The sequence below is a fragment of the Lepidochelys kempii genome, chromosome 5, assembly GCF_965140285.1.
Source record: "Lepidochelys kempii isolate rLepKem1 chromosome 5, rLepKem1.hap1, whole genome shotgun sequence".
NCBI classification, from domain to species: domain Eukaryota; kingdom Metazoa; phylum Chordata; order Testudines; family Cheloniidae; genus Lepidochelys; species Lepidochelys kempii.
In genome coordinates, this window is record NC_136384.1 from 16,845,507 (window position 1) to 16,988,185 (window position 142,679).

The following is a 142,679-nucleotide window of genomic DNA, read 5'->3' on the forward strand; positions in this document are numbered from 1 at the left end:
ACTTATGTCTAAAGCTGGCTTGGTTTGGATGAACCCAGAGAGGCTTCACACTTCTACCTCTCAAATGCCCCTTGTTTTAGTCCTGAAGTTCCCTACCTTCCATGCACTGTGGTGTCCTCTCACTTGTATCATCAAAAATTATTTCCATCAGAACCAAAGAACCCTGAAACTGAAAAAGCGTTGTGTTTACGGACGGTGGGAATTCTACCTCGCTTGAAGTTCCCTGCATGAATAATGAAACTGTGTCCCTCTCTGCACCCCACATTTGGGCTTGTGCAGCGTGAGGGCAATGCACATGAGCCATAGCACAGCATGAAATATGGGTAACGCCCTCCCCCACCCCATCCACTCGATGCCTGGCCCCTCCACACCACCACCCCAGTCTCACATCTCCTGCACCCCTTCAGGCCCCAGATTCTCCCCCCACCCCACTCCATTCCACCTGCCACCACCTCAGTCCCCCAGCCACTCCATAATCACCCTCCCATCCCCACTCCTTTTCCCTCCCTCTCCCATCTCTCTGCAACTAGCCCCACCGGCCTTCCCCCACCCTTGGCTGGGTTCTTCATAGACCCGGGGATAAAACATCTCCCTCCCCCGCCCCCTCGTGTCCCTGCTCATCTCGCACGCTGATTGGCTGTCCCTATTAGCATCTCCAGCAGCTGCTCCCTCCCTGTCTCAGCCCCGCCCCCTGCCGGCGGCGTCGAGAGCTGGGTAGCTGAGCGTCATCCGTCCGCCGCCTCTCAGTAGTTGAGTTGAATTGTCAGTCAGAGGGAACGCCCCGCCCTCTGGAGTGTCCCTCCCAGGCTCTGCCCTGCCTGTTTCATTCCGTGCACGGTGCCGAGGGGGAAGTATCTCTGGCGGAGGAGGGCTGCTGGCTGGTGCAGAGACTAACGCAGGTTCAAGTCCTGGGGCAGCATCACACAGAGGGCAGCAGCAGGAGGAAGAGGTAGCAGCTCCTGCCCTGGTAATTATTTTCCATTTCAATATTAAGAGCATTACAACTCTTTTAAGGCCCCATTTTGGGGCATTTTGTATAAGACTTTGTTTCCTGGTCATTTCCTTCCTGAAACTCTTCCTCCTTAGGAGCCTTGTTCTGGGGCATCTGTCTGCTCCCTGATGTGTGTGGGGCATGGGTGAGAGCCACAGTGTTTGGTTCAGGCTGTGGTCAAGATTAAGCCTGGGTTGTTGTTTATTATTGCAGTCACAGGCTTCACAAATACCAGCATCATAGGCAGCACTTCTGAGGGAGCAGTTCTGTTATAATAAATCCTGCTTGTCTGCTTGCTCTGTCCTGTTGTAACAGGAGCATCGCTGCTACACCTATAGGCCACATTGATGTAGGATGATGAGGGTTCTGTGTGTCTTGCTACTGCTAAACCATCCCTGCCTAAGGATGGCTTGCTCACAAGATGCCTCTGGAGAGCAAATTGGTTCTGCAATTAGATTGCACTGAAAATTATTTCCCCTTTAGGGAGAGTACCGTTCATCCTGCTCACAACGGCTTTGTTCTCGCTCCACTTCCTGCAAACTACTCCATTCAAATGCCGCCTCTTGAAATTAAACCGCTTGCAGTCTTTTCTGTATCTCTTGCTGGTGTCGAATATTCCCTCTGCTCAGCCAGGAAGGGAGTGTGTCCCCCAGACGGGTGGGTTCCTTGTGAACAACTTAATCTTTTTATGAAAGGAAGCAAGATGTATGTTGTTGACACAGTAAAATGGGTTGGTTATTCATGCGTTCTTTTTTCCAAAATAGCAAAAGTGAAAATGAAAACGACAAACTAATGAGTTGCAAGACTTTGCTGTTTTAAACAGAAACCTCTTGAGTCAGGCCACTGTGAAAACACACAGGGCTTAGATACTGTTGAAATATCTGAAGCCCTGTCCCTGAGCTGACAGTTTGCGTGCTGACATTGAACCTGGAGTGAATTTTTATGGCAGAGCCATAAAGCCTTGAAAGTAAAAGTTCATAAATGGTGGAAATGCTGATGCAGGCTTTGAGTAGGAAATGTTAGGCTGGTTGATATTTTTAGGACTAGCTTCTGCAAGCCTTGGTTTGATCTGTTGTTGTCTATCTGGTAAAAGAAATGTCAGTGATGATTTGAAATGCCATTGTTACATTCCTGTTAAATTTCATCTTATTATTACACTGTACGTTTAGATGCTTGTGTTCTGCTTGAGTAAAACTGAGAAAGTCAAGTAATAGCATTAACCCGTAGTCAGTTAAAGGAAACTCTACTGCGTTTGTGATATGGATGAAGTTATGGTAGAAGAACTATTCTTTGTCCCAGAAAAATGTTACCATTGTGACAAATGAATATCTGCTTTGTTGGTGTGTGTGTGTGTGTGTGTGTGTGTATGTATGTATATATGTGCAGTGGTGAGCTGGAGCTGGTTCACACTGGTTCGCTAGAACCGGTTGTTAAATTTAGAAGCCCTTTTAGAACCGGTTGTCCCACAAGGGACAACCGGTTCTAAAAGGGCTTCCAAATTTAACGATCAGCCAAAAGTGGCACCTTAGGCACTGGCTCCGTGGGTGCTCTGTGGCTGGAGCACCCACGGGGAAAATTTGGTGGGTGCGGAGCACCCACCGGCAGCTCCCCAGCTCACCTCAGCTCTGCTTCTGCCTCTGAGTTATATGCCGCCCCACTCTGCGTCTCCTCCCCCACTTCCCATGAATCAGCTGTTTGCGCAGGAAGCCTTGGAGGGCTGAGAAGCAAGTGGTGGCTTCGCACTCAGGCCCAGAGAGGCGGCGCGGAGGTGAGCTGGGGCGGGAGGGGTGCAAGGAGGGCTGCCTGCGCACCAGCAGGTAACCTGGGGGGCGCAGGGGAACCGTTCCCCGCCCCAGCTCACCTCCGCCTCCCTGGGCCTGAGTGTGAAGCCACCGCCTGCTTCTCAGCTCCCCCAACCCCGCCCCCAGCTTCCCGCGCAAACAGCTGATTTGCAGGAAGCAGGGGCGGAGAAGCAGAGCATGATGGCCCGTTCAGGGGTGGAGGCGGAGGTGAGGTGAGCTGGGGCCAGCCATGGGGCGGGGAGCTGCCGGTGGGTGCTCTGCACCGACCAATTTTTCCCCATGGGTGCTCCAGCCCTGGAGCACCCACAGAGTCGGCGCCTAAGGCTCCACTTTTGATGTGATCAGTGGGGGGAGCGGCCGCTGTCCCTGCTCCCCCCCTAGCTACGCTCCCCCTCCCCTAGGAGCCAGAGGGACCTGCCAGATGCTTCCTGGGAGCTGCCCCAGGTAAGCAGTGCTGGGACTCCCCACCTTGCCCCCCGGCAGGTCCCTCTGGCTCTTAGGGGCGGGGTGGGCACTCACTACGGTGGCCCACGAGACCCTCCTGCCTGGTTCTGGGGGCAGTCAGGGGACAGGGGAGGAGGTGGATGGGGCAGGAGTCCCGGGGGTGTGGGGGTGGGCCACGACCCCCTCGTGGGGTGAGGAGGGAACGGGTTGTTAAGATTTTGGCAGCTCATCACTGCATATGTGTGATCATGAGCTTGGTATGGGCCTTCTGTGCTCATCGTGACTCCTTGGAAATAACATACGTTGGTGTCATATGAATCCGGTAGGTGATACCTGACAAGAAACTAGAAGCTTGTCTCATGTAAACCGAGAATGTGATGAGACTACAAATTGTAAGCTGTTTGGGACAGGGATTGTCCTTTTTTTTTTTTTTTTTTTTTTTGTTCTGTGTTTGTACAATACCAAACACAATGGGGCCTTAGCATGCTGTGCTTTGGTGGATGCTCATTAAATGTTCTCTTGGATTGCAACAGAAGTTTCCATTTCAACAGTAACAGTGGAAGGAACCACTTTGAACTGTTGCATGAGCTAGTGTCTAATTTTAGGTATGTGTTTTTAGAGTCTTTTTGTTGTGCAGGGGGGAACACTTTTTAAAAAGAAGTATTTGGCTGTTCAGTATGTTTGGAATGACTGAGCCTTATTTATAACAGTGAATCGTTTCCATGTTGCTCCTATTTAGGCTACATCTAATTTTAGCATGCAACCCAAATGGTTAGGCTCTGTTCTGGGCTTTTCTGCAGGAAAGTATTTTCTCTTCCAATCGCAGGGTAGCCGTGGAACTGCTACTGGAAAAGAAGGGAGCAATGACCATGGATCCTCTGGTTTTGTTCCATTCCTCCCTCACTGTGTCCCCGGTCAGTTGCAGTGCTGGGAGTCCCAGGGAATCATAGAATATCAGGGTTGGAAGGGACCTCAGGAGGTCATCTAGTCCAACCCCCTGCTCAAAAGCAGGACCAATCCCCAATTAAATCATCCCAGCCAGGGCTTTGTCAAACCTGACCTTAAAAACTTCTAAGGAAGGAGATTCCACCACCTCCCTAGGCAACGCATTCCAGTGTTTCACCACCCTCCTAGTGAAAAAGTTTTTCCTAATATCCAACCTAAACCTCCCCCACTGCAACTTGAGTTACTCCATTACTCCTTGTCCTGTCCTCTTCTACCACTGAGAATAGTCTAGAACCATCCTCTCTGGAACCACCTCTCAGGTAGTTGAAAGCAGCTATCAAATCCCCCCTCATTCTTCTCTTCTGCAGACTAAACAATCCCAGTTCCCTCAGCCTCTCCTCATAAGTCATGTGTTCCAGACCCCTAATCATTTTTGTTGCCCTTCGCTGGACTCTTTCCAATTTATCCACATCCTTCTTGTAGTGTGGGGCCCAAAACTGGACACACTACTCCAGATATGGCCTCACCAATGTCGAACAGAGGGGGACGATCACATCCCTCGATCTGCTCGCTGTGCCCCTACTTATACATCCCAAAATGCCATTGGCCTTCTTGGCAACAAGGGCACACTGCTGACTCATATCCAGCTTCTCGTCCACTGTCACCCCTAGGTCCTTTTCCGCAGAACTGCTGCCTAGCCATTCGGTCCCTAGTCTGTAGCTGTGCATTGGGTTCTTTCATCCTAAGTGCAGGACCCTGCACTTATCCTTATTGAACCTCATCAGATTTCTTTTGGCCCAATCCTCCAATTTGTCTAGGTCCCTCTGTATCCTATCCCTGCCCTCCAGCGTATCTACCACTCCTCCCAGTTTAGTATCATCCGCAAATTTGCTGAGAGTGCAATCCACACTATCCTCCAGATCATTTATGAAGATATAGAACAAAACCGGCCCCGGGACCGACCCCTGGGGCACTCCACTTGACGCTGGCTGCCAACTAGACATGGAGCCATTGATCACTACCCGTTGAGCCCGACAATCTAGCCAACTTTCTACCCACCTTATAGTGCATTCATCCAGCCCGTACTTCTTTAACTTGCTGACAAGAATACTGTGGGAGACCGTGTCAAAAGCTTTGCTAAAGTCAAGAAACAATACATCCACTGCTTTCCCTTCATCCACAGAACCAGTAATCTCATCATAGAAGGCGAATTGATTAGTCAGGCATGACCTTCCGTTGGTGAATCCATGCTGACTGTTCTTGATCACTTTCCTCTCCTCTAAGTGCTTCAGGATTGATTCTTTGAGGACCTGCTCCATGATTTTTCCGGGGACTGAAGTGAGGCTGACTGGCCTGTAGTTCCCAGGATACCTCAGAATATTGTTCTGAAACTTGCTCTCTCTCCTCACCCCGCTTTTCACAGTGAAACCATGTTGGTTCTGCTGGGTTAAGGCCCTTCATGCTTGAAGGAAGCCTCATGGGCAGTTCACCATCCACAGTCCTTATGAGAATTCTTCAGACTAGGGCACCAATTCTTCACACACTTATGCAAGTGCTTAACTTTCCTACCATGAGTCTTCCCATTGAAATCAGTGGAGCTACTCGTGGTAATAGAGTTAAGCACATGCCTTTGCAGGATTGAGCCCTAAATCAGAACAGCACCTTCCACAAAATAGCGCTGGGCAAGGCTGCTTTAGAACCTAATAAGATCATTGTATTAAGAACTCCAGAACAGTAACTGCTGGATCAGTTACTCTATTAAAGACCAAAAAGAAAAGGAGTACTTGTGGCACCTTAGAGACTAACCAGTTTCTTTGAGCATAAGCTTTCGTGAGGTCACTTCATCGGATGAAACCTGTCTATTAAAGACTTCTCTCACATTGTGTGGTGAGATAAGAGCTTTTATGAGTCCCTCGATATCGCTAGACATAGGCTTTCTCTAACTAGCACTTTTGTCAGTCAGGAGTGTGAAAAAACCATCCCCTTGACCAACACAAGTTTCAATGACAAAAGCGCCAGTCTGGACAGCACTGTGTTGGTGGGAGACGCTCTCCCGCTGACATAGCTACCGCCATAGGTGCCAACTTCATGGGTGCTCCAGGGATGGAGCATCCATAGAAATAAATAGTGGGTGCTTAGCACCCACCAGCCACAGCTGTTTGGCGGTGCCCCCACTGAGCTAACCTGGGAGGGGTTTGAGGGAGAGCAGTGAGTGGCGGGCAGGGGCCTCGAGGGGGCAGGAAGAGGTGGAATGAGGGCAGGGCCTTGGGGGAAGAGGTGAAGTGGGGGTGAGGCCTCATGGCAGAGCAAGGGTGGAGCACCCTCAGGGAAAACTAGAAGTCGATGCATATGACTACGGCCAGTCGTTGCGGGTGGTTTAGTTATGCCGGCAGGAGAGCTCTCTCCGGTCGGCATAGAGCAGCTATATGGGAGACCTTACTGTGGCACAGCTGTGCCGATGTCAGGTCTGTAGTGTAGTCATAGCCTTATAATCTAGTACTTCTTTCTATTTGGACTGTGAGAACTCCAGCTTATATCGAATGCTGCAAGAAGTCTACACGCGTCCTGCAGGTTTGTTTGTTTTAATTGAACTGGTGGGCATTTCCTGCACTGAATGTCTCAAACTGTGAAGGTCAGAGGCATGTTCCCCGCATAAATACTTTAGATTTAATGTTTCTCCTCCCTTGTTGGAGGCTACAGACCCACTGTTGGGTTGATTTGGCCACGCAATGATGAGGGAAAAAGAGGTCTAAAATTCACCTGTGTCTCAGGTGGCCTGTTTACTATTGCTGTTTGAGACAGTCAGCATCTGCAAATGCATTGTATAATACTTCCTAATTCCATAGTACCTTCCTTCATCTGAGAATCTCAAGGCACTTTACAGATGTCAGTTAAAATGGTGTTGTAATTCCTGTGACAGATACTTAAATATCTCCATTCTGTAGTTGAGGAAACTGAGGCACACAACATTGAAATGACTAGTCCAGTGTCCGAATGAATCAGTGGCAGAATATGGAATAGGATCCAGAACACCTGACTCCCAAATATGAACTCTGGGCTCTCTTATACATACACGTATGTAATTTAAGGCCACCCTTAAGGCAAATGGAAATTGCCCCATATCTCGCGCTCAGCAAAGCACTTTCCTCCAAGTGAAGTAACCCTGGTGGAATCTGCTAGGTGGAGGGAAGTTTTGTTTGTTTGTTTTTAAAAGACCTAAAGGGAAGTGCATTTAGACCTGGGAGTCACCCAATTTCAGAATTGTAGTCTGCTGTGTGTGTGTGAGTGTGAGAGAGAGAGAGTCATACTTGGGAAGATCAGCCATGTTTAGTTAACAAAATACCCCAAACCTCCATGCCTGTGCCATGATTAGGGCCCTTTGTTTTCAGTTCTTTCTTTATTTAATTTTTCCTGGGAATTTATCAGTGTTTATTACCACAACAACAAAAATGGGTGAAAATCAGTGCAAAAAAAATTAATAGTTTTTCTGGGTAAATATCGGGGTTTATTTTGGTGGCTGGAAAGACAGGGGAAAGGTATTCCGTAGATTAATGCTTTGAATTCCACCTGTGCCACCTCTGAGTTTAAGAAAACAATACACCTCTAATCCCCAAATAAAACTTTTAATTTGAATAAACAGCTTAGTGTTGTAGACTTGGAACTATTAGCCTACAAATATTAACATTTAATAATTGGGCCACACCATTTGCAGTGCATACACTCAACTTCATCCTTTTCTTGTTTTTTTTTTTTAAACTTTTGAATATTTCCTTGTCCTCTGAAACGTATTCTGATACAGATTTTCATTTTCTTCCCGTTTTAGTATGTAAAGTCTTTAAACTGTTATCTGCTATCAGCTTGAAATGTGTATGTGATGGGCATGAGGTTCATCAGTACGTTCAGATGCACACGCCCTTCAGAGCTTGCGTGTGTGCCTGTTGGTTTATTGTGTGCATCTTCTAGACTAATACATAGCCTTACTTCAACAGGCAGCTTTGCATATATACACACAGGCTAATGTATTATCGTAATATATATATCTCATGCAATGTATTGTATTTTCCTAATAAAACAAGTTATTTTTTATAAATTTGAAAGCTACAAACGTAGGGTGAAAATCAGAAAAAAAATGAATAATACTTGTAAAACCCAGGAATTTTTCAGTAAAAATTGGTTTAAACTGAAAAAAGGACTTAGCCATGATTCAGGACTGTACAGATTCACAAAACAATTGCTACCGCTGTATGTGACAACGCTGGCTGGGCCAAAGGTGGTACTACTATGTAATAAACATTTTGTTTTCCTAGAAACTCAGGAAGCTTAGCGAGGCCTGTGCAATCCTTTAAATTAAGAGTTTCACCCGATATTTAAAATAAACGTTTATTACTGATTCTAGTTATGATAAGTGCATTCTGTATATTAAAGGAAAATTGTACTAATTTCCTATCCAAGCACTCTGACATTTTGTATAGGAGGAAATACTTGAAATATTATTTTAATGATCAGTTGTCGTTGAAACTGAGGGATGGCTGCAAAGCCTTTGAACATGAATTGCAACTCTGCTGAAACATATTACTAAGTATTAAAGCTGTAATTCGTGACCCAGATAAGCTTCAATGTTAATTGAAGCAGACTGCTTTAATTGGCTCTGTGAACTACATGATTCAATTGGGAATGTAATTGTACCTATAAAAGTATAATGAATATTTTCCCCTAAAAGCAGCCTTTGAAATTTAACAAATCCGTAATTGTACTAACAAAAACATTTGCTCTTAGATAAGTGCACTTGTATAATACTAATAATTAGTTTGAACTGGCCAGATGCCTCCTGATAAGATACTCCACGGAGGAAAACGGTCATCCAATATGCTGAAAAATGTAGACGCAGTTAAACAGTGACACAGAATGTAAGCAATATTGTGCTAAAAATTACTGGTTATATTGAATCAAATCTGGTTGTATAACACAGTTCTGTTTAGGGCTGTTGCTTACTGTACTATTGGTTACTGAAGGTAAAAGGGGGGGGGAACGTCTAGTTTTGATTATGCTGGCAGATTTTAGATGGCGTTTTATTCCTCTTTCAGTTCCTGTGTTCTCTCTTCTTATCCCTGTTCAGAACTGCACCTCTGCTTACATCTCTGCTTTCACTTCCTTTTATATATTTTTTTTTTCCCCACAGTTGACTTCCCTCCTTTTTCTGGTTGTCTTATGTAGCAAAACATCACCACCTCAACTCAGATCCCTCTTTAAAAACACTCTTCTACAAACCCTTCCAGCACCCACTTACAAACTGTCTAAAAGGTATTAGCACTGCCTTGTGATTGTTCTTCATCTAAACAGCTGTTGTACTGCAAATACAAAATGTAATTTTATAGAGGCTCAATCCTGCAGTTTCTCAGTTGGAGGGTCTGCCCCATGGGCCTGTTTGTCTTACTAAACTTTTATAAAGCAGTGAATAACTCTGGCTCTCATTTATATTTAAAAAAAATTAAGGTTAAGTTTTGCCTTTAAGTATGTCTGTAACTCCCATCGAAGTCAAAGGGTTTTGTGGAGCAAGATTTAGGCCTTTATTTTAAAATGTAAAGGTCCGTGTGAGCTGGAAATGTGGGAATGAATTGAAGAGAATGGAACAAGGGAGGTCAGTTCAGGGGAATGATAAGAGATAGGATGAAATAGAAATGACTAAGTAATAGATCTGGGGAAGGAGAGTCCAGGACAAAAAAAAATGACTAATCCATTTTATTGGGTTATACAGTACCTGGAATTAAACCTCCTGCATTCAAAAGAGGAAAGGGAGTACTGTTTTGTTCATAAGTGCTCATTTGTTGTAGTGAGGTGATTGAATTCAGTTACAGGAAAGAGGTTGGGTTTGGCTTAATTATAGTTCCTTGTTTAAGATATTTAGTACTGACAAATTGAAACCAGCCTCAGAGAATGCTGATGTATATTAAATGTTACTTTTGCATTATCATCTCAAATAATTTTGGCTTCATATGTATAGAGCATTAATTTGAAATTGCATAATAATGGCAAACAAGTGGCTAGAATTTAAACTGTACTCAGAATTGAATTTGCCATGCCCAAATGATGACAGTTTGTAGCATGAATTTAATTTTGTTTTATCAGACCCTGTTCTTTACAAAGTTATTTTTGTCAGCACTGCTGATTAATTCTGACAGGCCAGCTGTGTTCAATCCACCACCACCTAGTGAGGAATTACTCTGTTAAAAGCAGCATTTGTTTTTAATACTAACAAGACTTCCATTACCCTGTCTACAAACACTAAACTAATGTACTTTACAACAAACCCACTGCACGTATGTGCTTCAAATCACACTTTCTTAAAGTGAAAGGCACATACATACAAACAAAGGAGCAGTGATTGAGAATCAGAGTGCAGTTGCTGTGTAAATAGGGGTAGCGTTCTGCTCCAGTAGAACCTCAGCGTTATTGGGAATGGAGGTTGTTTGTCACTCTGAAATGTTCGTAACTCTGAACAAAACGTTATGGTTCTTCCAGAAGTTTACAGCTGAGCATTGACTTAATACAGCTTTGAAACTTTACGTGCAGAAGAAAAATGCTGCTTTTAACCATCTTAATTTAAATGAAACAAGCACAGAAACAGTTTCCTTCCCTTGTCAAGTCTTTTTTTAACTTTCCCTTTATTTTTGTAGTAGTTTACATTTAACACAGTACTGTACTGTATTTGCCTTTCCCCCCCCCCCCTTGGTCTCTGCTGCTACCTGATTGTGTACTTCCGGTTCCAAATAAGGTGTGTGTGGTTGACCAGTCAGTTGGTACTCCTGGTGTTTGTAACTCTACTCTGTGGGCAATGAAGAAATGCAAATATGTGGGGGGCAGAGGGGGAGATAATTTTCCTAAGCACTTCGTTAGATACTTTTGAACGGTTTTCAAGGAAATTGTTATTAGATTATACTATATGGTATTTCCCTTCCATCATATAGTGTTTAACAGCTGATTAGATAATTTAAAAGACATAACTTGAATATTTGTAGCAGAAGTTATGTTTGATTAAGATATTGTCATTCCCTAATGTAATTTGTGGTCCACCTATAAATCATTTTATAAAACCAAACCAGGTAGCATTTCACTATTCAAAAATGGCTTACACTTTTTGGTAGTTTTGAATTTGTTACTAGGTAAGGGCTCCCTGTGCAGCTTATTATTCAGTTAGTTTTGATCTTGTGAGCATATTATTGCTCGCTTGAACAAATGTGTGTGCCTTATGAAAGCAAATGTATGTGCATGTGAAAGCTAATCCAGCTCTGTATTTAACTGGGAAAGCCTGGCTTTGATGTAACACAGGCGCAAAGCATTAAAATATAACAAAAATCTGCTACCTCTGGCCCCGTACTGTGAAGTTCTGAGGCTTATCAACACTACATCCTTCAACTGTAAGCTCTTCAGACTGTGTCTTTGTGTGTATTTGTACAGTTCCTGACACAGTGGGCCACAACCCTATTTTGGGCCTCTGGGGTTACAATTATTATTAAACGTTTATATTATGGTGGTACTTAAAGGCCTGTCAGGCCAGGACCTGTACAAACATGTAAGTGGTACTGTACAAATGTGTAAGTGGTTGTCCCTGCCCCAAAGATCTTGCAATCTAACCATAATCCAACTAATAACAATTGAACCGAATGGGATCTGAGGACATTCAGTACTTCATAGGATTGGGCTCTAGGTTTGTAAGGTAACACTAACAGGATCTTACAAGGAGGCTCTGAAAAATTACACCCTGCAGAAATGCATACCCACCAGTTGTCCCAGCAGAGCTCCATTTTTTAAGGGCTGAAATAAGAGTCTAGAGGTGGAAGAGACCTGTTAGTTTATCTTGTTTATTGCCTCTTTTACATTTGCTAGTTTTTCCTCTAGTCTAGTTTTAAATGTGCTAAGTAACAGGGTTTCCATTACTTCCGTTAGGAGACTATTGCACAGGCCAATATATTTTCTCTGTCAGGAAGTTTTTCCTGACATTCAGCCTCCATTGTTCTTTTCTGTACTATCCTATATAATTCTCTCCTCCTTGGTGTTTACACTGGTGGCAAGTTTATTGGTCGCCATTAAAAGGTCAATATTGGCCAGTAGCAGTTTTCTATTCTAAGTACAGGGTGCAAATATCGGGTAATTCGTGGCACATGCTGACTGACTACAGTCCCCTGTACAATAATAAAAGTACCAGTTTTCCAACGTTCTGTCGACTCAGGGTATGTCTACATTGCTCACTAAGCCCGGGCTCTGACTCAAGTCTAAGCCCAAGCATCGCTTCTGTCCACACGCAAATCAGTCTGACTTGGGTCAGCAAGCACTCAGGGTCCGGGTCTTAGGATCCTGTTAGGGGGCGGGTCAGTCCCACTGAGTCTCAGGTCCAAGCCATTTTGCCATGTGCATGCAGCTCAAGCCACAGACCCAAGTCAGAAGGTCTATGTAGTGCACTATGGACGCGTCAGCATAGTTGTGAGGACCCCCTTCCCCTCTTCTACAGAAATATTCTCCACTTTCTTTTTCCTGGCTGCCACAAAATATTATTGGTTATAAGCCTAGGACTCCCCAGGCTAGCACTATCTGATGTGTATTGGTTTCTCCCTCTCATGTTAGCAGGCATAGAAATGTGAACATGTGGTTAAGTATTTTTATATTTGATTTATTTCATTTCCTTTTTCTCAGGTGAACTATAAGAAATGCTCTCCCGATTAAGAGTAGTTGCCACTCCCTGTGCATTGGCATGTCGCACCGTGCACACAAAAGAAAAAGGCAAACCGCTGATGTTAAACCCAAGAACAAACAAGGTTAGTAGCGTGCATTTATCAAACATCTGATCTCCAGCTAGTAACAGTCCTGTGGATCTTGTTCTGGGATTGAAATTATACTGATGTGAGGTCAGGGATTTATTCTGTTCAATTCTGGATCAGTGCCACAAAAGATATACAAGACTGAGGATTCAGTGATGATTTAAAGTTTAATATCTTAGAGCTATGATATCAGGGCTAGCAACAAAGACTTTCTGCCATTATCACTCCTACAAATCCCTGATTTCCAATGGCATAACTAGGGCCCCACCAAATTCACAGCCGTGAAAATTTAGTCCGTGGACCATGAAATTTGGCCTTTTGTGTGCTTTTACCCTATACTATATAGATTTCACAGGGAAGACCAGCATTTCTCAAACTGGGGGGCCTGACCCAAAAGGGAGTTGCAGGAAGTCACAAGGTTATTTTAGGGGGGTTGCAGTATTGTCCCCCTTCTGTGCTGCCTTCAGATCTGGGCTTTCACCCTAAGAAAACAGCCTCTTAACTGCAGAAGGAGATATTCAAGGGCAGCTGCAATCCATGGGGACAATGAAACTCTCAAGAGTTAAGATAGGGGTAATGGGAGCTGAAGACAGGCTTTTTTGGCAGCTGGTCCAAGGCTGTGAACTCCCTTCTGTAAGAGATGAGGAAGATCACAACCCTGATTGGCTTGGAGGAAAATATAACACCTGTCTCTTTGTTGTATCCTATCCATAATAGGAGACAAAAATCCATTTCTCTGCTGCTCCTGGGATAGTGGAGAAAAGAATAGTGAGCTATAAAGAGTGACTTCTAACTACCCTGAAAGGAGGGGGAGAAGACAAAACATATGTCTGTGTTCAGACCACTTACATGGATTTATATAATTTGATAGGGTGCTCAGATACCACAGGGGTGAGTGCTGTACAAACACCTCAACAGATAGAGATCTCTAGTGCTTTGAAACTTAGTGCCTGCTAAAATCATGTAGAAAGTGGAGTGTGAGGAGAATTATGTGATTTGTCAAGGTACAAAGTCTTGTGACTTCTCTGAGCTAAAAGCTCTTGGCAGACCAGTGGAAATTATTTCAAAGCCCTCAAGCTTTTCCAAGCACCGGTTGTGCACCAGTGGTCAGAAAGGAAAACAATATATGCTTGCTTTTGGCAGTAGCTTCTACATTTTATTTTTCAAGGATGTAGTTTTATGATAAATGGAGCAAAATGCAATATTTGAAGAGAAGAAATTTGTTGTCGCACTTAATTCACAGTATCCATTTTGATTCAGACAGATGACAATGAAATAAAGAGCCTTCCAGTCTATGATGAGTCTGTTATACTCTGGCACCTGTTTGAGAGGTTCTATGAAACGACTAGGTGATACCATTTGTCTGTTGGGCAACAAGTAGCAATACTAAATGGGGTCCCTTGTTCAGCAGCTCAGCAGAAAAATTAATTAATGTCTGACTGGGGATGGAAAGTGATTTACCCTTGCAATTGTAGACGGTCTTGCTGTATTGGAGATGAGACCAATGGCTGGGGTGGTGTGAGGAAAAATTGCACTGTTGCACCTGATGTATGGATAAATAACAGACTTTGGTATCCATTGTTGTGGACCTGCTGAGATTGTCGTCTCATTGTAGGATCTTTTGTTGGCAGGTCTAGTTGTGTTGCAGTCTCATTCACTTATGTTACTTAATATTTTGTCTCTCTTACCACTTGGGACCCATAATAATGGGGACTAAATGCCATATTAAAAGCTGTAAGATGCCAGCTGATGAAATTTTCAGACCCAGATCCCAACCCCACACCTTTTGTGACCATTAAACTTCCCACCCCATAACTCCTCGACCTGCTTCACTGCTTGGCAAATACAAGAATTTAAGTGCTCTGACCTTTTTCCCGTGAACTGGTTCCCATGGGTGCCGAATGCATAAATTAATTGAATTTGTTTGTTTCAAAAGTCCAGCTTTCAAGTTCTGTTGTTAGGGCAGCCCAGGAAAGGTGAAAAGCTATATTGGTAATGTCCTTGTCACTTCAACCAGATGATTTCAGAACAATCTGTAACTGCATGAACCTGTCTTTACATTCTTCTATGACTTTGCAAAGCTGCTCTATGACAAGGACTCCAATTACAATGACTTAACTTTAAAGGCCTTTTGTTATGTCAGCGTTAGCTGCTGTGTAAAAATAAGTAAGCTTGTTTGCTGCTTGGAATATAGTTAACCAAATACAGTGTACTGTAGTCAACTATAAAGGTTGTTACAGTATTCACTATTTGTATTGCGGTAGTGCCTAGCAGCATCAGTCATGGACCAGGGCCTCATTATGCCAAAAAGATGCTCTCTGCCCCAAAGAGCTTACAATCTAAGTATAAGTGAAGAAACAACAGATAGATATAGACCAAGAATCAGGGAGGACAAAGAAAATAATTGTTTAGCAGGTGGATTGAGTATTCCTGAGATTAAAAACATACTCTACGTCTAAAGATGGCTTCACTTGTGTTGAGGTTTATTATCTGTTCTTGAAGGCCCTAAATGTGAAGAGGAGTTAAACTATAAAATCTGCAGCTTGTTTTCCTTTTCTGATTGAGAAGGTGTTAGACATGTCAAAAATGTATGTAGGCTTTAGACTTACAGCTCATTTACCTTAGTTCAGTCATCCACCTCAAAGCTGCTGAATTTTTTGTAGCCATGATGCCTTTGCGTGTTTCAAGGGAAAATAAAACCAAACAAGGTTGTTCAATTAGAAGACCAACAGTTTAACAAAATATCTCCAACTGAGTCGTTTAGTGACCGTGCACAGTCTAGATCAGGGGTTCGCACAACAAATTTTTTGGTGTCTCACCACTCTGGCTGGGTGGCCTTATTGACACTCTTTTCCCTAAAATATTTGATTAACTTTAAGAAAAACAAATACGACATATACACATTCACATCATTGTAATTTATGTAGGGTTTTTTTGTAGACTCGATAATAAAAATATTACTGTAAAAAGTAATATTTGTATGTTTGTTAATATCAATCACTTTTCACAGGACACTTAGTAGCTATCTGGAAGGCTGTGAAAAGTGATATTTGCATGTTTGTTAATGTCACTTTTCTCAGCAAGTCCCAGGACAAATTAAGCCCCGGATGGGGGACAAGGGGTCGGAGGCAGAGGCAGTGGGGGCCATGATAGAATGGATGTAAGCTGGGAGAGGCACTGGGGGCCCGGGGTTGGATCCTGAACTGATGCCCCATGGCCAGAGCTGGCGGTCAGCGCTCAAAACCTGCAGCTGGAGCCGGGTGTTGTCATCTGAAGTCCCATGGCTGGAGCCCTGCTCTGCGCAGCCAGGCTCCCTAAGCCCCACTGCTGGAGCCTGACTCCCAGCCACCCCAGGGCTGAAGCCCAAGCCTCATCCGCCCCTAAGCCCAGGTAGAGAATTCACCGGGCTCCTGCAGCATTGTGCCCCACCTGTCTCCAGTGGCCGTGCAGGGCTGTGTATCCAGGAGGGATGGGGATGGGGCAGTGCTTTGCCGCCTCCTCTCCCCCCCGCCCCCAGTCACCTCTCAGGAAGCTGTCATGGACACAGAGAAACCCCCTGGTGACCGCATTTGAGAAATGTTGGTCTAGATCAGGGGTGGGCAAACTTTTTGGCCCGAGGGCCACATCTGGGTATGGAAATTGAATGCTCATGAAATTGGGGGTTGGGGTGCAGGAGAGGGTGAGGGCTCTAGCTGGGGTTGTGGGCTCTGGTGTGAAGCCAGAAATGAGTAGTTCAGGGTGGAGGAGGGGGGTCTGGGCTGGGGCAGAGGGTTGGGGAGGGTGGGGACTCTGGCTGGGGGTACAGGCTCTGGGGTGGGGCTGGGGATGAGGGGTTGGGGGGTACAGGAGGGTGCTCTGTGCTGGGACTGAGGAGTTCAGAGGTAGATGGGGGATTGGGGTTGGGTGCGGGAGAGGTTCAGGGGTGCAGGCTCTGGGTGGCACTTACCTCAAGCAGCTCCCAGAAGCAGTGACATGTCCCTCCCTGGCTCCTGCGTGGAGGCATGGCCAGGGGGCTCCGCATGCTGCCCCATCCACAGGCGCTGCCCCTGCAGCTTCCATTGGCCATGGTTCCCAGCCAATGGGAGCTGTGGGGGCGACACTTGGGGTGGGGGCAACATGCGGAGCCCCCTGGCTGCCTCTACATTTAGGAGCTGGAGCGGGGACATGCCTCTGCTTCCAGGAGCCATGTGGAGCCACAGTACATGTGGAGTGGGGCAAGCCCCGGACCCCACTCCCCAGCAGGAGCTCAAGGGCTGGATTAAAACGTCTGAAGGGTGGATGTGGCCCCCAGGCTGTAGTTTGCCCACACTGGTCTAGATGAAATGGTAGGTGAACAATTACAATCCATCATGCTAGTGACTTCAGCATTGCCAAATCAGCGTGTGCTTGGAAATAAGTTCTAAAGGATCCAGACGGCTCAGGGGATCAGTGATGGTATGCTGAGACTTCAGCATGGAAGTGACTGGTTCATATTAATGAGTGAGAGTTACCGCCTGCTGTCTGATGGCTGTTTGGTGGCCTTTGTGAAGTAGATCTGTGATCTCCACCTAGTTCCAAACAAACAGAGGTTTAAATAGAACAGTTGTCATCCTTGCTGCAGCTCTCACCAGAGAGGTTAGGCATTGGGCACAGAGACCAAATTAACTAGTAGCCTCACGTCAGGGTGTGAGAGATGTTGATGGGAAATTCTGGGAAGCTTATGCTAATGTTGTCTGTGTTTGATATCTTCTGTGACATCGTGTTGTCCATCCAGCACCTTCCACAAGCACTACATTAAGTGAAAAATATGGGGAAAGGAAGGAAACCACAGGGGGAAAACATATTTCCTGTGCTGTATTTAAGCGACCAGTCAACTATGATTGTAAAGGTTATGTGAGACATAAAATAGACATTTCATTCATGTGGGTGACCCTTGTTCATTTGCACTGATGACTGGAGACTTGTTGTAGAACAGCGAACTTTGTGAATTAGCAAGTAAACAACCGAGCACAATTAAAACAAATAATACCTAGCTCTTCTGTAGCTCTTTGCATCAATAAAAAAGTGACCACTGGGGACCTAGTGCTCCATCATGCGGAGCACCTTTTCAGAGCTGCTTAGGCCCCTTGGCTCTTATTGAAGTCATTGTGAATGGAGGGTGATCATCACCTCCGAGGATATAAGCAGCGTGCTGCCCGATCAGCAGGGAGGAGAGGGTGAGAATAGAAAAAGAAGGGGAAGGGTAGTCAAAAAGCATACTGTATGAGAGAAACCCAAGTGAAGGCAGGTCCCTGGAGGATCTTGATAGTGCTGTCCTAGATTAGGTATGGTCACATTCTCATTTTTGCGGGCAGGGGAAGAGGAGGAGGAGGAGTGAATAGAGTGGACATAGGTGCAGCAGGAGAAATAGCCAAAATATTGCATCGTTGGCTTCAGGGATTGACCAGTAATTAAGATGCAGCTCAGTGTGAAGACTTGAGTTGTCCAGATATACAGTGTGGGAAACTGTAGTGCCATTTAAAAAAAAATTCCAACATGTTAACACTGCAGCCACTCAAGCAACACTGAAGATATCTGTAGGCTGGGCAGGGGAAAAAAAAGCAAGTACGTCACATAAACAAGGGGGGGTAGCTATTAATAAAATATATCAAACAAGCCTTGAGCTTTTTATTAAGGAACCAGAAGACTTGTGGTCACAAGGGGGAATTAAGAGAATGTCATGCCTAAGTATTTATGGTCTCAGTGGTAATTAAGTAAATTGTTTTAAGGGATCTAACCAAGAACTTTGACAGAGATAATGTACTTTTCACTGGTAGGATAGTTCCGTGTGGTTAAGGATAAAATGTTAGCATGGACTACCATGGCACACAGCTAAAGGTACTCATGTATCCACAATATGCCAACATTTTTATGGCTGACTTAGAACAACGCTTCCTCAGCTCTCATTCCCTACTCTGCTTGCGCTACATTGATGACATCTTCATCATCTGGACCCATGGAAAAGAAGCCCTTGAGGAATTCCACCATGATTTCAACAATTTCCATCCCACCATCAACCTCAGCCTGGACCAGTCCACACAAGAGATCCACTTCCTGGACACTACAGTGCTAACAAGCGATGGTCACATAAACACCACCCTATACCGGAAACCTACTGACCGCTATACTTACCTACATGCCTCCAGCTTTCATCCAGACCACATCACACGATCCATTGTCTACAGCCAAGCTCTGAGATACAACTGCATTTGCTCCAATTCCTCAGACAGAGACAAACACCTACAAGATCTCTATCAAGCGTTCTTACAACTACAATACCTACTCCAGGACAGGCCCAACAAAGAAAGTAACAGAACGCCACTAGCCATCACCTCAGCCCCCAACTAAAACCTCTCCAGCACATCATCAAGGATCTACAACCTATCCTGAAAGATGATCCCTCACTCTCACAGATTTTGGGAGACAGGCCAGTCCTTGCTTACAGACAGCCCCCCAACCTGAAGCAAATACTCACCAGCAACTACACAACAAAAACATTAACCCAGGAACCTATCCTTGCAACAAAGCCTGTTGCCAACTCTGTCCACAAATCTATTCAAGGGACACCATCATAGGACCTAATCACATCAGCCACGCCATCAGGGGCTCGTTCACCTGCACATCTTCCAATGTAATATATGCCATCATATGCCAGCAGTGCCCTCTGCCATGTACATTGGGCAAACCGGACAGTCTCTACGCAAAAGAATAAATGGACACAAATCAGATGTAAAGGATTATAACTTTCAAAAACCAGTCGGAGAACCCTTCAACCTCCCTGGTCATTCAATTTCAGACCTAAAAGTCGCAGTTCTCTAACAAAAAAACTTCAAAAACAGACTCCAACGAGAAACTGCAGAACTGGAATTAATTTGCAAACTGAACACCATTAAATTAGGCTTCAATAAAGACTGGGAGTGAATGGGTCATTACACAAAGTAAAACTATTTCCCCATGCTAATTTTTTCCCCTACTGTTACTCACACCTTCTTGTCAGCTGTTTGAAATGGGCCATCCTGATGATCAGTACAAAAGTTTTTTTTTCTCCTGCTGATAATAGCTCACCTTAATTGATTAGTCTTGTTACAGTTGGTATGGCAACCCCCATTTTTTCATGTCCTTCGTGTGTATATATCTTCCTACTGTATTTTCCACTTCATGCATCTGTTGAAGTGGGTTTTAGCCCGCAAAAGCTTATGCCCAAATAAATGTTAGTCTCTAAGGTGCCACAAGTACTCCTCATTTTGGGGGGGGGGGTTACAGTGTATTTTTAAAAATTGGATATACATTAAAGGTGTTATTGATCCATGTTTTATATACCTTCTGAAGTGATAGACTGTGCTTTGTTCCTTCACATCAAGAATCTTCATGATGCTTTTACTTTTGTAGTGCCTAAAATATGGTGAAAATATTGTTACTGTTTCCAGTTGTTAATTTCAGATTCCGCACCTGTTTCATTGATGATAAATGTGGAGTTTGAGAGATGGTCATGTAATCGGGCATGAATTGCTGCACAGTAATGAATTAATGGGACAGTTCAGAAAAACAGGAGTTATCTGACATATATGCTGGCAAACTTCCTTTTCACGTAACTTTCCAGGATATGTTTACCTCTATGGAATGCACTAAAAGTATTACATAGGGAGTAAAAATGGGGGGAAAAAATGAATTTAGTTTAAAAAAAAATAACAACAATGATGACTAATGAAAGTGAACAATTCACAAATAAACTACAGGTTGAAATTTGAAAGTATTTGATTATAACGAGTACATTTGCAGAAATCAGGATCTGTTTGCAGATGACTCACAAACAGAAAAAGGGATAAATTCATTATATAATTTACTATCAATAACTCTACCAGCCTGAAGGTTAAAGTCCTACCAAACAATGACAACCAGCCATCTATACTGCTGGTTAGATACTTGAAATTCACCAGTAAAGGTTTTCATAACAAAATATCAGGAAGATCTTGTAAAGAAGTAAAATATTTTAGGACTCCTGGACATTTGTATGCATCTGAGATTAGTACAACTAAGGATATTTGGAATCTTTTTTTATTTTTATTTTTTTACCCTTCATAAACTTAATTTGTTGCAACTGATGGAGGAGGCTAACGCTTTTTTTGTTTTGTTGATTACAGTTGAAGAGATTAAGAGATCAGTTTTATCCTTAACTAAAAGGAAGGCTTCAGGTTGAGATGCTGTCTGTCCCAGCAGAGGTCTGAGGGCACTGCAAATAACATTTTTGGGTGGCTAGATTATCAGAAGTGTGTAGGGAAATGTTTCAAACAGGGATATTCAAAAGGAACATTTCAAGAATCAAATATCACTTGAGTCTTAAAAACCAGCATATCTTCAAAGGAATCTCCATCTGGATATAATCCAGTTCTAAAAGCAGAAATGTGCTTGGAGGAAGATATATGTGCTGATGATTAAAGCACAGGAAGTCAGGAGATCTGGGTTCTGTCTGTGCCACTGATTTAAATGATTTGCCCAAGAACTCATCCACTTCTCTATGCCTCAGTTTCCCCAACTGTAAAGAAGGGATACGAATTCCTTTTTCCCAGTGTCGTGAGGCTTAATTCATTAATATTTGTGAGGTGCTTAGGAACTGTAGTGATGGGCATTATAGAAATGGATAGTCATAAATATAGGTACATGTAAATTTTAAACAAAATAACTACTTTAGCTAACAAAAAAGTAAATAATAACATAAACTAACTTTTTTCCCCTTTTGTTTTCAGGGCATGGCCTTTACATTACAGGAAAGACAAATGCTTGGGCTCCAAGGACTTTTACCTCCTAAAATAGAGACACAAGACATTCAAGCCTTACGCTTCCATAAGAATTTGGCAAAAATGAGTGACCCCTTGGAAAAGTAATAATTAATCCGTATTTTTCTTACCTATGTGTAGTGCAAGCTTAAAGGACTCTGAGAAAATCTGATTTATTATAATATCAAGGCAGATCTCTTGCATCCAGTGGGTTTAATAATTGGCAATTTTTTTTATTAATGCAAACTGTATTTATCATCCAGACTTGTGCAGCTAACTTGGTTTCGTGGTAATTTAAAGGAAGACATTTGTGTTACTCCACAGTTGTGATGTGATGTGAAAAAGAATATACATAAATAAAAGGTCCAGTCTTGCAGTACTTGCTGAGGCAAAACTTCTGTTAATTTATATAGGAGTTTTGTCTGAGCTAGGACTGCAGGATCAGGCTGTAGCATTATAGCGACTTGGTGGAAACATGACTGTTATGTTTCTGGCAGTCTTTCTGTTGTGCTTTAGAAGTTTAGAAGATGGATGAGTTGAGTTTCAGGATCTCCAAATCTAGATATATAATTTTTCAGATTTTTGTAGAGATTCCCAGATGTGGAAAGAAAAAAAATCAACTTAGGACTTAAAAATCAGACAGGAACAATACAAAAGTAGTTAATATATATATTAACTTATGACTAGAGGGAAACAAAAGATGTTTTAACATTTATGGGGAACTCAATGATTAATCGTTTGGTGGGTTTTTTTTCTTATTTTGAACTCTCTAGCCTAGAAAACACTTTTTTTTTTTAAAGGATGCACCTGTTGGCTGCAATAGCTTGACGTTTTTATCATATTATTGTTGACGTATGTTAGGGTGCAATGTCCTAAGAGCCAGTGAGTGGAAAGCTAGAATGATTTGGGGTTTATCATTGATTTACATTAGGACCACATCAAGATTCCTACTGCAGTCCACTGATCATAGAAGAAAGTAACTTGAATCAGTATCACATAGCCTGTTGGAATGGAGCAATGAAATAGTTTCCATTAGGAATGCTTTTGGGACTGCTCTACTGTAAACCAATGGCCCAAAATGAACCCTTCATGAATCTCTTTTGAATCTGCATTGTAATAGAGAAAACAAAGATTCAAGAGTTTATTTTTTAATATTTAAAATCTGTAGTGTTTGCAGAATCAGACCCCTAATTAACGTCATGAATTTTATGTTTTTGTATTCCAACTTCTGTTTTGACATCAGAAGGCTATAGAAAGATATCTGGAGAATGCTACTTTATTTCTATTCTTAACTATGAACATTACAATTTATATCCTAAAACCAAAATGCATTTTCAGTGATTATATTAGAAAAAAATGAAATGTTTCTTTTGCACAATGTCCATCCACTCATTTGTTTATCGTAGGACCCAGATGAGATTCTGGTTAGTGTTCAAAAATTCTCAGTGTGGGAACTTTTCATTTAGAAAAGAACAAGGTTAGGAAATCTTAACATTAAAAACCTCACAAAAAGAAATCAGCCTTTAAACTGCAAATCAGTTGTGACAGGGGAGGGAGGGAGGGAGGTGGGAGGGAATGAACTCCTATCATTGTGTACATCCATAAGTTGGTGTGCTCCCATACGCAGTACAGTACATCCAGTATTTTTATTCAGCCTTTGTTGTTGTTTAATTCTATATTCTCCAGCTTACATCAGTTTCTCAAGGCCAGGGTTGAGTCGGGGAAGGAAATGCATGAGCTACAAAAAATAAAATCTAAAGCAAATTGGTTTATGCCTCGGCATTTCACACTATATGTTTCTAGATAGATGCAAACCATTTTAACCTAATTCTTCTTTTGCCTTGTTATCCCGTTTGATTACAGGTATATCTACATAATGGGAATCCAAGAGAGAAATGAAAAATTATTCTACAGGATATTACAAGATGATATTGAAAGGTTAATGCCAATAGTATATACACCGACAGTAGGTCTAGCCTGTTCCCAATATGGACATATCTTTAGGAGACCAAAGTAAGGACAGTAATTAATTTTATTTTTGAAATGAGTGCAAGTAATTTTCTTAAGTATGATTCTTATTTCTACTGTAATTCAGAATTTATATGGAACACTTTCACTTGCAGATTTTGGCACATTGAAAGTAAAAGGCTCAATCCTTGGCTGTGGCCAAGGAGTGCACAGGTAGCATAAAGCTCACCTTTCCATTCCTCTGAGCCTGGGCCAGATGTTTGCTAGGCTGAGCCAGTCCCCCAATATAATTTAGAGCAGCCTAAAAGCAGCTCTGAGTTATGCCAGTGGTTGATGTGGCAACCAGAGATCAGTGGGACATAAAGAAGCTCTGGCCATGCTCCTTTCTTCCAGACACTCCTGCACTGACAGCAGGGAAGCGGGTGGCATAAGAACTGTTGCACGAGTTCTATACTGATCTGCCATCCCTATCGGGGGTAGGTGGTCCTGCCATGGCTGCTGACACTAGCTTTAGGGTCCCTTTGCCTGGTTGTGCGACTCAAGCTAACTCATGGCAGTACGGAATCCAGGTAGTCTTGTGAACAACTGTATGGCTCTACATTTATCTTTTTAATCTAATATGTTATCTGGGTTGCGTAGACTTAGTTATAACTATCATTCATTGGCTCTTTTATATTCTTTTGTGTAAACAATTGCAAAATTTAGAATTAATTTGCACCAAAAATGTTGTCTTTAAAACTTTGTTTTGCAAAGCAGAGTTGCAGTTTTAATGATCAAGTATAAAAGTATTTCCATTCTGATTTTGTTTCAGAGGATTATTTATTTCTATCTCAGACAGAGGTCATATTAGGTCAATTGTGGACAACTGGCCAGAAACTGATGTTAAGGTATTACCACTACAACACTCCATTTTCTAATTGCCTTTTCTTTTTGAATCCCTACTCCACTTTTTAAAAAGTGGATAGTTTTATTGAGAGACCTGCTGATGCTAAATAATGCATGCATGGCAATTGTATGAGAATGACAACTGTATATAGTTTGTAACAGTTCTGCACATAAAGATGTGTGGGACTGTACTCTAAATCCAAGTTTATAGTTCAAGACCTACAGCATGAAAGCTGCAGATCAACAATGTTTCTTTCCTATGCCAGTTGTGATCATCACAATGTAGAATAAAATTTACAAAACACTTTTTTCTTAAGAGTTCTATTTGGAGAGGATTTTGAGATTTGTTTCTTAACATGCCTCTCTTTCTCTGAATTACCTACTGTTGTTGTTTTAGGATTAAGACATAGAACTGGGAGACCTGGGTTCTATTCCCAGCTCTGCCACAAACTTCCTGTATGACTTTGAACAAAACACTTGGAGTCTGTGACTCTGTTTCCCTATCTTTAACATTGAAATAAAAACACCAAATTTGAAGAAACGTTCAGTGGTTTAAATTTTATTAAAGTTACTGGAAAGTATTTTGAGGTCCTCCAGTGGAAGTGCAAGGTCTATTTACAATGGTGGTACTTAAAAACTTGTCAGCTGCTTTAGATAACTAAGTAATTATTTGCAGCAAGATAGCTGATTCCTGTGGTCACTTTAGGCCAGTACAGTACAGGGAACACTGCAGATACTCACGTAACCTTGTCTATTTCCTCTTAGGTAAAATTAGCTAGTCCTTAAGTGTTGCCACTAGAGACGACAAATTCTTTGCAAGCTATTCTTAATTTGTTTTAATGCTTAATTTTACCAAGAAAAATTTATGCAATATTGCTTTATCCTTTATGTCCATGATTACCAAAGTTTACCTTTAATCTTTGTGTAATTTTAAGGCTGTTGTAGTAACTGATGGAGAGAGAATATTAGGTCTTGGAGATCTGGGTGTCTATGGAATGGGAATTCCTGTAGGAAAACTATGTTTGTATACAGCATGTGCTGGAATACGGCCAGATAAATGCCTGCCTGTATGTATCGACGTTGGAACTGACAATCTAGTAAGTCAAACTGTATTCTGACAGCCATAAAGAAATCACTTTTTGATGGTGGTTTGTAGTGAAAATTAGAACTACAAAAAGGTGTATGAATTTGAGTGAGTACTCTGTGTTAAGATGGAATTATCTTGTGTAATATTGAGTAGTTTAGAATGAATTTAAAGCTGAATATTAAGATCTGAGAATCCCCAGCTACGTATATAAAGTTAAGTGGTGCATTTGGACTGTTACTTGAAAGCTGGTCTGAACTGCAAAGCAATGGGAAAAGGTGACATGATTTTTTAAGCTGCTGGAAGCGTGAACCAGATTTGTTAAAGCATCATTACTCTGAATGTTGATTTGTCCCATTATAAGGACAGTGATGTAATGCTTTCAGGTAACAGTCGATATTTGCCTAACCTCATAACTTGTTCCTTTATGTCTGTGGCTATGTAACATAGTGTTCCCAGTGTAGTATTGTTGTCTATTTTATTTATATTGCAGAAATGCCCCAGCAGGGACAGGACTTCCTTGTGGCTAACCATTGTGCAAACATATAGGAAGACACAGTCCCTGCCCTGAAGAGTTTCCAGTTAGATCCCGTTAGACCTTTTTTGTTTCTGGAGGATGGATTCACTATAGGCAAAATCAAACAATGCTCCAATGCCTTAGCAAATCATTTCTATTTAACTACTAACAAAATTATGAAAAGAGAGGACTTAATATCTCTCCCAATTAAGCATCTGGAGGGAGACTGTCAAAGGCACAAATAGGAGCTAATTAAAGTTAATTTTATCTTGCTGTCACTGGGCCAACTGCTGCTTTCACTTTTATCACCGTACATATAGCATAACCCCACATAAGTTGATGGGGCTACTCTGCATTTGCATTGGGGTAAATGACAGCAGAATTTGGTTCACTATTTTAAAATACGTGTAAAATGGCTGTGGGGCTCAGTGCATCATGTGTATAATACATACAGGCTCAGCTATGGCTGAGGAGCTCAAAGTGCAACTCTGGGGCATGACCTTTTTTTGCTCCCCACTCCAATCCTGGGCTGGCTAGTCTGCTGGTGTAGTTTAGAGTTTACAGACTGGTCTGAGTTTGTGCCTTTGAAAATGTACCCCCTTTTTCTTTTCAGCTTATTTTACTTCCCGATTATCTTTTTAAAAGAAAATTTCTACTCTGTTCCTGTGTGTTTCATTTTACCCAGTTTCCCAAGATTCCTTATTCTAGCCCCCCACCAGTTTCTTTTCATAAACACTTTAGACCCATGCATGGCCAGTTAAGTTGCAAGCTCAATTAGACGTGACACATTCTCATCAAAGGCAGCTAGAATTCAGGTTTGTGAAAGTGATGAAACTGGGGGAGAAAGCAGAGGGAGAAATAGAAAGGGAGCAAAAGATGGTGGGTGACTGCTACAAAATCCAGAGAATTGCCACCAAAACCCAGGATTTCTGCAGTATTTGCTCCAATGGCTGCAGAATCAGAGAATTCCTGGCTCCCTGACTATGGCTAGCTAGGAATTCAACTGTGAAAATATTCACAGAAGGAAAGATAGATGAAATCCTTCTCAGTATCTTATCTCTGGGTAGTGGCTGAAATATGTCACTTAGAACTTTGGAGGGTGTATATTGAATGAATGATTTCATTCTGCTGCTATCTTTGGTTTACTTTATAGACCCTATTAAAAGATCCTTTTTACATGGGCCTGTACCAAAAAAGAGACCGCTCACAGCTTTATGATGACCTGATTGATGAGTTTATGGAAGCCATTACAGACAGGTATGGTATTGAATTAGTTACTCATAAATTTGTCAAGGAGTGGGCCATGGGAAACATCCCACAACTTCATTTTCAAATGTCATATAAGGAGAGAATATAGTCGAGTGACTAGAGTACAGGACTATGAATCGGGAGACCTGAATTCTAGTCCTGGCTCTGCCAGTGACTTTGTGTTTGATTTATGGGCACATCTCCTGTCCTCTGTGTTAAACATATATAAGACAGAGATGGTATTTAACCGTTTTCCAGGAAGAGCCTGAGGACTGCATCTGGCCCTAAACAACTCTGTGTGTATATTTAGGAATTTTTGATTTATTAGTGTGTCAGTTGATAAAATATCATGCTCTGTTCTTTAGGTACGGCCATAACACACTTATTCAGTTTGAAGACTTTGGGAATCATAATGCTTTCCGTTTTTTGAGGAAATACAGAGAGAAATATTGCACCTTCAATGACGACATTCAGGGTAAAATGTTCACTTCTGACTCTTGCTACATATGTGAAAACCTTTCCCCCCCAACCCCCCAAATATGTTCTGTCATGTCAATCTATTCAGCTCTCCTGAGAGACTTTTATTTCCTTTGTAGGGACAGCCGCAGTGGCCTTAGCGGGAATGCTGGCAGCACAGAAGGTTGTTGGGAAAGCAATCACAGAGCATAAAGTTTTGTTCCTTGGAGCAGGAGAGGTGAGTTCTGCCATGGTCTCTAGTGCAATACAAGTTAAACCCCACAGAACTGTAAAAAAGGGTGTGGGTGTTCTTTGTGTTTTCTTACAGAACTTTGTATGAGGGAGGTCTGCTGAACTGTATTAAAGGAAATGCCCCTTTGCAGAAGATTATTATTTAGATTGAAGTTTGGGTTTAACATTTACAAAAGGATAATTTTCAAGGGCCAGATTCTCACTTTACCCATACAGACATCATAAAGCAGATGGACCCATGTATACAATGGCAGGGTTTAGCCCCCAAAATTAATTATTCTGCGCACGCGCGCGCGCGCGAGAGAATGTAATTGTTAGTTCTTACCATATTGGAAGGAAATGTACCATGGGTTTCATAGTACCGTAAGTTAAACTGATGGGTGTTTCCTTTATTTTCAAATACTTGTTCTTTATCTGTCAGGCTGCTCTTGGAATTGCAAACCTCATTGTTCTGGCTATGATGGAAAGCGGTATTTCTTCAGAGGAAGCGTATAAGAAAATTTGGATGTTTGATAAATATGGCCTGTTGGTTCAGGTGAGGGTCTGCCAGGCCTTTGGAATAACACAGTACACATTGCCGTTCTCTTTCCTGTCTTTCTCACAATCGTAATCAACTTAAATCTTTAGGGCCGAGAACAAAAGGTAGATGCCAATCAAGAACCATTTATGCACCAGCCTCCAGACCAGGTGCCAAAGACATTTGTAGATGCGGTGAATGTACTTCAGCCATCAGCTATTATTGGTCAGTAAACTTATTTCAGACTCCTTAGATAATATATGTTGTTAATTTTATCTTGCTGTCACTGGGCCAACTGCTGCTTTCACTTTTATCACCGTACATATAGCATAACCCCACATAAGTTGATGGGGCTACTCTGCATTTGCACTGGGGTAAATGACAGCAGAATTTGGTTCACTATTTTAAAATACGTGTAAAATGGCTGTGGGGCTCAGTGCATCATGTGTATAATACATACAGGCTCAGCTATGGCTGAGGAGCTCAAAGTGCAGCTCTGGGGCATGACCTTTTTTTGCTCCCCACTCCAATCCTGGGCTGGCTAGTCTGCTGGTGTAGCTTAGAACAGTTTACAGACTGGTCTGAGTTACACTGACTGCCAGTGGTCCAAAAGAATGATACTGCAGCTGCGGATCAGTGAGAAATAGAGTAGACCCAGCTACCCCCATTTCTCTTGTCACATTCCTACCCCAGCAGCTGGGAGAGAGATGGTGTAGGAGCTGCTTTGCATACTTTGTGTCACCACGATACCCCCTATGCTGAAATGCTTTTTCCCATGGCTGGTTACACTGACTTAAGCTAGTATCTGCCAGCGATTTGGTGTAAAGCAGATGTTCTGCACTCCAGTCCCTATTCCCCAGTATTCATTGTGTCAGTGGATGCGTGTGAGTATGTATGTACATGTTAATTATAACAGCTCCTAGTAGCCACCGCTATAGTTAAGGCTGCAAAATGGCTTCTGTTATAGTTCCATCTTTTTTCCTTGCACATAACTTTCTGAAAAAATATGGTTTTGGACTGAGTCTTTGTGTCTGAGTGTGTGCAGGTATGTGTGTTGGAGTGTGCATATTCATTGTTATGTATTTGTGCATATGTATGTCAAGTGTGTTAAACTGTTTGAGTTATAAAATGATTGTGGGGAGAAGGAGTACCTCATTTTTAAGGCCTCTTCCCCCCTCATAAATAACTAAATATCTGAACTTTGAAAATTCAAGCATTCTGATTTGTAATGTATTCGCTGGTTTTGAATAGTGTAGGGTTTAAGTTTCCAATGCATTTCAAATTAGAGATGGAAAAAACCTTTTGGGTCATCTTGTGCATCTCCTGACAGTGCAAGATTGTTTCCCACAGCTCATTTTCTGGATATAGCTTGCTTTAATGAATGATAAATATTTATTCAAAGCCTTTTATTGGTTTTTCTGAGTGTGACTGACCTTAATAGTGATGATCTTGATTAACATCAGAAATAAATATATACAGTATAAAGTTTTTGCAATCATTGTCCCATTTTAAATGTGTAACTGTAATTTTTGTATCTTTCAATTTATTTCAGGAGTTGCAGGGGCTGGCCGGCTTTTTTCACATGATGTGATCAAAGCAATGGGTTCCATCAATGAAAGACCTATAATATTTGCACTAAGTAACCCTACAGTGAAAGCTGAATGCACTGCTGAGGAAGCTTATACATTAACAGAGGTACTTAATGATGAAAAATGTCAATGCATATATATTGTTTTTCTGTCTGTAATCTAAGAGTGCAAAACCCCAAGCATTTAAACTTGGAATTTCTCCTTATAAAGAATACAACTGCTCATTACCTTCCAGTTTCAAATGCATATTTGTCTTGGTATACATTAAAAAGCAGCTCTGATTGTAAATTATTAGATTTGACAGGTGAAACAATATTGAAGTGTAATCATTGGTTACTGAGAATAACTTGTGTTTCTAACCTTGACTGACATTGTTTTTGAGACTATTTTTAGCTTTTGTTTTTAAAGAAACAGTTATTTTATGTAATAGTCATGACAGAAACCAGCTACAACCTGGAAATAGTTAATTAAAGCAGTATTTATTTAATATTGAATCAGGTCCTCAGAACAGGGAATGTCTTGGCTTGTGTTGTACAGCCCAAGGCTCATACTCGGCACTGAATTTCCTAATATTTGAATTGGTCAAATGTTTAAAATTAAGCATAGTGACCTGATTCTGATCTCTCTCTCTCTGGATTTTGTAATTCCACTGATGTCAGTGCTGCTACAGCTAACTTAGCCCAGTGTGAGTGAGTTCAGGCCCAGTATTTGCATTTAATAAAGGAAAACCCAATAAAACCTTTATCCTTCTGCACAGTTTTTTTTAAGCATTGTGCACATAAGACTGTTTTTTTGTTTGAGGAGCTGGGCAAAGGGGGAAGAGATAGGGGAGAAAAAAAGCAGAGGCAGAGTTGGCCTTAGTAGTTTTGAGCTGGCCTGCAAAACAATTTTTTGCCATGCCTCCCATTTAAACCTTTTTGACTCCTGTCCTGTATGATCTTACCACTATCCATAGGGCTAGCATGGGGACTTTAGAAGCGGAGTGGGTTAGTGAAATGGTTCTTTGGAATACATCCCAACCTTAAGTGACTCATTTATGTAAAAATGTGTGTGCATCCTGTTGCAGAAATGTGTATTTGTGGTTTGTTCCTTTCAGCATTATTGGTCATCACATTGATCCATAGCACTGTACATTTTAAGGCTAAAGGGTTTGAAACTTACCTCTCCCCCTTGCCTCCCCAATGAAAGCTGAGATTCTAGTATAGCTTGCTAGTTCTCCCCCAGATCAGTGGGTCTCTATCGGAGGCTTTGCAAGGGCAAAGCCCCGCTCTCGTAAAAGACAAAAGCCTCTGGACCAAATCTGGATTTTGACTACTGTATTCTGGATTTCTACGACACAAGGGAACTCATGCAAGGTGTTTAGTCCCTCAGGGCAATTTAATTCTTTGTGTACTGGTTATTCCCCAGATGTTTATTAGGCAATATTTTGGTGAATAAAATATAATACTCTAAATTCACAGTTCAGATTGAAGGTAAACAGAAACAGATGATAGGGCCAGATCTTCAGCTGCAATAAATCAGTGTAGCTCTATTGATATCTATAGGAGGTACTTACCTACACATGATATGAATGAGGTTCTGTTTCTCACTTTAGAGAAGGTCTACACAACAACAGCTGTCTCCACGGAATTGCCCATGTGTTTATGTAGAGTGATGACGTGCACTCTCTGGAACACTTTATCACTGTCAGTTTCCAACACAAGATAGTGCTGGGTAGATCCAGGTGCAGTAGATCAGTTTAAAGTGTTTTCTAAACACCACTAAAAGCAAGTCAGGCTGGTACTCAAAACAATTAGTCCTTGGTAGGTGGGGAGGGAATCTTTATTTTTCTCCAGTATAGGGGCTGCCTTAATTTCTATTCATGATTTCCCATAATCTACCATTCACATGCAGTTTTAAATTGTTGTGTTTGTAATGTTATGGCTGTGAAATATTACAGGTTAATGGAAAAAGGATTTTAATTGTTACAGCCCTCCAAATTTTATTTTTTCTAATACTTTTGGCAGTTTATATTTTCCCGCCCAATATTATGTCCATTTTCAGAATAATTATTTATCTAAAGTGTAGTTAGTACAACCTCAGTTATCCAGAATTCACCATTATCTTAAGCAGGGTCATGTTCTCTGACACTTAATAATTACATAGAGAATTCCCTTTATTAGCCAAAACCTTGATTATCCAAAATTACTCAACGTTCCCCTTGTCATTTGACTATTAGAGTTTGTCTTGTAATTACCAATCCTCCATTCCCAGCCCTTTAGGTTTCTTGACTTCAGAAAAGGCCTAACCATTATAAATGGAAAACTTGAAAATAACACTAAATAAGAGCATGAAGAAACCATCAATAAACTCTTATTACTTATTCTTGCATTTCATACGAGTATGGTGATGCTTTGGTGCCCTCTGCTGCTTTGCAAGAAGTATTTTCTGTGTTTAGTTTAGTTTACATCATCTTTTGACCCTGACTTCACCTACTCAAAAAGATGCTGTTGTCATCATGAATAGGTCAGAATATGAACAAGAGGCTGCTCGGCAGCTCTCCAACACCACATTCTACAAGAAGTTACCCTCTGATCCCACTGAGGGTTACCAAAAGAAACTACATCGTCTGCTCAAGAAACTCCCTGAAAAAGCACAAGAACAAATCTGCACAGACACACCCCTAGAATCCCGAGCAGGGGTATTCTATCTGCTACCCAAGAACCATAAACCTGGAAATCCTGGACGCCCCCATCATCTCAGGCATTGGCACCCTGATAGCAGGATTGTCTGGCTATGTAGACTCCCTTCTCAGGCCCTATGCTACCAGCACTCCCAGCTATCTTCAAGACACCACTGACTTCCCGAGGAAACTACAATCCATCGGTGATCTTCCTGAAAACACCATCCTGGCCACTATGGATGTAGAAGCCCTCTACACCAACATTCCACACAAAGATGGACTACAAGCCGATAATGTCATGGCAAACCTGGTGGCTGAACTTTGTGACTTTGTCCTCACCCATAACTATTTTACATTTGGGGACAATGTATACCTTCAAATCAGCGGCACTGCTAGGGGTACCCACATGGCCCCACAAAATGCCAACATTTTTATGGCTGACTTAGAACAACGCTTCCTCAGCTCTCGTCCCCTACTCGCGCTACATTGCTGACATCTTCATCATCTGGACCCTTGGCAAAGAAGCCCTTGAGGAATTCCACCATGATTTCAACAATTTCCATCCCACCATCAACCTCAGCCTGAACCAGTCCACACAAGAGATCCACTTCCTGGACACTACAGTGCTAATAAACAATGGTCACATAAACACCACCCTATACCGGAAACCTACTGACCGCTATACTTACCTACATGCCTCCAGCTTTCATCCAGACCACACCACACGATCCAGTGTCTACAGCTCTACGATACAACCGCATTTGCTCCAACCCCTCAGAAAGAGACAAACACCTACAAGATTTCTATCAAGCATTCTTACTGCTACAATACCTACTACAGGACAGGCCCAACAAAGAAAATAACAGAACACCACTAGCCGTCACCTTCAGCCCCCAACTAAAGCTTCTCCAGCGCATCATCAAGGATCTACAACCTGTCCTGAAGGACGACCCATCACTCTCTCAGATCTTGGGAGACAGGCCAGTCCTTGCTTACAGACAGCCCCCCAACCTGAAGCAAATACTCACCAGCAACCACACAACAAAAAACACTAACCCAGGAACCTATCCTTGCAACAAACCCCGTTGCCAACTCCATCCACATATCTATTCAGGGGACACCATCATAGGGCCTTATCACATCAGCCACACGTTCAGAGGCTCGTTCACCTGCACATCTACCAATGTGATATATGCCATCATGTGCCAACAATGCCCCTCTGCCATGTACATTGGCCAAACCGGACAGTCTCTACGTAAAAGAATAAATGGACACAAATCAGATGTCAAGAATTATAACTTTCAAAAACCGGTTGGAGAACACTTCAATCTCTCTGGTCACTCGATTACAGACCTAAAAGTCGCAATTTGTCAACAAAAAATCTTCAAAAACAGACTCCAACGAGAGACTGCTGAATTGGAATTAATTTGCAAACTGGACACCATTAAATTAGGCTTGAATAAAGACTGGGAGTGGCTGGGGCATTACACAAAGTAAAACTATTTACCCATGTTTGTTTCCCCCCCCCCGTATTGTTTCTCACACGTTCTTGTCAACTGCTGGAAATGGCCCACCTTGATTATCACTACAAAAGGGGTGTGTGTGTGTGTGTGTTTGTTTTTTTTCCCTCTCATGCTGGTAATAGCTCACCTTACCTGATCACTCTCGTTACAGTGTGTATGGTAACACCCCATTGTTTCATGTTCTCTGTGTATATAAAATCTCCCCCCTTTATTTTCCACTGCATGCATCCGATGAAGTGAGCTGTAGCTCACAAAAGCTTATGCTCTAAAAAATTTGTTAGTCTCTAAGGTGCCACAAGTCCTCCTTTTCTTTTTGCGGATACAGACTAACATGGCTGCTACTCTGAAGCCTGTCAAAAAATCCATTACTGTGCATATGTCCGCAGGCTCAAACACAGTACCAGAACTTTTGCATACATGGTGATGTGTTCTCATGTGTGAGATTGATATGGAGCTATAAACTTTTTAATTTTATTATTTTCACAATTTGCTATCAGACATTCAGTTTTCCGGTTTGAACTGGAAGAGGGAGAGATTGCTCGACCATAGGGCAAGCAGATTTCACACTCAAACCTCTCGGCGACTTTTAATATTTTTTAATCATTAAAACTATCTTCATAGCAAGAGAGGATCAATTGCAAAACACATTCCTTCTAGAGGCCCTGATGCAGCAGAGCACTTAAGCACATATTGAGACCACAGCCTATCATGCTGACCAATATTGTCTCAATCTTTCCTTGTGCTCCCATCTGTCTGTCTATCAGCCTGTTGTCTTATATTTTACATTGTAAGTTGCTTGTGGTAACAACCATCTTTTTGTCTTATGTTTGCATAGCACCTAGCACAGCGGGGCCCTGGCCAAGTCATTGATGAAAATATTGAATAGCATCTGTCCTGGGTCAGTACTGTTCAATATTTTCATTAATTACTTGGCTAATGGAGTGGAGACTGCGCTTATAAAATTTGCGGGTGACTCCAAGCTGGGAGTGACTTTGAAGGACAGGATTAAAATTCAAAGTGATCATGGCAAATTGGTCTGAAATTCTGGCATGTATTAACAGGAGTGTTCTATGTAAGACCTTGGAGGTAATTGTCCCACTCTGCTCTGCACTGGTGAGGCCTCAGCTAGAGCGCTGTGTCCAATTCTTGGCACCATACCCTAAGAAAGATGTGGACAAATTGGAGAAAGTCCAAAGGAGAGCAACAAAAATGATAAAAAGTTTAGAAAACTTGACCTGTGAGGAAAGGTTAATAAAAACTGGACATGTTTAGTCTTGAGAAAATAAAAATGAGAGGGGACTTGATCAGTGTTAAAATACGTTAAGGGCTGTTATAAAGAGGATTTGTGCAATTGTTCTCCACCTCCACTGACGGTAGGCCAAGAGGTAACAGGCTTAATCTGTATCAAGGGAGATTTAGGTTAGATGTTAGGAAAACCTTTCTAACTATTAAGATAGTTAAGCACTGGAATAGCTTCCAAGGGAGATTATGGAATCCTCATCATCCAGTGTTTCTCAAACTGGGATCTGAACCCAAAAGGGAGTCGCAAGCATATTCTGGGAGGTTGCGGTATTGCCACCCTTACTTCTGCACTCTTGCTGATGGCGGCGCTGCCTTGAGAGCTAGATGGCATGGGGGGCGGGGGGTCATCACAGCCTGAAATATTTTCAAAGGGGGTCCCAACAAAAAAACTTTGAGGATCCCTGACAAACACGTATCAGGCATTGTCAGGATGGACTAGATGAGCTCTCAGTGTCCCTTCCAGCCCTACATTTCTATGACTAGTGCACCTAGGTACTGTCACAATACAAATAATAATTAATCATCATAATTTACTTTAATCGTGTGATTAGTCCCAATGGAAGGTTTTACTTTCCTAGAGAACTGTGTGCTATTAGGAGGAATTAATATCTTTTAAACAAGTAGAAATCTTCCATTCCTCAGAAACCTATATAGTCTGATGTGTATGCTTTCTACTTTTAGTTTCCTGATGTTTGTAACTCAGAAGGAAATCTTGCTAATATTTTTGTCTCTTCCCAGCTGTTGTTTGGTGGGAGTTTTGGTTTTCATGGGGATGGACTGTAGAGCTTTGATTCAGCAAGGCACTGGCATGGCCTTGACTTAAAGCATGTGAAAAAATGAGGCCCATGCTTAAGTACAGGAGCGGAGGAAGCTCCCTAAAAGTGGGGGGGCCCACCAGCACCTGAACCGTGCTCCCTCCCCCCGTCCTCTCTTCTACCTGAGCCCCTGCCCCGGTACTGCCTCTTCCCTGCAAGACCCTGCCTCCCACTCACTCACTCTCTGCCCCTTCCCCCTCCCCCCCTCCCCCATAGCTCACCCCTATGGCTGGTAAAAAGTGGGAAGGCATTGCCTTCCCACTTTTGAAGGTGATGGGGCCATGGTCCCCTGTCACCCCCTGTTCTGGCATCTCTGCTTAAGTACCTTGACTGAATTGGGGCCTAGATGACTGTGAGTGTGGTGTGGTAAGCCTCTCGTTCGTGGCGATTTTATTTTCATGTAATGCAGACTCTGTGAATGACTGACTCCCTCTTGTTTAACAGGGGCGGTGTTTGTTTGCCAGTGGCAGTCCATTCGAGCATGTGGTTTTGAAAGATGGACGATCCTTCAAACCAGGCCAGGGAAACAATGCCTATATTTTTCCAGGTAATATAGAGAATTCTGTTCTTCCACTTTAAGATTAGATTATTTCAGAGTTGTTACTAATATTGCAGCATTGCCTAGAGACCTCGGTCAGGACTGGGGCTCCGTTGTACAGGCACACAGTAAGAGGTCTTCCCAGCCCTGAAGAGCTTAGTCTAGTTTAAGACAAGACTTAAGTGAGTACAATAAATAAATGGAGGCCATTAAGGATACGTGATATGACAAGGATGAGTGATCAGAATACGTGGTGACATAGGCTGTCTGTATGCACAATTAGCAGGTTTCAGTTTGATTACTTTTTAGAAATACAAATAACCAAGGCCTATTTATTGTTTCTTGGCCGGGAGGGGGGGACTTTCGTCAAGATGCTGTTCTTCTAATTACTTTTGCACAGATAATAGTGCAAAGAGGCATCATGGGATTCCCCCCCCAAAGTTGCACATTCTGGTATGTTACTAGGACACCAGTAACTAGTCTGAAGAACTTGTGTTTTAACATTGAACTAAAGTGAATGTATGAACCAAGAGTTTTGCTCATTAATGCAAAAAGTCCAGTGCAGCACTTGAGTGTTCCACCGTCTGTCTATGCTTATGTAGCAAAATGATTTTATCATAATATTATCAATAATTGTATTATAGGTGTGGCTCTGGCTGTAGTCCTCAGCAGTGTTCGGCATATTACTGATAAGGTCTTCCTTGAGGCTGCAAAGGTATGTGTTCAAACATAGATGATGGCTTTTGAAAGGCGAAGTCAGTCCCGTTGACATGATGGGCTGAGTTGGACTGATCAAAAATTTTCCACTGAAATGGTTTTTCAGTAGAAAACTGGGTTTTGATTATCAATATTTTTTGTGGGAAATGTCTGCTCATGACAAAAATTTTATTTTTTGAAATATTTCAATTTGTAAATGTAGCTGCAGTGCCTCATGGGAATTGTAGTTTGCTTACCTTGTGTTCCCATTCTCCTCTATGGGCTGTGCTCTCTGGCTGGACTATGTCTCTTGTGCTGCACTGTAGCCAGGGATTCTGATGATGCACCACGTCCCTTCTCCAAAAGGGGAGGTGGTGCATCATGGGAGATCAGTGAGGGAGCTTGGACTGTGGAGGAGAATGGACACATGAGGCACTGCAGCAGCATTTCCAAATCAAAATATTTAACATGTTTGGCCAAAGTATTTTGGTTCTCAAATTTCCACCAAAACAATAGATTTTCCACAGAGGTAGGGGAGAACCCCATTTATTGACCAGCTCTAGGGTTGATGTTTTTTTTATCTCCCTACGTTGCCATGTGCTGTCCAACTTTATGGACTTGATTTGCCAGCAGGAGTCTCTGCACTTTAGGCGGGGGAAATGATCCATAAGATGGTTGGATGATGTTACTGGGAGAATTTGTAGCCAGGGTTTTTTAGGGTTGCCCAAGGGGAGAGCAGCTACAAGACAGAACAAAGGTAGAAAGGAAAAAAGCCTTAAACCCTGAAATACAGTGTGTGTGGTTTTTATTGTGTGTTTTTTCTTTTTTATTGCAAACAAAGCGGCTCCGTCCAATCTTTGTTGTAATTTCTGTTTCGTTCTTCCATCACCTTCTGCAGCTTCTTTTGTCTGTCTGTTTGCTTTTCCATCTCCCCCTCTCCTTTTTATATTTACTTATTTATGTTGTTTTATTTGGAAGTGAGTGGAATGATGGGATCCATCATTCTGTGCATCCATGTTCAATGGGCCAACCCTGCAGTGCAGGTGGCTCCCTTGTAATTTACCTATTTACTGTCATTAACATTGAGATGTTGACACTTCAGCAAAGAAACATCTGACTTCAGCTGAGATGCTAAAAAAAATCTAATAATAAGTGAGAGGCTTGTTGCTTTGGACACAGATTGCAGCCTGCATCTTTATAGTAATTTTTGAGGCTTTGGCTGGCTTATACCATGCATTTTTATATGTATTTCAGGTAAGCTGTACCAGTAAGAACTTACAAACACATTCCTCTGTTTGCAGCTTAGTGATGCATTGCCTCCTGAGAAGGGTCAATAAATTGCTAATATTTGTTTTTAATACAGGCATTGACAGACCAGTTAACTAATGAGGAACTTGCCCAAGGAAGGCTTTATCCACCACTGTCCAACATCAAAGAAGTTTCTATTTGCATTGCTGTTAAAGTAGGTGGATAGCATTGGCCTATGCAAAAAGATACACTGTACATTATATAAACTTCCCAAGCTCTATAGCATGATATTTGGGACAAAAAAAGAACAGACTAATGTTCAGGCTATTGATAAAAGTGCAAAGTACTACTACACTTAAGAAGGAAAAATCAACTGCATAAATATAAAATGGGAAATAAGTGACTAGGCACTGAAAGGGATCTGGGGATTAAAGAGGATCACAAATTGAATATGTGCCAATGTGATGCTATTACAAAAAAATGTCGTCTTTCTGGAATATAGTAACAGGAGTGTGGTATGTGAGACATAAGAGATAGTTGTCCCACTCTGCTCTGCACTGGTGAGGCCTCAGCTGGAGTTTTATGCCAGTTTTAGGCATTGCACTTTTAAAAAGATGTTAACACATTAGAGTCCAGAAGAGAGCAACAGAATAAGAGGTTTAGAAAACCTGACCTATGAGGAAAGGTCGAAAAGTGAGAGGGCCGAGGGTGGGCCTGGTAAGTCTTCAAATATGTAATAATTGTTGTAAAGAGGACAGCGATCAGTGGTTCTCCACATCCATTGAGGATAGGACAAAAAGTAGTCGGCTTAGTTTGCAGCAAGTTGAGAGTCAGTTTAGGTTGCATATTAGCAAAAACTTCTAATTATAAGGACAGTTAAGCAATGGAACAGGTTATCTAGGGAGATTGTGGAATCCCACATCAATGGAGGTTTTTAAGAACAGGTTAGACAAACATTTGTCAGGGATGGCTTAAGTATACTTAATCCTGCCCAGTGCAGTGTGATGAGAAAAGACCTCTTGAGGTCCCTGCTAGACCTACATTTTTATGATTCTGCTATAATAAGGGAGATCTGTGAAATATTAGTTTATTTATATGCTGGTAATGATCACTAGTCAAAACTTTGTTCCTTTGATTTCTTTGACATCATTCCGGTTCTAGGTCCCTTAAAAGATTCTGGTCCTTATTTCTAAAGTCCTAAAAGAACTAGAATGTTTCTTCCTCTATCATAACCTATGATAGTTCTGCCTGTAAGGGATTCTCTAGCTTTTGAAGCCCAGATTTGAACTCATGGGAACAGACTAGTCTTGGTCAAGGGCCACCAGCTTTGGAACTCATTGGCACCAGAAGTCAAAATGAGGCTAAGCCATACACCCTTTAGGTCATATTGCACTATTTTTTTTCAGCATGCCTTTGCCTAACTTATGAGTTGCAGAGTGGTCCCATAAGTAACTGGCTTTAATTTGAGACAAAGAGGATAGTTTGTCGTTCTCCTAGATGGTGTTGATGCTTTAAGTAGCTTGTGGCTTCATGGGTGCCCAAGAAGTATGCATAATGATACTTTACCTGAATGTTAGATTTTGCCTTATGGCTGCATTCAAAGTGTGTGTTCTACCTCAGCTGAAAGGATGCAAAGAAAAATATTTGATTATTGTGTATCAAACATTCTTTAGAGCAGTTAATCTCACTGCATAAGATGTCAAAGATATCGTAGCAATGTTTTTAGTATATAAGATCTTCTGGAATTGGTAATATGAGAGAGAGAGAGAGAGAGTATAAAAGTGCCACTTCTTGTATCAAAAAACCAAATTTATTCTCCACTTTGAAAAGAACAGAGGTACGAAGGGCCAAATCCTTCCCTCATCTGCACTTCCCTAGGGAGCAGGGATAGTGGCATGCGTGTCTTGTGCACCTCGAATTTTCCCCACCAGGCCAGGAGCTCAGGGGACGGATCCAAGCTGGGTGAGCATTCTGCTGCCTTCCAGAAGTAGAGTGCACCCAGACCAGCACATTGCACATCCTGCAGGTCTGTAGCATATACACCAACGACCTGGGGAGTTGGCCATTACTTCTTGGCTGCCAATCATGCCTTCTTAGGGACTTCAAGCACCAGCCAATACGTAAACCAGGCCCCCTTTTTACACTCTCTTGTGAGCACTAGAATGAGACCCTGCCCTTTTCCTTGCATAGGGGATACTTGTAATAATGGGAGATAAACAAAAAATCAGAAATGTGATTTTTATTTGACACTATCTACTACCCTCGACCAAGCCTTTTTTAATACATCTAATTTCACTAGCTTAGCTGAAGTTCTGTTCTGTTCTGTTTTGTTTTCGTAGTATACCATCCAAATAAGTATTAACAGGCACAAACTGTACACTGATTTAACTTTTCAGGTTATGGAATTTATGTACGCAAACAACATGGCTTTCCATTACCCTGAACCTGCAGACAAGAACCAATATATACGATCAAAGGTTTGGAGCTACGAATATGAATCCTTCATGCCAGACGTGTATGACTGGCCTCTGGCTACGGCAAAACCATCTGAAATGCACTGACATACAAAAGATTGCACTCCTCGGGTGCTGTCTTCTACTCTGCAGGGAATTCTTTTCAGACCAATTTACGATAATGACTTTTGCAACTTGTAACTTATTTTTCCTCATTTTGTTGTCTCCCCTCCACCCCCTCATTTTCCTGCGTGACAGATTTTCCTATAAGAATCTGATTAAACTATATTGGTGATGACTCACATCACATGAATGATATAGCTGTCCAAAATTAATTTAAATGACAGTAATGCTGTAACTCAAGTTTAGAGCGCTCCTCACACCAGAGAATTTTTAAATGGTATTTTAGCCACAGACAAATGATAATGAACTGTATCTCTCCTTCTCATCATTGCTGATTGCCAAGATATTTGCTTTTGCTTTTTAATAAGAAGTCTTCTGTCTAGTTTCTTCATTGTCATCACAAACAATGAATTGTGGCATCACAGAAAGAATCTGTCAAGAAAAAAGGCCAAATGTATCCAAATGGCAGATTCTGTTCCATCTGCAGAACAAAGCTACATGTGTCCAGGTTTCCATGCTTCATTCAGCCACTCTGTTCAGTGGTCATGCTTTGTAAATTCTTGGCTGTGGGGAGGCCAATGTTGTGTGCACATTTGAAATTTGAGATTTTGGTTTGATTTGTTTTCTTTTTAAGGTTCTGTTACTTTAAGAAAACCTCTCAGCATTGTGTTCTTCCTAGAACTTACATCCTTTGTTTTCACGTGAGGAGTTTGTAGAGCCAGGTGACCCATCACTGACCAGAAGTGACTCCAAAACAGATCTGCTTGGTGCTTTGAACAAAGATTATTTTCCCTCCTTTCTTTTGTCTGTTACTGATAAAGCTGGAACAGTGGGTGCTGCAGGCAGCTGTTGATATGTGCCCTTCCAGTGGTTTGACTGCATGTTTCCTGCAGTCTTCGCTTGATAGACTCCCAGTAGCTCAGTGTGAATAGAAGACTCAAAGTCTGACTTTCAAAAGTTTTCAGTCGATCCCTTGTTCCTCTTCAAGCCACAGAATGTGAATTTAATTTAATTTCTATCAAGTTACTCCATATGAAATCAGAAGTTGTGGCTAGACCATTGCTAGGTTAGTTCTTTTTTTCTCATTGATTCATTCAGGCTTAGCCTTCTGTTGCATTGAAGGCCCTGAATTTGACGTGGGTATTGTTGTTTGGATTCCTTCTCGTTTCTCCCCATCTACTGTCTGAGTGAAATCCAGTTCTCTACGTTAGTAGACACAGAATGTTGCTATTGTGGTTGTCTGTGACGTTGTTAAAACCATCCCCAACAGAGAAGGGATAACGTAAGACTAGACAAAGGGAACTGTGTGCTTTACTGGAGTTTTGCTGTGTCAAGGAACAAGGGCAGAAATAAATACCTCTTCTGGCTGAACTGACAGGCTAGAAGCCAAGATCCAGATACAGGAATAAATTTACAGGCATTATATCCATGGCAAACAAATGCACAGCAGGAAGCACAGTTACCATATCCCCTTGAAGAGGGTGCAGAGCTCCCCCCCCATCCTTTTATTGCTTATTCTGTTATGGTTTTAAAATAAACATGGATTGATTGATTTTAATCTTTTTAAGAGCAAAAGGTGAGAGGAAGAAAAGTAGAGTTTGCAGTGGATTTTAACTAGGTGAGGCGAGAAGGCTGAGATATTTAGAAAAAGCAGTGATGGGAAAATTACTTGACAATATACTGAGGTTTTGGTAAAACACGGAGCGTGGAGGTGGCTCTAAATTCTACGGTTGTTGTGTTTTTTGTGAATTATGAGGTTCGCAATTTCTATATCTATAAAAAAGACCAACACACACATGGTGTTTTTTACAAAGAATGCCTTTTCATCTTTTTTTGCGTTGCTTGCTTTCTAGTGTATTTATAAGTTAATTTAAACTTGAATCTTATTCTGGGATCATTATTTATTTAGTACAGAAAATAACTGCCAGATCTTCTGAAAACTCAAATCTCACCAAAGCATGAATTGAGAATGAGTTATTTGTGTGTAAGTGGAACTCTGCATCATTGTATTAAAGTAAACGTACAACAAACATTTCCCCACTCCTTCCAGTGAAAATATGAATTTAACAAAGAAAAAAATAAGCACTCCATATGTTGCCCTCATGGCATGGCATGTGTTGAAGAGGAGTCTTCTGTATCCTGGGTCAGCAATGACTGCAGAGACTGTGTGCTCAGCCATTGGGGAAAGGTTGTACCTTGTGACTAAATAGAAACATACATAGCTCCATTTAGGGCCTTATTTCTCAGAAGAGCTGAGCAGCCACAATTTAAAGTCAATGGGAACTGTAGGTACTCTGCACTTCTGAAAATTAGGCCCTTCAAGAGTGGCATTGACTGACCGCAGTAGGCTGTTGCCCCAGGCTGTAAGGGTAGCAGCTGATACTGTCAGCCAAAACACAGAAAAAAATTGGCAGGGACTTCTAATAAAAGTGTGGACCAGGTTTTCTGATTTTGCAAAACATACTCCATTATTTTCTTGCTGTCCTTCATCTATAGGAGCCAAGAGCATTACATTGCTCAAAAGTGGCTTGTAGTGGCATTGACCAGCTGTGAATGTTTTTGAAACTTTGTCTGAGATACAAGAAGCCACTGAAAAGGAGAGGAGGGAGCATAGCTCTCCTGTCTGAGTCTGTCCCTGTCTATACTAGATCTATAACTGAAACAGAAGACACATTTAGAATACAGTTGTTCCCTGATCTGGATACAGAATGTTTCAAAGTTCTAATGTAGGTCGGATCTGACTATGTCTCTGCAACTGGGTAAGGATCATGGAAGTCCAGGGATTTAACTTTGTTACTAGTACACAGATCTCATCTAACTTGCAACTTTTAACTTGTGACCAGGTTTTGTTGTTCAGTTATCGCTGGATCATAACTGGGACCTAAGATTATACATATGATTTACCACCACTGTGTTTTCTGTTTGTGACTGAGATACCAGCTCAGGTAATCCTACTTTGGATGCACTTCATTCTTCCTTTTTATTATTTTTAAATACATGCTGAAAGGGATGAGAGAGATTCTATGTATTATCATATTTAATAAGTTCATTCAAACTGCCTGAGAGCATGAATTAAACTGTTGAAAATTCACTGATCTGTCATCCAGAAAGGAAACCCCATAGTGTTCAGCTTCATATTTTAACTAATTCTGATTTTGCTTTGCAACCATTTTCAAGGGTAGTTATACACAATTATCAATAAAGGAAATGATCTTAATCCAAAGAAAAAAAAATTTATCACTGATGTTACATTCTATAGCACTGAATTGTGCAGAATAGGCACATACTTCTCTCTAAAAATCATTGCTTAGGGCCTGATCCTGTCCTCAATCTGCATACGCTCCCAGTGACTTGTGCACACAGAAGAAATGCTTTAACTCTCCTCCACTCCCTGTCCTATACAGTGTTAAGCACTTCTGACACGGTGCTGAGGATCCTAAGCACCCATTAAAGGCAATGGAGCTGAGGGTGCTGAGCTCTGTCCAGGATTGGTCCCAGTTGTGTTCCCATTCACATCAATGGGACCAGTATCGGTCCTTTAGAGAACAAAGGAGGGAAACATCTGTGTTACAAGTGAAAGGAATGTGCACTTAACAAAAAGAAAAAGACTAAGAGAACATGGCCTAACTTCACAAAATATACATGTTTGCAGTGGTGTTTGTAGCTGAGTTGGTCCCAGGATATTAGTGAGACAAGGTAGATGAGGTAATATCTTTTTTGGAACAGCTTCTGCTGGTGAAAGAGGCATGCTTTCGAGGTTACACAGAGCACTTCAGACCTGAAGAAGAGCTCTGTGTAGCTTGAAATCCTATCTCTCTCACCAACAGAAGTTGGTCCAATAAAAGATATTACCTCACCCACTTTGTCTCCTGAAAATATACATGCTCAATAAAAAGCATTTGAAAGCTTTGTATATTTTATACTACTTTTGGCTAACAACTGTGCGTGAAAGTCCAATGTTGTATCTGGTTAATACAAAAGTGTAACTTGCCACATACATTTGTTTTAGACATATTAGGATGTTGCATGATGTTCCATGCATTTTACAAGCTTTAATGGGAAAATGTTGTAAGTGAAGTATCATTTCACCCGCATCAGTATTTAATTTGTTTGCCCCGAGCAGATGAATTTGTTCTTTGTACTTTTTCTAGCAGGTTTTTATAACTAACTCTTTTCGTGTGAAAATGTAATGAAGGGACAAAGGACAAGGGCTCCTTTTTACTAAACAGTAGTCTTGTTCTTTAAGGAATATTACTGTGAGAGAATTGGATTATTGCCAAGTTAACAGTGGCATCATTGCTGTCATACAGATCCAACCATGTATCTCAGCTCAGACTGGATTTTAAGTAGGCACAAAAAGGCAACTATCTCCTTTCATTTAGGTCCTGGTCCTGCTACCGTTTACTTTTAGTGCAGGATCAAGCTCTTAATATCATTTCATTTTGTCATCTAGCAGTCTTTTAGGTATGAAATGTGAGAATAAAAAAATTCAGACTCTAATAGTCTCATGATTGTAAATGATACACCAAAGTTTACAAATCGTATTGCTCTCTGTTTTTTATGTAATGCCCACAACTGCCACAAATGCTGTATAAGAACTTTCACAACATCAGTCCTGCACATTACATCTATTTATCATATGATGAATGCTGGAGAAAGGGAAATCATCGAACCAGCAAATAATTATTGATTGAACATACAAAAACAGATCTGGGCATTAATGCCAAACCAGTAGCATCTCCAGCTGAATGCTGTTGTATCATGCCTCTGGTAGAAGAGTCATCTGTCTATATCTGTGTATTTGTCCATCTTGATCTATCTAGGTACTTCTAACATTCTTGTCTCCATAATATCTCAGGATGGCACATATGGGACCACCCCAGCATGCAATAGGCCTCTTCTTGCCGCTGTTACCTTCTGAAGCACAGTGTTTGGTGCTGATTTAAAACCTATGTTCATGGCAGCTGTTTGACTTGCTAGCTGTCCAAACCCTATGCACCTATGTAAGCATTGGAGGGAATTTAGCATACTGTGTACAGATGTCTTTACATGCAGTTCTCTTCTGAAAAATGACTAAGCATAGCCTCATGAGGTTCCATATTTCTCTCTCTGACACCAAAACAAATGTGCTCAGTATACCGGTAGAAAGTTGTTTTTTTCTAACTACCAGCCCATGCGCACACAGCCAGAGAGCTTAGAGTCATCTCTTCTTGTGCATGATCTTCAAGTCTAATAAAGCGTCTGCTGGGGGAATTGTGTCTTCACGTTCAACTGTGAACTCGCATTGCCTTCAACAGGCTTGTACAGGTGTAGCTGACTGGAACTTTTGTACCAGTTGTGTTGCTGATTCATAAAATGGAACAGAATCCAGCTCATTTTCTCTTAGCTCCATTGGCTGTGGTGGACCAGCAGGTGCAAAGACCATTAAAAAAAAAAAAAAAAGTTACTATTCAGAGTCAGATCTGCTGAACATACACATGGACTGGATTTAATGAGTAAGAAAATGTCATTTTTACATTCAACAAAAGTTTCAGACTTTAATGGGAGCCACATGTTTCTAGCAGCTTTAAAATCAGGCCTGAGGTGTCCAAAGTTGTGCACCCAAACAGAGACACAAAATAGTGAACATTTCTGAAACCTTCAGACTAGAAATACACTTTAAGGAGCAATTTTTATGAGTCTGGATGATTGTAGAGTGCACTTTGGGAATGAGAAAGGTCCCTTCCATTTTAGTTTTGAGGGAAGGGGGAGAAGTCTCCCATTACTTTGGAAACTATCTTCTTATAAACTAATCAGTAAAATTAGCTGAGGCAGTTTCAGAACATTTTTAGCATTAAAAGATCTAGGCAAATTCAGCAGGTCTTATTTATCCTTACTGGAGCAAAACTCCCATTGACTTCAGTAAGGAGTTTTACCTGCATAACCTTCCTGTTTTTTAGAGCCTGATTCTGCACAACTGAAGTCAGGAGGAGTTTTATCATTGGCTTCAATGGGAGCAGGGATCAAGGCCTCTCATGGAGCACAAATCATTGTGTTATATAGGCATTCAATCGTTTTTTCAGAATTTTGCTCATCTGTCCTTAAAGAAGTTCCTTTATAATAAAAATGGAAATCAGAATTACTCTCCACACTAGGGTTACCGTACATTCGGGTTTTCCCGTACATGTGTTATACCAATAAAATAAAAACCAGCAGGATCTTATTAAAGGGAAAAAGGCAAAATACCACATTTATTGTGAATACAGAAAGAATCATAGTAAGCAGTTAGTTATAGCTATAACATTCCATTCAATCTCATATTTATTCACACATTCATTCATACAAACACACACACATACACCCCCACACACACAGGTTCTGCAAGGTTGTGATCATAGTTACCAGCCTTAGAGTTGCTCATGCCAAGCCACTGGCCAGGTGGCCTGGACATGAGGAGGGAGCAGGGCCTTGTCAGATGCTCATCTGATGCTCCTGGAAGTTGGTTTGCAGAATCAGACCCCCAAAGTTCTCACTTTTTAGAGTCTATTTTTATAGAAATTTCTTCCTATGCCAGTCTATGGGAATTGCTTCATCATGCTGTTGCTGAATCAATCAGCAGATAGCACATTCCTGATGGCTCCAAGATGTTATCTTGTTCTTTGGTTCTCCCATCCTTGAGGCTGTTGGGTGGATTCCAGTCTGCCCTCTGGGGGGGTCCTCTGGTTATTTCCACTTGACACCTTCTTCAGCCGATGGACACTGGATTCTCAGGCTGGCACCTCCCTGATCATTCAGTTATTATCCACACCAAGCATCCATCCACATACATCCTCTATCTCTATTTTAATCACAATTGTTAATACAACAAAAGGGTGGGGAGTCTCTGGGTGCTGTTTCTGTTGTTAGAGTATTGCTTTGAGTCTCTCTCTGTGTGAGTAGTTGTTGTTACAAGGAATTGGTTTGAGAACAGACTCTGTCTTAGAATGTACTAACACAATTAGCAGCTTGCAAGTTTCACACATAGAGGGAGAGAAACAGTACCAAAAACCAAGAGACCTCTTAATTAGTAATACCCTGGAATTTAAACTCTGGGGAATCAAACTCATTTGTGATTTTAATACAGAACTTCTTTAATATGATCCAACACATGACCTCTTTTTTGGTCCACCAATCTCCATCCGGGCAGACTTTTGAAATACGAACAAATGTCTGTGATTTTTCCTTGCTCATTCTTTTTTCAACATCAGTTCTGGTAGAACTGCAATTCCTGGCGTGCCCTAAGAGTGACATGCATGTTTACTGGTTTGCCACCCTCTGTGCTGCTGCTGGTGGCGGCGCTGCCTTCAGAGCTGGGCAGCCAGAGAGTGGTGATGCTGTTCGAGTGCCTAGCTCTGGAGGCAGTGCAGCAGCATAGAAGTAAGGCTGGCGTGGTATGGACTGTTGAGTTGCTGAAAAGGATCCTGCTTGTACAGTACAACTTCAGGCACACATCTTGCAAAGACTTCCATGGCTGCTTACTGAGCAATCAGCCAGTGCTGAGAAAGATATGCTCTACAGAGGAATATGCATGGGCACAACAGGAAGAAGGCAGTAGAAAAGGAGTGCATGTAAAAAGGTACATTTAAATTTGATTTACATTTATTTTTGAGGCTATTTATAAATGTTAGATATTGTTTATAAATGTTAAATATTCAAAGTAAAAAGAAACTGTACTCTCCTTCCCCTGGTAGTGTCCTCTATTTGGGAACTTAACATATGGTAACCCTACTCCAGACTACACACAGTAGATCTGCCTGCTTTTCTGGAATAAAATAAATAGCAAAATTAACTGTTGTCTATTTCAAACATGAGGTAAAGAAATCACTCTATATTGGGAGTTCTTGTGTGAACAATTCTAGTCTAGACAAAGAGAATCTTTAGGATGTCAAATTCAATCTAGGATTTGATTGATTTCAGGAGGGTCAGGGTCAGCTGAAACAAAAAAATTGTGTTGAAATGTGAATTGTTTTTTTTTTCCTTTTATAATATTGTAATTGTACTGAGATGAGTGTTCTGGTCTTCTATTTTCTTAGTAAAATGCATTTTCCTTTGCCCAAATTATGCTTGATTCTGTTCTATTCTTAAAATAAAGTATCTGCTCAATATACAGAACTTTCCAAAAATGATACTAAATTGCTTGAGAGAAACTTGCATTTTTACTCTGTTGTAATGGATTTCAGTGCTAGTGTAAGTGACCAACAACTAATGTCCTACAGCAGGTCCTGTGCAGGTATCACCCATACACCTATGTCAATGCCCCATAATCCTGACCTACAATATTTTTTATTCCAGGCCTCGGTGACTCATAAGTAGGGACTCCCAGCTGTGACAACCGTGTATGGTAACATATGTAAATAGTGGGACTAGCAGGATATCTCCAAATTCATCTTCACATTGACCTAAAATGGGATTAGAATCCACAGATCTCCAAGGGGGCATTTACAAGCCCTTTGTAATATGGTTTGCATATATAGCTGATATAAATAAGCATTTCTTTTTTTACCAGTATGTTATGCTAAAGATTGTTCTCTGGTCCACACTGTGGCTTTATTGCTTAGTTTGCATTCTCTCCACACTCAGAACTCCCAGTGTGGTCAATGGAAATGTGGAAAATGCAAAGGATTTGCAGCATGGGTCAGAGAACTTTTTAAATTTTAAAATATTGTCTATTTGGGTTATCATTGAAAGGCTGAACAGCAGAAGTGTATTTTATGGTGAATTGGAATAAAAACCAGGAGTGTACAAAGACACAATGAGGGTAAGAAACAGCACAGATAAAGGCATAAATATCCAAGGGGAAGGAGAAGCTAGATTAATACTTTGTACCTTCTATAATGGCTTCCAACAAAGTGTTTTCAAGGGATTTATAAGGATTAGATCCTGATTGTCAGAAGTGCTGAACACTCACAGTTAACTTAAGTTGGAGTTGTAGGTGCCCTGTACCTCTGAAAACCCTGTGAAGTAGAGAAGTATTAACCTTATTGTACAATCAGGGAAACAGAAGCAGAGAGAGTTAAAGTGGCTTGTCCCAGGCCACTTGATATGTATGTTGTGCAGCTGAGAATAGAATAAGGAGTCCGGTGGCACCTTAAAGACTAACAGATTTATTGGGGATTTTACCCATGAAAGCTTATGCTCAAATAAATCTGTTACTCTTTAAGGTGCCATGGGACTCCTCCTTGTTTTTGTGGACAGCTACCCCTTGATACTTGAGAATAGAATGTTGATTTTATTGTGTGCTTTAACTACATAACAATTCTTCCCTCAGAAACAGACGGGATCAGTTACAGCATGGAAGCATTTGCTCCACTCAGGTTCCTCTGGATCACACTTTGTGCTCGCTTCCATCTTTGCCCCTTAGTTGACCAATGCTTATCCTGGGACCAATTAAGGGCACCCAGTAATGAGTCGTGCAACTCAATTCAATATGTAGAAATTTTTAGAACATTTAATGTACATAATCATACATGTCAACCACTGTAGTCACATCAGCACAGGTAAACATTATGTAATTACTGATGGTTTATCCATCCAAATACTACTTTGGTCCAAACCTGCTCAGCTTTGAAAAATTAGATAGCAGCAAGCTTGCTTAAATTAATAACATTGTTCTTCAGATATCCAGCTGCTACCCACCTTGCTTTGATACCACTCATGTATTCATCATGGGATACAATTGTACATAAACAGTATCAAAAATGTTTTGAAGCAGTGTTCACCCTGACCTTAGCATCAGGGGTCTTTACTGGTTTTATAAAATAGCTGTATTTAAAATCCTAATGATTTGGAAGTCAGTAGCTGTGAGAAGTCTCATTCAAAAACTCTCCATTGAACAGTTTATATATAAAGCAAGAAAGGTACTTGGGAAATGTTAAAGTAGACCCTTGCGGCATGCTGTTATAATCTGTGAGCCTAGTGCATAGCATAAGTAGCATTCTTAGTTTTATTTTTGGCTGGAGTTCTCAGTTAAAATTGAACAAAATAGAAATGATGTACAGAAATTGCCATCACAATGCAGAACGTATACACAGCCAAAGTTCCCAGAACTATGCAATGAACTGACTAGTATGGATGAAATCAGAATGGCTTGCTAACATAATGCAGCCCAAGAGTAAAGGTCCTGCATTTTTGGAGCAACAAGCATCTTAGCAATGTCGCCATGGAGTTCTGGTACATAGCATAACAGGCATTGTCATAATTGCTAAAACAAAACAAAAGTGTTTTTATCATGGGCTGTTAGGGTTACCAACTTTGGCTGGATGAATTCTTGGAGGTTTCATCACATGACATTGTCTTTAATTAAAGATTAATCTTTAATTCCTGGAGATTCCATGACAATTCTGGAGGGTTGGCAACCCTATGGGCTATCCTGCTGTAAAATCCTAGTGGAGACAATGCATCTGTAGTTTTACTCTAAAGTAAACTACAGTAAGTAGATTGTAAGCTATTTGAGGGCAGGGACTTTCTTTTTCTTCTGTGTTTATACAGAGCCTTGCACAACCATGTCCTGGTCCATGACTGGTGTTCCTACGTGCTATAATATAAATAATAATTAATAAACTAGTGCGGTCAACCACACATGGGGGAAGATAGCGTTGAATGCACCTAGCTACCTCACAGTAAAACCTACAGGTGTCTTGTTTCTCTTATGATTTTATAGCAAAATAACTAACTGGTTAGTTATATGATGGTAAACTCCACCTTTTTGGCAATAAAGACAAAGCCTGAAAGTGGCTGAAAGTTTGGCTGTCACAGCAGTCCTATGGTACTCAGCTATTCCTGCAGCTCTCAGGATGCTCTCCACACAGCGCTAAGGGGGCATTGCTGTTCCTATTAGGGCTGTCTGAATGCTCCCAGCCCTTCCCATGGGTCATTACAAATCCCCACGGATTTCACTGGGGGCACAATGAGGCCTGGTGTTCACAGCCAACACTGGGGGCTGCAGCTCAGCCCTCGGGTTTTTGAAAATGATGAAGGTGGATAAAGGATCAAATCCTACGGTGGGGAAGTTTATTTCAGTGTCAGAACCTGCCCTTGCCCCAGCCATCCACCCCTCTACCTCAGTCACTGACCCTCTGTGCCACTCCCCACCACTGCGCCCCATCGCCCCATCCCAGTCGCTGAGCCCCTCCGCCACCCCACTGGCTGACCCTCGCCGTCACACACCACACCAACCCAGTGACCCCCACCGCCACCCCTGCCCCTCTCCACCATCACACCCCACTTGCTGACCCTCCCCATCCCTCTCCATCACCCCACCCCACCCGCTGACCCTCCCCGCCCCCTCCATCACCCCAACCCAGTCACTGACACCCACCCCCGTCGCTGAGCCCCTCCGCCACCCCACTCGCTGACCCTCGCCGTCACACACCACACCAACCCAGTCAGTGACCCCCACCGCCACCCCTGCCCCTCTCCACCATCACACCCCACTTGCTGACCCTCCCCATCCCTCTCCATCACCCCACCCCACCCGCTGACCCTCCCCGCCCCCTCCATCACCCCAACCCAGTCACTGACACCCACCCCCGTCGCTGAGCCCCTCCGCCACCCCACTCGCTGACCCTCGCCGTCACACACCACACCAACCCAGTCAGTGACCCCCACCGCCACCCCCGCCCCTCTCCACCATCACACCCCACTTGCTGACCCTCCCCATCCCTCTCCATCACCCCACCCCACCCGCTGACCCTCCCCGCCCCCTCCATCACCCCAACCCAGTCACTGACACCCACCCCCGTCGCTGAGCCCCTCCGCCACCCCACTCGCTGACCCTCGCCGTCACACACCACACCAACCCAGTCAGTGACCCCCACCGCCACCCCCGCCCCTCTCCACCATCACACCCCACTTGCTGACCCTCCCCATCCCTCTCCATCACCCCACCCCACCCGCTGACCCTCCCCGCCCCCTCCATCACCCCAACCCAGTCACTGACACCCACCCCCGTCGCTGAGCCCCTCCGCCACCCCACTCGCTGACCCTCCCCGCCCCCTCCATCACCCCACCAGCGTCACTGACCCCCCCCCCTCCGCCCCCGACCCCCACCGTCGCTCCGACTCCATTGGCTGACGCCCGCTGCCACCCCCACGACCCTCTGCGTCACCCCTTCCCCAACCCCAGTCGCTGGGGCCCCTTTCACCTCCCCGCTCCTCGCCCCGTGGGCTGACTGGGCCCCTGAGGCACCAGCCCGCCAGCGCGACCGCGGCCCCGCCCCGCAGGCCCCGCCCCCGGCCCCGCCTCCTCGGCGGCGGCGCTTCCTCCCGGCGCGCGGCGGGGCAGGAAGGTAGGAGGCCCGGCGGGCGGGGCAGCGTTTCCCGGGCTCCCTCCGCCCCGGGACGTGGCGCGGCGCGTGGCCCCTGCGGCCTCCTCGGAAAGGCCCCGGCTGTAGGGGCCGCGAGCAGCTGGGTCTCTGCGGCCCGCGAGACGGGCCTGGGGAGCGCAGGCCCCCTCCCGCGCGGGCCGGGAACCCCTGCAGCGGCCCCGCTGCCAGGCGTGGGGAAGGCCGGGCCCGCCAGCGGCTGCTCGGGGGCTGGCGCGTCATGGCGGGGTGCGAAGAAGGCTGAGCCCGCTGGGGCGGGGTCCTCTAGGGCAACCCATTCATCGAAGTGCGTGAGAGAGACTGGAGCTGCTGAGGCAGCCCAGGTGTCAGGGGGTGCGTAGGAGGCTGGGCCCGCCGGGGCTGGCCCCTCCTCGCGGGGTGCGTAGGAGGCTGGGCCCGCTAGGGCTTTCTCTGGGGCGGGCCCTTCATCTCGCAGTGCGAAGAGGACTGGTGCTGGTAGACACTAGACACTAGCCTTAGTAAGCCTATGGTAAGGAGTGTGGGAGGTGGCCCAGAGTAGGGAAGAGGGTTCGGTATGGAGGTGAGGGCTCTAGGGTGGAGCTGAGGATGAGGGGTTCAGGGTACAGGAAGGGGCTCAGGGCTGGGGCAGAGGGTTGGGATGTAGGGGGTGAGGGCTCTGGTTGGGGGTGGGGACTCTGGAGTGGGGCCAGGGATGAGGAGTTTTGAGGTGCAGGCAGGCTCCCCCTGGGCTGGGCCAGAGGATTCCCCCCAGACCTCTTCCCGCTGGCAGTAGCTAGTTCCGGGGAAAGGGCCTCTCTCTTCCTTAGCATGGAGACCTGAGGGCAAAGGTCCTTCTCTCCCTGTCAGCAGCAGCGAGCTCGGGGGCCAGGGGAGAGGCCTGCAGCAGCCCTGCTAGCCCCAACTTGCTTCCCTCCCCAGTTCCCACCCACCTGCTACCTCTTTCTTCTCCCAGGTCCTTGCTGCATAGGCCTTTAGAGCTGCTGTGCAGCAACAATCATTATCATTTGAATCAGCAAGGCGACCTAGTGCCTGACTTGCCACCACCCTGTACCGGGTCGTGACCTGTACTTTGAGAAACGCTGCTATAAGTCATAGGAGCATAAGACTGGAAGGGACCTCCTGGGTCATCGAGTCCAGTCATCTGCTATCACAAGTTACCCCATTGTGTATTCCCATTCATAAACTTATCAAGCTTCATCTTAAAACTAGTTAGGGTATTTGCCTCTCTGTGCCTGTTGGAAGGTTGTTCCAAACCTCAGTCCTCTGATGACTAGAAACCTTCTCATTTCCAGCCTAAACTTATTCATGGTCCGTTTATGGTTCAGGTAGTGAATTTAACATCCTCTTTCCCAAAAGTGACATGAGATCTCTAATGAATACTGGTTGCTAGAACTCTGATTTTATATCGTATCTCAAAATATGTGCTGTACAATATTGGACTGATTTAAACACCTAAGCACATAATTACTGAACATGTTACTGGGGTAGTACCTTGAAGAGGGGTGGGGGAGTGCAATTTGTTCCCATTGAAGTCAATGGCAAAAACCCATTTGAACTTCAACAACTGTATTGGGCTCTTACCTCAACATAGAAGTTATTGATCATCTGGACATGCCTACATTGTTAAAAAAGAATGTAGCCCTTTGTGTATTTATAGTTGCTATTATATACAAAGCAATTTTTTATTTCTGACTTCTCTGGAGCTATAGTACTTTTATTTCAACAAGGTAACTGATAGCGTAATCAGATTCAGATTAATAACATGCTATCTTCTACCATCCTGCAGGGAATCCTGTTAATATGGTGAGGTAATGGACTATTGAACTGAAATGGAGAGAATCGTTATAGCCCATTAGGAAATAATGGTTCATTTCTTTTGATATAACTAAATGTGGTTGGCTGTATGGGTATTTTATTTTAATACCTTTTGAAGTAGCTTTAATGGCAGGCAGATTAGATTTCCTTTCCTCCCTCACCCCTCCCTAGGGCAAAGACTTAATTATTGAAATACTCAAAATTTGTATTGTTTACAAGGCTGTGGAAATGTCTGAAAATAAATTTTGAAAATTAAGTTTTTAAATTACTAACTTAAGAATGCAAATATGCAACATAAAGCATGAATACAATTTACAATATTCTGCTAACAGTCTCTGGACTGCTTTTAATGGAACATGCAAATGGCACATACACTCAGATCACATATATAAACATAAGACAACTTCCTTCTGACAGTGTAAAGGAGAAACAAACAAAACCAACTTATGACAACTATTTGTACAAAATACTGCTGCTAAAACAGCTGTGTCAAACAGCTCACCCACTCAACGTTGTCATATGGCTTGCATACCATTTAAAGATTTTGTAGAATCTCTGCTTTCATTTTAAAACCAACATCTACACTAGAAATGCTTCAGCAGCACAGCTATATCTGTAGCACTTCAGTGTAGACATTACCTGCACTGACAGGAGGGATTCTCCTACTGGCATAGGTAATCCACCTCCCCGAGTGCTGATAGCTAGGGCCTGGTCTACATTAGAAAATAGGTCGGTTTAACTGTGTCAGTCGGGGGTGTGAAAAATCCACACCCTTGAGGGGCATTGTTAGGCTGACCTAAAATCCCTGTTGACCGTAGCTACTGCCTCTCAAGGAGGTGTATTGCCTATGCCCAAGAGAGAATCCCCTCCCATCAGCATTGGTAGTGTCTATACTGAAGCACTACAGTGGCTCGGCTGTGCTGCTGTCACGTTTTAAGTGTAAACAAGCCTGTTGACCTAACGGTAGGGATTAGGTGGGCTTAACTACACCCTGCAGAGATATGGATTTTTCACACCCTAACTGACACCAACTTAACTTTTTAACGTAGACCAAGCCCAAATAGATTTCTAGCCATCATTGTTGCTAAGAGATTCTTCTCTTCCAAATGCAAAGTGAGCATAAACCAATGTGTTGTCTTTCTGACAATGAGACTGTCCTTCCAATTGATATTGAAGGGGACAATAAGGTTTGCTACTAAATAAAAGCCATATTCTACCCTTCATCTTTGTGCAGACCTCATTAACATCACTGGGAGATATGTTGTGAATTGGAAAGGGCAGTCCTAAATTTATACCCCAGTCCATGCACAACATTAAAAAATGTAATTTGACCCAGGCAGTAGAATGAGTTTGACACCCCTTATTTAAAGCAAAGCCACAACTAGTTATTGTTTTTTTTCCCCTCTGCAGAGTAAGCACGTGCAATAGACTTACAGTGATATATTTGTTTTGGGTGGTACTCTGACTTGGGCATAATGTCCATGGATATAACTTTTCTGGGAACGGGCTCAGCATATCCATCTCCAACAAGAGGAGCTTCAGCTTTAGTCGTTCGTAGTGAAGGAGAATGCTGGTTATTTGATTGTGGCGAGGGAACTCAAACACAATTTATGAAAAGCCATCTTAAAGCAGGTCAGTGCAATTGAAAGTTGTTATCTTGAGAGAGAAAAATCTTCATACAGTCCAAATGAAATACCTTTCCTATTCAGGCTCACATAGTCTGAAGACCTCTGTAAATAAGAGTGAACATCTCTAATTACTGTATTTTCGGTGGGACCATTTGAACTTGCTATGATATTCTCCTTTATCACCCTTTGTTGCAGAATTGTTCTCCAGAACATAAGCTTTAATCTAATACAAGCTTCTAGCCTTCATGATTATAATTTCCAAAAATGAACTAAATTTAAATCTATGCACTGCCATATTCTGAGTCTGCAGGCAGCTTGAAACAATAGCTTGACGTGTGAATGGTCCCATTCACTTTAATGGGGTGTTCAGAAAGCTACAGATATTGGTGGACATGTCAACATTAACGTTAATTATTTCATGACCACTTAAAATTATTTGCTGTTATATCTGCTTATCCCAAAACACTCCCAGTACCTGTGCAAGTTCCAAAAACCCTAACTGCTTTCTACCTAGCTGCCAAAGTATTCACCTTTCCCTTGTGACTTTTACAGTGCAGTTGTGTTGTCCATACCAAAAACTATGGCATATCAAAAACTGTATAAGGGGTTAGCATGGAACTGAATTTAATATCAAAACAAATAAACACTGAGTGTGCTGCTGATTGTACATTATTTGTTTTCATGTTTGTTTAAGTAAAAACGAAATCTTAGCAGTTGCATAGGCTCATCACTAGATGGGGATGGTAAAATTATTGATATTGCAGAAAAGTGTTCAGTAAATATTTCTGTTCTATATTTGGAAAGAAGCAGGATGAGATATTCCTACCACATAAAAATGAAGTTCTTTCCAGTCTGTTAGTAGCTATGAGGATGATAGATATTATCTATTAGTGATAAACATTTTTAAATTAGCAGGCCTGGATAACTTGCACCTAAAAGTCCTAAAAGAGTTGGCTGAGGGTCTATGTACTGTTAACATTAATTTTTAATATATCTTAGAATACTGGGGAAATTACAGAAGACTTGAAAAGTGCTCATGTTGTGCCAGTATTCAAAAAGGAGAAGTGGGATGACATGAATATCACTATAGGCTGATTAGCCCACTATCAATGTCAGACAAAATAATCAAAAAGTTGATGGGATTCAATTAATAAAGAGTTTAAGGATGGGAATATAATTAATGCCATTCAGGATAGTTTTATGGAAGTTAGGTCTTTTCAGATAATCTTAGTTTATTCTTTGAAATTACGAATTTGGTTGGCAAATGTGACTGCATATATGTAATATACTTAGGTATTTGACTTAATACCATGGTACTTTCTGATTAAGAATAACTAGTAATATACAATATCAAGAGAGCACAAGTTAAGTGGATTAAGAGCTGCCTGACGCATCTCAAAAAGCAGCTATCAATGGGGGATCATCATTGAACGGGGGTATTTTAGTGGGGTCCCACAGGAATCAATCCTAGGCCCAATGCTATTCAAGGCTTTCATCAGTGAAGTGAAAATTATATATAAAATCACTGCTGAGAATCAGCACATTATAACAAAGTGGTCAGTGATGAGGACACGGTAGTCAGAGAGAGCAGTCTGGATTGCTTGGTAAGCAGGGTCCATTCAGGCAAAATGCATTTTACAGCCAAATGCAAAGTTATACATCTAGGAATGCAGAATGGGGGACTGTATCCTGGAAAGCCAGTTACTCTGAAAATGAGTTATTGGTCATAGTAGACAAGCAATGCAACATAAGCTCCCCGTTCAATTCTGTGGAAAAAGGGCTAATGCAATCCTTTCATGTATAAATGGGAGTAATGAGTGGGAGTAGGGATGCAATTTTTTTAAAACCTCTGTATTTGACATTGGTGAGAGCAATGCTGGAATATTGTGTCCAGGTTTGATATTGACACTTTAAATAAAATGTTGAAAAATTGCTGAGAGTACAGAAAAAAGCTACAAAAATTATTTGAGGGCTGGAGAAAATACCTTACAGTGAGATCTAAAGAGCTGTGTAGTTTATCTACAAGAAGATTAATCTATAGGTACCTTCACAACAGGAAGAAAATACCGGGTAGTAAAGGGCCCTTTAATCTAGCAAAGAAAGGTATATAACAAGAACCAGTGGCTGGAAACTGAAGCCAAAGTAGAAAGAAGGCGCAAATTAACAGGGAGGGTGATTAACCATTTGAACAAACCACCAAGGGAATTGATGAATTACTCATTTCCTGAAGTTTTCAGATCAAGATTGTAAACCTTTCTGGAACATACGCATTAGACAAACACAAGTTATTGGGCTCAATTCATGGGTAATTGGGAGTGACCTGTGATAAAACAGAAGGTCAGACTAGATGAATGTTTGGAATGAACTAGAAACTAGAACAAAGGCAGAAGTTCACCCAGTAGTTCTCACTGACCCACAGTCGTCATGTGGTATGACAAAGTGCAGCCCCCATCCCCAACTTGTTTGCATTTTAATGCAGCAAAGATCACCATATTAGTCAATTTTTCTTAGTTTCTTTGCTCTTAAAATATATTTTGATCTAAACTTTCAATCACACAAACCTTTGGGAAAAAATGGCTTCTCAACCAAAACAAAAAAAGTGACATATGTAATTTTGGTTCACATTTTTCAAATTTTCATTGAAAAAATAAAAAGTGAAAAAAATTTCAATTAAAAAACGTCACTTCTTGGTTTGGTTTTGGTTTTAAAAAAATTGGGAACTAATTTTTTTGTAAATTTCCCACAAAATAATTGAATTTTTCAACCCGTTCTAATTTTGCAGCTGTGAGTGTAATTGTCATTCAGCACACTTACTATGGTGTCTTTTTGTTTTAATCAAAGGTAGAATTACTAAGATATTCATAACTCATCTTCATGGGGACCATTTTTTTGGTCTTCCTGGTCTCCTGTGCACAATTAGTCTTCAGAGTAGTTCTACTACAAGCAAGCAACCTGTTGATATCTATGGACCATTAGGACTACGAAACTTCATTTGCAGAACTCTGGAACTCTCCCACTCGCAACTTCTCTTTCCATATGTGGTTCATGAACTGGTACCTACACCAGATCAGTGCCCTGCAGAAGAATTTAAAGAACTGTCTTATGTTGACAGAGATGAAGTCTCTTCCAAAGAAGTGCAAGGGAGAACGCTCCATCTGGATCATGTAGAAAACTCCTACACACTGGTCAACAATCAGCAATTTGTTATGAAAGCATTTCGATTATTTCACCGTATTCCTTCCTTTGGATTTTTAGTGGAGGAGAAGCAGCGGACTGGTAAACTCAATGCACAGAAGCTAAAAGGCCTTGGTAATTAGCTTCATTTATTTTTTCCTTTAATTCTTATGACTTGTGGATATTACTTTGTTTCTTAAAATCTATTCATGAATGTCCTTATGATGTAATTGATATACATTAAAGTCATAATAGAACTGTATGATTAACTACATTTCGTATATGCTTACATTAACTGCCAAATGCCTTATTAGAATTTCTAAGGCATCTATTATGATAGTGTGTAAGCAAGAGTGTTACAATATAACTGTTGAAAATGGATCCATCAATAGGTGATGGATATTCAAGTATACACAGTGTTCCGGCTGACAGCTGATTCACATTTCCAGGAATTGTAACAAAATTATATTCTTCACTAATAGCCAGAGTGTCTTCTGAAAACTTCTGCAAGGAAGCTTACTGAATCAGAACAGTGTGCATCTGTCTGTAATACATTCTGAAATGGGACACTTTATTCTTCACAAGAAAAGGAAAGTTTGATATTCTAGAACTTATTTTTTCCATACAAATGCATACTAGTTTGATCATTAGAGGGGTAAAAACCAAGCTCCCCTTTCTAGCACATTTATTAAGGGCTTACATGAGAAAGAGATCATAAAACTGGCTGTAGAGTGTATTTGGGGGGATGTATCAGCTTCAAAATACACAACTTAAAATCTGTTAGTAGAGCCTCTTACTAAAATTAAAAGATTTTGTTCTCTTGGAGTATGAAATAAGTAAACTATTAGTTTTTGTAAGTCATGGATCTACAATATTGGTGCTACACCACCGGCTTTTGAACAGACTCTTTGAAATACCCTTTAGTGTGCCAGACCTCAAGAGGTCTCTCTCTTCCTTCAGCATACGCCACACAGCCTCACTGATGAACTTCTGGGGCTTCAGCACTCTTGCTTCACACCATTGAGTTCTAATCAGTGAGTCCAACTGAGATACACTTCTGGTTAGAGACATGTACGCTCTTCAGGGACTAATGCACCTGAGCTGGTATTTGCAGTGACACCCCAACAGTGTTTTCAAAAGCAAAGTAGGATTTATTAGTCAGCTGAACACAGCATTGGAAGTCCTTAGGTTAGCATAGAGAAATAAATGTTAAAGAATAGTCCATTCTGGTGAAGCCATAATTCACCAGCCATGCTGTAGTGAACTCCATTTTCAGGCACTATCTCTCTCTGATTTACTTAGTAAGTTCCCCAGTAGTGAGCTAGCTTCCTCCAAACCCAGAAGACCACATTTTATTCCCTGATGGACACGTCTGTCCTTTTTTATTCTCCAGGCAGGGCCATGCTGAGTTCAGAGCCTCACTGCTGGAGCTTGGGTTCCTCTTCAGCTTCCCTGCTGAGAGGAAGTGATTGTTCAATCATTGGTACTACCTATTGTCTCTCTGGACTCTCTCTGTTGATCTGGATCAGTTTCAACCAGTTCCTTAATGACTATTCATTCTACCCAGACAGTGAGGTGATACATGCTTATGTCTCCTGTGTTGGTGCAAGAGCAACGTTTAACCTTTTTGCTCCCACTGGGTAGCAATGCAATGATAGAGAGAAACTGAGGTGCACATAGGATTCATAAAAATATTAAAGAAAATTCCCACTTTGCCATACCCTAATACTTAATTTGTAAGAAAACCATGCCTTAAGAATAGGTTAAATGTAAAATTTGTCAGATACTGCATTGAAATATGAGCAGTGTTTATTTTCAAAACACTAAAACTAACCAGACACTTTTGACTTAACTTTCTAGGAGTTCAGCCAGGTCCTATATATGGGAAACTGAAGAATGGTGTTACAGTTGTCTTAGAAAATGGAGTAACCATTTCTCCTTCAGATGTCTTGGATGAGCCTATTCCTGGAAGAAAAATTTGTATTTTAGGTGACTGTTCAGGTGTGGTTGGAGATGGAGGAATGAAACTCTGTTACGAAGCAGATGTGTTAGTTCATGAAGCCACATTGGATGACACCCAAATGGACAAAGCCAAAGAGCATGGTCATAGCACTCCAAAAATGGCAGCTGAGTTTGCAAAGTTGTGTAAGGTTAAGAAACTGGTTCTGACTCACTTCAGTCAGAGGTATAAACCAGCTGGTCAGATTGGAGAAGGAGATATTGATGTCACGGAACTGAAGAGACAAGCTGAATCAGCGTTAAATGGTCAAGAAGTAACTTTAGCTGAGGATTTTATGACAATAGAAATTCCAGGGAAAAAGCAGAAGTAGCATCTAGCTCGATAATACCACATAAATTAGCTTGCTGTTGGACTGTGAGTTTACAGGTAGGGCTTCAGGTATCCAAATTGGTTCCTCAGTTTCCCGATGAAGAAAGAGGTTGAATTGCTAAGGTGACATGCTCAGTTGCTAGAGAATGACTAAGTGCTGGATTTACTTGCTATAGAGTTTTAAGGCTCAACTCTGTAAGATGCTGAGTGCCTCAGCAACTTTAATGGCAGTTGAAAGTGTTCCACACCTATGAGAAATGGGCCATTATAGAATGGTATTGCTGTTAACTTGCCTAGGAAGAAGGGAGATGGAAAAGCAGATTACTAGTCAAACTCACTGCCTTAAGTGAATATGTGTGCAGCTACCTAAGCAAGGGGGAGAAATAAACTCATTCTTAGGTTTATATAAATACAAGTATTCAAACATATGGAGACAAAGCAAAATATTTATTGATCATTTAAACACTTAGCTGCAAATCTAAATAACTTTATTTTACAAGTATATGGAACGCCTTTAACTTATCTTTTTGGAATTTAAGTGTTTAGGTGATTGATACAGGTATTTAGCCAAACAATCTGGAAAACTTAACTGTATAGGCAGAAATCTTCCGAACACTAGACACTTTTATTAGAACTTCAGATTCTCTCGTCTTAAGTCTTAAAATAGAACTTTGCATTCTTTGCCTCTTATTTACAATCCTTTGTAAATCTTAGTGGCATATCAAAGTAGATATTTTTTAACTTCTCAACCTCTCATGAGCTTTTGTATAAAATATTTTCAATAATTATTAACATGATTTTATGTAAAAGGAATATTGCATAAACAAACTAATAAAGTATTGATAACTATGCCACGTTTTGTAAATTACTCTCATCACTAATGTACAGAAATACTACAAATTAATATGCTTACTGTATTTCATAGAACCATAAGATTAGAAGAGACTGCAAGGGTCTGGTCTAACTCCCTGCAGGATTTATTGTGTCTGTTTGACTATACCTGACATCTGTTTGCTTGAAGAGATCACTAATATCAATGAAAATTCACCACTCAGATAAATGGTTGACTGTACTCCCTAGCTTTTCAAAGGACACTGTAGATTTAAATTTGGCTCAGACTTAAAATTATGGGTTTTGTAGACAAACAAACAAAATATGCTGTCTAGGGCCATGCAAAGCGTTTTTTTCCTGGGGTTGTTTTTTGTGTTCAGCATTTTTAAACATTCTCATGTAGTGTCTGAAACACAAGCATGGGTACACCAAGAACCTGCAAGGGAAACTGACTTTCATTGTACAAGATGAGCAGTACAGTAACTGAAGTGCATAGTAACAAACTGAACTAAAATTTTCATTAAGATGTTAATAACATAGGTAAAGAAATTAAAAAATCATGTCATTTTAACTACACTATATGCAAACTTGTATAAGCCTATTGATACCAATACATGGTCTAATTTAACAAATCACATTTGTGAAAGATTTGGAACAAAATAATTTGTTCCAAGCTATGATTTTAAAACCTTCTTATGTATACTTGAGAAAGAAGTAACTGCAGAGAAGAGATAAAACAAATTCTAGTTATGGGCCTGTTCCTTCTCCTACTTAGTCAGTCCTCTAGAGTCAGGCATGGCTTGACGTTTCTTTTTCAGATGTTCTGTGACAAAACTGAGAATTCCAGGTTTCCCTACCTGTGTAAAAAATCTTCATTCCAGTAGTGAGCTTTGTGCTGTAAACCTAGTGAAAAGTGACATGTTTTTGAATGATCCCAGAAAGTAGCTTATGCAAAATAAGCGTTACTTTATCAGTATAACTGCATCTACACAAGAGGAGTTACAGTGATTAACTGTATCTTTTTCTAAATCGGAATGATTAAATCAAAATAAAAACTAAGTCCCATTTTCAAACATGTCTGGGCTCAGAAGTATCAATGAGAATTTAGGAGCTTACACACCAAGTCACCTTTGAAAATGGGATGTAGGCTCCTAAGTCACTTAAGAACTCTTAAAAATTTTACCCTAGATACCCTTTCTTACCGTGGATTATTAAAGGCTAACAATATTGAATGGTTTCTACGGTGCCTAACTTTTTATAGCATTTATTAAAATACAACTGATACTTATGATACTGTCCACTTCCTATTACACTGATGCTAATACGAACAAGAAAAATTAGCATCAAAACTTGTGTTAAATTTAACAGGACTTAAAAACTAAGTGTGATATAATCACATTTACAGAAATACTCACATTACCACATCTCTCAAAAAATGGGTCAAATTCAGCCCAGCTCTAAGCAGGTCTACCTCTCTTCAGGAGAGGGCCACCTGTTTATACTAGCTCACTACCCAACAAGTGTCCTTCAAATATCTTACAGGATGCAGTGATCTGCATACAGTAGTGATTGTCACTCCTCAGCCATCAGTGGGGTTTGTCTTGAAACAAAGCTGTATCCTGCAAATACTCTCATGGTGCTCCTCCACACTGGCTGCCTCATTGAAAAGCATGCAGTTAAAGCACACACCCCTGCTGCCAAAACAAATCTGTAGTACCATGGTATGCATTATGTAACTATAGTGGTGTATGTGAAATACTTGTGCATATTTTGTGCTGAATTTCTCTTAGCAACTGTTATGGGGCCAAAGCCTATTCTCTTTACAAACACATTTCCTACCCTCCAGTCTCTTCCTTTCTTGGTTGAAAAAAGCTGGATTCTGAGCTCTTTTGAAAATCTACCCACTAGTGTCATTAGAATGAAGTTAAGACTATGTGTGCTAGTAAGAAAAGCAGGATTTGGGCCATAGATTGTTCTTTATCCTCACTATTAATGGATGTATCCTTTTCTCATTGATCCATTAATCATTAAATTAGCAGAGGGAGAACTTTCTTAGGATTCAAGTATATCTGCCTGATAATGTTTAACTTGAGAGCTGCTAAATAATGTGGTAACATACTAAAATCTCTGAGTAGATTTGTGAAGTGTGCTTTAGTAACTTCTTTATTTGCAAAGTTTCTATGGTGGAGAGAAACTTGAGATCCTTGACTTCCCTTTTTATTTTTATCTCCAAGTGCATCCAAAGTTAAAAATACTTCTCCCTGAAAAAAACCTGAGACCCAATACAGCTCAAATGTCATCATTCTAATTTTAAACTTAGCTGGTATGGCAGGTACAAAGGCTGAATTCTCCCATATTCAAGTGAGCAGGATATAGCATGGATTAAAATTTCCAGCTGTACAAATTCCCCTTTGAATGCCAAAAGTTTCCCTCAGACTCAGATAACATTTCCTCTCCTTTAAGAATTTTGGGCCAAGTAAAATTTCCTCTAGCATTAATGTCTGAATTTACGCAACCCACTAGTTGGCTGCTGTCCTAGTGCTATGTAATGACCGCAAATGGATGTGCTCTCTCAGTAAATGATACCTACTTAGTCCTAATCCTGCAAAATGCTGAGTGCCCTCAATTGCCATATAGCTCGATGGGAATTGAGAAAAGTTCCTGTCTAGTGCTGAGTGTTTAGCACCTTACAGGATTGGGCACAGTATATGTGAAGTTGGTTTGGATTGTACCACATGGAAACGTGGACCCCCAGAGGAACTGAGGTATTTCAAGGGAGAGCAGGGAGAAAACTGCTACTCTGGCTATTTTTTCTCCCCAACTTCTAGGATCTGAAGATGAGATGGTAAAAATAATAGTGGGGATAACTGAATCCAGAACTTTTCTCAGCTATTCAAGTTCTAGGACAATGGGGGCACTCTTGATGCCGAGTAAAAGGATTGAAACAGGTGAGGATTGCTATCACCTGAAGATGACACTATGGATTTGCAGACTAACCCACACGATCAGGACAGTGTTGGGGCAATAGAGGTTTTGCGGAGGTGCTGATTACCAGTATGTAAGCCAACGACTTCCAGAATTTTAAACTGTTTCTGTACTTGAAGATTTTTTTCTTTTGGGAGGACTCACATTAGGCTGATATCAACGGAAGAGCATGAGAAATTTAGTAAAGTGCTATGGGAATGGCAAGGGAAAATTGATTTTAAAGGGTTGTAACATTGCCGTTTTTGTACATACAGTTGGTAATTAATGTTACCTTTTATCCCAGTTCTCTTTTTGATCTCTTTTTCCTTTTTGGGCTCTATGTCAACTTTGTCAACTCACGGACAGAAACCCTAACCTAAAGTACAGAAATGTTTAGCTATTCAATGTCTGGTACAAGCTACCTAGAGGATTAATCTGGCCCTCAGCAAATCTCCATTTACTTCAATGTGTTTGGTTCTAGGTCTCGTGGCTCCAGCCTCCAGAGAATTGTATCTCTAGGAAACAAACTACTGGACAGTAACCATTACAGTCACCTGGCATCTGAACTGCCTATTTGTATCTGTTTAGGAGTGACTGTAAGTTCTAATACCTCAAGAACCAGCAGAGGTGGCAATGAAAGCTTTTAGTCCTGGTAATCACAAGATGGGAACTTAAATATGAAACATTGCTTTGTGTAAAAAAATCTATTTTAGGATCGCTTTAGTGAGTTCTAAAATCTATTTGTTATGGCTTTTTTTTCTCTCTAGGTGGCCCTTATGGGGTTCCAAGTTAGGCTAGCTTTACAGCAAGAGAGAGATGTAAAGTAGTACCAATAACATTTGTAAATGCTATCAAACATATCTTGGGAATTTTTTTCTGTACAATATGTGGCATAAACAAAATACAAGTGCAATGTGGTAAAAGGTTTCGGTAGCCATTTTTTTGTGATCATTACTCATGAAATCACCATTTGTGAATAATGCAGCCACCTGATAAAAACCTTTATATCTCACTATCATGTATGCTTTCTCTATGTTCGTGAGTGCGCCATCAAACATGAATTACTAGCTTAGCTCTTAACCTCTTTTTCCCCCCAGAACAAAGTTCACCAGCTATAGCAAGGGGATAGTTAATAGATCAATTTCTGCTGAAGGTTCATAAGTAGTAAATTATCCTTTTGTGCTGCTGGAACTTGGCATATGATCTTAGTTTGGGACTGATTATTTTTCTGCCAGATTTGAAAAGGAAATGGTCTTGCCCATTATTGAATTATATGGCTGTTTATAAAGAAAAATATGTTGATTGTTTCATACATTTTTTGTGACTATATAACTCATATAGCTTAATTTTACTAATTCATTTTGGCAAGCTTATAGGGCCTGATCCATCTCTCACTGAAAACAGTGAAAGTTGGATTGGGCCCATAGTCACTAACGCAGACTTAGAGCTTTGAGTGTTTTAAAAAACATACTAATAAAAATACATACTTTTGGATCCTGAAATGGAAGGAACTAGAGAAATCCAATCAAAGTAATTTTATTATTTCAAATTTATTTTTTGCATATAAGGTGTGAAATTTCTGTCACTAATACTTGAAATTTCAAAATACAGATGAAATGTGTAACCTAAAAGGAACTTCTAGGTGGCTTCGGAAAAACCATATTGCACTCTTCTCTCCAAGCCAGGCCCCTCTTTGTGCAGGCTGATAAGGAAATACTGTACTACTAGAGATGCAGCCTTTCAGATGAGCCTTAAATACTAAGGTTCTGACCGCTTGTGGGCATTAAAGATGCCACAAAATCTTTCCCAAAAGTGGGGTGTGAACTCAGTTTCTTTCTCATTGAAATTTCAGTTTAGGTAGTTACGTTCAGCCTACCTTACTGTTCTCCCTGAAGTTTCAGCTGGATACAATATTCATACGTTGGCCTAAACTGGTGTGTAGTTTGGCTGTACACTTTTCAACAACTGCTGTGCAAAATACCTCCTATGCTTTATATAATTACTCTGTCATTTTAAGGCCCTGAAAAGAGTCACATTGGAGCAGACTTGTCTGTCTGTGTAGAGTCCCATTGACTTCAGGGGGACTTTACATTAGCATGTTTGTTTTTGCAGGATCGGGGCTTAAGTTTGTAAAGTACTTGGGGATTCCTAATAGAGAGTAGGTGCTACATAAGTTTGTTATTCATATTACTGTTAACATTTTTGTTATGGTTAATACTTAAAACGACTGGAATATAATTGTTTACAAAGCAGCAGGCTGGGAAATAAACATGATGATTGAAACTAAAGGCAGCAAATTTCAGGGCGTATCCGAGGAATAAAGTTCAATTGGGAACCTGAACTAAAGTTATATGGGATATAAAAATGTATAATATGCTCCCAGGTAACCAAATTAGGGTGGTGAAGAATAAGTCTCCTGAACACTGCATCTGCCAGTGAATTTGCAGTCTTTAAGCTCAGACCCCTATGCTGTACCTGAATATAAGAAAACTGATTGACTTTTCTTGCTGAGTTTATAGACCATCCCTTGCAGCTCCCCTGATAAAGTGCAGACTGCAGGGAACAATGTGATGTTAGTTATTCTATAATTTATTTTTAAAAACCACAATTTACATTTAAAATGACTGTATATTAAAAGCATAATTAAAACACAATTTAGCAGCCTCAATTTGGTGCACAGCCTCCTCATTACTCCAGATGGGGCTTGTTGGCCAGAGAGCCAAGAAAACAAACTAATTGTATTGAAGATATTTAGAGAATGATATTTAAGTTTGTTATTTGCCATTGTACAATCATCTTGAATTTTCAACCAAGTAACCAAGGCTGCTGGAAGCCAGAGTGTGGCTGGTGTGTTCCTGGCAGGCTGCTGGGGTCAGAGCTGCTGGACCAGGGACAGACACTCAAGGTGTGACCTGCATGCTTTTGGGTGTTTGTGAGCAGCCCAAGTTGGAAGCGACAGCAGCAAAGCATTGTGAGGCACCCAAGGTGGCAGGGCAAGTGGTGACACAGACCCTCACTGGCCTGGATTGTATCCAGGAAAGGGACCACCACCTTCCTACCTTGCAGGATTAATTCATTCATGTTTTTGACTTTCATCAGATACAATGACAGTAGAGGCCATACATGGTGAGGGGACATTGCTCTCTGCTTGACATTTAGGTCTGCTATAGACAAGGTGTTTTTCCCCCATCAGTTTAACATGAATGAAAACTCCTCTTAACACCAAAGCAGACACAGTTAAGCACTGTAGCTTGATAACCCTGTTAGGCTACCTCAACTGAACTAGCTGTTGAAAAACAGCACCTTTTCCCCCAGTCTAGACAAGGCCTACATGGCACAAATACATTGGTGTGTGTTAGGACTGTCTTTTTGTTCTGCGTTTGAATAACACAATGGGGTCCTGATCCACAAGTGAGGCTCTGACGTGATCTGATGAGATAAATAAAATAAATTAAGTATTTGCAAACAGTTCTTAGGACCCAGTCTGGCAACCCATATGTACATGAGTTGTCTGATTGACTTCAGTGGAATGACTTTTGTTACCAGATGTGCCCATTACTCTGGGGTATGCTCATTTATTAGGGTTACTCTTCTGGGGGGAGGGGTTTCTGTAATTCTATTAATGTACTGCTTATGTCACTTGTGTGTTCATATGGAGCTCTACTCCTTCCTTCTGCAAGTCCACCCCCCAATGGAGCTATCCTGTAGGACCTAGGTTCCCCAGGACTGGGTTCTTCCAGCCCTAGAACCAGATGAACATGTGTGCACACACACACACACAACAGAGCAAGTCTGAGCAGACCAGGTCAATCAGCACTCTCAATCTGACCCCCTTATATGTCCCTGTATTCAGTGGGCTGGGTCAAGCAGCACTTTCAGCTACCCTTATATGCCACAGGTTTAACACGTCCCTATCCCCCCTTTCACGTCACAATTGTACTGGTAGTAACCCACCTGATGAGCAAACCCTTGTAGTGCCCCAAAATACAAAACACAAAAGAGTAAAGTTCAGAGAGAGAGAGAGAGAGAAGCAACCAGCTTAACCATAAAAGTTATTTATTGAATAATAGTGATAACTACACAAGGAAAGCCTAAACCAACATAACATACTTTATTAAAAGTCAATACCTGAGGTAGAAAGGAAAACAGAGAGAGAGAGAAAGAAAAGGATCTCACTGCTCCCTGAAGCATGAACTGGTTGGGGTTCCCAGGTGATGGTGGTAGCTCAGGATCCTGAGTGCAGGAGACAGGCAGAGCCCCCAGCACGATACTAGGAGATGGAGTCCTAGTAGAACTGATTAAGAGTTTGGGACCATGCATCAGAACACTGATTGGAGGCTGAGTAGGGATTTTTGTAGAGAAAATACAATGGTTCAAGGGAGAACACTAGATTTGTTTATGGGTAAATGGATGACTCAAGGGTTTTCTTTGGGCTAGATAATAGAAGCTGATCACTCTTGATTATGGGTGGTGTTTTCTTCCAGGGAGCTTACAATGCAACTAGGCTGCTTCAGTATTTTGACAGGTTTCAGAGTAGCAGCCATGTTAGTCTGTATTCGCAAAAAGAAAAGGAGTACTTGTGGCACCTTAGCGACTAACCAATTTATTTGAGCATAAGCTTTTGTGAGCTACAGCTCACTTCATCGGATGCATTGGTGCCACAAGTACTCCTTTCCTTCAGTATTTTGGATATCAATCTAGGATTTATTACTTGAATTGGTCTGATAATTGCTGAGCAGGGTGTGCGCAGGTGTAGGTTCATTAACATCTGGAAAAGAGATCCCCCATGATGCCATGCTTCCCTGCTTTTCTGGTCCCAGAGTTCAGTGCTGTTCTCTGTTCTCCATTCTGTATGCAAATTGAGATGTCTTCCTGTCCCATCTTTCATGCAGATGAGGCTAGGGGAGTTGTCTCCGTTTTCCATTCTGTATGCTCATGGAGATGTCTTAATCTTGTCATCCTTGTCAGGAGGGGTCTAGGTGTGTCTCCCATCCACCCTTCATTGCTCTCTGCAAGTTTTTTCTCTCATGAGTTTTGGTTTAAGCAGAGGCTGGGGGTAGGGGGGCGGTGTCTTTCATGCGTCAGACAGGCTGGATACTGCGCCCTGGTTCCCCAAGAACACAGAGCTGACTGGTATCACTTGTTTAAGGACAACTCACATGAATAAGGCTTGGTCTACACGACAAAGTTAAATTGATGTAAGTCCATTTGCCTTGACCTTGTTATGCATGTAGATGGGGGATCCAGTGGATATAGTGTACTTAGATTTTCAGAAAGCCTTTGAGAAGGTCCCTCACCAAAGGGTCTTAAGCAAAGTAAGCTGTCATGGGATAAGAGGGAAGGTCCTCTTATGGATTGGTAACTGGTTAAAAGATAGGAAACAAAGGGTAGGAATAAATAGTCAATTTTCAGAATGGAGAGAGGTATATAGTGGTGTCCCCCAGGGGTCTGTGCTGGGACCAGTCCTATTCAACATATTCATAAATGATATGGAAAAAGGAGTAAACAGTGAGGTGGCAAAATTTGCAGATGATACAAAATTACTCAAGATAGTTAAGTCACAGACAGACTGTGAAGAGCTACAAAAGGATCTCTCAAAACTTGGTGACTGGGCGACAAAATGGCAGATGAAATTTAATGTTGATAAATGCAAAATAATGCACATTGGAAAACATAATCCCAACTATACATATAAAATGATTAGGTCTAAATTAGCTGTTACCACTCAAGAAAGAGATCTTGCAGTCATTGTGGATAGTTCTCTGAAAACATCCACCCAATGTGCAGCGGCAGTCAAAAAAGCGAACAGAATGTTGGGAATCATTAAGAAAGGGACAGATAATAAGACAGAAAATAGCCTCTATATTGCCTCTATATAAGCTATAAATCTATATAAATCCATGGTATGCCCACATCTTGATTACTGTGTGCAGATGTGCCCATCCCATCTGAGAAAAGATATACTGGACTTGGAAAAGGTTCAGAAAAAGGCAACAAAAATGATTAGGGGTATGGAACGCCTTATGAGGAGAGATTAGTCAGGCTGGGACTTTTCAGTTTGGAAAAGAGCCGACTAAGGGGGGATATGATAGAAGTCTATAAAATCATGACTGGTGTGGAGAAAGTAAATAAGAAAGTGTTATTTACTCCTTCTCATAACAAGAACTAGGGGTCATCAAATGAAATGAATAGGCAGCAGATTTAAAACAAACAAAAGGAAGTATTTTTTCACACAACGCACAGTCAACCTGTGTAACTCCTTGTCAGAGGATGTTGTGAAGGCCAAGACTATAACAGGATTCAAATAAGAACTAGATATATTCATGGAGGATAGGTCCATCAATGGCTATTATCCAGGATGGACAGGGATGGTGTCCCTATCCTGTTTGCCAGAAGCTGGGAATGGGTGATAGGGGATAGATCACTTGATGATTACCTGTTCTGTTCAGTCCCTCTGGGGCACCTGGCATTGGCCACTGTCAGAAGACATGATACTGGGCTCTATGGATCTTTGGTCTGACCCACTATGGCCGTTCTTATGTGTCAGTGCTAAAATTTGTCTCCTGCTGATGTAAGCGGCTCATTAAAGTGCCACACTCACACCACCTCCATGAGTGACATAGAGCCTCAATCAGCCTATGCGGGGTGATATAGTATGTGTGTAGACACTGAATTAGTTGTGTTCAACCTCCTACTTCTCTAGCAGCTGTTCACAATGCCCTTGTCCCCGCAACAGTGACCGCTCCGGTCACAGTTTTGAACTCCACTGCCCATAGACTGGAAGCCTGCCACCCCCTTTAAAACACCTTGAATGTGTTTGAAATGCCTTTTCCTGACTGCCCACCTTGGTGAGTACACCTAGCAACTCACCCTTGTGTCTGTTCGACTGCCCAAATGACCATGCTGGCTCCACACACAGAGCGCTACTAGACTCACACCTGCCTGGATTTTTTGGCCCATGGGGAAAAGAGGCTGTGCAAGCTCAGCTGTAGACCAGCCATAGAACCATTGACATCTATAAGCAGGTTGCATGGGGAATGCTGGCAAAGAGGCATGACAGGGATCAGCAACAATTCCTTGTGAAAGTGAAGGAACTATTCCAGGCATACCACAAAGTGAGTAGTGCTGCCCCAAAGCTTTTCCAATGAACAGCATGACTTGCTTGGCAGTGACCCCGCAGATGACGGTGGATACCTTGGAGGATCCTGAGATAGACGCACCTTCTATGAACAGCAAGGGGGGAGGTTAGGGAACACATGAGGGATGGGGGGAATTCAAACCATGTTGCAAGCCAGGAACCATGTGAAACTCTGCACGAGTCTAGCCAGTCCCACCAGGCAAGCACAGATGAGCCTGCTGATGAAAGGGAAGGGAATTCAGACAAGTGCCTACATGCATTATTCCTTGCAATGTTTTTTTTTGTTTTGCTTATCCTTTCCCTCAAACCTCATCCCCTGTCTGCCTTAGTATCCCCTATAAAAATGGTGCCTGTCCCATCTACAAGGTAAGACAAAGGTGGTCATTGCTTTACTGGTATAACGTTAGAAAATAAAAGGTTAGGGATAGGGTGACCAGATCACAACAGTAAAATATCGGGACACATTGGGGTGCTGTCAGCCCTGCCCACAGTCCACCCCTGCTCCTCCCAGGCTCCGCCCCCACTCTGCCCCAGGTCCTGTCCCCTCCCCACCACGCCCTTCCTCATCCCCCCGCCCGCCGCTGGCTTGCTGCGTCCCTCCTCAGTCCCCCACCCACTGCTTGCCTCTTCACCCGCCATTCGCTTGCCACTAGCCTTTTCACACCCCCACCTGCCCCTTATCCCTACAGTGCCAACTTCCCCTCTGCCCAGTGGGTGCTCACCCCCACCGCCTCTTCCCGCCCCTGCACCGCCCTCGCCCCACCTCCATTCCATCCCCTTCCCCAAGTCCCCGCCCCTGCCCTGCCTTGCCTCTTCTCCCCTCCTCCTCTGAGCACGCTGCCTCCCCGCTCCTCCAGCTCCCTCTGGGGAAAGTCCTAAGCACCGCCAAACAGCTGTTAGGTGGCCGGAAGCGCTGATAGGGTAGGGGAGGAGCGGCGATGTGGTGCGCTGGAGCGGGGAGAAGGAAGTGAGGAGAGGAGAGCTTGCCTGTCAGTGGATGCAGAGCACCCACTAATTTTTCTCCTAGTGAAAAGGCTAGTGGTGAGCGTGGGTGCTCCAGCCCCAGAGCACGCACAGAGTCAGTGCCTCCCTCCCGCTCGCCTCCTTATCTGAATATCGGGACAAATGGCATCCTGATCATACATTGACTGGGACGCGGGACAAAGGGTTAAATATCGTGACAGTCCAGATTTTATAGGGACATCTGGTCACCCTAGTTAGGGAATAAATTCTAAAAAGGATTGTATGACATTGTGGTTACATAATCCACATCAGATCAGTGTCCGGTGCTTACGTAGAGGTAAACCAAACAAAGGTAGAGTCATCATCTGCAAAATGCTTTTCATTCCTTTGGCTGGTTGGGCTAGGCGTGGGAGCTATGCAGAGTATTCTGTTTATCAGAATAAAGATGACTTCTTTATCCTCTTGAGAGTTCTGGATGAAACCTACATGGAGATACTCTGCAATCCTCTCCTGAAGGTTTTAAGGGATGGCAACCTTTTTTTTTCGACCACAACAGGACACTTTCTCATACCACTCTGCAGTGCTTTTGGCTGGCCCCATTGCAGTAAACAGGATATAAACATACAGCTCCAGGCAGCTTTGGTCTCTGTGCCTTTATCACCCTCAGGAGTGAGGTATCAGCCAAAATCAGCGCTGCCTGTGAAAATAGTGCCAATATATCCACAGCCAATTCCCTGTACCCACGCCCAGCGAGGGGGGGTCTAAAATTTTCATAGATTCCAAGGCGAGAAGGGACCATTATGATTATCTAGTCAGACCTCCTGAATAACATAGGCCATAGATCTTCCCCAAAATAATTGCTAGAACAGATCTTTTAGAAAAAACATCCAGTTTTGATTTAAAAATTGTCAGTGATGGAGAATCAACCAAAACCCTTGGTAAATTGTTCCAATGCTCAATTACTCTCACTGTGAAAAATGTATGTCTTATTTGTGATCTGAATTGTCTAGCTTCAACTTCCAGCTATTGGATCATGGAATACCTTTCTCTGCTAGATTGAAGAGCCCATTATGAAATATTTGTTCCCCATGCAGGTACTTACAGACTGTAATCAAGTCACCCCTTAAACTTCTCTTTGTTCAGCTAAATAGATTGAGCTCCTGGAGTCTGTCACTATAAGGCATGTTTTCTAATCCTTAATCATTCTTGTGGCTCTTCTCTGAACCCTCTCCAATTTAACATCCTTCTTGAATTGTGAACACCAAAACTGGACACAGTATTCCAGCAGCATCTTCATCAGTGCCAAATACAAAGGTAAAATAATCTCTCTACTCCTATTCGAGATTCCTCAGTTCATGCATCCAAGGATTGCATTAGGCTTTTTGGTCACAGTGTCAGCCTCTGAGCTCATGTTCAGCTGATTATCTACCATGAACCCCAAATCCTTTTCAGAGTCACTGCTTCCAAGAATAGATTTCCCCCCCCCCATGTACATATGACCTAAATTCTCTATTCTTAAATTTATACATTTACATTTAACCATATTTGCTTGCGCCCAGTTTACCAGGCAATCCAGGTCATTCTTTATCAGTTACCTTTTTCCATTATTTACCACTTCCCCAATCTTTGTGTCATCTGCAAACTTTATCAATGAGGATTTTATGTTTTCTTCCAGGTCATTAATAAAAATGTTAAATAGTGCAGACCCAAGAACCAATCCCTGCAGGACCCCACTCGAATCATACTCATTCAGTGATGGTTCCCCATTTACAATGACATTTTGTGAAAAGTTAGTCATCTTTTAATCCATTTAATATGTGTCATGTTGATTTTATATTGTTCCAGTTTTTAATCAAAATGTGATGTAGTAGCGAGTTTAGTGCCTTACAGAAGTCTAAGTACATTACATCAACACTGTTACCTTTAGCAACCAAACTTGTAATCTCTTAAAATAGAAATCAAGTTAGTTTGACAGGGTCTATTTTTTGTAAACCCATGTTGCTTGGCATTAACTATATTACCTTACTTTAATTCTTTATTAATTGAGTCCAGTATCAGCTGCTCCATTATCTTGCCAGGGATCAATGTCAGACTGACAGGCCTATAATTACCTGCAGGTTTAAATTCTCATAAAGTATTTCCTGGAACTCCCCCCGGTCCTTATGCTATTCGGGGCTCCAGGTTTCAGTTGTGAGTTGGGGGACTCGGGGCTTCAGCCTTGTGGGACAAGTCAGGGCCCAGGGCTTCTGCCATGTGGATTTCAAAATATTTATCGGAGCTTCACTGTGGACAGCTCCAGCTGAATTTAAGCCCTGATTGCCTGTTTATCCTTTTTTAAAATATTGGCACAACATTAGCTTTCTTCCAGTCTTCTGGAACTTCTCTACTGCTCCAATACTTACTGAAAATCAACATTAATGGTCCAGCAAGTGCCTCAGCCAGCTCTTTCAAAACCCTTGGATGTGAGTTACCTGCTGCTTTACTAGCTGCTGTTTTACATCCTCCTGAGATACTAAAGGAGTAGAAACCATGTTATATGATATGCCTATATCATCTTTATAGCAATATGCAACAGAACACATCCCTGCTAGGAGATACTCACCATGGTTTGAGCTGGGGAGCAGTGCTGTTGCAAGGTGCTTCATAGCTAAGTGTCAATAAGCATTTCTTATTAAGGGTGTGTATTTGAATAGTATAAGGCAGTTTTGAGACATCTTTCCTTTTCCACTGTGACCATTAATCTAATGGTGTATCAGCAACTTCTGACATGGTGGCTGTAGGGGTGCCTCCTCCATGCCCACTGAACATCTGACCCTGCTTGGGAGGAGGTGGAAGAGGGCTGAGGTGGATATGTTCTGTGAGATCCTCCAGGCCACTATTGACTCAGATTGTGATCAAAGGGCTTGGGGGGTCCATCAGAACCCAACCATGGAGAAAGACCAAGAATAGAGATAGTGATTGCTGTGGGAGAGGCAAAGGGATTGAGAGGTGCATTGGAAAACATATCAGGACATAACAGGGTTGCTCAGGCAACAAATTTAAATGTTGCAGAATGTGGCTGACTGACAGGCCCATAGATAGGCCTGCTGATCCAGATTCAGCAGTCTTTCCAATCCTTGGAGAACTCCATGGTCACTGCTCCCCATAAACCACGTGGCACCTTCCTTAACCCTATGGTCCAACCTGGGAGCGTTCGCAGCCTGTCCCTGCTTAGGGTGACCAGATCGCAAGAGTGAAATATCAGGACACACTGGGCGAGTGGGGGGGAGCCACAGGTGCACAGCCCCGACCAGAGCCATGAGAGGGGGTGCACAGCCCTAGGAAGCTGCAAGAGGGGTGTACGGCCCCTGCTGCAGCCCGCACCACAAGCCACGGGGCAAGGACTCAAGGACTCATGGCCCCAGCTCCAGCCCCCAGCAGAAGCCACGGGGACAGGGGCACAGATTTCTCCTCCCTCCCAGTGCCCTTCCCCCTAGCCCCACCACCACAACTAAACAATGCCCCACGCAGACTCCCCACTGCCCAGTGCCCTGACACACAAAGATCTCCCCCACTGCCCAGCACCCCTCAACAGGCCCCCACTGCCTAACACCCCAAAACACACAAACCTCCCCCACTGCCCAGCGCCCTCCACATCCTCACAGCCTAGCACCCCACATAGCCCTGGTCTACACTAGGACTTTAGGTCGAATTTAGCAGCGTTAAATCGATGTAAGCCTGCACTCGTCCACACAATGAAGCCCTTTATTTCGAATTAAAGGGCTCTTAAAATCGATTTGCTTACTCCACCCCTGACAAGTGGATTAGCGCTTAAATCGGCCTTGCCAGGTCAAAATTGGGGTACTGTGGACACAATTCGATGGTATTGGCCTCCGGGAGCTATCCCAGAGTGCTCCATTGTGACTGCTCTGGACAGCACTCTCAACTCAGATGCACTGGCCAGGTAGACAGGAAAAGAACCGCGAACTTTTAAATCTCATTTCCTGTTTGGCCAGCGTGGCAAGCTGCAGGTGACCATGCAGAGCTCATCAGCACAGGTGACCATGATGGAGTCCCAGAATCGCAAAAGAGCTCCAGCATGGACCGAATGGGAGGTACGGGATCTGATCACTGTATGGGGAGAGGAATCCGTGCATCAGAACTCCATTCCAGTTTTCGAAATGCCAAAACCTTTGTCAAAATCTCCCAGGGCATGAAGGACAGAGGCCATAACAGGGACCCGAAGCAGTGCCGCGTGAAACTGAAGGAGCTGAGGCAAGCCTACCAGAAAACCAGAGAGGCGAACGGCCGCTCCGGGTCAGAGCCCCAAACATGCCGCTTCTATGATGAGCTGCATGCAATTTTAGGGGGTTCAGCCACCACTACCCCAGCTGTGTTGTTTGACTCCTTCAATGGAGATGGAGGCAATACGGAAGCAGGTTTTGGGGATGAAGAAGATGATGAGGAGGAGGAGGTTGTAGATAGCTCACAGCAAGCAAGCAGAGAAACCGGTTTTCCCGACAGCCAGGAACTGTTTCTCACCCTGGACCTGGAGCCAGTACCCCCTGAACCCACCCAAGGCTGCCTCCTGGACCCAGCAGGCGGAGAAGGGACCTCTGGTGAGTATACCTTTTAAAATACTATACATGGTTTAAAAGCAAGCATGTGAAAGGATTACTTTGCCCTGGCATTCACGGTTCTCCTAGATGTACTCCTAAAGCCTTTGCAAAAGGTTTCTGGGGAGGGCAGCCTTATTGTGTCCTTCATGGTAGGACACTTTACCACTCCAGGCCAGTAACACGTACTCGGGAATCACTGTAGAACAAAGCATTGCAGTGTATGTTTGCTGGCATTCAAACAACATCCGTTCTTTATCTCTCTGTGTTATCCTCAGGAGAGTGAGATATAATTCATGGTCACCTGGTTGAAATAGAGTGCTTTTCTTTAGGGGACACTCAGAGGAGCCCATTCCTGCTGGGCTGTTTGCCTGTGGCTAAACAGAAATATTCCCCGCTGTTAGCCACAGGGAGGGGGGAGGGTTGAGGGGGTAGCCACGTGGTGGGGGGAGGCAAAATGCGACCTTGTAACGAAAGCACATGTGCTATGTATGTAATGTTAACAGCAAGGATTACCCTGAAAGAGTGTAGCCACTGTTTTATAAAATGTGTCTTTCTAAAAACCGCTGTCCCTTTTTTTTCCCCCACCAGCTGCATGTGTTTCAATGATCACAGGATCTTCTCCTTCCCAGAGGCTAGTGAAGCTTAGAAAGAAAAAAAAACGCACTGGCGATGAAATGTTCTCCGAGCTCATGCTGTCCTCCCACACTGACAGACCACAGACGAATGCGTGGAGGCAAATAATGTCAGAGTGCAGGAAAGCACAAAATGACCGGGAAGAGAGGTGGCGGGCTGAAGAGAGTAAGTGGCAGGCTGAAGAGAGTAAGTGGCGGGCTGAAGACAGGGCTGAAGCTCAAATGTGGCAGCAGCGTGATGAGAGGAGGCAGGATTCAATGCTGAGGCTGCTGCAGGACCAAACCAGTATGCTCCAGTGTATGGTTGAGCTGAAGCAAAGGCAGCTGGAGCACAGACTGCCACTGCAGCCCCTCTGTAACCAACCGCCCTCCTCCCCAAGTTCCATAGCCTCCACACCCAGACGCCCAAGAACGTGGTGGTGGGGGCCTCCGGCCAACCAGCCACTCCACCACAAAGGATTGCCCAAAAAAAAGAAAGCTGTCATTCAATAAATTTTAAAGTTGTAAACTTTTAAAGTGCTGTGATTAAAGTGCTGTGTGGCATTTTCCTTCCCTCCTCCACCACCCCTCCTGGGCTACCTTGGCAGTCATCCCCCTATTTGTGTGATGAATGAATAAAGAATGCATGAATGTGAAGCAACAATGACTTTATTGCCTCTGCAAGCGGTGATTGAAGGGAGGAGGGGCGGGTGGTTAGCTTACAGGGAAGTAGAGTGAACCAAGGGGTGGGGGGTTTCATCAAGGAGAAACAAACAGAACTTTCACACCGTAGCCTGGCAAGTCATGAAACTGGTTTTCAAAGCTTCTCTGATGCGTACCGCGCCCTCCTGTGCTCTTCTAACCACCCTGGTGTCTGGCTGCGCGTAACCAGCAGCCAGGCGATTTGCCTCAACCCCCACCCCGCCATAAACGTCTCCTCCTTACTCTCACAGATATTGTGGAGCACACAGCAAGCAGTAATAACAGTGGGAATATTGGTTTCGCTGAGGTCTAAGCGAGTCAGTAAACTGCGCCAGCGCGCCTTTAAACGTCCAAATGCACATTCTACCACCATTCTGCACTTGCTCAGCCTGTAGTTGAACAGCTCCTGACTACTGTCCAGGCTGCCTGCGTACGGCTTCATGAGCCATGGCATTAAGGGGTAGGCTGGGTCCCCAAGGATACATATAGGCATTTCAACATCCCCAACAGTTATTTTCTGGTCTGGGAATAAAGTCCCTTCCTGCAGCTTTTGAAACAGACCAGAGTTCCTGAAGATGCGAGCATCATGCACCTTTCCCGGCCATCCCACGTTGATGTATGATGAGGCTTTCTTCCGGCAGCTCACGGAAGCTACTAGATCGCATGCCCTGATTCTCATGGGTGACTTTAATTTTCCTGATATCTGCTGGGAGAGCAATACAGTGGTGCATAGACAATCCAGGAAGTTTTTGGAAAGCGTAGGGGACAATTTCCTGGCGCAAGTGCTAGAGGAGCCAACTAGGGGGGGTGCTTTTCTTGACCTGCTGCTCACAAACCGGGTAGAATTTGTGGGGGAAGCAAAAGTGGATGGGAATCTGGGAGGCAGTGACCATGAGTTGGTTGAGTTCAGGATCCTGACGCAGGGAACAAAGGTAAGCAGCAGGATACGGACCCTGGACTTCAGGAAAGCAGACTTCGACTCCCTCAGGGAACGGATGGCCAGGATCCCCTGGGGGACTAACTTGAAGGGGAAAGGAGTCCAGGAGAGCTGGCTGTATTTCAAGGAATCCCTGTTGAGGTTACAGGGACAAACCATCCCGATGAGTCGAAAGAATAGTAAATATGGCAGGCGACCAACTTGGCTTAATGGTGAAATCCTAGCCGATCTTAAACATAAAAAAGAAGCTTACAAGAAGTGGAAGGTTGGACATATGACCAGGGAAGAGTATAAAAATATTGCTCGGGCATGTAGGAATGTTATCAGGAGGGCCAAATCGCACCTGGAGCTGCAGCTAGCCAGAGATGTCAAGAGTAACAAGAAGGGTTTCTTCAGGTATGTTGGCAACAAGAAGAAAGCCAAGGAATGTGTGGGCCCCTTACTGAATGAGGGAGGCAACCTAGTGACAGAGGATGTGGAAAAAGCTAATGTACTCAATGCTTTTTTTGCCTCTGTTTTCACTAACAAGGTCAGCTCCCAGACTGCTGCGCTGGGCATCACAAAATGCGGAAGAGATGGCCAGCCCTCTGTGGAGATAGAGGCGGTTAGGGACTATTTAGAAAAGCTGGACGTGCACAAGTCCATGGGGCCGGACGAGTTGCATCCGAGAGTGCTGAAGGAATTGGCGGCTGTGATTGCAGAACCACTGGCCATTATCTTTGAAAACTCGTGGCGAACCGGGGAAGTCCCGGATGACTGGAAAAAGGCTAATGTAGTGCCAATCTTTAAAAAAGGGAAGAAGGAAGATCCTGGGAACTACAGGCCAGTCAGCCTCACCTCAGTCCCTGGAAAAATCATGGAGCAGGTCCTCAAAGAATCAATCCTGAAGCACTTGCATGAGAGGAAAGTGATCAGGAACAGCCAGCATGGATTCACCAAGGGAAGGTCATGCCTGACTAATCTAATCGCCTTTTATGATGAGATTACTGGTTCTGTGGATGAAGGGAAAGCAGTGGATGTATTGTTTCTTGACTTTAGCAAAGCTTTTGACACGGTCTCCCATAGTATTCTTGTCAGCAAGTTAAGGAAGTATGGGCTGGATGAATGCACTATAAGGTGGGTAGAAAGCTGGCTAAATTGTCGGGCTCAACGGGTAGTGATCAATGGCTCCATGTCTAGTTGGCAGCCGATATCAAGTGGAGTGCCCCAAGGGTCGGTCCTGGGGCCGGTTTTATTCAATATCTTCATAAATGATCTGGAGGATGGTGTGGATTGCACTCTCAGCAAATTTGCGGATGATACTAAACTGGGAGGAGTGGTAGATACGCTGGAGGGGAGGGATAGGATACAGAAGGACCTAGACCAATTGGAAGATTGGGCCAAAAGTAATCTGATGAGGTTCAATAAGGATAAGTGCAGGGTCCTGCACTTAGGACGGAAGAACCCAATGCACAGCTACAGACTAGGGACCGAATGGCTAGGCAGCAGTTCTGCAGAAAAGGACCTAGGGGTGACAGTGGACGAGAAGCTGGATATGAGTCAGCAGTGTGCCCTTGTTGCCAAGAAGGCCAATGGCATTTTGGGATGTATAAGTAGGGGCATAGCGAGCAGATCGAGGGACGTGATCGTTCCCCTCTATTCGACATTGGTGAGGCCTCATCTGGAGTACTGTGTCCAGTTTTGGGCCCCACACTTCAAGAAGGATGTGGATAAATTGGAGAGAGTCCAGCGAAGGGCAACAAAAATGATTAGGGGACTGGAACACATGAGTTATGAGGAGAGGCTGAGGGAGCTGGGATTGTTTAGCCTGCAGAAGAGAAGAATGAGGGGGGATTTGATAGCTGCTTTCAACTACCTGAAAGGGGGTTCCAAAGAGGATGGCTCTAGACTGTTCTCAATGGTAGCAGATGACAGAACGAGGAGTAATGGTCTCAAGTTGCAGTGGGGGAGGTTTAGATTGGATATTAGGAAAAACTTTTTCACTAAGAGGGTGGTGAAACACTGGAATGCGTTACCTAGGGAGGTGGTAGAATCTCCTTCCTTAGAGGTTTTTAAGGTCAGGCTTGACAAAGCCCTGGCTGGGATGATTTAACTGGGAATTGGTCCTGCTTTGAGCAGGGGGTTGGACTAGATGACCTTCTGGGGTCCCTTCCAACCCTGATATTCTATGATTCTATGATTCTATGTTGGTGAAACGTCCCTTGTGATCCACCAGAGCTTGCAGCACTATCGAAAAGTACCCCTTGCGGTTTATGTACTCGCCGGCTTGGTGCTCCGGTGCCAAGATAGGGATATGGGTTCCGTCTATGGCCCCACCACAGTTAGGGAATCCCATTGCAGCAAAGCCATCCACTATGACCTGCACATTTCCCAGGGTCACTATCCTTGATATCAGCAGATCTTTGATTGCGTGGGCTACTTGCATCACAGCAGCCCCCACAGTAGATTTGCCCACTCCAAATTGATTCCCAACTGACCGGTAGCTGTCTGGCGTTGCAAGCTTCCACAGGGCTATCGCCACTCGCTTCTCAACTGTGAGGGCTGCTCTCATCTTGGTATTCATGCGCCTCAGGGCAGGGGAAAGCAAGTCACAAAGTTCCATGAAAGTGCCCTTACGCATGTGAAAGTTTCGCAGCCACTGGGAATCGTCCCAGACCTGCAACACTATGCGGTCCCACCAGTCTGTGCTTGTTTCCCGAGCCCAGAATCGGCGTTCCACAGCATGAACCTGCCCCATTAGCACCATGATGCATGCATTGGCAGGGCCCATGCTTTCAGAGAAATCTGTGTCCATGTCCTGATCACTCACGTGACCGTGCTGACGTCGCCTCCTCGCCCGGTATCGCTTTGCCAGGTTCTGGTGCTGCATATACTGCTGGATAATGCGTGTGGTGTTTAATGTGCTCCTAATTGCCAAAGTGAGCTGAGCGGCCTCCATGCTTGCCTTGGTATGGCATCCGCACAGAAAAAAGGCGCGGAACGATTGTCTGCCGTTGCTCTGACAGAGGGAGGGGCGACTGACGACATGGCTTACAGGGTTGGCTTCAGGGAGCTAAAATCAACAAAGGGGGTGTCTTTACATCAAGGAGTATTTCAGGCAGGACTTCAAGGAGGGTTCCAATAAGAAATGGTGCACCTAAGTTATCGTTCTTATTGGAACAAGGAGGTTAGCCTGGCCTCTGATTGATACATGGCTAGATTTACCTCGCTGCACCTTCTCTGTGAGTGACTGCAGTGTGACCTAGAGGAATGAGTCCCCTAGACAGGGGAGGAGGCAAATGAGTACAAAACAAATCTGGTCTATTTCTTGTTTTGATCCACTCCATCTATCTTTTACATCTTTGGCTGGCAGCAGACGGTGCAGAAGGACTGCATGCCATCCACATCTCATGGCTGCTCGGCAGAAGATGGTACAGTATGACTGCTAGCCATCCTCATCTCTTGCCTGCCTGGCAGAAGATGGTACAGTACGACTGCTAGCAATCCGTATCGCCTGCCTGCTCACCATAAGACGGTTCAATAGGACTGACTGCAGGACTAAAGAGAATGACCTGGTCAAGTCACTCTAAATTAAGTCCCTGTGCCCATGTCTGTCCAGGCGCTCCCAGCCGACGTGGCCAGGAGCACCTCGGACATGACGATGACGGCTACCAGTCATACTGTACCGTCTGTTGCCACAAGGCAAGGGGTTGCTGCTACTGTGTAGCAAAGCCGTACCGCATCTGCCAGCACCCAGGAGACATAGGGTGATGGTTACCTGAGCGGGCTCCATGCTTGCCGTGGTATGGCATCTGCACAGGTAACTCAGGAAAAAAGGCGCGAACCGATTGTCTGCCCTTGCTTTCACGGAGGGAGGGAGGGAACGGGGGCCTGACGATATGTACCCAGAACCACCCGCGACAATGTTTTAGCCCCATCAGGCTCTGGGATCTCAAACCAGAATTCCAATGGGCAGCGGAGACTGCGGGAACTGTGGGATAGCTACCCACAGTGCAACACTCCGGAAGTCGACTCTAGCCTCGGTACTGTGGAAGCGCTCCGCCGAGTTAATGCACTTAATGCACTTAGAGCATTTTCTGTGGGGACACACACACTCGAATATATAAAACCGATTTCTAAAAAACCGACTTCTATAAATTCGACCTTATTCCGTAGTGTAGACATACCCATAGACCTCCCAGACACTCACTCCATCACACTTTGCCCCCTTCCCTGGCCGCACTCACCAGCCCTGCTGGGAAGTTTCTAGCTCCTAGGGTCAGAGCGGCGAGGGGGGGGTCTCCAGACTCTTTACGTGCTGTGCCCGCCACATGCACGAGCTCCGTGGCTCCCATTGGCTGGGAAAAGCACCAATGGGAGCTGCTGGAGGCGTGGAATGGGGCTTGCAGGTGCCAGCAGCACGCAGAGAGCCCCTTGCCCACCCCTCCCCCCGCCCTGACCCTAAGAACCAGAGGGACCTGCCGGGGGTGAGGTGGGAGTCCAGTGGTACTTATCTGGGGCAGCTCCCAGGAAGCATCTGGCAGGTCCCCCTGGCTCCTAGGGTTGGGTGGGGTGGGTGGGTAGGTGGGTGGGGTGGGAGGGCGGAGGGCTCTCTGCCCGCTGCTGGTGCCTGCAAGCCCCGCCCCCACAGCTCTGATTGGGCAGGAGGGAGCCGGTGCAGCATGCAGAGACCTCCTCTGCCTCTGTGCCCAGGGGCCGCCTGCATTGCTGGCTCCTGCCGGCAGGCAGGCGCGTGCGCCACTGGGGGCTGCCCCAGGAAGTGCCACCATGCCAGCCCCGGGACTTTGGCAGTGATGGTGAGAGGTCCATCCCCGATATTTGGACAAAGGGCGTCCCGACCGATGTGCGGTCGGAATGCTGGACAAATGGGTTAAAATCGGGACAGTCCCGATTGGGATGTCTGGTCACCCTATCCCTGCTCCAGAGGGCTGGGGTGAGTTTGGCACACAGAGCCATGGCTGTGGCCTATTGCATTCGAAAGTTCTGAAGCCACTGCCCATCATCCCAAACCTGCATTATGATGCAATCCCGGCAATTAGTGCTTGCACCACCAGATGCGGAGCTGCTCTGTGAATGCCAACACCAACGTGGCGTTTTTCCCCCACTACATCCCTCAGGATCCAGCTATGGTACTCAAATATCTCCACATCTTCCTCATCACAGGTCCGCTTGTAGCAATACTCCCTCAAGCTCTGTGAATTGTATGTCCTGTATCAGCAACACACATGAGCATCGGGCTGAACTTTGCAGGGTCCATGCTTCTGTCAGAGAGGTGGCCGAGACCGAAAAGTGCCCTGTGGGCGTTTTAAAAATTATAGAATATCAGGGTTGGAAGGGACCTCAGGAGGTCATCTAGTCCAACCCCTTGCTCAAAGCAGGACCAATCCCCCACTAAATCATCCCAGCCAGGGCTTTGTCAAGCCTGACCTTAAAAATATCTAAGGAAGGAGATTCCACCACCTCCCTAGGTAACGCATTCCAGTGTTTCACCACCCTCCTAGTGAAAAAGTTTTTCCTAATATCCAACCTAAACCTCCCCCACTGCAACTTGAGACCATTACTCCTTGTTCTGTCATCAACTACCACTGAGAACAGTCTAGATCCATCCTCTCTGGAACCCCCTTTCAGGTAGTTGAAAGCAGCTATCAAATCCCCCCTCATTCTTCTCTTCCACAGACTAAGCAATCCCAGTTCCCTCAGCCTCTCCTCATAAGTCCTGTGTTCCAGTCCTCTAATCATTTTTGTTGCCCTCCACTGGACGTTTTCCAATTTTTCCACATCCTTCTTGTAGTGTGGGGCCCAAAACTGGACACAGTACTCCAGATGAAGCCTCACCAATGTCGAATAGAGGGGAATGATCACGTCCCTCGATCTGCTGGCAATGCCCCTACGTATACATCCCAAAATGCCATTGGCCTTCTTGGCAACAAGGGCACACTGTTGACTCACATCCAGCTTCTTGTCCACTGTAACCCCTAGGTCTTTTTCTGCAGAACTGCTGCCTAGCCATTCGGTCCCTAGTCTGTAGTGGTGCATGGGATTCTTCCGTCCTAAGTGCAGGACTCTGCACTTGTCCTTGTTGAACCTCATCAGATTTCTTTTGGCCCAATCCTCTAATTTGTCTAGGGCCCTCTGTATCCTATCCCTACCCTCCAGCGTATCTACCTCTCCTCCCAGTTTAGTGCCATCTGCAAACTTGCTGAGGGTGCAATCCACACCATCCTCCAGATCATTTATGAAGATATTGAACAAAACCGGCCTGAGGACCAACCCTTGGTCACTCCACTTGATACCGGCTGCCAACTAGACATGGAGCCATTGATCATTACCTGTTGAGCCTGATGATCTAGCCAGCTTTCTATCCCCATATAGTCCATTCATCCAGCCCGTACTTCTTTAACCTGCTGGCAAGAATACTGTGGGAGACCATGTCAAAAGCACATTATGGGATGTGGAAAGTATTATGGGCTGGATAAAGTGGCATGGTGGTAACTTGACCCCTAATACCCAGAAATCCCTGGACAAATCACTACTATCCCAAGGTAGTGAGGCAGAGTGGCCTCCTGCCAAGCCTGAGGGGGTGGGGCTGCTCTCTGCACCTGGGTGGGTGCAGCCAGGCCAAGCCCAGCCCTCGCGTTGGAAGTTAAGAGGTGGGACAAGAAGTATAAGAGGTGGGGCCTCCAGCTCAGTTGGAGAAGAGCCTGGGAAGGAGACAGATGCCTCTTGCTTGCTGCAGGCTTACGGCTGAACCAGGCCGTGGCATGCCCCCAGAGGAGATTGAGTCTGGAGAGGAGCATCTGGGATGGTCGAATAGCCTAAGGAGATGGAGGACCCCTGGATGCCGAATCCCCTACTTGGATCATGGTAGGAAGCAGCCCAGGGAAACCAGACTTTAGTCCGGTTTTGCTGTCGTTGCTTGAGTTGGCGAGTTTCACTGGGATCCCTGTTGACCCATTGGTGAAGCCCTCTGCCATTGGGACCAGGTGGAGTAGGGTGGGCCTGGGTCCCCCTACACCCTGCTGCCAACCCCACCCCTGGGCTGGCAGCCTCCCCATCTTAGGCTGCTGCCCCATCTGTTTGTGGCTCTGCCCTGCCTGAGGGCCAGAGCTCCCCCGGACTGCTTGCAGCTCTGCCCTGCCTGAGGGCCAGGGCCCCATACATTGTAGCCCTTGATTTGCTAATTCCTCCTGCAACTAGGCTGACCTCCCAGTGAGGCAGAGTGACCTCCCTCCAAGCCAAAGGGAGAGGGAGGACCGCTAACCCACTACACCCACAAAGCACTGTGAAATGTCCCAAAAGGCACTGCGCTGGAGGATGGCAAGGAGCACACTGATACCTACCTAGCTCTGGTGCATCACACTGTGTATTGAGGCAAGCACTCCTAGTAAGTATGGGCAGCGCCAACGCAACCAGCCAAGTGTGCGTGCGCTCAAGTAATATAAAAACTTTGGTGGTGGTACACCAACATAACTTGTGTCAACCCAACTTTGTAGTGTGGATATGGCCTAAGTGTTGCAGGATCAAGCACTCAGAAAGTGAGAATGTCTTTGTTAAAAGAAATAAAAGCTTCTAGTTTAAGAAGCTTTGTGTGGGAGGGAAGGAAGTTTGCGTCATTTAATAGTGGTTAACACTATTGTCTGCAAACCTTAGCATAATTTTTTTTTTAAATTATCTGTATAGAAACTCAGTTCTGGATGTTATTCCTTGCATTATGCATTTTTATGTTCTTTTATTATGCTCATCACCATAGCAACTGGGCACCTTGCATTTTAAAATCAAGTTACAAAGTAAGGATTAAACCTGGCCTTGATTAGCACAGAGAGGTGATAAGGAAGTGCTGTTCTGTGTTCTCTGCCAAAAGACTCTTCCTGTCCAACACAGGAGTCCATGCGACAGAGACAGGAGTCCATGCGACAGAGAGGGCTGAGGATGTGGTCTCTAAAGCTCACTTTGCTGCTTCTCTGAGCTGGGGTAGTGTACGGCAAACAAATTAATAACTGATACTCAGTTCCAGCATGTCTCTGTCTCCCACAGAAATTGTAGAGGCACAACAGGGTGACAGACTAAAATCCAGAACATTCCTGGGGAAAAGATCTGAGAGAAGAAGAAACAGTCACTGTCAGGACCCTCATTCACCCCTCCACTGTAAGGACCCTCATTCACCCCTCCACTGTCCAGAGAAAAATAAACAGCTCCTTATGGGTTTCAGACTGTGGCTGCTGACAGATCTAATAAAATCAATACGATCACCTTCCCATTGTCCATTATCTCCTTTGAGCAATCAATCGCAGGTATTTCTGTGCCTGAAACCTAAGTGGCATGGTGTTGGCAAGTGTGCAAACTCACCAGCCATGGGTAGAAATATCAAGTCTAAACTACAGAAGTCTTCAAAAACCCTTTCTTCAGGGCTTGCTTTGTTTCCAAAACACAAACTGGATTACAACCACACAGGACTTTCCAGCTAGGAAGGAAAGGGATACACACCCTTTCCAGAGGGCAGTCCCAGCATCCACCAGCTGTGAGGGGAGAGAATACACATATACACCCTTCCTCCAGAGGAGTCCTTCCAAACTATTATGATAAGACCTACTTTTGGGTTTCCCGAAATCTGTGTCTCTGGTGGGCTGTCCCCTCTAAATAGCAGGAGGCCTTAAGAATTCCCATGGGCCACATGCTTGCTCCTAGTCATGTAAGCTGCAACTATAGCTCCTGAGTATAAAGGTCCCAACAAGGCCTGTAATAGGCATACTGGGACACACGTATGTGCTGTAAGGCCCCATGCCCTTATACACAGGGACTGCAGAAATATAGATGATGCGGGCATTGCTCTATTACTATATATTATAGCCCTGTCCCAGAAAATGAGAGGGACAAACAGGGATAACTGGAGGGACTGTCGATGGGAAATGATGGCTCTTTGCACAAGGGTCTCACCCATATCTCCCAAGCCTCAGGCTTTCAAAAGAGTGTCAGGCTTTTGAGAGACTATTCAGATACAGGGGTGCTTCCAGAAGCTCAGGGCTTTTGACTGTGCAAATGCAAAAAGACAGTGAAAAGCTGAGAGACAAAACCAAAAAGAAAAGGAGGACTTGTGGCACCTTAGAGACTAACCATATGCTCAAATAAATTGGTTCGTCTCTAAGGTGCCTCAAGTCCTCCTTTTCTTTTTGCGAATACAGACTAACGCGGCTGCTACTCTGAAAGCAGACAAAACCAGAGAGCTCTGTCCTGTTTAGGGAGACTACACTGAAGGCAGTTCTTGTGACCTGTCATTACCTACATATCTTTAAAGTAGCCAGGATATACCATTTTCCTTGACTTAAAAACGTTTATTTGCTGTAGACTTTATTGAGTCAAATGGCAAAAGCAAGCTGAGATGGGGGATGAGTGGAGAGAGGGAGGAGAGAAAGGGGTTGAAGGATGGCAGCAAGAGAAGAATTTCAGGCTTTTAAATTTCCAGCGGAAGGTGGGTGTATGTAGTTTCGCTGCTCCCTTGGACTGACATCATGCCCTGCTGTGCAGGATGGCATCAATGATCCCCAACAACTGCTTGACCCACCCCTTGTTTAGCTCTGCCGGCCTGAGCATGAGAGGATGCGTCTGGACCAGTTTGCAAGGTGCTGGACCAGCCCCCCAGTTAATCTGTCTATCTCCCCTCCTGCCAACTCAGGCAAATGGTGGTCTCTGTCCTCTCTCCCCTATGGGTGTGAAATAAGAGCAGACACCCTGATTTTCCCTCAGCACCCCAGCTCCACAGGCTGATCCCCCCAGATACAGAACCAGAGCAGTAGCTGCCACACAGACATGATGCCCCCCTACAGCAGCTAACAGTCCCCACTAGCAACAGGAGTCAGACAGGTGCCCCAATAACTGCTCAGAGTTCTGGGCCCCTGAGAACAGGAAAAGCCAAAGGAGATTGGTCAAACTGGACAGTCTCTATGTAAAAGAATAAATGGACACAAATCAGATGTCAAGAATGATAACATTCATAAACCAGTCGGAGAACACTTCAATCTCTCTGGTCACGCGATTACAGACATGAAAGTTGCGATATTACAACTGAAAAACTTCAAAACCCCAGATTCCAACGAGAGACTGTTGAATTGGAATTCATTTGCAAATTGGATACAATTAACTTAGGCTTGAATAGAGACTGGGAGTGGCTAAGTCATTATGCAAGGTAACCTATTTCCCCTGGTTTTTTCCTACCCCCCCCCCCCAGGCGTTCTTGTTAAACCCTGGATTTGTGCTGGCAATGGCCCACCTTGATTATCATACACATTGTAAGGAGAGGTTTCAGAGTAACAGCCATGTTAGTCTGTATTCGCAAAAAGAAAAGGAGTACTTGTGGCACCTTAGAGACTAACCAATTTATTTGAGCATGAGCTTTTGTGAGCTACAGCTCACTTCATCGGATGCATACTGTTCTTCTGCAGTTTCCACAGTATGCATCCGATGAAGTGAGCTGTAGCTCACGAAAGCTCATGCTCAGATAAATTGGTTAGTCTCTAAGGTGCCACAAGTACTCCTTTTCTTATTGTAAGGAGAGTGATCACTTTAGATAAGCTATTACCAGCAGGGGAGTGGGGTTGGCGGGGGGAAGAAAATCTTTTGTAGTGCTAAACACCCATTTTTTCATGGTTTGTGTGTATAAAAAGATCTTCTGTACTTTCCACAGTATGCATCCGATGAAGTGAGCTGTAGCTCACGAAAGCTTATGCTCAAATAAATTGGTTAGTCTCTAAGGTGCCACAAGTACTCCTTTTCTTTTTGAGATTGGAAAGAAAATTCACTTTTTCCCCTTCCGGCGGGGACAGAAACCACAACATTAAAATTTCACCCATACAAAAAAAGCACCCGCCCGCCTGCATGGAAATGTTATCCGGCGCTTTGCGACCTTAGAGACGGTGGTTGCCTCTACGCGCATGCGCAAAAAACACAAGCGCTCCGGAGTGATGGTGGAAGCAGGAGGGGGACTCCCTGCTGTGGCGGGGTTGCCCGGATGTTGCGCATGCGCGGAGGCAGCTGGACGTGTCGGCGGCGGAGCGGCAGCAGCTGCAACAACAACACGGCGGAGGCGGCGGTAACGGGGCGGCTGGATCCTTCCCTCCCCCGCTCCGGAGGCCCGTGAGCGCCTCCTCCCCCACCCCGCCGGGGCCGCCCTGAGGAGACAGGCCGCGCCGCCCGAGGGCCTGGCCCCTGGCTAAGGAGGAGGCGCACCAGGGGCCGCCGCACCGGGGCGGGGGGAGCAGGGGGGGGGGGCTCGGGCCCGCCGCGGCCCAGCCGAGCCTGGAGAGCCCAGGTAACGCCCGCCCCGGGTTGTGACCAATCAGACACCGCCTCCCCCTTGAACGTGCTCCCCGCCCCCACTCCGAGGGAGCGCGGGTCCCCCTCCCCACCCCTCGCTCGGAGGCTTTCTGCGCCCTGTGGCTGCTTGTCCTGGGGAGGGGCGCTCTTCAGCCTCCCCCCGAGGTCTCTTCTGCCTGCTGCGGCGTGGCCCTCCCCAGGGTTCCCCCGTTGGCGGGAGGGGAGAGCCCCTGGGGCGCCCCCCAGCAGTAACGGGCCGCCCCCCTTGTGCGGAGTTCCCAGGACTGCGGCCGGGGGACCCTTGCACCCACACCTAGGTCCTGGTGCTGATCCCACTGCAGGATTGGGGCGTTAGGAGAGCATCCTTCCTCCCTGCTTGCTCCCTTTTCCCTTCTCCGCTCCCTCCAGTTTACAAGTCCCCCCCCATTTTCTTGCCCCACTTATTAGGCTCCTCTCTCTGAGCTCCCCCTGTTGTGGGAGGGTGCCCAGCTTGTGCTGCACTCTGCTCCATTCCCCAGCTCCCTTATTTCCCCCCCACCCCCCGTGGCATAGAAGGTTTCTTTTCTTAAGTCTCCTGTTGATCAGTCTATCCCCAGTTAAGCTCTTCCACCATCCTCATTATTGAAGTGCCTTTCCTGCCACTCTGTTCTTTGATACTGTGGCCCACAGCTCTAGTTACACTTCTAAAACGTGGTGTGTGTTTTTTATCATATTTGGTTTCTGCTCTGAGATTGAACGCATCTTGTTTTCTTTTATTCTAAATCATATTTTAGTTTATTTTTAAGGTGCCCAGAGGCCTTTATGCTTTGAAGATATTAAGCATACTAGGATCCTTGTGTGTTTTTTAACATAAAATCCTAATCCCCAATCAGTTCTTTTTGTGTGTATGGGTCCCTGTAAACTAGGTAAAGTTGTTTTCAAACTCTGTGACTATTCTATTTATAAATAGTTATACTAAACTACAAAATTAATGTAATGAAAAGGGAGGCAGCTTATCTTTCTTACCCTCCTTCTGGCCATTGTCTTGTTTTGGCTAGATGATTGTTGGAACAAGGCTTTCTTCCACTTTATAGTCATGAACCTATTTTGATTTTTGATTTCTTTGTCTTACAGGCATGTATATGTATTTATTAAAAACAGTATTCATGCACAGAGCAAAGCTCTAAAGAAATCAGTACAAATGTGACTGAAACTGATCAACATCTAGAATTAGTTTTATAAGTGGATAGGTTTAATTCAACTTACTTTATACAAGAAATAACACAATAGATGTTGAGAAATATCTGCATACGGTGGAGCAGAGCAATGGACCTGACTGCAAAGAATTTCAAAAGAACTGCACGTATTCTGAAAAATTCTTTTGGGGCTGGAATTTTCCATGCTTGGTCTCACCACAGAGGTGAAGATTTAAAAAAAAAAAAAAGGGGGGGGGGAGCTTGAGCTAACACAAAATACTATCCCTGTGCACTTTTCAATACAGAACGCACATTAGCCAAGTACCCATTGCTATGGTATCAAGGCATTAAATAAAAATATAAAATTACACTAAATCTGTCCATAAGAGTTTACTCTTCTTTCTGTTATTTGGTTCAGTCAGCATTATTTTTTCTATTTATGAGATTTTTGCCAGGTTATTGTTCAATCCTTATTGAAGGAAGGCTTTTGCAAAAAGGTGGGTTTGTATTGTGCTCTGAAAACCGTTTGCTTTGGGCTTCCTTTGTTCTGTGTTAAGGAGTTCTACATCTTAAGGCCCTCTGCTGAGCATGTCCTTTCCTCGGCTCCTGAAATTCTCACTCTGGCCTCCGTCAGTGAGAGAGAGTGAGATAGAGGTGTGATGGTGGAGCGGGTAATGTGCTCAGCTACAATCCTGAAGGTCATGGGTTCAAGTCTTGATTGATTTCACACTGAAAGGCAACTTCCAGTTCATCTGGTTGCAACATAGGTACCTGAGCCTTTGTGTTAGGGCCTATCAAAGGCAGTTGGATACCTGAGCCTTTGTGTTAGGGCCTATCAAAGGCAGTTGGATGTGATGCTGGCCCCATCACTCCCTTGTATATGGTTGGCTATGAAACTGACAAGCCTTAACCGATCACCCCATGAACTATAGGCTTGGGGAAACTTTTATTTGACTCTGTCAGTGGTAGCATTCCTTGTGAACACAGATGTCTGAGTGTCAGCCTCTCCATCTGTGTTTCTAAGGGCTTGTCTACACTTCCAGTGTAGCTGTGCCATTATAGCTCTTAGTGAAGATGCTATTTACACCAACAGGAGAGCTTCTCCTGTCAGTGTAGGTACTCCACCTCCCCAAGAGGCGGTAGCTATATCAGTGGGGGAAGCCCTCCCATTGACATAGCGCTGTCTAAATGGTGGGGTTAGGTTCGTATAACTACATTGCTATGGGTGTGGAACGTCTATGCCCTGGAGCAAGGTAGTTATACTGACATAGGCTTTGTCTACACTTGGAACTTAAGACAGTCTGGTCCTAGATCATTGAGGGTCTCAAAGATTAGATGTAGGTCTTCGAAACAAATCCAATTTGAATAGCGGCCCAGAGGAATATGCAGCGCCCCAGCATTATGTGTGATCATTAGGGCCCTACCAAATTTCTGGTCCATTTTGGTCAATTTTATGGTCATAGGAATTTAAAAATAATAAATTTAATGATTTAAGGTACTTTAGATCTGAAATTTGACAGTGTAGGGGACCTGACCCAACTCTGAAGGCAGCAGCACAGAAGTAAGGATGGCATGGTATGGTATTGTCCCCCTTATCTCTGCGCCGCTGCTGCTGGCGGAGCACTGCCTTCAGAGCTGGGCACCTGGCCAGCAGCCACCACTCTCCGGCCACCCAGCTCTGAAGGCTGCGCAGAAGGTGATCCCCCTACAATAAGCTTGTGACTTCCCCCCCCCCCCAAACCCTCTGTTGGGTAGGGAGCCCCATTTTGAGAAATGCTGGTCCTCCCATGAAATCTGAATAATATAGGGTAAAAGTACACAAAAGACCAGATTTCATGGGTTGGGGATACCAGATTTCACGGCCCATGACACCTTTTTCATGGCTGTAAATTGGTAGGGCTCTAGTGATCATCTTCCTTCCCTGACAAAGTCAGGCTGTTGTATGTAGTACAAATTGGAGTTTATTTGGCCTTTACAAGTCCTTAAGAATAATGGCTGGCTGGAGGGGAGGGGAAATTGAAACACAAAAACTTAGATTAATATAACTTTAAAATGTGATTCTAGTCTGAAAAAGACTATATAAACACGGTACCTATTCATCAAATCTTTTCCATATATGTATTTGATTCATAGCTGTTATCTTAGGTGACAGAGTGAGGGTTGGTGGTTTTTTGTCTACTATGTCTGCTAACCTTGCAGAAGTAGCACAGCTAAGCTAGATCCTTGCATATCATCAGTAGAAAGGTTTACTGTGTTCCAGTTACAGGGCCAATCTGTTACACTTGTAAAATGTTATTGAAAGTAATAGGTGAGTACAGGTGGAGACTGAGAAAAACAAACAGATAAACTCTCTAAAGGCAGTTAAGACTTCAGATTTAGTTTTTCCACAAGAAAAAGAGGCGCTCTGAATTTTTGAACTGTAGTCTTCTGTTAATTTAATTAAGATAAAATATTATTGCTACTGGAATTTGTCTCAAAGCATTTCTGTGAATTCCTCTTATTGTGTTTTGTACAATAGTGCAAAAGTTTGTTTATTTTCTTTTGTGTTGTCCTTGCTTTAGTATAAGTGAATATGCCATTTCCGCCACCACCATCAGTGAGACAGTCAGAATTGATGTTGTTTAACTTAATTCAAATTGAAGAAAAATTCTAATGCCTAAAGAATATTATGGATAACATCCATCTACTGCTTGTCATATGTAGCCATGCCAGTCTAGTGCTATGGTAGTAGTGCTTGCTGTTGCTATTGTGTGCTGATTGTGCCAGCATCTACAAATCTGTTTGTTGTTGTTCCTCATTTAGGCAAGTAGAGAGAATTTGATGTGAGTGGGAAAGCATCCACACTTGGGGCCTTTGGGCATATCTGCACCAAGACATAAAGGTGCTTTGTTGCATATTTATTTGTGGGCTTCACTTTATTAAGTTTATTGTGGAAACTCTCATTCTACCACTGCAGTAGTAGACCATGAAACTAACATAATAACCAGTTAAAATGGAAAGTTTGATAACCAACTGCTACAAATAAATAATATGTCCGTTGGAAGTTGAAAATAATTTTATTTTTTCCTTCCAGCTTTGTTTCTAAAGGACCAGAAATATTTACCCATTCAAATTTGCCATCCCTAAAGATACATTTTTGGGCATCAATTCTGGGAATTTTCATCGTCGAAAGTTCCATCATAGTGTATTCTAGATATTAGATTGTAAGTTTGTGTGTCTGTTTGATGTACATCACAGTGGAGTCCAACCCTGTTGTGGCCTCTGGGTGCTCCTGCAATATAAATGTTAAATTACAAAATATATAGTTTTTGTAAAGCCTCGAACAATAAGAGATTGTCTCCTTAAAATGTTAGTCTTCAGTCACAGTAGTGAAATCTGTCATGAAGTATATTGTGTCCACTAATGTGCTTGTCTTAGAATGTATTATAGAAACAGATCAAGTGGCTGATGATCAAATGATGATTTTTTTATCATTGCCTTCAGTGCTGTAGCCTGAGCAGAAACAGTGTACTGTACATGGTGAATATCTCCATATACCTCCCAGTTGCCTGAAAGGCATCAGTAAGAGCCCGAAGTTGTCATCTTTTTATAGTAAAATTTGAAAATGTTTGAATTTATTTTGAAATCTTCTAAACCTAAAGTTAACCTATTTTAAAATCTCGAATAGGAGCTCTGGATGATTCAGTGCACAATAACACGAGGTGTATCCAGTTGAAACTTGGCTTGCACACCATCTGCAAAGATAGTATCAAAGGGCTTGTCTACGTTGCCTGCTGGATCGACGGGCAGCGATTGATCCAGCGGGGGTTGATTTATCGTGTCTAGTCTAGACGCGATAAATCGACTGCCGAACGCTCTCCTGTCAATTCCAGTACTCCACTAGGGCGAGAGGTGCAGGCAGAGTTGATGGGAGAGCATCAGCCGTCTACTTACGCAGTGAAGACACCACGGTAAGTAGATCTAAGTAGGTCGACTTCAGCTACATGAATGACGTAGCTGAAGTTGTGTAACTTAGATCGATTTTCTCCTCCCCCACTGCCCAGTGTAGACCAGGCCAAAGTAATAGACCATCTTCCCCTCTAAAATCAAATTGGTTTTTGTATCAGCAGCTGGTTATCAAATTGTGTATTTTAGCTTGGTTGTTAAGTTAAAATGTTGCTTGTCTTCCTGACAAAGTAATAGTCTTCAAACTTTCTAACTTTTGTGGCCAACAGCTTGCAATCTTTATTCTCCCTCTTAAATCAAATCAAACTATCTTTCAGTTGCAGCTGCTGCTAAAATGTCCCAGTTTGCAAAGCTCTAAAACTTGATACACAGCCTGCTATAGGTTGGCTGGAAAAATAAACTTCTGCTGGCCTTCTTATCAAAGGATAAATAGTTCAATCATAGGCAATCTATCTGTAGCTGAAAATCTCAAACCCAGTCACAACAGATCTCTCTAGTCAGAGCACTGACAGATAGCACGGTCAAGCGAGGACTCTGCCTCAGCTATGCTTAGCAGTACACTTCTTCGAGGGCATTACTTTTGTAGCTGATATCAACTAGGCCCACTCCCTTAACATCTGGGAGTTTAGTTCAGTCACTCTGCTCATTCCCTCCTCCTCTCTCTGTTTATAGAGAGATCACTACTTTTTGCTGTAGTCACACACACAGACCCTTCAACCACCCTTTTCGTTGGCGCCTTAATGCTGCTGTGCCTGACGCTCAGTTTACCTCCCTTTCCTTGTCTGGCAGGCAGAAAACCTGATGCTTATAGTATTTCTGCTTGTCTCAGGGTGCTGGACAATAGGATTTTTCTCAATCTGTGAAATTGTCACGGTTGTAATTTGGGCTAACGGTCCTTAATAATTGATTGTTATATACAAGGAAAGAACACAGATTAACGTTGAGACCCCTGGTCAGGTATGAAAGTACTTGATTAGGATATGATTGAAACACATCAGAATGGAACCCTGGAATTGTCTTTTTACAAAGTAATTTTTCAGAGGAGAACCTCAATTTAAGGTTCCTAATTTAAAGGCTCAGACATCAGGAAATAAAAAGCTAAGGTTTTCATAGTTACGACTGGCTACATTGTAAGCATTGTGTTTTCAACCCTTTTCATTTTGGTTGGTTGGAGGCTTGGGGGGGGCACTCAAATGTATGTCATAAAATATCACTTCTGCACTATGGTTGAATTGAGAACACTAACCCATTCATTTACTGAGCTAAATACAACTGTATTAGCTGTGCCATAAGAGCTTTGTCTGATATTCCAAGGTACAGATCATTTCTTTAGCACCTAGCTTGGGGTGGGGGAGCCGCAGCTGTTGAAGTCCAATGTCAGATTGTACATTACCTTTGAATCTATATTAATATTCAGAAGATTGTTATTTAATAATTTTTTCTGGTATAACAGGTTTTTTTCATCTATAACAGAGCAGGAGGGAAAACTAATTTGTGGTGTTGCACATTTAGTTCAAGAGATTAGGCTGCCATTTATGGCAAACCCTTTCAGTCAATTTGTAATGTGGAGAGTGATCATTTATCTGAGACCTCAGTGGATTGAAATCTTGCTTCCAGAAATAAGACAAGAACTTTGGGCCAGATTTTAAAAGGTATTTAGATGCGTAAATGTGCAACTGGGCACCTAGGCACCTTTGGAAATCCCACTAGGCACCTATCTAAAGCTTTAAAAATGCCATTAAATTATGTTTCAGTTAGAAATGTATCCTTTAGGATGAAATAATTATCTGAGAACCAAAAAAAAAAAAAAATACTGTTCAGTCTAGTCTTGCTGCAGCTTTCTCACCTTGGCTTAATCAGAAATCTGTTTCAATGTTAGCGATGTTTTGAGACAGTTATTCAATTTGGCAGCATTTAAAGGGGATGAATTACCTCCTCTGAGACAGTTAAACATGCATCTTCCTGGCTGTTGGCCATTACATTGAAAATATAAGAATTTAATTTGGGTTCTAACTGTTTCAAACTTTAGCTCATATACTGTTACTATTCATTTCTGTGCATGGATCTAGATCAGCATATGGCTGTCTTCCTGCCTTCACTCTGCCCCTTCTGATCTTGGTTTTTTTTTTTTTTCATTTTTGGCTCTGTTTTAAGAATATCTGCTAGTGATGCTTCGGCAATCTTGAGAGATGAGCACTATCTTTTTATATTTTCCATTTAAATTGTATACTGGTAAAAGAACTGATAATAGTCACATTACATTTTTAGGGTGTAAGTCTTCAACATTTGTATCACATTAATGTTGTACACTTGCCATTAAAAAAATCTAGTGCTTACCTAGTATTTCTTCCTTGGAAGAGTTCTAATGTTAAATGCACAAGCTAATGTGAAGCATTTTCTTCCATTTGAACCAACTGTTGGGGAAAAACAAGTAACCCCTCTTCTCTTTTCACCATTTAAGTCCCTCAACTGGACAAAACCAAAAGTTAGAGTCTTGAGTTTGTCATACATATATGACATATGAACATATATGACACATATGAACATATATGAAACCTTTGTTTTTTCTTTTGGTTCATATGCAAGTGCATTGTGCACCACCACAACTACATTGAATTTAAGCTTCTTGCGCATGTTTTCATAAGTCCACCTCTCCCTTTTTATCCACTCTTGACTCTGTTCATGTCTATATTTGCTAGCAGCCCACACAGTGCCAGTCTTTATGTGATGTTTGTCTGCTTCTCCCACAAGCATCTTTGGACTTTTCCTGACCTGATCAGAAGGGGCGGTAGCCGTGCAGAACTCTGATCTCTCCTGAAGACTCATTTTGGCTGTCATGCCTACAGAAACTAATAGTCTGATTATGAGAAGGTTGTAGTAACTTTGAAATAATATATATTTCAATTAAAATTTTTCTTACCCAGGCATTATCAGTTACATCTTGTTTGCTTTACTTTAATATTATTTCCCTTTTACCCAAACCTTTCTCTCTTCGTCGGTCTGTTTCTTAAAAACATGTAAACTCTTTAGGCAGGCACCATGTCTTCATTTGTTTAGAAAACACCTAGCATACTGTGGATGCTGTCAGTTATAATAAATAGTAATGAAATGGGGGAACCTTAGGGCAATTATCCAGTGGTATTTTAAATGGTCATATTTAATATTTTGGGTTTGTTTCTTGATTAAATTGACTTCTACACTGATGTGATTGTCTTAACTGCTAGTGTAAATCAGTTGTGTAATGTATGAATATTGGCCCTGAGTCTACCATCTTGCCCAAAGACATTTGTTGGACTGTTGATAACATATATCTACTTCTGTTGCATCCTTCCTTAGCTTCTCATTTCCATCCTTAATATAATCTAGTTTTCCTTCACCAAGAGCACGTTCTTCCTTCTGTCGCTTTGGGCCGAACAATAGCTTGTCCTGCCTTAACAGTTATGTAGTATGGCTCATTTCTAATATCTGACAGGCATAGTGTTCAGCTTTTTAAAACCAAGTCTGACAAAATGTTTGTGGATTGTATTTTTGTAAAAAGTGTTAAAGGTCACCTGTCAAGGCAAAAAGTGCCTATTTTTGCTTCCTTTTTGATATATGAAGAAGAACCTGAAAGATTTTTAGATTTTACAGGTGTATACTTCTCAAGCACTGGCAAATTAGTAGGTTTGTGACCATGAAAGAGAGGTTGAGGTTGGGCGGGAGGGAGGGATTTTTTGGTCATAATTTAAAACATTGTTTTTGGCTTTTTCATATGTGTGGGGTAGTTTTTGTTTGTTTTTAATTTCAACACTCCTGTACTTCAGCTGAGGGTGTAAGCTCCCACTTCAGTTCTTCTCTGAGGAGTCCTTCAGTAAAAGCATGGAAATCATATCCTAATATTGCTAACATCAAAGCAGAAAAAGTTTATTTAAAAACTAAACGAAACTTTTCATGCCCTCTTCAGAATGAAAAAGACAGAGGCAGAAATACCCCCCCCCCTTTGACCACAGGATATGTCAAGGGGCTTCCTTTGTTGAAACTTCTTGATAATTCTGAGGCAGGGGTGGACAAACCTTTTGGCCTGAGGGCCACATCAGGCTTCCGAAACTGTATGGAGGGCCAGGTAGGGAAGGCTGTACCTCCCTAAACAGCCTGGCCCCCACCGCTATCCGCCCCCTCCCACTTCCTGCCCCCTGACTGCCCCCCCTCAGAACCTCCCACCCATCCAACCCCCCCTGCTCCTTGACCCCTGACTGCCCCCTCCCGGGACCCCCCCCAACTGCCCTCCTGGGACCCCACCCCCATCCAACCCCCCCGCTACCTGTCCCCTGACACCTGTCCCCTGACTGCCCCGCCCCCTCTCCACACCCCAGGTCCCCCTGGGACTACCACGCCTATCCATCCCTCCCTTGTTCCCTGTCCCCTGACTGCCTCCCCCGGGACCCCCTGCCCCTTATCCAGCCCCCCATCTCCCCCGTTCCCTTACCATGCCGTTCAGAGCAGCCAGACTGGCAGCCGTGCCGGGTGGAGCCAGCCACACCACCATGCTGCTCGGCAGAAGGTTGCAGCCCCGCTGCCCAGAGCACTGGTGGTACAGTGAGCTGAGGCTGCAGGGGAGGGGGGACAGCAGGGGAGGGACTGGGGGCTAGCCTTCCCGGCCGGGAGTTCAAGGGCCAAGCAGGATGGTCTGGCCCATGGGCCATAATTTGCCCACCTCTGTTCTAAGGCCTCATTTATGCTGGAGAATTTTGGTATATTAAATAATTCTCTCTTAAATGCTCAGCATGCTGCACGGAGATTTGCTGCCAGTATTCAAAAGGCCTCATACCATTTTTTTTGTTCCTGCTTTGAGCAAGTCTAAACACTTGTTCTTCGCCCAGGCTAACTTGTAGTATTACCTTCCTACCGTAGATAAGGAATACTGTCAGACTAGCTGGTATACTAATTTTCCCATCATTGTTCACTCCTTTGGGTGTTCTCTGGGTTGCTTTTTGTATTTCACTGTCCTGTGGTCAAGCTGACCAGAAGCACCGCATCTGAAAAAATTGGACTCCTTTTCTGGGCCTCGCAACTTGACTGGCAATGAATTTTTCAGTAATTCACACAGAAAATCCTACCTCTGAGAGCTTGGCTTGGCCTCCATTTTGGGGTGATCTTATAGAAATGGCTGCTATTATCAGGGATATAGCACAGCAGTTGTTCTGGGAATTGGTTCCCAATGGACATTTTGCTTGCACCAGCTTTGTGTGGACATGAGGATAATGGAAGTGAAACAGCACTGCAATGTAGACACTAAGTAATGTCAATAACACTCAAATCATTACTAGCATTTTAATTATAGGCAATATAATTTCCATTGTAGATGGACCTAAATGCTTGCAAATTATATCTTTCTTGTTCAGATAACCTTTTTTTGGCAGAAGTATCCACAGGTATGAAAATGAGGAGGCACGTGGCACTTGCCTACCATTGTTAATTTTAAACAGCTGCCTCCTACTTTGAATTTCTTTGCCTAGTTTAAAAGGATATATCACCCTTCACTACCTCGGTGTAGTCCTGAGTAGTAATTAGTGTTTTGTTCATTCAGGTGGAGAGAAGTGTGACAGTGGAATTTTCAGTTCAGTTTGACTTCTAAGGAAGGTTTTTGAAGAATTGGCTAGTAATAAATTTTTCAGTGGGACAGTAGTATCTTGGTTAGCTGTTTTTTCAATCTGTATTTTAAGTACTTAGCTATTGTTTCCCAAATCTAATTGGCTCCCAAAAATATTTTTTCCTTACTTGATACAGTACGTTTGTAGATACTGTATAAAACACTAGTTGTCACACTTCTTTCTTCTTACAAATGCAGACCTGTTAAAGTTGAGTTTTGAATTCCATAACTTAAGCATATTTAGTATCTTGTAGGGTTGCTAACTTTATATAGCTTCTATTTAGGGCTGATCTACACTGAAAACTTTGCAGCTCTCAGGGGAGTTATGTTGCTATGTTGAGCTAAGCCCCAGTGTAGACAGTGCTAGGTTGACAGAAGAATTTTTGCATCAATTTAGCTAGCACCCTGGGGGAGATGGATTTAACTACAGTGATGGGAGACTCTGTAGTCAAGTGCTATAGTGGTGTGGCTGCAGTTGTGCCACCATAGTGTTTTAAGTGTAGACATATTTCTTAGAATTTTGTAGTTACGTGCAATACTGTGTTAAAAGCATTTTTTTTCTCAGCCCCTGTTATCCAAATGAATGATTTCAAAGCTTCATGCTCACAGCAGATGTTAAGCCAGGGGTCTCAAACACTCGGGGTTATTTTCTGCGGCCCGCCAGCTCCCCTCCCCCTCCCAGCGTTTACCTAGAGCGGATCCGGGTCGTCCTTCAGGATAGGTTGTAGATCCTTGATAATGCGTTGGAAACCTACTGACCGCTATTCCTACCTACATGCCTCCAGCTTTCACCCAGACCACACCACATGATCCACTGTCTACAGCCAAGCTCTACGATACAACCGCATTTGCTCCAACCCCTCAGACAGAGACAAACACCTACAAGATCTCTATCAAGCATTCTTACAACTACAGTACCCGCCTGTGGAAGTGAAGAAACAAATTGACAGAGCCAGAAGAGTACCCAGAAGTCACCTACTACAGGACAGGCCCAACAAAGAAAATAACGGAATGCCACTAGCCGTCACCTTCAGCCCCCAACTAAAACCCCTCCAACGCATTATCAAGGATCTACAACCTATCCTGAAGGACGCCCATCACTCTCACAAATCTTGGGAGACAGGCCAGTCCTTGCCTACAGACAGCTCCCCAACCTGAAGCAAATACTCACCAGCAACCACACAACAGAACCACTAACCCAGGAACCTATCCTTGCAACAAAGCCCGTTGCCAGCTGTGCCCACATATCTATTCAAAAGACACCATCACAGGGCCTAATAACATCAGCCACACTGTCAGAGGCTCGTTCACCTGCACATCTACCAATGTGATATATGCCATCATGTGCCAGCAGTGCCCCTCTGCCATGTGCATTGGTCAAACTGGACAGTCTCTATGTAAAAGAATAAATGGACACAAATCAGATGTCAAGAATTATAACATTCACAAACCAGTCGGAGAACACTTCAATCTCTCTCTGGTCACGCGATTTCTGATCTCAAAGTGACTATCCTTCACCAAAAATCTTGGAAAACAGACTCCAACGAGAGACTGCTGAATTGGAATTAATTTGCAAATTGGATACAATTAACTTAGGCTTGAATAGAGACTGGGAATGATTGATTCATTATAAAAAGTAACCTATTTCCCCTTGTTTGTCCCCCGCCCCCCCCGGACGTTCTTGTTAAACCCTGGATTTGTGCTGGCAATGGCCCACCTTGATTATCATACACATTGTAAGGAGAGTGATCACTTTAGATAAGTTATTACCAGCAGGAGAGTGGGGTAGGGGGGAGAGAAAACCTTTTGTAGTGATAAACACCCATTTTTTTCATGGTTTGTGTGTATAAAAACATCTTCTATATTTTCCACAGTATGCATCTGATGAAGTGAGCTGTAGCTCACGAAAGCTTATGCTCAAATAAATTGGTTAGTCTCTAAGGTGCCACAAGTACTCCTTTTCTTTTTGCGAATACAGACTAACAGGGCTGTTACTCTGAACTCTTTACCAATGTGTAAAAGTATTCAAATGCCTAAATATGTGGCCTGACTTTCAAAAGTGCTGAGCAGCCAGAAGCTCCTATGGACTTCAGTGGCTGCTGGCGGGTGGCTCAACACTTCTGAAAATCAGGCCACTTAAATGATTAAATAAGGATTCAAGGGCCTGATCTTACTCTTATGGAAGTCAGTAGCAAAATTCTTACTGACTTCAGTGGTGCAAGATCAAGTTCAAAGAGTATAATTTTCAGGCATTTATTTCTAAATGTTGGCTGTTATCTTTAGTCATTTAAGTATTTAAGTTTTCAATTAGGTAGATTCACTTTATTATGTGTTTCTATCTGGAACACTACTTATTAAGGAGTAACTTGAATAGCTGAGAACATTTTACTGAGACTTTTTGGAAAACGGAGAAATTTCACGTCCAAAAGTGTGTTTTGAAAAACTCCTGAAAATGGACAGATGGGGAAAGGTATCTGACGTTCTAATTCATTTGTATCAAGTTTGCTATAGAGCTTTGAATTCAAATTGAAATTGAAGAGAATAAATATTGAACAGATAGAACAGTTATAGTTTCATTAACTTATATATTTGTGCTAAATTCATAAAAGGAAAAAAATGACTCTTAATTTGTTTTTGTAATATTCAAAATATTGCTTCATGAAAATTTAAGCCTGCAGTATGAGGGCTGGTCTATGCTACAAATTTAGGTCAACTTAACTACGTACCTCAGGGTTGTGAAAATTTTTATGCCCTGCGCAATGTAATTAAGCTGACCTAAGTTCCAGTGTAGACACTGATAGGTTGACAGAAGACTCTTCTGTCTGTCTAGCTACTGCCTCTGAGAGGTGGGTTTGCTGCAGCAATGGAAAAACCTCATCTGTTCCTGTAGTAAGTGTCTACTGCACTATGATTGTGCTACTGTAGCATTTTAATGTAGCTATACCCTGAGTTTATAGCCTTCTCCATGGTCTTAGCGTGGCAGATGGCACACAGTTTTCCACCAGTGGAAGCTGTAGGGTAAACAGGACAGAGGCATTTTTTACCACCAAATCATCAAACTAGGTTTGGGTGATTTAGTGGTAGAAATACATGAGTTCTGTCTATGCTATAGCTACCAGTGGTGGAGTTGCAAAGGGGGGAATTGTCCCAGTTTTCTGGGGATACATGCAGCTTGAAGTTGCTAGATCACTAAAGTTTATCAGCTTCCAGTAAGATGGCATGATTAAACTTACATTTAAGTGCCCAGACGTTACAATTTGCAAGTCATTTTTTTGCAGTGGCAGGGGAGAAATGGGGGGTGTTTATCTTTAAATCTTTGAAGCTGGCATCGCTACTTTTTTTAAAAGCTATTTTCCATGGATCCTCAATCAAAATGAAGTATCTGCTTGTTTAACCATTTTGGGACATGGATATTTCTGTAGCAGTTTCTATAGAGTACCAGGATACATCTGTTTGATTTGGATAAACACACTTGCTAGTTGTTCAGTTGCATCACTGAATAGTGAAGTGGTGAACCAGTGGTATTTTAGCTATTTTAATTAGCCTTCCTGGGAATCGTCCTATTTGGATGACTGGGAAAATTCAACTCCAAAATAATATTATTTGGTTGCATGCTCAGTCAGACCATAGTGTGGTATCCTAAATTGTGTAAGCGTTTTCTTTAAAACCAGAAGGGCCGGAAACATAGAATCATAGAAATGGAAGGGACCTCGAGACGTCATCTAGTCCAGTCCCCTCGACTCAAGACAGGACGAAGTATTATCTAGACCATCCCTGACAGGTGTTTGTCCAACCTGCTCTTAAAAATCCCCAATGATGGAGATTCCACAATCTCCCTAGGCAATGTATTCCAGTGCTTAACCACCCTGACAGTTAGGAAGTTTTTCCTAATATCCAACCTAAACCGCTCTTACTGCAATTTAAGCCCATTGCTTCTTGTCCTATCTTCAGAGGTTAAGAAGAACAATTTTTTTCCCCTCCTCCTTGTAACAACCTTTTATGTACTTAAAACCTGTTATGTCCCCTTTCAGTCTTGTCTTCTCCAGACTAAACAAACCCAATTTTTTAAATCTTCCCTCATAGGTCATGTTTTCTAGACCTTTAATCATTTTTGTTGCTCTTCTCTGGACTTTCTCCAGTTTGTCCACATCTTTCCTGAAATGTGGCACCCAGAACTGGACACAATACTCCAGTTGAAGCCTAATTAGCACTGAGTAGAGCGGAAGAATTACTTCTTGTGTCTTGCGTACAGTACTCCTGCTAATACATCCCAGAGTGATGTTTGCTTATTTTGTAACAGCATTATACCTTTGACTCATATTTAGCTTGTGATCCACTATGGCCCCCAGATCCCTTTCCGCAGAACTCCTTCCTAGGTAGTCGTTTCCCATTTTGTCTGTGTGCAACTGATTGTTCCTTCCTAAGTGGAGTACTTTGCATTTGTCCTTACTGAATTTCATCCTGTTTACTTCAGAGCATTTCTCCAGTTTGTCCAAATCATTTTGAATTTTAATCTTATCCTCCAAAGCACTCTCAACCTCTCCCAGCTTGGTATCGTCCACAAACTTTAAGTTTACTGCCTATGCCATTATCTAAATCATTGATGAAGATATTGAACAGAACCGGACCCAGCACAGATCCCCTGTGGGACCCCACTCGTTATGGTCTTCCAGCAGGCCTGTGAACCACTGATAACTACTCTCTGGGAACAATTTTCCAACCAGTTATGTACCCACCTTATAGTTGCTCCATCTAGGTTGTATTTCCCTTGTTTGTTTATGAGAAGGTCATGCGAGACAGTATCAAAAGCCTTACTAAAGTCAGGATATAAACAGCTACCATTTTCCCCCCATCCACAAGGGTTGTTACCCTGTCAAAGAAAGCTATCTGGTTGGTTTGACATGATTTGTTCTTGACAAATCCATGCTGACTGTTATTACCTTATTATCGTCTAGGTATTTGCAAATTGATTGTTTAATTATTTGCTCCATTATTTTTCCGGATACAGAAGTTAAGCTGACTGGTCTGTAACATCTTATAGACATAGGTTGTAGAAAATATAGTAGCACTCACAGGAAGGAAACCTTGTCTATAAATTGCATACATACTTGATACATCAACTTTCTAATAGTAGTATCTCAGTTTTTTTAACGATTTCTTTAACTTGGGGCAACTTATTCTTTTCCACTAAAAAGCTACTGGTAGTCCAGCAGCTTCTAACACTGGAAAATTTAATTCCAACAATTTATAATATTTGCTTACAGATCACAATCCAGTACATTTAATAATGGACATGTCTACCAAATACATGAAAAATTATCTGTTTCCGAACAATTTCCCCAACATTTATACCCACCCAATCTGTCTTTTGTTTAATCTTACTCATATGAGGTACTACAAATCAGTCTTTTTGGCCCTCTTTTTCCAAATCAGAGCCCACTCACTCAAGGTTATTTGTCTACTCAGCGCCTTTTCTCATCAAATTATATATAGATATATAATATATGATCATTTTGTTGTCAAAACTGATTATAAATATATTTTTTCGTTTATAATAAAACGTTTTGTATGAAAGTTTCTCTAAAAAGTTGAAACATAATGCCAAGGTACTGGTTCTGTTGTGGTTAGTTTTAATATGCTGTTAAATTATCCATTGCTTTGATAACATGTTTATCACCTCCAAGCTGTGATGTATTAATGCTTTATGAAAACTCTTCTACAGTAGGTGTATTTTTCTTCCCTAGGTTTGCCCAAGACCCCGTGTGCCTGACATTTTCTTTGATCATCTCTTGTTCGCTAGCCTGAAAATACAGCTTTAAAAAGGATTCCAGGCATATTTGATCTGCCAGAAAAAGCTGTTCCAAATGGACAATATGTCTATTACTAACACACCAACAAGTAATGATGCTTGTCTGAGCATTGTTCACAGCTTGATGTGCCATCGGCAAGGTGGAGAGAGTGAAACTTTTGCAAAACGAGCAATCGAAAGCTTAGTTAAAAAGCTAAAGGAGAAAAAAGATGAATTGGATTCTTTGATTACAGCTATAACTACAAATGGAGCTCATCCTAGTAAATGTGTTACAATACAGAGAACACTGGATGGAAGACTTCAGGTTAGTCCAGATACAGACACGGGTATTTTTTCTACGTATACTAGTTGCGTGGTAGCAAAAGTGGGTGTAATAGGATTGGGGTGCACCACAGAGGCAGAGTGGCTCTATGGCATAATTTTCCCTGCCTTGGAGGCGATAGAAACCCATATGCAGACAGTTTGTTGGGTTTGCCCCCATAACATTTACCATTTTTCTACTAATACCTGTTTTTTCAAATGTATATGCCACAGGTTACATAGAAAGACCATTTCACATCCTGCTAAGGTATTAGCTTTTTAATCTAGAGATAAAATTCTACAGTTTCTCCCATAATTTTTATCAACAGACTTCTGGGAGGCTGTGGTTTGCAATTTCATCTAACTTGTGAATTCCCACCACTTTTGTTGTGTTGGCCATTTTATTTTCAATATCGCCTGTCACAGTCTTATACTTTCTCCTGGGAATAATTGCATTAGTTTAAATATCCACTGGGATTTCTTTTTGGATTCTTTCTATTGGATCCAGAGTTTTGGAGGATAAGTATTTTTAAAAACATGGCAGGAGAAATTTTTAGTGAAAGGTATCTGCTCGGTACTAGCCAGCCTTATTCTGTTATTGGGAAATGAGGGAAAGTCATTTTTTATTTTTTCCCCAACTTTCCCAGATGACTTTTGTGTCTTTAACTTTCTAGGTGGCTGGTCGTAAAGGGTTCCCACACGTGATCTATGCTCGTCTTTGGAGGTGGCCTGATCTTCACAAAAATGAACTCAAGCATGTTAAATATTGTCAGTATGCTTTTGACCTAAAATGTGACAGTGTCTGTGTGAATCCTTACCATTATGAACGTGTGGTGTCACCTGGCATTGGTAAGTAGTCTGTCGATTTAAAGTGGAACAGTGGAAGTAAAGTGTAAATATTTTTTCCTTATGTTCTAGAAAATGTAGACCTAAATAAAAATGAGTGCGTAATGACATAGTTAAAAACCAAGTATACTTTGAATTACTTTTACTTCTACCTTTTATTTATTGGAAATAGTTACTGAAGTTTAACTTTGGAATAAACTTGAGGCATAGGGATGAAATTTGCAGTTTTAGCCTTTCGGAACTGAATATGAAGTGGTATTTAGTTCATGTAAACTGTAAGAGAGTGATTTTAGTTTGCATATTTCTGTGATGTCTTGGCATAGTGTATGTAGTCACTAACCTCAAATTTCTGTTAGTTTGTGTATATTCATGAGTTCAATGTATTGCAAGCTTGTAAATGCATTTCATGTTTTTAAAGGTATTTTTACTTTTTAAAAGATTCCTTTTTTCTTTTTAAAAGATCTTTCAGGACTGACCTTGCAGAGTTCTGGTAAGTAGTTAGTTGTTTATAATTGATAAAGATTTCTATGTAAAAAGAACTAGATTGCACTTTAAATAGCATATTCACAAATGTTCTCACATGCTGAGAGAGGGAGGGAAAGCAAGGATAGAAATGCACTTATTTCCTCTAGTTAGGAGACCTTTCAGAATAGTGGTACGTGAAGCAATCTGGTGTGTGCAACAAAAAAGATATAGCCTAAGCTTTCAACTCACCTTTCGTTGTTGCTCTAGTTTCACTCATTTGTAACTTCCCCAAAACTCTCATTTGGAATCAGAGCAAGCGTGGAAAGTTACAAGCCAAAAATTTTTTTGTTTTTGTTTGAACGGAATAAGTCTGGCAGTATAGTATATTTACCATCTGAGCTAGGTGATAGGAGGAAAATAGACTTTTCCTGTGTAAAATAGTATTAAAAACTAAGACTGCACAACTAATTCAGACATCTGAACTCTAACTTCAGACTTGTGGCAGGTGTGCTGGAGAATAATCAATTAGTAAACTGGGGGGAATGTATTTAAAACTTGGAAACAATTAAACAATTACTTCCAGGTATACTCAGAGAAGCAAAATGATAGGGTTTTAGTTATTTCTGTAACTGTATTGTGTATGCAACTGATGCACCGAAGCTAGGGTTTTCCTTTCCTCTTAAAGGACAGATGTGGTGGGATTTTTTGTTGGTTCATGTGCCTGGAAGTCTTGGACATAAACTTTAAAAAAAAAAAAAAAAAAAAAAATCAAATTGATTGGCTAAACTTTACAAATTTGAACTTTTGATAGAATAGACTCCAGGCCAGTTTGCTTTCTACTGAAGGAGAAGAAGCAACTGAAAATGATTTATGTGCATAGTATCAAGTTTGTACCAAAGTTTATAGTACAGTAACTAAATACATGGTATGTATTGGTTACATAATTATATTTTTGTGCTGCTATCTCACTACAGCTATGGAACTGATAGAGAACAAAAGGAAAATATTTTAATATCCTTTGACATTTCTTAAACCAAAAACAAACATGGAATTAATGCAATGTAAAAAATTAGTTTAAAACATTAAATACAGAATGCAAAAGTTAGTGTTCATATAATTGTAACTCACCCACACTAGCCACAGATACTATTTTGGATTAGTAGTTGTTAAATACGAAGTGAGTTCTGTAGTGCCTTGCCATGTGCTTGCACACTTCCAAAGGGTGTTGCATAAAAGTAGCTTGAGGAGAGAGAGGGTTTTTCTTATGTGCAGTGTTGCTGAATTAAGTTTATTATGAGGAGTTTGCATATTCTCAATTGCTTGTTTAAAGTTGTAACTTCAGTATTGCATTAATGTAAGTTAAAGTGCTTGACAGTGCATTTCCACTCTTCTCACCCCCTCCAGCCATACTCTAATGAACACAAACCAGCATGGTGTTAGAATATGCATAATTTGGGAACGAAATTGTTATTTCAGAGGCAGCAAGTTGAGCTCACTGTTCTTTGGTGTGCTATAAAGTTACTTTTTACAGTTCTCAGCTACTGGATGAATTGCTTATTTATTTGTAAACTAGAGAACGTGCCCCACAATGTTGTACAAGGTCTGTGTAGGTCAGAGATGGTTGCCTAAACTGCTTTTCCAAGAATGCAGCTTTAATAGTGTTGTAATTGTTTGGAAGTGGAGCAGCTCCACATACTTGCCTATAAATTAGCAAAATGCACATGCATGCTTAAGGATTTAAACCTTTATTTCTTCATAGCTCCATCAAGTATGTTGGTGAAAGATGAATATGTTCATGACTTCGAAGGACAGTCCTTATCTACAGCTGAAGGCCATTCAGTCCAGACCATCCAGCATCCACCAAGTAACAGGGCTTCTACTGAGACTTACAGCACCCCAGCTATGTTAGCTCCTACTGAGTCTAGCACTACCAGCACCACCAACTTTCCCAACATTCCTGTGGCTTCCACAAGTAAGAAACTTAGATTATCTGGAATATAAAATCAGAATACTTGAATGGCACAACTATTTGATCTTCTCTAAAGTGGACATTGCATAGGAAACTTGCTTTTATTTTATCAAAGTAAATACACTAATACCTCACTTTGTTGTTCCAGTCACAGGTGGCCTGTTGATCTCAGATGTTAAAATGAGATTTTACTTGGAGCCAAGAATTTGAATCAGTTTTTTCTGTTACCCCCCCCCCCCCATTACACTGACTGAATTTTCTAAACTACAAAAAACTGATACACACTTCTTGAGAAACCCTTCCAAACACTGTTCATTGTTGTGTTGTTGTTTAAGTTATTGACTCCTTGAGGAGTACTAGCATTAGTATTGAACAACTGGGGTGGGAATGGAAAATTTCAGTATTCCATTAAATCAGCAGGAGGGATAATAAAACTGGATATATGAAGTAGTAGTTCTTAAACTTTCTGAAGCTGAGGACACCTTCTCTTCTAACTTTTTTGAAAAAAACTAATTGAACCACTTGAAAAATAAGCCTGTAAAAATTGCAGACTCTCTTAAAATCCTCATGAACACGTTGGTATGCCATATCTAATTTTTCTTAAATGTTTTATGTGAATTTAGCTGTGTGGAAGTGCTCAATTGAACCAGTTATCACATAGCCCTAGAAAATGAAATCATTCTGTACTCCGATCAGGAAGTAGCAGTATGCAAAGATCCCTATGCTACCTTGGTAACATCCCTCAGTCCTTGCCTAGAAAAACCATTTGTATTTTGGGTTTTGTATCGCTCCTATCGCCATAGTATCATATTGCTCGAAGAGTGTGAAGATAATTTAGTCTCCATTTCCTTTCAGTCTTTGATCCCTCTTCTAAGTCCGTGGAAATCTTATTGAAAATAAGTGTTTCTGGGGCTGCGTGAAGCATGTTGCTTTTTCGGTATCTTTCAAGTGAAGCCTTTAGCTTCTCTTTTTTCCCTATATTGAAAATATCCAAAACAAAATCTGAGTAAAACAAAGATCCATTTTCCTGTTAGCAAATAAAAATGTGCAGAGCAATCCCAGTCATAAGATATGACACACAATACGCTGTCGGAATAGAAGAAAAATTAGCTGATGCACAAAGTATCTTATTTGCAGCTTTCTAAGGTTCTTTCCTGCAAGAAATATATCCTTAAATTCTAGCAGCTTTATTGTAATAACCTTGATAATTGGGATGTGTTTTCCTCAGTAGGATTGTGCAGTTTCCCTCTTACAATAAAATTGTGGAATATTTATGAATGGGAAATATGTTCTTTTACCAGGTCAGCCAACCAGTATATTGACAGGTAGCCATAGTGATGGACTCTTACAGATTGCTTCAGGGCCTCAGCCAGGAACGCAGCAGAATGGGTTTACAGCTCAGCCAGCTACTTACCATCACAGTGAGTATAAACGTACATGCATTCTTTTTAGTTTTCTAAAACCGGTTAATAAATATTCAGGAGAAATAAAGAAATAGAAATGACATGGGTAAGCTCCCTTAAATGCGAAGTAGTCCAGTCCTTTTTTTCTTCTTTTAGATAGTACAACGACTTGGACTGGAAGTCGAACGGCAGCCTACACACCTACTATACCTCACCATCAGAATGGGCATCTTCAGCATCACCCACCTATGCCCCACCCTGGACATTACTGTAAGCATTTGTGGATTTTCAAATTGCTATACTTTCTGTGCTGTCATTGTAGCATAATGGCAGAATCTAATCTCTCTTGTGACCTTTTCCCCCCACACACGTAAATTCTATTAATTATAAAACTATAATTACTGTGTAACGTATTCTGACAATTAAATACGAAAGCTCCATGAGAGTTGGTGAGCTGTACTTTGCGCTGCATCAAAACAGGTGAGAGCAGATTAAAATTTTAGTTGTTATAATGGCACCATCCAGTTTTGCAGTTAAAAACCTGTTTGTATTTCCCTTTTTAGCTTCTGTTTATAGAACTTTATAACTTGGCTGTAAATGCTTCCTTTGACCTTGAGTGTTGGTCCAAAAGTAGATTTTGAAATAATATTTGGCCTTTTTTGGTTCAAGTTCCTGTTTCAGATCCTTTAGAAACATATTTAGAGTAAAGTCTCATTTTCTTAATAACTTACAGTACTTAGGCATTTCTTTTAAAGTGTAATTTATGTGCACTAAAATTTAAAAATATTATAAAAGTTAAAAATCATTGCTGACTGGCCCCACTACAACCCAATTCATGGGGACATTTGGCACGTACGTTTGCACTTACTACAAAACAGACCTGTAAATGGATTTTCTTTAAAGATTACTAGTTAGCTCTTGGCCTCAAGGCAAAATAGATTGATTTTTGTTTTACCATGTTGTAATCTAGTAGGTTTGATTGAAATCAGTAGAGCCTAAAGGTATAGCAGATTAGATAGGTTATCTAAGAGCAAGGAGTGTGGTGAGAAAAGAACAAAAATTAAAATTAATTTTGCCTGTCCTCCTTTATTATGGAATTCAATAATCTCTAAACACTGGGATAATTCTGGATTTCCTATTATTGTACTTATAAATTATTCTATTTGCAGTGGTTATGCTCTGCACTCTATTCCTGAGGGGGAGTTAAAATCACTTATTGCAATAAATTACTTTGGCAGTTTTCCTGTATCAACAAAACATATTTTAGACTCTGATATTAAGTTTTATATTACTCCCTTCTACCTGGTTCCCACTCCATACTCCATCTTGTTTATCTGAAGTACTGGAGTTCAAAAATATTTCTGGTGCTCGTTATTCATAAATGTTTTCAATATTGACTTGGCTTTCCAGTTTAATACCTTGACTTTTCTAAAAATGGATGTTGGTACTCCTGGGCTATCTCCTTGGCCTCCTGCTCCTCTCACTTTGGGCAGTCTCATCCGTTGACGTCTGCCAACTTTGTCATCTTCTCCCAGAAGCCATTGTGCCTTTGTCCATGATGCATATCCCGAACTCATCTGTAAAACGGCACATTTAATCCCTTCTAAAGATGTACTTCTGCTGTGCTGCCTATGAGGAGCATAGCTAATTTATAATGAAAATTAAAACAAATTGTTAAGTTAACTATGCTTTGCCAAGACTAACCTCTCTGCTGATCTCTGTTTTTAGAATGAACTTGTCAGGGCTAGGACCATACCCTCTTCTCTGTTTGGAAAGTGCCTAGCACACTGTGGACTCTACCAAAACAAAATTACTCATAAATCTGTGTCTTCATGTAAAATAAACTTCATGCTTTTTTTTTTTAAAGGGCCAGTTCACAATGAACTTGCATTCCAGCCTCCTATATCAAATCATCCTGGTAAGTGCAAGCTTCTGAAGAATTGTTCAAAGTATAATGGAAAATTAAATGTATTCCGTATGGGCCTGATCCAAAGCCATGTATCACCTACTTCAAAAGCTATGCCAAGCATATGTTACAAGAAATAATACATTCTGAGATGGAACAAAATGGATGAATGATAACTGTTGGTATTTCCAGAAACTAAAGGCCCACGCTTTCAAAGAATGGATTTTAAATAGAAAAAACAGATTTTTATTTGTTTAAGCAATTAATAGAATCTAAGCAAGTACAGTTTTGGTGTGAAACCTAGAAAACTAGCCAACTTGCAGATGCAAGGTAGTATGGTAACGTTACAATAATACAGTTTGTCCATCACATAGGTTATATCATTTTGTATGATTTAAACAGTAACTTATTTTTTCGTTCATTCATTGGCCTCTACCACCGAAAGGAAAACTGGCAGTGATTGAAAGCTGAATTTAACTGGTGATAAGACCTCAATGTTTATATAAAAATTCATATTTTTATAATGATCCATACTCTTCATAATTAAGTATTGTTTCATAAACATAAGTCTGAAATACTTGTTCCGTAAGGGTTTTTGTAAAAACTGGAAGCTTTTGTGTCTGTCCTATTATGATAAAAACAGTATTTCTCCTAGTAATTTGCGGTGATTCTGTCTTAATTTCCTAAAAATCAACCTGTACTATCTGTATATAAAAAGTATAATTAATATGCAAATTAATTGACATTGAGGTGCAGTTCGAATAATTTTTAAATGCAGCTGCAAGCTTAAGTTACCATGACCTCATTCCTGCCCAGGTGTTTCTGTTCCATCTCTAATGTGCAAAACATTTACTAGTAAATGATACATAAAAATTTGAAAGCGGAGGCAATTTTGTGTTCGTTTAAGCTCACTACTGACTTCTTACATACATACACACTTTTGAAAATTTAATTGCAAGTACAAATGGTAAAAGTTCTAAACACTTGTGTCTCAGGGTTTTGCAGGATTTTTACTGGCACATTTCAGCCTGTTCTTTGTCTTCTCTAGCTCCGGAGTACTGGTGTTCAATTGCTTACTTTGAAATGGATGTGCAAGTTGGGGAGACATTTAAAGTCCCTTCAAGCTGTCCAGTTGTTACTGTTGATGGCTATGTGGACCCCTCTGGAGGAGACCGCTTTTGCCTGGGCCAGCTTTCTAATGTACACAGAACAGAAGCCATTGAAAGAGCAAGGTATTTTGCATGTCTTCTGGAATGCCAGACTTTGGTTGTATTTTATATTTATTGTTCAAGATTTTGGTATATATCTTTCTTTTGAAGATATAAATTCCGTTATGTACATTCTGATTGATACGATACAGCTTGTGTTTTCCTGGGCCTTTGGGTTCACACTTTGGGTACGTTCATCCATCTGAGTAGTGCATGAGTGGCCCAGGAGTGTGCCCCTTGATGTGGCATATTTCATTTGTTGGTTTATATAATTGTGTTTGAAAGTTGTCATAATTTTAAGAACAATTTGTGTCCTTGTGCTTGGGGAGAGAAGACTTAATCTATTGAGGGTAAGGGCAAAGATTAGACTAAGTGAAGCACACAGGTTCTTTAGAGCATCATAGGCAAATGGAAAAAAGATACTTGTTTTTCAGTCTCACCTCACACTTAAGTTTTGGTGAAGGAGCAGAAAAAGGCCTTCAGGAACTCTTTTGCTAGTGATAAAGTCCTTTCCCCATGAAACAAACAGGAGTACAACAGGACTAAAATAATTTCAAGTGTTTATAGTTAGTTAGCTTAAAATATGGTGCATTATTGTGACATCACCAAGAGGTCATGTTGCTGTATTGAAGCATTGCTTCAAAAGATGTATACACTGCTATTCTCTAACGCAGGACTGTACACTTGACTTTAGAAGAGCTCTGTGTAGCTTGAAAGGTGGTATCTTTCACCAACAGAAGGTGGGCCAGGAAAAGCTATTACCTCACAGTATGGCTACAGCAACGCTGCAAACACTTTAGGACACTTGTCAGTGTGGATCCTTATTCTGCTGAAATAGGAGGCCCAAGTGTTGTATTTGCTGAGATACAGTTTTGGAATGCAGATTCTATGTCTATATAATTACTTTAAATGTTCCTTGACCTACATTGCCTATTCATGCTGCTACTTCCATAAAGTTAATGTTACATGTACAATGCAGTGTGCTCATTATACAGTGGATGTGATATACCTTCATGCTTTGTTGCATAGCTTGCAGTGGACTGCTGCTGCTGCTAAGACTTCAGCAATCCCAATTCTTTGAAAAATAGTTAATTATTCACCTTCTAGGTAAATTATTTTACAGCCTAAAATTTAGATTATGGTGTAGTGGACTGCTGAGAACTCTTAGGATTTGTGTATGGCTCATTTAAGGAGGTTCTAGTGTGTAGTTTGTGAACATAAGTACATTGGACCTTTTTCCCTTTTTAAGGTTGCACATAGGTAAAGGGGTGCAGTTGGAATGTAAAGGTGAAGGCGACGTGTGGGTTAGGTGCCTCAGTGACCACGCAGTCTTCGTTCAGAGTTACTACTTGGATAGAGAAGCAGGGCGTGCACCAGGAGATGCAGTTCACAAGATTTACCCAAGTGCATATATAAAGGTTGGTTTGAATATCCTGGATGACAGTTGTAGGAAATAACAAATGAATTTGTTCTTTGTAGATGGCAAAGAAATTGTTTTATGAAGTGTTGAAAGAAATGTAAACCAAATAACCTAAATTATTTTTTCCCACTTAAAAAAAAACAAAAACTGTTTTAGTCTCTAACTAGTGCCCAATGAAGTTTTGTTCGTTTTATTGTTGATGACTGGCTTTTTAAATTGGCAGTGTTTATTTAGATGTTATGGAAGCAATCAGCCATTTCATAATTCTGTCACAAGCTATCTTAGCAGTGATATTGCATTTTAGCAGTTTTTGTTCAAATGAGTTAATTCAAAAAGTTGGTTCCTTAAGCTTATAATATGGTCCAATTATTTTTCTCATTCTGGAAAAAAAGATATTTTGAAATGTAATATTAAAATCTTGAAAAAATAGCTAATTTTTTTTTAAAAGCATGGACATGGAAATATTGAACCAATGAATCCACCAAAAGTCAAACTTTATACAAAATCGTATATTTTTCTGCAAGATTTCAAATGTAACCTACATTAAAATGAACATTCACTTTACGTACATCTCAGGGTAAAACGAGATTTAAAACCAAACTACTTTGCTGGGCAACATACCCAGAGCTCTGGATTTCTTTCATTCACTGCAGAAACCTTCAGTCTCTGAGAGCAGAATTCTTGTGTATTTCAATAACCTGTCTGATCATAAAAAAGCAGTGTGCCCACAAACTGAAACCTAGCTGTTCTAATTTGAGGCCTACCATGTGTCCGTATTCTGTGTAAGTAAATTTCCATATTTCAACAAGGCTGTGACAAAAGCAGATGGGGACTCTCAAAGTTTAGGAGGACACATTTCTAATTTTTCATTTATATGCCTTGCTTTTTTAAATTAAGTATTAAGCTATGACCTTCTCCTGGATTTTGTCGGTTTATGACAATCTTAGGCCCTGATCCTGCAATTTGATCTACACAAGTAGCCTCTTTAGCCCACTCAGATTCAGTCAGGGCCTCAATGTGTTGGGCTTTTTTTAAAGCTACTAGTGCTCAAATCTTGGAAGAGTCTGTAAAAACAATGGATAGATTTTTTTTGACCCCTATATGTTCTAGAAATAAAAATTCAGTCGGTAAAAGCTTGCCCGTAACTCTGTGGTGTTACGATTTTTAATTTATCTCATACATAACAGCAATGATAGCACTGGCTCTTATGAACTCTTTCCCTCAGTGGTTAAGATAAATCGATGTAATGCAGGACTTATATTTTTTTAAAGGTGTTTGATTTACGCCAGTGTCATCGTCAGATGCAGCAGCAGGCTGCTACTGCCCAAGCTGCAGCTGCTGCCCAGGCTGCAGCAGTAGCTGGAAACATCCCTGGACCAGGATCAGTAGGTGGAATAGCCCCAGCTATCAGTAAGTACATTAAGTAATTGCTTTGCTCTTTTTAAGGAAAAACACCCTACAGAGAATGGGGACCATATTATATCTCTGCTTATTCACACTTCAGACTTACTCTTATTTTTATTAAGTAAATAAAGCACCCATTTCTGTAGCTTCTCTGCACATGAAGCTCCCATTGTGAAGTCTGTGGAAATTCCGGGTGTGAACGGGGCTGCAGAATTTGTATAAAAGCAGTGTGACAAAGTACGCTGCTTCCGAGGCACAAAGGTCAAACAGTATAACTCTTTTCCTCTAAATGAAGTTGTATCTCCCCCTCCTAAAACAGAGTGTGAAAAATTTCCCAGAGAGAACTAAATGTACTAGTCAGCCGCCAAAGAAATGTGGGGGGAGAGGGGGAGAGACTGGGGCCCATCACTGAGGTCTAGGGGAAACAGCCATGTAAGAAGCCTGTTCTGGAGGAAGGTGCTGGGATCTGTCACTGAGCTTGCCCTGAATTTTGCTAAGAGGAAAGTTTGTTTGTTTTTTTAAATTGGTGCCTAAGTTTAGGCTCCTAAGTCCATATTTAGGCACCTAAATAAGTAGCCAGACTTTTGAAAATGCTGGACACTTAAGCAAATCAATCTTCTCTAGCTTCCGTATTGCTGTTGGCAAGTAGATATTTCAAGCCATTTCAGAGAACATTGAAAATTATTTTGGCCACAACATTTAACTTGTTTTATTAACAGAAAGCACCAGTCCTATTTAATGATCACTTGCCATATTCATCTTTTCTTTTGTTTCATTAAACATGAACAAAACAATATAAAAAAGAAACAGAATAATTTGGGTAAGGTTTTTTTATTTAAATATGGAGTACATTTTTGTCTGCTTTTAAACATTAAACATTTTAAACAGAAAAAATCTTCCTTGAGAAGGCAATCTATTGTCTGTACCAACCTTACACTGTTGGGAAATGTTTATTGCGAAGCTAAATTCACTGAAATAGAGGTTTAAAATGGAAATACAAACAGTTCTCATTAATAGCACATTTGAAATGACAATTATGGCTTTAGACCCCGCTCTACAAATATTTTAAAGAAATCACGTTAGCAGCAAATAAACTGCAGTAGATGCTGGAGCTTTCCCAACACCATTTGTACAGTCCTGTTAGGTTATCATGTTGAAGTGAAAAAACTGAGATTGGCTCCATACATGTGCTTGTACATAGAAGGTGCATCTGGATAAATTACATACACAAATTTGGAAGTCCTTTTTTGCTTGCTTTTGTTTAATTTGGATTTGTGTCTTTTGTGAATCAAGATGGCACAGCTATATATTGAATTGTCAATACTTTCTCATAAGGCTGACAGTGTACTGTTAACTTAATTCCAGACATAAGTATCTTTAGTGTACTTAACTTTCTAAAATGGGCTTTTAAGACTGGCTTGCATCACATAACTGGTTTCAGGCTAATTGGTTGTATCTGGAAGCTTACACAGGCTACAGGTACATATATCTGTAGCACAGATCTAGAAATGTTGATTGGTATGGTTTGTGGAGAGGGAGAACTGTACATGAAGGAACAGCTGAGCAAACAGGTTACTATGTAGAATTGGCTAGGTGTTGCGTAAAACAGCATGTCTGAGGCAACTAAATGCACATGAACACTTACTCAAAACCTCTTATTTAGGTTTGTCGGCTGCTGCTGGAATCGGCGTAGATGATCTTCGCCGCTTATGCATACTCAGGATGAGTTTTGTGAAAGGTTGGGGACCTGATTACCCAAGACAGAGCATCAAAGAAACACCCTGTTGGATTGAAATTCATTTACACCGGGCCCTCCAGCTTCTAGATGAAGTACTTCATACCATGCCTATTGCAGACCCTCAACCTCTGGACTGAGATCCCTCTGCGCACTGCTGTGGGCCGTTATATTGTCAGGATGGTGGATTGTAAAATACAATTCTGTTTATAACCTGAAGATATATTTTACTTTTGTTCTGCTTAATCTTTTAAAACCAGGTTTTAAAAATGTGTTTGCCTTCTTGCTCTTTTCAGAAAGAAACTGAACATGCAGAAATTGGATTTCAAGTTACATTTTCAGAACTTTACTGTCACAACAGGTGGCTCAGGGCTTAAAGTAAAGCCTATATGGATATTTTCAAAGGGATTGAACACAGCACTGGTAACTTTGATCTGCTCTATTATGGCAACTTGCTGACGAGCCCCATGAGACCCTTTTGTATGCAGAATATATATATATATATATATTTATATCTGAAAATTCTTTCTAATCACCATAAACATTTACCTTAAAAGAACTTTAAAGTTACTGAAATCTTGCATTTAATTCTTTTAGGGAACAAATCGCTAGCAACAGAGATTTCTTTATCTTGATGAGGATCTTGCTGTGGTTTTCCAGATTGAAGGGTACAAACTGCCAAAAATTAGGAGTATGTTGTTGGTAATAATTAAAAGTAGCCTGGAAAAAGAAATGTTTCTTTTCCTTTACTGTATTTTAAAAAGATGTCTTAGATTTTTATTTATATAGGCACACAATTTTTAAAACACTAACAGGAGTGGATACTTTCAGTGCTGGCACTCAGTTTAAATAGAACATGAAATATCCGACCTGTAAAATTGCCAATTAAATGACATAATGAATATCTAATGGTAGGAACATATTTTCATAACTACTGCTGACTTCTGTGACCTAAATACAAAGGAAAAAAAGTCAGACTAAAATGGGTAGTTTGATTGTTTATACTTAATTTGAAAAGTGATAACTTGCATATACCATTAAATCATGTATATTATGACATCAGTATTTAGGATCCAGTTTTTGTATCTGTTTACCATTTCCACTCGGGGCAAGATGACAAACTTGTTTTTATACCTCTTGGTTATTTTAAGCCCGATGCCATCAATGACCTCATCAATTGGCAATGACTTTGTATAGAGAATTTAAAGTAGAAAAACTTGCAAATGTATTGACTGTATGACAGCTACAATATGTATGCTTTCTCTCTAGTTAATAGTATAAATAAAATTCTGAAAACCCCAGTTTATACAATTATATTTTGTTTGCTTAGATTAAATATTTTCTTCTACACTTCGAGTCCACTAATCTAGAGTGGTTGGTCACTTTCCCTTGAAAGATCATCAGCAGCCAATAGCATTGATTTATGTAACTTCCAACCTAAATTTTGATTTTTTATCAGGGCTATTCTAGCTTTTCTTTCTTTTGCTACATCTCAACAAGTACAGAAGAGTTGTTGTTTCTTCGCAACTGGGTGTGGCTATGGGGTTTTCTAACAGCATTTGTGTGGGGAATTGGAACTTGAAGAAATGGTCCAGAACTACTGAGTGCAAATCCAGTGTTGCATTCAAACACTGTTAATTCAATCTGCCTGCATTGTTGTGTTGAGCCAATCTAATAGAACAGTTTCAGCAGGTAACACAATAAGAAACAGTCTTGAAACAGATTATTCAAGGGTTTTTTTGTTTGTTTTTTGCCATGTTCCTTGCATCAAATCAAGAATCTGCAGAGGACAATGATAGCATTTAGATAGAGCCCTTTTCATCCATAGATCTCAAAGTGCTTTACAAAAGTGGTCAGCAGTTGTCATTCCCATTTTACAGATGAGTACACAGAAGTCAAATGACTTGCCCAAATTAGTGACAGCTGGGGTGCTTTTCTTAGGTGGTAGGATGCTTCTAACCATTTGGTCAAAGATCCTGACTCATCCAAAAAACAAACTAAAAAAGGTCTCTGGGAGAAGGTTTTTTTTCTGTTGGTGGAACTAGTGAAGCCTGACTCTGCTCTTACCCGTCTGGCTGCTCTTAATCCTGGATTCTTGGTTCCTAACCACTTGGAAAATGTACAAACTTTTGACAAGTTAATTGTCGTGGGGCAGTTTGCATGAACTGGATTCCATGTCACTTTCCTATGAAGAATTATGCATCTCCTAAAGGCACTCGTCATTTCAGTTTATAATTGTTGATCTTTGCACAGCTACATGGAAGAAATCCTCCAGAACTTTGCATATACCTGAGTCCCCAAACTTTCTGCCAGCTTGATAGTGTAATGCAAGATTCCTGCTACCTGATTTAAAATAAACCAAATCAAATACTTTATTGTGGCCTGAAAGGAATCAACAGATTAGGCTGTATATACAGAGGGATCACAAACAGGAGCAATGATCTCTCCCTTCATTTCTTGTAAATAGCATCTGGAATACTGTGCTCAGATTAGGCAAACGAGAGTATTCAGATTAGAGCAATACATTCAGATGACTAAGGGATTAACCAAAAATACAAATTCCAGGTTTATAATCAGGAAAACTTCCCTGCCAGGTCTGTGAGATGGTGAAACTGTGTGTGGATGCCTCCTCCTGGAGACACTTAAATAAGAACAATCTTGAGCTTGCAGGGGGATGGACGAGAGCAGCAGTTCCCAAACTCTTTTGGCTGCAACTCCCTTTCAGAGATTCATGTCCCATGTGTACTCTTCCTTTCTAAGAAACGGTATTTCCGTTGATACCTGGAGTCTGGAAGCCCATTTCAGCTAGGGCACCCTGCTGCTTCTAGGCCCATGAGCATCTTCTGTCCAGGCTATGTGCCAGACAGTCTCAGCAGGACATACAGCTGGGCTGCACTCCTCTCCTCATACCCCCATCTCTGCGATCCCCTAGAATCACTCTCAGGCTGCAGGCTCCTCTGATCATGGTACGATTCCCAGCATGCATGTGGAAATAGTGACCATAGTATAATAACATTTAACATTCCTGTGGTGGGAAGAACACTGTGACATTTAATTTCAGAAAGGGGAACTATGCAAAAATGAGGAGATTAGTTCAACAGAAGTTAAAAGGTACAGTGACTAGAGTGAAATCCCTGCAAGCTGCTGGACACTTTTCAAAGACACTATAATAGAGGCTCAATTTAAATGTATACCCCAAATTAAAAAACACAGTAAAAGAACTAAAAAAGGGCCACTGTGGCTTAACAACCATGTAAAAGAAGCAGTGAGAGATAAAAAGGCATCATTTAAAAAGTGGAAGTCAAATCCTAGTGAGGTAAATAGAAAGGAGCATAAACACTGCAAAATTAAATGTAAAAATGTACTAAGGGAGATCATGTCTTACTAATCTATTAGAGTTCTTTGAGGGGGTCAACAAACATGTGGACAAGGGGGGGATCCAGTGGACATAGTGTACTTAGATTTCCAGAAAGCCTTTGACAAGGTCCCTCACCAAAGGCTGTTATGTAAAGTAAGTTGTCGTGGGATAAGAGGGAAGATCCTTTCATGGACTGAGAACTGGTTAAAAGACAGGGAACAAAGAGTAGGAATAAATGGTAAATTTTCAGAATGGATAGGCGTAACTAGTGGTGTTCCCCAAGGGTCAGTCCTAGGACCAATCCTATTCAACCTATTCATAAATGATCTGGAGAAAGGGGTAAACAGCAAGGTGGCAAAGTTTGCAGATGATACTAAACTGCTCAAGATAGTTAAGACCAAAGTAGACTGTGAAGAACTTCAAAAAGATCTCACAAAACTAAGTGATTGAGCAACAAAATGGCAAATTAAATTTAATGTGGATAAATGTAAAGTAATGCACCTTGGAAAAAATAACCCCAACTATACATACAATATGATGGGGGCTAGTTTAGCTACAATTAATCAGGAGAAAGATCTTGGAGTCATCGTGGATAGTTCTCTGAAGACGTCCATGCAGTGTGCAGTGGCAGTCAAAAAAAGCAAACGGGATGTTAGGAATCATTAAAAAGGGATAGAGAATAAGATGGAGAATATCTTATTGCCCTTATATAAATCCATGGTACGCCCACATCTTGAATACTGCATACAGATGTGGTCGCCTCATCTCAAAAAAGATACACTGGCATTAGAAAAGGTTCAGAAAAGGGCAACTAAAATGATTAGGGGTTTGGAACGGGTCCCATATGAAGAGAGATAAGAGGCTAGGACTTTTCAGCTTGGAAAAGAGGAGACTAAGGGGGGATATGATAGAGGTCTATAAAATCATGAGTGGTGTGGAGAAAGTGAATAAGGAACAGTTATTTACTTGTTCCCATAATATAAGAACTAGGGGCCACCAAATGAAATTAATGGGTAGCAGGTTTAAAACAAATAAAAGGACGTTCTTCACTCAGCGCACAGTCAACCTGTAGAACTCCTTGCCTGAGGAGGTTGTGAAGGCTAGGATTATAACAGGGTTTAAAAGAGAACTGGATACATTCATGGAGGGTAAGTCCATTAATGGCTATTAGCCAGGATGGGTAAGGAATGGTGTCCCTAGCCTTTGTTTGTCAGAGGGTGGAGACGGATGGCACGAGAAAGATCACTTGATCATACCTGTTAGGTTCACTCCCTCTGGGGCACCTGGCATTGGCCATTGTCGGTAGACAAGATTCTGGTCTGGATGGACCTTTGCTCTGATACAGTACGGCCGTTATCATGTTCATGTGGAAGAGCCTGAGTGGGCAGGAGGAACTACCTCCCAAGGGGGTGCATGGGCATCGGCCTCTGGAGAGGTTAGCAGACTGAAATAGGCCTACACCTCCTGTGCAGGGAGAGGCCATGCCCCCTTATTTCTCATCCCTCCCTCCTCGTTCTTCTGGCCTAGGAGCAGGAGCTACAGATAGTGAAAGGACTGTCGGGTCCTTGCATCTCCTGATAACTAGGGCCCTGCCAAATTCACAGCCATGAAAAACGCATCACAGGCTGTAAAATCTGGTCTTTTGTGTGCTTTGACCCTATACTATACAGATTTCATGGGGGGAGACCAGCATTTCTCAATTTGGGGGTCCTTACCATAAAGGGAGTTGCAGGGGGGGAGGGGGGTTGCAGTATTGCCACCCTTACTTCTGCGCTGCCTTCAGAGCTGGGTGGCTGGAGAGCGGCAGTTGGCCAAGTGCCCAGCCTGGATTCTTTACTTTTCAGAAAAGCACTGCTACTAGAAGGCTTGACACTCAGTTGCCTTTAAAGTAGAACGGTTGGGATTATTTCCACCGTATTTGGCCTGCTTCTCCACAAAGCTTAAAATTGAAGTTTAGGTTACTTAGGCCTCGTCCCCGATGGCATTTAGATGCCAAAGTTAAAGGATTTGGAGATAAACAGTGACAATTCAATGATTTTTAAATGGTTCAAAAGACTGTTGAACAATTTTCTTTGCCAGTGTAAACTGGGAACACAATCCCCTTTGAACGCCTGTTCAGGCTTTGTCTATGCTGTGAACAAGGGGTGTGATTCCCCGGCTTGTGTACGCATACTCACGTTAGCTCCTGTTGAGGGAGCGTGCGGATAAACAGCCGTGTAGCCATTCGAAGGCATGGATAGTGGCAGTGAAGGCCCACATGTCGAGTACATACCTGCCAGTTTCAGGCACGTTCATTCAGCACAACCGAGCCATGCTTCTGCTGCCGTGGCTACACTGCTATTTCTAGTCGCGCTAGCTTGATGAGAGCTAGCACAAGTATGTGTGCATGAGCAGGGGAGTCACATCTCTTGCTCATAGTGTAGACATCCCCTTAGAAACCATTTACTAGGCTTAGTCTTCAAATGATTCTTCTAGACTTGATTAGAAAATAGTTTCTAATCGATTTCTAGTGGCTAGAATGATCTAGCCATTTAGCTCCTTGCATGGCCCCCATTGCTGCACTACCTAGTGGCTTTATCCTCTGAACGCCCTTCTAAGGTTCATAGAATCATAGAATATCAGGGTTGGCAGGGACCTCAGGAGGTCATCTAGTCCAACCCCCTGCTCAAAGCAGGACCAATCCCCAACTAAATCATCCCAGCCAGGGCTTTGTCAAGCCTGACCTTGAAAACTTCTAAGGAAGGAGATTCCACCACCTCCCTAGGTAACATTCCAGTGTTTCACCACCCTCCTAGTGAAAAAGTTTTCCCTAATATCCAACCTAAACCTCCCCCACTGCAACTTGAGACCATTACTCCTTGTTCTGTCATCAGCTACCACTGAGAACAGTCTAGATCCATCCTCTTTGGACCCCCCCTTTCAGGTAGCTGAAAGCAGCTATCAAATCCCCCCTCATTCTTCTCTTCTGCAGACTAAACAATCCCAGTTCCCTCAGCCTCTCCTCATAAGTCATGTGTTCCAGTCACCAATCATTTTTGTTGCCCTCCGCTGGACTCTTTCCAATTTTTCCACATCCTTCTTGTAGTGTGGGGCCCAAAACTGGACACAGTACTCCAGATGAGGCCTCACCAATGTTGAATAGAGGGGAACAATCACGTCCCTCAATCTGCTGGCAATGCCCCTACTTATACAGCCCAAAATGCCGTTAGCCTTCTTGGCAACAATGGCACACTGTTGACTCATATCCAGCTTCTCATCCACTGTAACCCCTACGTCTTTTTCTGCAGAACTGCTGCCTAGCCATTCGGTCCCCAGTCTGTAGCAGTGCATGGGATTCTTCCGTCGTAAGTGCAGGACTCTGCACTTGTCCTTGTTGAACCTCATCAGGTTTCTTTTGGCCCAATCCTTTAATTTGTCTAAGGCCCTCTGTATCCTATCCCTATCCTCCAGCGTATCTACCTCTCTTCCCAGTCTAGTGTCATCTGCAAACTTGCTGAGGGTGCAGTCCACGCCATCCTCCAGATCATTGATGAAGATATTGAACAAAACCAGCCCCAGGACAGTCCCTTGGGGTACTCCGCTTGATGCCGGCTGCCAACTAGACATGGAGCCATTGATCACTACCTGTTGAGCCTGACGATCTAGCCAGCTTTCCAACCCCGGATAGTCCATTCATCCAGCCCATACTTCTTTAACTTGCTAACAAGAATATTGTGGGAGACCGTGTCAAAAGCTTTGCTAAAGTCAAGGAATAACACGTCCACTGCTTTCCCCTCATCCACAGAGCCAGTTATCTCGTCATATAAGGCAATTAGATTAGTCAGGCATGACTTGCCCTTGGTGAATCCATGCTGACTGTTCCTGATCACTTTCCTCTCCTCGAAGTGCTTCAGAATTGATTCCTTGAGGACTTGCTCCATGATTTTTCCAGGGACTGAGGTGAGGCTGGCTGGCCTGTAGTTCCCCGGATCCTCCTCCTTCCCTTTTTTAAAGATGGGCTGTACATTAGCCTTTTTCCAGTCATCCAGGACCTCCCCCGGTCGCCATGAGTTTTCAAAGATAATGGCCAATGGCTCTGCAATCACATCCGCCAACTCCTTTACCACTCTCGGATGCAGCACAGCCAGCCCCAGGGACTTGTGCTCATCCAGCTTTTTTAAATAGTCCCAAACCACTTCTTTCTCCACAGAGGGCTGGTCACCTCCTCCCCATGCTGTGTTGCCCAGTGCAGCAGTCTAGGAGCTGACCTTGTTAGTGAAGACAGAGGCAAAAAAAGCATTGAGTACATTAGCTTTTTCCACATTCTCTGTCACTAGGTTGCCTCCCTCATTCAGTAAGGGGCCCACACTTTCCTTGACTTTCTTCTTGTTGCTAACATACCTGAAGAAACCCTTCTTGTTACTCTTAACATCTCTTGCTAGCTGCAACTCCAAGTGTGATTTGGCCTTCCTGATATCACTCCTGCATGCCTGAGCAATATTTTTATACTTTTCCTTGGTCATTTGTCGAATCTTCCACTTCTTGTAAGCTTCTTTTTTGTGTTTAAGATCAGCAAGGATTTCACTGTTAAGCCAAGCTGGTCGCCTGCCATATTTGGGGAAGCACTATTTCCCTTTTTACAGATAGGGATTTGAGGTACTGAGAGATGAAATGTCTGAGGTCACAAGGAAGTCTGTAGCAGAGGCAGATATTGAACCTATGTCTGAGTTGTGCGCTTACCTTAACTGCGAGACTGTACTTCCCTAACAATTTATGAGACGTCTATGCTCTATCCACACTGGCTAGGCAAATATTATTTAAATTTTATTTCCAGGAATTTTTTTAAAACTTTCAGTGCCAGTATGAATGGGATCTTTGCCTCTTCTCTGAACCCTTCAATTCTTATGTACTTCCTGGTGGTCTCTTTTTTTGGAAAATGCTTTGTTTCTCCTGGCAAATTAGATGGCATGCCCTTTGGCATGGACTGTCTCTTATTTGGCATTTCTACAGTATCACATACAGTGAGGTCCACTTTCTGACTGGGACTTCTTGGTGCTTCTGTAATACAATTAATTAAAAAAAAAATACCCAAGATGATTCTTCCTTTAGGTGGCATCCAGATTTTACTTGAGTCAAAAAATTTTCACTTCTTCTTCTGTGCTGCTTAATTTCTATTCCTTCACATTGTGAGAGGGAGCATCTTGGACGTAAAGTACTGTCAACATCCAAAGGAATTCCATTCATTTGGGTATGTTTTATTTTATAAACAAGACTGAAGAAAAACAGTTGCTAAGAAGAGTTGTTTTATTTGACCATGCTTGTTTCTGTGGTGTATGTATCTGGGGGTTTCTGTGTCTGGTGACAGTTAAGGTCTCTTCTAGGAGATATCCACCCTTCTAGGGGCAGAGATTTACAAGGCGGCTATCTGATCACTTTTGCGTTCTTCTGAGGCACCATTGGCTGGATTCCTCTACCTCTAGTGCAGCTAGTCAGCACGTTGTTACTGAACATGGTACCTTCATTGACATTCTCCATGAGACACCTCTACCCAGATGTTCCAAGATCTAGATCGGTGGACAGTGAGGTTGTAGAAAGAATACTTTGCCCTTTCATAGGATGTTACCTATTCAAAGCACTTTGCAAACACTATCAAAGAGTTTACCTACCCAACATTTCTGAATCTCTGATCTGGAATATCCCATTTTATTCTGTCACTATTTTTACTGTGCATGTTCCCGCTGAGTTTCACAGGGATTTTGACTCTGCTTTTGAGTTGTCTGAAAACTTAATTTGGGGATCCCCGCTAACAGTAGGAATATGGTCTAGAAAGTGCTGAGAGATTTGATACTGTTGGCTGCTAGTTACTTTATGCACATGTGAGAGTGCTTCATCACTCTGGAATTACAGGACTCAATATTTTGGAGGTCGATGAATTCATCAAGTACTTTCTGGCTCCAATACCTTTATCCTTGGTGTTTGATAGCTCTACTAAGCCAAGACACAACTGGATTGATTACTGTAAAGTATACAGAGCCCAAAATGCACCGTGGAAGTTTTCTTTTGAGCACAAAAGCCTAGTGAACAGTAATGCTTGTAGCCATTGCCTTTTTGATAAATGGTCAATAGAATTCCCAGTAGTTCCTTTGTAGCTTATTGTATGTTTTTCACTAGACAGTTTGTGGATAATATACTGTAGTTAATTTTCCTGAAAGTTCTGTAACAGAGTATGTTTTTGATTAAAAAAAGTAAAGATTCAAATCTTTGGCTGCTTCGTTATTTTGTTCAGTGGATAGCTTCTATGCATTTTTTTAATTGGCTGTCAATACTGAAAATTGAAGCAGTGAGGGAGCACCGTTTTAGCTAAGGTAGCCATTTTAGGCTGCATCACATTAAAGAATCCTTGCTTGGAGTGCATGTACTTTAGTAATATATTTCTGCAAACTATTACTGTGTACTATTTGAATTCTAGTACGGTTCACAGTGTGGTAGGCACTGCCTGTACATGAGGACAACTAGGGCTTATATAAGACAGAAGTTGGACCAGTTTAACTTCAATTAATTTAAACTGCTGTGTCTTTTGTGTGTGTGGACACACTTATATTGGTTTAGAACTTGTTTTATTGGTTTAGTTTATGCCTATAAAGTTTCTGACACAAGCTGAATATACGTAAATCAAGTGTAAACCAGCATTAGAGTGTACACCCAAGTTGCACCAGTTTAAATTGGTATAAAATCACATATTTAATTATATCAGTATAAGTCTGCTGATATGGTTTTATGTTAAAATTGCACCTTGAGTCTGCACACAAGGTCAAGGATAGTTCCATAATCTTAATCTAAAACCATAGTTTCTGAATTATCTTGTGTGTGAGAAGAACTTTAAACTGTGTGCTCTTTTTATTCTTTGCAAAATGAATAAATTCTTTCCTGGCTTGTCATTCCTCCTTCATCTTTGGCTTGGTGTCCTCCATGAGGACTTCCACACTTAGAAAATTAAGGGGCATAATGTATGTGTAGCATTTAATAGGAGTATTTACTGGGATGGAAAAGTTGTGCAGGGGACATCTCAGTTGTGGCATAGTTTTTAAATGCCTAATTCTGGGGCAGATGTCCTTCCTTTTGCTTGCAAAAGACAGTCATGGAAAAGGGTAATTGTTATGGGGAAGAGATTAGATGCATTTTCAAAACCCAACTAAAAGTTTGGAAAGCTTAGAATTTTAAATGTTTGGAATTGAACTGAACAGATTTTTGATGACTTAAAGCCATGGAACAGTTTAATGGGAAGGGCAAAGAACTTTCCCTGTAAAGTTATATTATAATTGTCAATGCTTGTAGCTTTAGTCCTCTCACTGTTGTTCTTTATATAACTCAAGAAAACACAACTACTTGCTTCCACACACAGATTATAAATGGAAGGAATGTTTTTCTGTCAAGACCTATAGATGTGTACAAGTTCCAGAATAACAACAGTGGGACTACCATACAACAGAATAACAGACAGCAAAGTTATGTTTAAGCTGTTGGAACTTTTAGAAACACATCTAATACCACATAAGTGTACAGTTTGGTGTTCAAAATAAATATTGTCCTATTAAGTTACCAGTAATAAGTCAACAGCATTTATATGGAATAAAGAACAGTAGCATAGACTTGTCGCTCTTGAAGAAAGACCTGCATTAACTGAGGAAGCCAAATAAACGTTTAAAAGTAAAGGTCATATTAATGCAAATGTATTGTTCTCTAAAGAGATGGAAGGACGCTTCATAGCATAATGCAGTATGTTAGTGGATGACAGGCCAGAATGCTAATGCAAGTTTGTAATCCATTTTACAACAATTAAGATATCCTTTGGCTGTTTTGCTTGGAACTTACTTCCCCCAGTTCCAGCCAGTAAACTGTTTATCATTCCAATCTGAGGTACTTTTTGTATGGCTGATTCAGTATTGAAACACATCTAGACTGAAATCCATTGTAATGAGTGATGTTTTCTTGAGTGACCTAACTGATTGTCATCTGTGTATTCCCCAGACCACAGTGACGGGCAGCTGCTTAAATGAGTGAAGCTATCGTTCTTGTTTAGCAGATGAAATCCAGAAACATATAATTCCATTCTCAGCTCTTACTGGGCTGGTAACACTTGAACTGTGATTCTTAATAAATGAACTAATATGCTAATGATGTTAGTGCTCGACTGTTTTGACAATAAGAGGATAACAGACGGACAGAGTATATGCAAGGCTGTAATTGATTTGGGGGCACTACTGACATTTAAACAGCTCATGAACGGCAGCAGAGTCCTATGAGTATGGTCAACTTTCCCTTTACTCATCTGCCCCAAGTCCTTTGCAACAATTCATCTTTTTCTTTCACCTAAGTAAAAATCTATAGGACTCTGCTGTAAATATCCTTTATCTTTCCGCTTTATGTACATACCATTAATATATAATCTGACCATCTAAACTGTGGTTTGTATGTGTATTTTTACATAGTGTGTGTGTATATATAAATATATATATACATATACACACATAATAAAGAAGCTTATATACAATGTATAAAAATAATAAAAACCATCTGTCCTTTTTTCCTCTGTGCAGTGCATCTAGTTATCATTCCAGAACAAGTCATCCCTAACGTCTGCAGTTGCCACAAGGTATTTTTCCTCCAGCATTTTTAATTCTAATTCATCCTGTTTATTACACAGGGAAAGAGATCCTTTTTCCATACATCCCATCTGTTGCCCCTTTTATCATTTCTCTTGTGCTGTGAACTATCTAAAGGGGCACCAATAGCTATTCTCTTTCTATCCTCATGGGTCAGTGCTTAGCCCTTACTATAGGGCGTACTCCTTTGCAAGAAGTCACCCATCCCCTTATTTCCTAGTCTGAAGAGGGCAAATTGAATGACATCATCCAGGTTGATTAGACTTCTCGTAACTGGTAATGGATTCTTCTATTGCCACTGAAGGGGGACGCTGAGCTCTTGCTTCCTATGTCACTGCTTCAGTCTCTGATTTACATACCCAAGCGGTATCAGTTATTTTTAATTCTGACTGGGGAGTAGGAAATGGGATTCTCTCAAAGGAGTCTGCATCACTTAATTTTAAAGGGATGGTGCATAATTCCAGCTATCAGTTTTGGAACTGTCTTTAACCAGCTGTTCACATAGCCCTAGATCCAAAGCTGATTGAAATGAATGGGAGTCTTTCCAGGGACTTCAGTGGGTATTGTATTCGGTTTTTTAATTGCTGGTTATCTAAACTTAGCATACTCATGGCTCCTTCTGAGAAACGAAATTGCCAGCTGCCTTTTATGTTCAATAAAATCAGTTTATATGATACACTTCATATATGAAGATATATGACGCTGATGTTAATAGAAACCCACAGTCTTTTTAGCCACGGTAAGAAATTAAATCCTATTTCCGTAATAGCAGCAGGAAAAAAGTGATTAAAAATGGTGAAGTGGAAAATTGATATTTGGATTGACATTTGAAACTGGTGCTTTGTCCTTCTGTTGTACATTTGTTACTGTTTTAACCATGTGTTGCTGAATGCAACAGTAGTTAGAGGATCTTAATTGAGTATGTTATATACATTTCCCCCCCCCCCATCCTCTGTTTCCTCATAAATACATGTGTATTTATTTTACCTACTAATTAGTGTACCAAAACATCAAGCAGAGAGCCCTAAAGCATTATGGTCTGGAAGAATGGGATCTGGGCTTGGATCTGAGTTCTAATTCTGGCTTTATCACCAAATCACTCTGTGGCTTTGTGCAAGTCCCTCCCTGCCTCAGTTTCTTCATCCCCAAAATGGGAAACGTACCTACCTAGCTATCTCATAGCTGTAGGGATTACTGAATTGTGTAGTGGCTTTGTATATGTAAATCATGAAACAAATGCGAAGTGTTATTAGTTTCCTACTAATATCACTATACTGTTACTGCTATTAGTGTCTTTCTTGTGCCAGTTGGCTGCATTATTACATCTGATTGAATGGGCAAGGCATGCAGAATTAGGTTTATTACCAATGTCACACTTCCACTTAATTAACTTGACTCAAGGGTGACCTGATCGTTGCTTCACAGTGAGTATTATTAACTAAAGACTAGGAGCTGTGCTCTTTCCTTTGCACTAGAATGATATGCTATTACATGAATCCACTCTTTGGAAGCACTAGTCATTTAAGAAGAATTTGAGCCTTCCCATTCAGAAATCTTATACTTAATGACTTTTTAAAAAGTATTGTCCTGATATGCATTTCCAATAACTTCACAAACCTATGGTCCACTTGAAAAGTGATGATTGGCTACTATGAGTGATTATCTGAAGTTTCACAAGTATCTAGAATGGACTGATAGAGAGGAGGAAAAAATATTGATTGAAGTAACTATCAGAACAAACCCCTCATGCTTGACAGTGCTTTCACAGACTGAAAAAAAAATTCCACTCATCAGTCTGACCCCCCCACCCTTATCAACACAGAATAGTCTTGACTAACAAAGCATGTGGCATCATTCAGGGGTAAAGGGCAACATGCTCCATTGAGAACCAATATTGATGAAGGTCCCAAGAATGATTGTCAAACCTCTCAAATATCTGTTTCTGAATCTCTATGTGACTGACTATCTTCTCTCCAGATCAGGACTGGTTTCTAAATATCTCCAGATCCATTTGATTGCAAACTGAGGGGTCTCAAGTAAATGGTATGTGCTGTACTTTTCTTCAATAAGATGGCACAGCACCATCTAGTCAAGATGGAATAGGAAGTGTTTAGGAGCAAGTCTTGCTATATTCTACAGCAAACTACTGCAGATCCAATTTAGCTAATACGTCTTCTATATTTCACAATCTAATGATATGATACTACAAACAGATTTGAGATGCAATCATTTGATTTGTCTGTTGCCATTTTTAAAATTACAGGAATTCTGAAATGCCTGAGCAGTGATTTAAAAACAAAATACTAGGAAATAATGCAACTAAATGAGTTGAACATTCATTGCCAGTCACACTATCTCAGATCAATGAGCTGAAAGATGGCCCACTGATTAGAGCATTAACCTGGGGTATGGGAGACCCAATTCAATTCCGGCTGTACCATGGATGTCCTCTGTGATCTTAGGCAAGTCAGGTAAGCTTTCTCTACCTCCATTCCCTGCGAATAAAATGGGGATAAAAGCATTGGTTAACCTTTCAGGGGTGCACATCAAAGACAGGTGCTCAGATACTGTAATGATCAAGCCTGGTCTACATTTAAAAATTAAATTGACCTAGCTACATCGCTCAGGGCTGTGAAAACTGTTGTGCCCTGAGCAGAGCACCATGGTTAGGTCTACCTAACCCCCAGTGTAGATGCCGGTAGACCAACAGAATAATTCTTCCACCGACCTAGCCTACTGCCTCTTGCAGAGGAGGATTAACTACAGCGATGGGAAAACCCTCTCTGTCCGTGTAGGAAATGTACACGCTACAGCAGCACTGCCTTAGCTTTGTAGCGGCTGTAATGCAGACATGGCCTAAGTCAGTGGTGCGCAAACTGCGGTCCGTGGACCACCAGTGGTCCGCGAGCTCCATTCAGGTGGTCCACGGATAGTTCCCTCTAAGGTGCGCGCTTGGGTGGCCGCACATGAGAAGGAAGGGCCACCCACCTAATTAGTGGAGTGGCGCAGGCGTGGCTCCACTAATTAGGCGCCTGGACCCTGGAGAAGACACACATGTAAGGTGAGGTGGTGGCCTTGGGGGGAATAGGGGGTAGGTGAGAGGGGGCACTGGGTGAGAAGAGAGGGGTGGAGGGAATTTGGGACATGCAGGGCTGCGGCGGCCAGAGAAAGAGGCGACTTGCCCCAGCTTGGAGGTTGCTGGGGAGACACCCCCCCTCTTTCCCAGCCCCAGCTTGGGGCTGCCACGGTGGGGGCGAGAGGGCACATCCATCGCATTCGAAAGGTAAGACAACTGATATTAAAATAGGAGTTGTGTGCTTTTATTTGTAGAACAAAAAATGTTTATTATTAAGGTTTTTTTTATATAGGGCTTTTATCCAAAGCACTTTACAATAGTTAGCTAACGGTATAAACAACATTTGGAAAGACCCTTAAGTGGTCCGCCGAGACCCCCAGCAATTTTCTAGTGGTCCGCGAAAAAAAAAAAGTTTGAGAACCACTGGCCTAAGTATCTTAGACAGGTAGAAAATATTTTTTTTAAATAAGCATATATTCAAATAGTGTGTGTTTTAATTACTATTTATTAAAATAACATAATTTGCCAGGATTGAGTCTGTGGTGAGAGTATTTTCCAATTAATCCATTTCATGAAAAGTTAGTGAGTTTCTCCTCCCCTTTAATATTCTTTGTTTTTTCATTCATAGAGTTTAAGGCTGGAAGGAACCATTCGATCATCTAGTCTGACCTCTGTATCACAAGCCATTAAATTTCACCCACTGACTACGCTTGTCTTTGGCTAAAGCCTATCTTCCAGAAAGGCATCCAGTCTTGAGCCTTTGATAGTTTTGTTCCAATGGTTAATCACCTTCACAGTTAACATTTTTTTGCCTGATTTCCAAATTAATTCGCCCGGCTTCAGCTTCCAGCTTCATTGGTGGGGATTGTGCCTTTCTCCACTAGATTAAAGGGCTCTTTAGTGCCTGGTATTTTCTTCCTGTACACTGTAACCAAGTCACCTCTAACTCTTCTTTTTGCTGTGCTAAACAGATTGAGCTCTTTAAGTCTCTCACCATTAAGGATTTTTTTCCAGCCTTCAAATCATTTTTGTGGCTCTTTTTTCTGCATCGGCTCCAATTTTTCAACATCTTTTTAAAAATGTGGACCCCAGAAGTAGAGGTGGTATTATTATTATTATTTTATTATTATCTATCATTTGTTTTACTGTAGTCCCTAGTTATGGACCAGAACCCCATTGTGTTAGTTTTCCAGTATTGGTCTCACCAGTGCCATCTAGAGGTAAAATCACTTCCCTGCTCCAAATCACTTCTTCCCTTGGTTATACATCCAAGGGTTAGATTAGCCCTTCTTACCACAGCATCACACTAGAGCAGTGGGTCTCAAACTTTTGTAGTGGTGACCCCTTTCACATAGCAAGCCTGTGAGTGCAACCCCCCACCCTTATAAGTTAAAAACACTGTTTTATATTTAACACTATTATAAATCCTGGAGGCGAAGTGGGGTTTGGGGGTGGAGGCTGACAGCTTGTAACCCCCCAGGTAATAACCTCGCAACCCCCTGAGGGGTCAAGATCCCCAGTTTGAGAACCCCTGCACTAGAGATCATGTAGAGTTGCTTGTTCACTGTGACCGCTTTTGTGTTTGGTGTAGGTGAGGTGGATGTGGGATTGCTCAAACTCACTCTCCTGCTGGTAATAGCCCATCCAAAGTGACAACTCTCTTCACAATGTGCAGGATAATCAAGGTGGGCCATTTCTGGAGGGGGTTCTGTGTGTATATAATGTCTGCTGCAGTTTCCACGGTATGCATCCGATGAAGTGAGCTGTAGCTCACGAAAGCTCATGCTCAGATAAATTGGTTAGTCTCTAAGGTGCCACAAGTACTCCTTTTCTTTTTGCGAATACAGACTAACACGGCTGTTACTCTGAAACATGATATAGTGGATGATTCTGTTGTGATCTAACTCTGAGACCGGCATGGATGATGCAGGCCCAGTTTTGGCATGACTGATTCTGAGTGATCCACCAAACTCATGCAGGTTAATAGGAGTGCAATGGCTATGTGTGAGTTTTTGTTGCTTTGATTCTTTTCTGTTCATAAGATGAAGATGAGTTTATTTTCAGAATCATCCCATACTTGTTCCTGGGTTCTGCTGGTGTCTAAAAAGTATATGAAATGTTACCCATCTTCAGCTACATACACCACAAGCAATGGTTCAGCTGAACTCTTCAGGATAATGTATAATATGGAGCCTCTGGACTCCTTGTCCTGTTGGTGGTTCCTTCATTTGGTCTCTGTCATGAGTTCATATGACATGGTGGATTTGTGAGAACTTACCGGTGAGGAGGAGGCTCCAGGCTGGCATCCCCAGCTCTTGATACAAGAGCTGTCTGCTGCCAGCAGTCTATGATCCAGTGTTTGAATCTTTCTGGTGCCTGAGGACATGTATGGTTTTGGGTTCCCCAAGGCCCATCAGCAGTGGCTCTTGACACCTTGGTTGCATTTAAGCAAATTGGGTAGCGGTGGTGCTGTTGCTGGAAGATATTACCGACACCTTGCTTATTGGCAGGAGGGTACAGCTATCCTTTAATATACAATGGTTCGTCCCCTTTCTCAAGAAACTATCTTTGGTATGGGCATGCTTGCTAATTACTGCCTGGTCTCAAGTCACCCCTCCTTTAGGGCAGAAGAGAATGTGCTGGCTATTCAGATCCAGGGACATCTGGACACTCCTGAGTATGTTTCAAGGGTTTCCTTCCTTTGGACTTGGGGAAGCAAATGAAAGACCTTCTGGAGATAATTCAGGGTCAGCTGTCCATTCTGAACGTGCTGGAGTATCTCAGCAGCTTTCGGGGTTAGTTACACCAGAAATTGCCCTCAGTTGTTGAAGCATCTGGAATCACCCACCAATGTATTTCAGCCATACCTAGAAATTAGGGGTCAGGTAGTGAGGATGAATAATTGTGCTGTTGCTGGTGGATTTGAAATGCAGTGTCCCTCCATGTTCTGTCCTGTTTCCTGTGCTGTTCAAAATACACAGGAAAACTCTTTGTGAGGAAGAATGATTTCTAAGCATGAGTGTATCATCCATGTGTTGAAGGGATACAGAGTCCAGCTAGGTATCTCTTGCTCTGTGAATGCCCCCTCAGCCCCGGTGGGATGGTTGAATAACAGGGGTATTTCTACATTGCAATCTGAGGTGTGATTGCAGCTCAGGTAGCTGTACCCCATGTTGTTCATTGTCAGGTGTGCAGTCTGAAAACTCTACCTTGTTAAAGGGGTTCTCAGTCATAGGTAAGGCTATGTTTTAGTCACGGGTATTTTTAGTAAAAGTCATGGACAGGTCACGGGCAGTAAACAAAAACGCACTTCTACTTATATACCCCTGACTAAATTTTGGGGGCGGGAGGTGCCACGGGTGCTCGGGGATAGCGGTGGCCCCAGGGGTGCCGTGGGTGCTGGGGTGGCGATTGGCGGGGCTGGCAGGCTCCCTACCTGGCCCCATGCCTACCCAAAAGCGGTGACATCCCCCTCACTCAGCTCCTAGGGGAAGGCTGCTGGGTGGGGAGGGGAAAGAGGCGCGGTGGCCCGAGTCTGCCCCAGCAGCGACCAGTACGCCTGGCCCAGCAGCTGCTTGAGCTGCTCAGGTGGCCCCCAGGCCAGGCACACCGACTGCTGCAGAAATCACAGAGGTAACGGAAAGTCACAGAATCTGCGACCTCCATGACAAACTCGCAGCCTTAGTCATAGGGCCTGATTCTGGACTCATTTACATTGGTTCAAATTTGCTAACTCCAGTAGCATTCCTCCTGCTTTACAATGGTGTAAAATACATCAGATTTTGGCCCTTTGACTCTAGCCCATCTCTGCCACATGGATTTGCTTGAATATTTTGTCTGTTTTTATTTTACATTGTGTTTTTAAATATTAAAACGATCCATATTCAGGTATACATCTGCATTATCAATAAAATGATTATACAGAATTGTGGTTGATCAGGTGTTTGGGGGGAAAAAGCCGGATCAGACTGCAGTGAAGGATGTGACCGGCAATTCAATGAGAAAAATCTCTCCATGCTCACAGAAATGCCTTCAGTGGAGGAAGGAAGAACAGAAGAGTAGCTTGGTTTTGAAACAATGTGGGTGCTAACTGACTAATTTGAGGTTGTGATGAGATTGGTTTGCGTAACCTGTGCTGATTAAACCAGCCATTTATTTTGATCTTTTCCTGAGAGGCCTGCATTTTCTCCCTGTTCACATCTCTGTACATAAAGGAGAAATTAAAAAGCCAGCTGCACCACAGCATATGTAGAAAAGGATCAAATGCCTTTGATTATTTTAATTTTATCGAGACCAAGCAATAACATTCCTCAAGTTTGGATTACACCTCGTGCATTGATTATGCCCCCTACTGAACCAGCGGCACCTTGGTGTTTCCTGGAGCTCTCTCATTCCAGCACTAACTCCGCTTAGCGTGCTAGATCTGTGGGGAGCGCAGCATCAGGTAAGATGGCTGTAGCGTGACCCATCTTCTGCAGGCTGGCCCAGCCCATCTTGTGTTAAGTAAGGGTAGTCTGAATTCTTTGCAAGTGTACAGAGCCCTTCACCTGAGGACCCCAAAGCACTTCACAAATGTTAATTAGGTCCCGCAGCACCCCTTCATAGCAGCTAAGTATCCCAGGCAGAAAGAGGTTAAATGGTATGAGCGAGGTCACAGAGGGAGCCAGTTGCCGAGCTGGGAACAGAACTCAGGATCTAGGTTCCTGCCCTAGCTTCTAAAAACGGCCTTCTAGAAAAGTGCCTTTAAGAAAACAGGTTGCTGGTTGTTTGCCTTGCTGGTACCCAGGCCGTAGGTAGTGGTGTGTGCATTCTCTCACCCAGCAGTGCCACATCACCTCCTGCTTCCACAGGCCTGGTTACTAGGTGGTTCAAGTGAGGTGAGAGGGTTTTCGTCCTCTGCTTTGTCCAAGTCCTGCTTCTGCTTCCTTTAGACCAGCCCTTCACCAGCTCTGTCAACAGCACTTGCCCTTTCACCCCAGCTGCAGTCAAGAGCCTAACAAAGTCTAACGTTGCTCATGCCCATTCTTTCAGGGATGTTCTGTCCCAGTGCAGTCTGGCTTCCTTCCCTCAGACTCTCAAAGGGCATGAATATCACCCCCTCCCCGCTTGCTCTCCACCAGCATCTGCTGGCCAAGGGTTCAAGCCCTCTAGGGAGGAGCACAGCATTAGTCAGTGAATGTGATCTGTGGATGCTGGTACATTTTGAATGTTTAGGAACTTGTTTCCCTGAAACCTTTTACTTAAACTCTCTGCAATTCTTTAGTGAGCTGAGCCTGAAATGTTCATGTCCATTAGATTTTTAAAGCTCTAGCTGGCATGCTGGTAAGTCTTAGCATTTGGCAGCTGCTTTTACATCAAGACAATGATAGTGCAGCTGCTGCGAAAAAGCAAGTTAAACACTCTGAGT

The 142,679-nt window shown here is 42.4% G+C and overlaps 3 protein-coding genes across 10 annotated transcripts; all 3 read left to right on the forward strand.

The window, feature by feature from the left end:
• The first annotated feature begins 825 nt into the window (after window positions 1-825).
• On the forward strand, window positions 826-49,739 carry ME2 (malic enzyme 2). Of its 2 annotated transcripts, XM_073343547.2 has the most exons (16): window positions 826-967; window positions 12,871-12,992; window positions 21,758-21,891; window positions 23,651-23,800; window positions 24,567-24,642; window positions 25,576-25,737; window positions 27,395-27,498; window positions 27,855-27,964; window positions 28,086-28,183; window positions 28,619-28,732; window positions 28,825-28,939; window positions 30,267-30,409; window positions 37,050-37,152; window positions 37,788-37,858; window positions 39,203-39,301; window positions 41,484-49,739. In XM_073343547.2, exons 2-16 carry the CDS (start codon window positions 12,885-12,887, stop codon window positions 41,646-41,648), a joined length of 1,752 nt encoding a protein of 583 aa, XP_073199648.1. In that variant the 5' UTR covers window positions 826-967; window positions 12,871-12,884; the 3' UTR covers window positions 41,649-49,739. The 2 variants fall into 2 exon arrangements, with proteins under 2 accessions (XP_073199648.1, XP_073199650.1); XM_073343549.2 differs by lacking the exon at window positions 25,576-25,737.
• A 4,162-nt stretch (window positions 49,740-53,901) lies between these two features.
• ELAC1 (elaC ribonuclease Z 1) lies at window positions 53,902-63,219 on the forward strand. Of its 6 annotated transcripts, none has more exons than XM_073343553.1 (4): window positions 53,902-53,967; window positions 57,211-57,432; window positions 60,270-60,737; window positions 62,463-63,219. In XM_073343553.1, the coding sequence occupies exons 2-4, from the start codon at window positions 57,276-57,278 to the stop codon at window positions 62,930-62,932; spliced, it is 1,095 nt and encodes a 364-aa protein (XP_073199654.1). In that variant the 5' UTR covers window positions 53,902-53,967; window positions 57,211-57,275; the 3' UTR covers window positions 62,933-63,219. The 6 variants fall into 6 exon arrangements, with proteins under 6 accessions (XP_073199654.1, XP_073199652.1, XP_073199653.1 ...); XM_073343551.1 differs by lacking the exon at window positions 53,902-53,967 and adding an exon at window positions 53,976-54,493; XM_073343552.1 differs by lacking the exon at window positions 53,902-53,967 and adding an exon at window positions 53,976-54,482.
• A 29,402-nt stretch (window positions 63,220-92,621) lies between these two features.
• On the forward strand, window positions 92,622-123,510 carry SMAD4 (SMAD family member 4). Of its 2 annotated transcripts, XM_073343556.2 has the most exons (12): window positions 92,624-92,977; window positions 109,476-109,844; window positions 110,515-110,689; window positions 111,147-111,176; window positions 112,911-113,123; window positions 114,422-114,541; window positions 114,680-114,793; window positions 116,391-116,441; window positions 117,478-117,661; window positions 118,887-119,055; window positions 120,329-120,467; window positions 122,125-123,510. In XM_073343556.2, the coding sequence occupies exons 2-12, from the start codon at window positions 109,596-109,598 to the stop codon at window positions 122,334-122,336; spliced, it is 1,656 nt and encodes a 551-aa protein (XP_073199657.1). In that variant the 5' UTR covers window positions 92,624-92,977; window positions 109,476-109,595; the 3' UTR covers window positions 122,337-123,510. The 2 variants fall into 2 exon arrangements, 1 of the variants encoding a protein (XP_073199657.1); XR_013635761.1 differs by lacking the exon at window positions 118,887-119,055 and having other exon boundaries at window positions 92,622-92,977; window positions 122,125-122,216.
• Window positions 123,511-142,679: the final 19,169 nt, after the last annotated feature.

Bases quoted from the DNA above. Each gene is read 5' to 3' on its own strand.
- ME2 (XM_073343547.2), top strand. From the start codon at position 12,885: ATGCTCTCCCGATTAAGAGTAGTTGCCACTCCCTGTGCATTGGCATGT. The intron at 21,892-23,650 runs GTAATAATTAAT...GTTTGATTACAG, and splicing joins ATGAGTGACCCCTTGGAAAA to GTATATCTACATAATGGGAA. The intron at 27,965-28,085 runs GTAAAATGTTCA...TTTCCTTTGTAG, and splicing joins CTTCAATGACGACATTCAGG to GGACAGCCGCAGTGGCCTTA.
- ELAC1 (XM_073343553.1), top strand. From the start codon at position 57,276: ATGTCCATGGATATAACTTTTCTGGGAACGGGCTCAGCATATCCATCT. The intron at 57,433-60,269 runs GTCAGTGCAATT...TTTTAATCAAAG, and splicing joins GAAAAGCCATCTTAAAGCAG to GTAGAATTACTAAGATATTC. The intron at 60,738-62,462 runs GTAATTAGCTTC...TTAACTTTCTAG, and splicing joins ACAGAAGCTAAAAGGCCTTG to GAGTTCAGCCAGGTCCTATA.
- SMAD4 (XM_073343556.2), top strand. From the start codon at position 109,596: ATGGACAATATGTCTATTACTAACACACCAACAAGTAATGATGCTTGT. The intron at 119,056-120,328 runs GTTGGTTTGAAT...ATTTTTTTAAAG, and splicing joins ACCCAAGTGCATATATAAAG to GTGTTTGATTTACGCCAGTG. The intron at 120,468-122,124 runs GTAAGTACATTA...CCTCTTATTTAG, and splicing joins TGGAATAGCCCCAGCTATCA to GTTTGTCGGCTGCTGCTGGA.